The following is a 141,661-nucleotide window of genomic DNA, read 5'->3' on the forward strand; positions in this document are numbered from 1 at the left end:
TTTGGCCCCTTGGGCGCTATCCTAACGTTACACGTCTCGCAAGGGGGAAAGGAAAGCTGGCCAGGCAGACACTATGAATGGCTGGGCATTCGTCATTATGGCAATGCAAAGGAGCCCAAGCAGCTCAACTCAACGGCGGTTACATTTACATGGTTACACTTACAGCTAAGGTTACAATCACAATTACCAGCGGTGACCTCGAGGGGGTGGTGACCTCAGCGCCCCAAGGAGCAGGCTCAACTGTCTGTGGCAAAACTTTTAGTTGAAGATTAGTTCGCAAGGAATCGCAAGGAACAAGGATGTGTGTAATTAGTGTGGGTTGTCTCAGGCAGTTGGTGAACTTGAAGGTAGCTAATAAGCTTCCAGCTAAATTTAATTAAATAACTATAAAGGACATGAGTGTGTATCCTTAATGCCATTGATATACCAAGAAAAGTAAGCAATATGGTTTGATTCTGATCTCTAATTGTCTTGCTGTATGTTTTTCAAAATATTTTCTCAACCAAAATCCGTCCATAAACCTTTTATGGCCAGCAGTTTTAAGCCCTTCTTTCGACTGTCAACGGGCCAAACCACGCTCCACATTACTTATGCCTGAGATCGAAGACCAAACGGCACCTCATCAACACATCAGCATTATCATTATGATTCGGTTCAGAGCAATATAAATTGGGCAGTATGCACACGGAGCCCTAATACTAATAATAACAATAAAACTCTCCCAACCTTTTGGGACATAAAAAGGAGTTTGGTCAAACGACAACAAAAGTGAGGCACTGACTCCGACTGAAAGAGCCGGGTTTGTATGGTTCCATCTGTTAGGGGGGGGCCACAAAAATATTTATGATTATGAGAAATACACGGCAGGCTTATTATAAAATACAGCAACTTTTCCGAAATCAAAAGAAAAATCAAGCCAATGCCGCGCCGCTGGCCTGGGACACGTTTATGTAAAATGCGACTGTGTGACGATGATGATGATGATGTCGATGACTATTTGGGGCCTGGGTTTGGGGCTACAACTCCACGGGTATGGGGATCTCTTAAGTAGACGCGGCAGCAGAGTTCGATCGGGCCATATCGACAGGTAGCCCAAATATTTATAGTGTTCCATAATTGAGATACACATTAATGAGTTGCCGCGCTGGAGTTGAGGTTGACTCAGAATGGTAGTAGCTCCCATTATTTCATATTGAATAGAGTGGACTGTAGCTTCAAGAGAAGATGGAAAACACTTTATTATACCCTACAAATATTTATATAGGTATATTTAGAAGTTCAAAAACTACTTTTTAATCTGAACTTGCTTAAAGCTCAACAACTTTATATTATGAAATTAAAACCCTGCAGCTGCTATAAGTAGAAACTGTGTAGTTTAAGTATTTCAAGTTATGTGTGTATATATATTTTATAATCATTCAAACAGCTAATAAGAAAGAGAACAAACCAATTCGTTGTTACTATTTCTGTATTATTTTCTTATCGCTTCCCGCTTGTCGCTGCCAGTTGTTGTCGCTGTAAATTTAAATAATAATTTCCGATATTTTACAGGCTTTTTCCCCGCGCTTGTTGTTGTATCTTTTTGGCTGCTTTTCTCACTTGGCCCAAACGTGGGATGGATGCAGTCGGTCGGCTGCCTTTTGTCGGCATTGATCAGCTTTGATTGCTATGCAACTTATTAGTTGTTGTTATTTGTTTGACTAGACGCAGTCACATATATATATATACATACATATATGCATATGTATATGTTGAAGGAGCTGGGGCATTGAAAAGCAGTTGGAAGCCGCTGCTGTCCGTGGTGATAATGGGACAAATGTCGGTGGAGAAATAACCCGGCTTAATCCCCCATCCGATCTTCCAACTCCAGTGTGTAATCATTTGTGCCCTTTTCTTCGGCCGTTGTCAACATATCTGGCTTATGTGAGTCAGAATTATGTGACGATCGCTGCGGCGGCGAACGGCAAAAGGTTTTTCGAGGCTGCGACTTCCAGAACTGCGGCATCTGCATCTCTTTTTTAGCCACATGTTGTTGCAGCTTTAATAAAGACATCAGCCGCGCATAATTATGGACTTGTACTGCACTGAAAGAAGTGAATGCCCAGCAATCTTATTGTAGTATTTTCAGAGCACACAGATAATGGATGCCATTTCATGAGAGAACATGATCAAGGATTGTCATATTCAATGTTATTGGTTAACTTTTAGGTGATCTTTAGGTCACATGCTCTTCTCTCTCTGTACTTCCAGACTCCTTTTACTTTGCCTTCACAAATGCCATTCGTTCTGCTTCGTTTTTCAACTCGGAGCTGTCTTGCCGCCCGTAAGTCGTAGATTGGCATTATTGTCATGGCCAACAACGCGGCAATCTGCTCTCGGCCATATCTTAATTCTATTGCCACGGCTGGGCAATGCGCCCCTTCTGCTCTTTCTCCTCTTTCTCACCTGATGCAAATGAGCTCAATTAAATTGATATCAAAATGTTTTCCATTTATTTTTGTTTAGTTTTTATTTGGTTTAGTTCTTTTTTGGCTACTGCGTGACTCTGTCTGGGCGTGAGTTGCAGTTAGTGAAAAGCTTTTAAAAACGTATTAAAGCAACCTCGCTGTTTGCTGTTACAGTTAGGGAAAATAAAGCATTTGGATAAGCACTAAAGAGATCCTTTTCTAGCTGAGGTATTTTGGTTGGTTTTATGGGTCCCAGTTGATTTTCTAAGGAATCGCCATCTCCAGCTGGGAGTGGGATTAGTGCACTGAAATCGAATTTGTTTCTTTCAAAAGGTAACTTTCAAATGATACTACGTTCAAGAAACCCTTAGGTTTGAACCCATTGAAATTTAACCAAATATTTAATATATCGCCAACATTTTGTTTTCTGTGCATTCATAATAATCCTTTCGGAACCGTTGACAATCCCCAAAACGACAAAGCTGCCTCAAATGGCAACCCAATCAAGCTCTAATCCCACATCTAATGGCAACGTAAACAGCAACACCTCCTCAGATAAAGATCGCCCGATCGAGGGTGTATATACATATATATACTTATACTTATAAATGCCAGGGAGGGGGAGGGGGGAGCGGGGGCAGGGACACAATTTGTGCAACGATGTTGAAACCTATTCAAATTAACAAATGTGTTTTAATCTCCGACAACAAATTTGAATTGTATTTTGGTGGAATTTCGTTGGCCGTCAGTTTGATCACCCGCTGCTAGGGGACAGGTAGTGTGTGCGTACTGTACAGTGAGGCAACCGGGTACAGGGATCCCTCCTGCGAGTGCGACTGCCACTGCTGTTGTTTTTGCTGGCATTGTTGGAACAGGTCGATCGATCTATGACAGATGAGATCATGTTGACTTGCCACAAAAGGCGCACAGTCAGTCGCAGTTGGGCTCAAAATGCTCTGGCTCTGCGAGTCCTGTTGCTTTCGATGATGTATCGTTTTCGGTACCGGCTGCCACAGTACTCAAGCTCCAAGCCATGATCGTTGCTGCACTGAGAAAAAACAGTGTCTACCCCCAAAGAAACAAGTCAAGCAATTGATGTGGGAAAAGGTAAGTTAGTAAGCAAAATGGCCTGTAAGATGGTGCACTATTGCGTGAAATTAATTCAAATAGGTATGAATGTGAAGTGAAATTTCTCACTGTGCACATGTGGACCCCGGTCCGTTTGTTGGCATTACCATTACCATCACCATTACCATTTGGCTTCACGCTACGCCGTCGTCATCTCGTGGGCAAATTCATATGCGAAGTGACATTTATGCCATGCTCTACACATTCCAGGCGATATGATTTGACTGCCTTCATGCGAAAACCTTTTCGTGGCTCTTTTTCTGGGTTTCCTCGTTTCCTCTTTTTTTTTTCGTTTTTTTTGTGTGAGAGTTAAGTTGAGTGGACTCCCTTCCTGATGAGGATGATCGCCACTCCCCCCGCCCCTTTTGAACACACCTAAGCCTCTTCATTTCAGCCTGACAATGGACGTTTATTATTGGCGATTTGTGTTTTATTTGTTGACAGTTTAGTTTTTGGCCTACGAATTGTTCGGCATAATCCTACTGTGGCAAATGTGCACTGAAAGAAAATAACTACATTGTTTAAAATAAGATGTAAAATGCAAAGAAGTCTATATGACGATCTTTTTATATACAAATACATATCATATTATATAAACATATGTTGTTTTCAGGGTTTTTTAAAGTTCTAAGTTTATAAGGTAGTTATGTTGATTTGGAATATAATGTTATTTTCCCATACTTTTTTCCCGGTGTACATGTAATTTGCATGTGTGCAAAGGCTCTGCACGGGATTATCACACACACACACACTCGCAGATAAGTGCAAGGATACTGGCGGAAATACAGATGTACAAATTGGGTGCAAAGTGTGGGCATTTCTTGTGCCATTTAGTAGGACAAGCCCTCTCATTGTTGCTTCCGCAGTAGCTGCAATTTCTACAACAGGACCCAGCACCCAGGACCAACAGGACGTCTCCAGCTGACAGAGTGTCCTTTTGAGATATTTTCGGATTTGGTGATCCTACCCTTGTACCCTTGTTTCCAACTCCATTTGACTCTGCTCGACGATGGCTGCAATTGTGGGCCAGTTTGGCTTGTCTTGTTTTGGCCAAGTCGTGTTGACAGCCTAGAGGCCTGCTGATCAGATCCTGCAATCAATCATCGGACAGCAGGATTCCACGTAACTGGAATGCTTGTATGTTTGTATGGTACCCATGGGGAATTTGGCATCCCGCTATTGCTGATACTCCGCCAGGCGGGGGGCTCGTGGCTAAAATGTGTAAATGGAAAATGGGAAATGGATAAAGTCATCTGGTAACCGCATTCGGCGTAATCAATTGTTTAGGCTACCGGCCACTCAGTCATCCAATTCCACAGAGATCGGCACGCTTTTCCCAACAAAAGATACAAGATCCTAACGGTCAGCAGCTGTCGATGATGATGCTTGCAACTCAATGGCTACTTCATCCCAAAGATACAATTTAAATGCAAAGCCATCTTGGCGGAAAAAGAGCAAGTATATAAAGTGTCCATTGATTTAGATAAACGCTGGTTTTTTCTACCGAATTTCCCCGCTTCGCAGCGCGTGAGTAATTACAATTCAATGTGCAAGAAACAACTGACTTCCCCCAGAACTCCCGCTTTTGTAAGGAAAAAATGAAATGAACAACTCATATGTGAGACGCGCCAAGCCGCTTTGATCACAACAACAATGCTTGCCACAACAAAACAACTTCTTTGGCTTTGTTGCTGGCCCAAAAGAAAAATATGTTTGTGGAGAGAGAAGAAACCCCAAGAAAGAAAGAAAGAAATCCATCTTCATGGCTGCTTTGACGCTGATCACAGATACAAAACGAGCACCAATACCAATGCAATGGTATCCACAATGGATACCCAGATACTCAGATACCCAGAGTTGCGTGGAGAATCATTTCGTATTGACGCTACTACTTGAATCTGAATCACGATTTGTAAACAAATACAACCAACCAAGATCGGGAAAAACAAGGCAAGTGCGCGTAATGGTAATGGTATGCAGTACAGTGGGTAAAAAACTAATAAATTGCCATAGAATGTAGCTGCAACTGTTAAGATTAAAGATACCAAAAAGGGGTTTGAAACAAAAAAGGAGTTAAACTTAAGAAAACACTTTTGACAGCTAAACATAAAATCAAAAATTCAGTATCTTATAATTTAAGAAATGTATCTTTATATACCAAACTAAAATGCATAGAAAGCGGGTAACAAGCTACTCCAGATCCACTTCTTTCGATTTTAATCCCACTGTAACTATGGCTATATGGCTCCCAAGTGCTCTGGCCCAAACAATTCAATAATACAATAACAACAATCATAATAATAACACAAAAAACACACGGCAACACTCGCATTACAACAACCAAAAGGCGCAACAAGCCGCAACTTCTCCACCTCCACCTTCTGCACCCCCGCAAGTGGCACACCATCTCCCCACTCCCCTCACCGCCAACCATCTTACTTATAAACATACATCATAACGCGCCGACCAAATTTCGAAGACCACTGACGACTGACGAACGACCTTATTCCACTCACAATCAGTCAAAATTGAAAATTTATTGAATAACCGGCAAGGAGGAGAAAAAAGTTTAAGTCTCACGAGTCCGTGTGTTTGTGGCTGTGTTAAGATCAACAAAGGATTTCTTACCAAAATAGCTCGTGTCAAAAGACTTTGATCCATTAATCAATATGCCGCTGCCTCAGAGACTCAGCCACCGAAGGTTTTATTTTCTCTTTTTTTTTTGCCTGGAACTCGCATCTTGTGCTGTTTGTTGTAAGGTGCACTCTAAAAAATAAATATGTATTGTTTATGCATAACTTGGAGTGGCAGCAATGCATTGAGCTACACTTAACAGTTAGCTGTGTAGTATTTTTTCGAGTGAGCGATGCGATGATGATGATGATGGGACGTCCCCCGGCTGCCAGGTTCTCCGTAATATCGAAGATCTCCATCTCGGCGATCAGAGATTCCAGCACCAGTACCAACCAGTACAAAAGAGGCAACCACAGCTGGACCGCGTTTTGTGCCCAGTCAAGATCATGATGAGGCTGTTATTTCGGGCTCCGCAGTGGATGATGATGATGTGGCACAGTGAAAAGGCGGTCCACCCCAGCGCCCCCCCTGTTCGTTTTTCATTTTTTTCTGCTTTTTGTTTTTATTGTCTTCCGTAATGCCCCGACGAGCATGTGACATGTGTAAGTGATAGCGTTAATGCCGCTTTTAAGTAGTAATTATGTCTTCAATTGGGCATTGAACACACGGAGCCCATTGGGCCCACTGAGCTTTGTTGTGCTCCCAACAAAACGAAAGAGTTGGTCATCTACTTACGGTGGATGGGGAGAGGGGTTGGCTTAGCGCGTGTTTCCCAAGTGGGGGGTATGACCAAGTAATAATGGTAAGCGTTAAGCGTTTCTGATTTGGTAATGGCATGTAGGCCAATGATTTCCACATAATAGCAGGGGTTTTTCATTTCGTCTGAAGAATTCGCGTTTTGTGCATAGAGCAGCTATTACCAACGATATTGATCGCAGACTGATTCATGTCTATATGTCAGGACTTTTCTATGTATCCAATCCATGTAGATTCGTCTGAAGAATTCGCGTTTTGTACTTTGTGCAGGGCAAGCCATACTTGAGCTTAAAAAGACGTGATCCTGGTCACGTGGTTCCCATTACTCGTCAGAAACTTTTCCTATGTAAATCCAATTCAATGTAGAATTCCTCGTCTGAAGAATTCGCGTTTTCTGCATAGAGCACCGCTCTAGCATTCGATTTTTGAGCTCGAAAAGATGTGATCCTCGCCACGTGGTTAGCCCAATGCCCTTTACTTATCCGAAGAACTTTTCCTATGCACATCCAATCCAATTCCACGTAGAGACATTCTATACCGGCGCTTAGTGGAGATCCACCAATTTCCGAGCCCGGTCGCTTTTGTCAAAACATCTCCGGCTTCAGTCGGTCGTGTGAAGCAGTAATTGCCCCCTAATCTCCAGTTGCAGAACCTGAAGTTCCACTCGCCGCTGGCAATTTAGGCTGGCGGCTTTGTTTTTAGCTTGCTGGGAGGAGCAGGAGTAAATTAAAGGTCTTCTCGCTTTTATTGTTGTCATAATTATTGTTTAGTGGCGCATCCTTGTTGTCCTGCAGCCGGATGGGTATTCCAAAAGCCCCATTTCCCTTTCCCCGCCAAAGTTGCCCACAAGGCAAGAGTACAAATGTAGTACATAAATCGCGCGCACAAACGAATGGCTGGGGATTAAGGAGCAAAGATATCGAATTACACACCTGACGACGGACCAGAAATCTCAAAAGAACAAAATCAAAAAAAACATAAAGCAGAAAAAAAAAACTTTCAAAAAGCGAAAAATAAGAGGGGAGCCAGACAAAAGCTAAGCCATCGTATTTTATGTGAACTTTCTTCGGGAGTTCCACCGAGTTCCTCCGAGTTCCTTCGATTGCCCGATTCCGATGCCGATGCTGGAACTGGCTGCAGTGCATCCTCGTTCCCTGCACCAGCCTCCACTGCATACTTTATGGGCATTAAAAACTCAAGTGGCAGCAATTTTTCGTTGCCGACTTCAAATGGAAGCCGCAAAAATCAGGCTCGCTCTGGGACTCTTCTCCTTAGACTCGACACCGCACCCCCTTGGCTCCTTGGCATCCATAATCCCCCCGCCCTGCCGCTGGTGCTCCTCCTACTGCCAATTTAATGTGTCGGCGTGTTTATCGGCTAATGAAGTTGACAACACGCGGATTAGCGCATTTAGTTGGCCAACTGTTGGCAACTGCCAGGCGAACTGTTCGCCAGCAGAGTGCTGGCTGGCATAAAGAGGAAGCAACGAAAGAGGAACCCGTCTGGGGAGCACACTGAAAACATTTGCGAGTGACTTGTTGAGTTACAACTAAATGGTCTTACTTGAGTGTATGTTCCATTGTCATTATTTCATATAAGAAATCAAGTATAAAGTATCATCATTTACAGTCTTATTCTTAGTTAATAATAAATTGATTAACTTCCGTTTCTTGCTGTGTAGAATTTGCTGTTTCGGCATTTGCAGAAGGCAGCACAGCTTAATAACGATAACGATGAATATTATTTTTATGCACAAATTGCACAGCGAAATTGCAGAGTTCGACGCTCAGTTTTCCCAGTTTCCCAGTTTTCCTAGTTTTCCCAGTTAGCGGTAGATTCAGGATTCTGATCATCCAAGTTCCATTCGCCCAATCTGCTGGTAATTTGTTGCTATTGGCCAGGTTGTGACATTGCGAGTTATACGATGTGATAAGAAAATGAATATTTTTACCATCTACAGTTCAATTAGGCATTCGCAAGTCCGCTCTTATCGGCCACTTCAATTTGGCCAAGTTTAAAACTCGCTTTCGCATCACCATCAACTTCTGCTTCTGACTATTTATAGTCAACTAATTATGTTCTCGATAACTTCTGGATGAGGAGAGTGATCTGTGGTGTGTTGAGTTCTCTGACATAGATTTTAAAAGTGGTCAAAAGTGGTCCTAACTTTTAGGAGAGCTTTCTTGAAAAGTGGATTAATAAAAACGGTAGTGAAGTCATGAAAACTATAAAATGCGAAATAGTTAAAATAAAATCACAAAAGTAGCTTTTGTAATAAATAAAAATACAAATTAGCAAATACCAAGAGCTGCCTTTAATTCAAATAGTATTTTCCAGCGAACTGCAAACTTTGTCAATTTGGTTGTAAATATTTATGATAATTATAGACATTCGCTGGCAGGAAAATAAAATCATTTCATGGCATTTAAATGCTGGCTTTGCGATCGCAACTGTAAAACCAACGGAAATCGAATCGAAACTTGTGTACAAACATGCGACAATGAAAGCCAACTTTGTGGAAAACAAATCGAATGCATATGGATGGCCTATAATTACAGCTTTTCCTGTCCCTCTTCCTGTTTGCTCCCCCCACCTCAAGGATGAGTGTCCATGCGTTAAAGAAGCTACCCCACTTTATAATTCATGGTTTCCCAACCTCAAATTAAACACAAATTGCGCGGGAACCGAACAAACGGCTGTTAAAAACCATGGGGTTGTGTCCTCACGTCCTGGGAGACCCTCTGAAGTCCTTTTTGGGGATGTGCGGGCGTGCAGGACTATGTAATTTGAGTGAAGTTTTCGAAATTGTTTAGTGCCCAATTGTGCGTGTGAATGTGTGTGTAATAGAGCGTCACCAAGTCGCGAAGGACGAACCTGCAGCGGCACCTGTTCCAGTTCGCATTGTCCTGGACAAAAGGATGGGTGTCCTGGTATCAGGTGCTTTGGCTTATTGAATAATTTGTGCAACGAACCGTTTAAATCACAGCCAGGACAATTTGGCGTCGTCCTGGCAGCCACTTTCTTACGTCACATAAACATTTTTATGTAACATTTTCTGCTCAGTTTATATGTAAATTATTCAAACAACTGAATATTCTATCTGCCCGCATTGAGTGGCAAATTAATTCTGTTCTATAACTCAACACACAATGCTGTCAAAATATTGAAGTTTTTTTCTTGCTTCCCTTTTGCTAAATTATCAGCGTCAAACGAGAAGAAACCCGAGTAAGAAAAAAGTAAAAAAAAATCCGCAGAAGACAGCGAAATGTCAGAGAAGCGTCGGCAAAATTCGCATCTTCCTCAACGGGGGCTTTTGATTTTTTTGCAGAAGCCAAAGGTTGTCGCTGATGGCCAGAGACTGCCAAATGCCATATAGACAATAAATTTTCCACTTTATTTTCGCCGCTGAGCGGGCTTTATGGCATTTTTATTGCGAATGGGTGAAAACAAAATAAGCAGTAAAATTAATCGTCGACTTAGCTGGCGATTAACAGAAATATCAAAGACGGCATCCATTTTGCCTGCCCACCAGTTGAAAACTGAAGTCGCATTGGCAGTGGAAACTTTTCAGACCACGAGAAATGATTTTCAAAGTAGGATAATGACTTGAAATGGTTGAAATGGGCCAAATTAAGGAGCTACGATTAGTTCAACGCAAAGTGGTTCGATAAAGAGAGTTCAATAAAAATTGGTTAGCAATAATGCTAATTGGGAAATTAAATAAATTATAATCGATTCTAAAATAAAAAAAAAAACTTATATAATAATAAGTATCTACGTAATAATAATACAAGAAGAGAGTGTGAAGCAAGATTTACAATGGCGAACTTTAATTGAAATTATGATCATTTACAGATCTTTTCAACTCAAATCAGCTGGGATTAAACTCCATTATATTAGGGCTACTCCCCACTTTTCTCGGCTCTCCCCCTGGAAAAGTGATCTGGGAAACCCTTTGCCAGGATCATTTTTGCAGGATTAGATGCCGAAACCATAACCATATGTGCCATACGCTATTGAGTAATGAAACGTCTCGATTTCTTCGATTTCATCTCCGCACACACACCTTTCTTTGGCTGGGTGTGTGTAAATTGAGCTCTAATCACGGCGTGCCGATCGCAAATCCTTTTCAAGCCATCTCATGTTTACCAAAAGGTGCGGAAAGCAAACATCTAGTGAAAGGATTAGGGTCTCCAAAGCACACACATGTCTCGCCGTTCCCTCAATGGGCCCAAATTAGTTGGATAGAAATCCTGCAGATCCTCTATTCTCGCATTGTGCGCATTGTGCAGCAGCAAATTAATTGCATTTACTTTGGGAACCCGATACTTTTCCACTGACGAGTATATAATAATATTTTATAAACAAGCGGCGTGCTTATCGCACAACAAGAAAATATTAGTAAACTACGGGGAGAAAATTGGAACACAAACTAGAAAATATATCATTTATAGGCATTAAAACTGCATTGTTTTTCGCACATCATACTTTTGCTTAAATAGAGAATCCTTCCTAATCTCCTGATTTGCACAAAACATTGGTTTTCTTTCCGTGTAAGCCACTTGGTTAGGGCTCTTTGGAAATGGCCCACACAAGTGCATTTGGGCCATATCTGCGATCTGATCGAACCATCGAAAGTGCCACTGTATCGGGTCCTGCAAACGAAGACCGACCAATGACAAAACACAGGCCCAAACAACAAACACGTTAATGTCCCGAGATGTAGATAAGTTCATCAGCGGCGCAGTGCAGACATTCTTCTCGAGTCTTATATCCCATTGTGTGTGTACACTGATCGAAAAAGTGCATTTGTTTACCACAAAAATTGTAGAAAAATATTTGAAAATGCTCTATTTAATTTTAAGCTAATCTTATAAATGAGTATATAATTATAGTTAGTAAAGAGTTTATTAGTTTACCACAGAAATGATATGACAATTCTCTGTTTTATTTTAACCTATTCTTATGAAATGAGTAAACAATTAATTAGTAGTTATATTCTGATCATTTCTTTGTTACCCTTTTTTCTCAGTGCAGTTTCAGTTTCCTTCGCTTGTTTTCTGACCACTGGGTGTTGACGTCTTGTAGGCGGTAACGATGATGGTGATGAAGTCGCCTCGAGGGCCGTTTAAAGGCCGCCACAACTTATCGACGGATTCGGATTCGGACCCGGGATTCGTATCTTGTGGATGCCGGTCTCTGTGTGTTCCTTCACCATTTGCCGCAGGATCTGCGATAAATCACTTTGTACTGCTGCGCAGCCATCAAAATCAATAAAGGCCGCTCGTTCCACCGGCAAGAGGAGGTGTATAAACTGAAACGTTGATGGCTTCATCATTGGCCAACTGCGGCATTTGATCACAGCATTCGTTCCGCTCATGTAGGTCTCCTTTCTTGTTCGATACGATTTTAATTTTTTTGTAATTTAGGTAGAGGAACGAGAAGCCGCCCGACCAGATGCCTGATTTATGTCAAACTGTTTGATGGCCAGTTAATCCCCGGGAACTGCGCATGAACTTCTTAAATTCATTTTATTGCCTATTAATTAATCACTCCCAATTATTCGGTTTTTGGCAGCTTTATTTATGTTGTGGTAAACTATTGTTCAATTAACTCATAGATTTATATTATGTAATTAGTACATGAATAGCTGGCTATAGTCAGTATACCACAACTACTGATTAAAATTATCAGTAGAATTAAAAATGGATAAAACATATTTATCGTTATTTATTGTATCTATACTATTATGCATTTTTAAACCCATTGTTTTGTGGACGACTGATTGAAATGGAATTTCCGGATATAAAAATTCATATATGTATGTATAACAAAAAGTTTTAAACAATGTCTTTAATAGAAAACAAGTGGAAGAAACAGAAAACTTGCAATCTATTAAATAAGAAATATGTATTTATGTTGTTCCATTTATCATATTTTTTTGATTATATTCAAATTGCCCGCCAAGAAATCAGCGATAATTGGACAGCGCTGCCACATATATAAAATATCAATATCGATATATACAAGCCGTGACGTGCGAGCTGTCACAATAAAAATATTTTTCCCAAAAATCGATTAGTATCGAGACACTAGCTCTCACACTTTCCCATCCCTGCTTGAAACACAAACAAAAATCCCGAGTGGGACATATGTAAATGTCTATGGATTTCTTTTCAAATCGAGTCCTCGTGTCGATAGCTGTCTTATGATTCTCGGTTTGTTTGTGTAATTAAACTAAATTCGTTGTGCGTATGTAAAAAAAATATTAAGGTGAGTCTGCACACCCATACACGCGCGCAAAGCCACTCTCACATACACCCACGCACACAAGTGCAGCAAAAGCCGGCTGTCGGAGACAACAACAAGAACGATAACGATTGTGCATTTTTCGCGCCAATTGAAATTTTTGAATGTTGCGGTGCGTATTCATTGAAGGCGAAAGTCTTGTTTATTTTTGTCTGCTCCTCTTTTTTGGCACGCATCTCGTTGCTATTGATCGATTGGCAATCGATGAACGAAGTGTGCCCCGCATTCTGTATTTTTCTCGCTCTTTTTTTTTTTATTGGTTTTTCTATTTTCCTTGGATGATCTTGGCTGTGCCATGAGTTTTCGAAAATAGCCATCCATTGACACGCCGCCGCGCACACAAATACCGCCCCGAGTGGTGAAGTAATAACCTAAAACACCGTCAATTAAAAAATAGAAAAAATCAGCCACCTTGAACCCATTCGAAAACCCACTTTCGAAATTCGACCAGCACGAGACTGAAATAGTTCTCCCAATTTTTGGGGAATCCGGAGCAGGTGCAGTCCACAGAATTGCAAGTGTTCACCAATTTGCATCTAAAAAATGTATAAAATATTATATTTATAATGTAATAAATAATATTAGAAAAACTATATTTAAAAAATACAACTTGAGAAATCGCCAAATAATAATTCCAATCTACAAATATTCAAAGAAATAGAGACGGATAAACTCAATAAACACCGTTTTAATCACTTGCAGTTATCCAAATCACCTGTGAACTCAATATGGCTCAGATGACCGAGAAGAGGACAACGTCGGCCCGATCGGGAACTGCCGCCAAGGAGAACCACAGCCTGACGGGACGGCAGAACCACCAGAATCACCACAATCAGGGACACCAGCGCAGTGGCAAGGGCATCGAGATACTCGACTTCCACGAGTCCTGGCTGGAGGAGGTGGAGCTGTACAAGGACAAGATGGTCATGTGCAAGAAACTGGCCCACCACAACCACGTGCCCGCCTCGGCGCACCACCTGCAACCGCACCTGGCCGCACCGAATCGAAATCAGGGCAGGCCCATCCAGGCCAGCACTCCACAGCATCGCAGATCAGCCGGTGGAGGATCCGCTGCTGGAGCCACGGCAACCGATGCCGTCTCGGCACGCCACTCGCCGCCTGGCCAAAAGCAAAGATCACCGCCGTCGCCGCGCAAACGGCTGACGCCCGAGAAGGTGGCACAGCTTGCAGGAGGAGGTGTCTCCAAGGCAGCCGCGCAGCGCATCATCAGCCGGGGATCCCCGGCCAACGGCTCCCCACCCAAGGTAGCCCCCACGGCCTCAAATGTTCCCGTCGTGGCCAACAGTGTGCTCCAATCGGAGCCGTACAAGAAAGTCCAGGTGAGCGTGTTGCCTACGATATTTGTTTGTATCCATGTAACCTTCGGTTGGAATCACTTTCTGTGTCTTTATCTATTTAGGGTTACCTCTTTGAAAGTATTAGCATTGGTGTTTACATGTTTTCCAATTAACGCTTATTTATTTTTTTTGTTTTTCGATGCTTAATAATGAAAGATTTCCATTGCATTGCTATCATAACTTCTAGCTTATTAATACAAGTAGTACTAAGATTTATCAATCACATTTCACTATGATATCCTGCCGCTAACCTGCATGTCTTAATTTCCTTTGTGCCTTCCGCCTGTGCATTCCATGTTACGTGTTACCGCCTCCGCTCCACTAACCAATCAGATGCTATTGAAGCGCGCAAGGGAGGAGGCCTTCGCCAAGCACACGGCGGGCAACTCAGCCGGGAACGGCAACGGCAACGGCCCCAAGCGCTCCAGCCTCAGTCCGCCCATCCAGGCGAAGGTGCCACCGTCGAACATGTCCTGCCCAAGCACCCAAACCCTCAAGCCGTCGCCGCCCAGCAAGATCGTGGTGAACTCGTTCCACGGCAGCAGCATGCTGAGCACGCAGCAGCAGGAGGAGAAGAGCAGACTGCTAACCCAAAACGGGCTGACCAAGTCGGCGGCCACAGCTTTGGAGACGAGTCTCTACGCCTCGCTGTACGCCAATGCGCCCCAGAACAGCCAGCCGCAGTTCCACAGCCCGCGGATTTCCGGCGGAGATCACGTCACCTCGTATGTGGGAGTCTCCCTCAACAAGGGAGCCGGTCACGATAACGACCGGAGGCACGAGGACGATCCGTGCGCGGGTAACAAACAATATAAATGATGTATTCAAAGTGAATCTTCTCATCTTGATTACATTTTCAGCCATCGACGACATCAACTACTACGACGATTCGGACTCGGAGGAGGAGTATGTGGGCACGCCTTTCTTTCTGGAGGAGGACAACACGGAGACGCGCCAAAGCAAGCACACCCGCCTGCTGCCGCAGAAGACGCCATCCAAGGAGTCTGTGCGCACCACAGACTCGGAGGCGTCTGTTTATTTCCGTCCAGATGCCATCCTATCGCCCAGTCTCTTCCCGCACGTTCCGCCGTACCTGAACTTTACGTCCCACGCGGACAAGGGTCCTGCAATGCCGGCAGCATTGCATCGAGTCCTCAAATGGAAACTCAGCCCCGTGATGCCGAAGATTGTCAAGCGAGTGGTGCTCAATTCGGGCTTCCGCATCATCAAGAGTGCGTCTACTAATGATTACTATTGCATCAACCCCATCTAATCGTTTTAACTTTGTTGCAGACACCACCGACTGGATGGCCGTGTGGGAGAAGCACATGAAGAGTCCCGGCTTCAGGACCATTCGATCGCACCAGAAGTACAATCACATACCCGGCTCGTTCCGAATCGGTAGAAAAGACACCATGTGGCGCAGCATCTACAACAATATGAAGAAGTTCGGCAAGAAGGAGTTTGGATTTATGCAAAAGTGAGCACTGCGCAAATACAACTTTGAATTTCTATTATCTTTTCGCATATTCCTGTAACAGATCCTACATCATGCCAGACGACCTGGAAAGTCTGCGCCAGGTGTGGCCCAAAAACGCCTCAAAGCTGACAAAGTGGATTGTAAAGCCGCCGGCGAGTGCCCGTGGAACGGGCATACGCATTGTGAACAAGTGGAGTCAATTTCCCAAAGATCGTCCCTTGGTGGTCCAGAAGTGGGTCTACAAAACTTCTTCATCAAATATCTTTCCTAACAAACTTGCTTCGTTTCAGATACATTGAACGTCCGCTGCTGATCAACGACAATAAGTTCGATATGCGTCTGTATGTGGTATTGACCTCGATTAACCCACTCCGCATCTATATGTACAAGGATGGACTGGCGCGTTTCGCGTCCGTCAAGTACAGCTCGGAGCTGAGCAATCTGGACGAGCGCTGCATGCACCTGACCAATTACAGCATCAACAAGTTCTCGCAGAACTATGCGAAGAACGAGGACTTTAATGCCTGTCAGGGCCACAAGTGGACACTGCAATCGCTGTGGTCCTGCCTGGAGAATCGTGGCGTTAACACAAAGCGCTTGTGGGCCACTCTTCGGAATCTGGTCATCAAGGGCATCGTGAGCGGGGAATCGGGATTGAATCGCATGTACCGCCAGAATGTGAACTTTCGCTACAATTGCTTCGAGCTGTTTGGCTTTGATGTGCTCCTGGATGAGAATCTAGTGCCCTGGCTACTGGAGATCAATATATCGCCGTCGTTGCACTCGGAACTGCCACTGGATCTGCACGTGAAGGGTCCGCTCATTCAGGCCGTGCTGAATACGGCTCTCTATCAGGTGCCGCCTAAGCTGAACGAACGTCAGCAGGCGGAAATCCTGGAGGAGCTCAATCTGACCGGTCCGTTGTGCCATGACAAACGCATCTTCACCACCTGCCTGACTGCAGAGGAGGTGCGCAAACACAACCAGTACACTAACCGCAGCATCGAATTCCGGGAGGAGTACGTCGATACCATACTGGATAATCTGCTGCCGGATGATGTGCGTTGCCTGATCGTTGCCGAGGACGAGCTGGCCAGGTGTCAGCCGCTGGAACGGATCTTCCCCACCGCCGGCACCCATGTATACCTGCGCTATGTCGAGAACGCCCGGTACTATAATCGCCTGCTGGACGCCTGGGAGACGAAGTACGCGAAGAACCGGGAAATGGGCATTGCCTTGCTGTCGCGGTATTGCCGGGACAAATACCATTTACAGGTGTCAGACGCCGCCATGGAAAAGGTGAACGATCAATTCAATTCAATTGAATTTCCCCTTCCGTACCGCTTCTGTAGTCCATTTTCAAGTCATATTTCTTATCTAGGAACCAAATGTTGCACTTACCGAGATCGATATGCTGCACGTGCGAAAGGATGAGGTCTTGGACGGTGCCACCACGCTGGCCATGCTTAAGCCCGTCACCCAGGAGGGCTGCGAGGTGGCGCCGAGTCCGGATGCCTGCATCGAGATTAAGTCCTGAAACCACCGCCGACGCACTATCCGCACAAAGTCACCATTACTTCTTCCATTTCCGTTTCCGTTCCCAGCACACAGCTGCGCCAGCATCCCGTTCAAATTTGCTTCGGAATTGTCTCCACTCAATAAATTTTCTTAACTTCGATCGTCTTTATGCTCATGTCCTGGTTGGTGGAAACGGCTAGGTTAAAATTGGAACACATTACATTCAGTAAAACAGAAACACCACGGCTTGGTAAAAACATATTATCCGTGAAAATATATAAGTTATTTTAATTTTCTTCTTTGAATTCTTCAAACGGGAGAGATATTTTTTAATCAAATATTTGCAGTATCGGTATTCTTATTGGAAATGAATTTGAAATTGGCGGGCTTTTGCAGGTGCGATAGACCCAGCGCAGTGTAATCGATAATTAGTGGCGCAGTCTTGAGTATTCAAGCTGCCGATAACGGCTTCACGCCTCCAATTATCGATAAATGTAGTATAATAACAATAAACAACAAAATTCACTGCATTGCACGGCGCTAAAATAAAAACTAAATTTGCAAACCATGGCGTGGACTGAATTATAAGCCCGGATTGTAACCAAAGGACTGCAATCGGAACAGCTGAGCTGCACAATTCGGAAATCGCCAATCTAATACAGCGAGCAAAGTAAAGTGGCCCATTGATTTTTCACTAAGTATCTGCTACTTAAAGAAAATTGGGAGCAGCGTTGGAATTTCGGCCTGCCAATCAGCAAAATGAGTGGTAAGAGGCCAGTTCCCCAAAAAGACTGGGCATTAACTATAGCTAACTATTCACACGATATGATTGGGGGGCAATCTGTGTGCTGGCTGCATAGGAATTTGCAGTCTGCTTTTGGGGAGTTGGGGTTAATGTTGAGTGTACTCGGCGGGGGCTTCGAGGTCCTGAAAAGGCTGAAAAGGACGCACCTGCGCCCTGACCTCCTCTCCATCTACTTGAAAAGTCCAGCCCCCCGATGAAGTCATCAATTTTGTAACATGTACACACATACAGTGAAGCTTGCAGTATGTGTTTCCTTGCGAGTGCTTTTACATAATTATAATTTATAATTTATTCTTCTAAATCTGATAATATATTTAAATAGATTTACCTTTTTTGAACATTTGTGTAACCCTTCTTAAATGCATTAGTAATCCATTGAGCTTTGGTATCCCAAACAGGCGACGAAAGTGGCGAGGAGAAGCACATCCTGAACCTGTCCAAGCAGAAGCTGAAGAAGGTGCCCAAACAGGACGATGCGCACAGCATCCGGCAGCTCATCCTGGATGACAACGAGCTGCAGAAGATCGACAACATAGACTCGTACCTTAAAATTGAAACGGTGATATGCGAAATGCTGTTTAATAGAAGAAGTTCCTAATTGACAACTAATCCCAACTTATCAGCTCTCCTTGGCTAGGAATCAATTGCTGCGAATGTATGGCGTCTGCCGGCTGCACTGTCTCCGTGAACTGAACCTGTCCTTCAACGGCATACTCTCTATCGAGGGTCTGAAGGAGTGCATCCACTTACGCGTACTTAATCTGGAGGGAAATAACATCAAGACCATCGAGCATCTCAACATGAATGTCAATCTGGAGTGCCTGAATCTGGCAGAGAATAGCATTGGCAGCATTTCGGATATGTCCTATTTGCGCAATCTCAAGGAGCTATATTTGCACGGAAATCGCTTGACGCATCTGAGGCAGTGCGACAAGTGTTTGCCCACCTCTCTGGAAACCCTTACGTTGGCCAAGAATAGCATCAACGATCTCAACGAGATCTGTACGCTGTCGCATCTGAGCAACTTGCTGAGCATTTCCATCGCGGATAATCCCTGTGTGACCATGACCAACAGTTTGGAGTGAGTTAGCTTAATGATTGACCTTAAAGGCAATCTCAAACGCCTCATTTAAATTGCATCACATTTTCCAGTGGCTTTGACTACCGACCTTTTGTTTTGAACTGGTGCATGAGCCTCAAGTACATCGATGGCTTTGTGGTCGATCCTATTGAGAGTCTTAAGGCGGAGTGGCTGTATAGCCAGGGACGTGGTCGCCAATTCCGTGTGGGCGAGCAGTCGGGCTTGGCTAAATACCTGAGTTCTGTGTGCCCGCTGGTGGGCAAGGCGCTGGAAAATGAAAACGATAGGAAGCTCCGCTTGATTCTCAGCAAGGCGCAACACCATCAGCGGCAGCTGCAGGAAGAGATCATGGATAACGCAAATAGTTCTGCTAGCACCTCGCCCTCATCCCATCGCAAAAAGCCCACGAGTCGCATTCAGTCGCCCAGATGTAAGTTATTAACCTTTTATTTACCCCTTTTATATATAACGAAAGCTTCTATATCTTCGATTTAAAGTCTCCCGCTTGAGTGGCCGCCAGGGATCTCCGGAGTCCATGGTGAATAGCTATCACGGGAACAGCAGTAACAATAGCATTGTTAGCGACAACGGATCTTCGAATCATTCGCTGCAAATGAGTATCTCGCTGATTGAGAACATTAAGAACGATGGCGAAGGCTTTACGTTAGCCGGCAGCGGAATGTCCAGCAGCGTGACAACCAAGACATACAATTCCACGGAGTCCACGCCACGAAATATAACACCCAATCCCTACAATGGTAAGAAACCATGAATGATAGGGGAAATTATATTAGAAGTAACAATCAATTCACAGATCAAACGTTCATCAGTCAAACTCCATCTGGGGGTCCATTGGCGGCTGCCTCGAAAATGGTCCCGGTGCCAGAGACTCTGATGAGTCCGGATGTCTGTCCCGCCGCTGTGGCCCAAAGAGTTACGGTTAGCGCTCTAAACCCTCAGCTGCACAAGACCAAGGTCAACAAAAATAAAGGTAGCCAGTAGTTGTTACTCTAGACTTTTAGAACGACACAGGTTACTTATACATATTTATGTTTATTTACCCACTTACTCTAAAGACAACAAACTAAACTTGCCGAGAGTGCGAAGTCCACAGCTAAAGAGGAACCAAAGTCCCACGAGCAGTCCACGGAGAATGGCGACCAAATGCAGCGGAGACAAAATGCAGCTACAGGAGAAACTGCAGCAATCGGGAGCATTGGTCGATAGCGGCGGCTTTAGCACTGACGACGACGGCGAGCAGATCAACATCGAGAAACTAAAGGCAATCAGGAAGATGGCCGCTCAAAAGCAGCAGCAGATGCATCAGGAGCAGCTGAAGCAGCAGGTGGACAACAACCTGAACTGCCAGGATCGGTTGATCGAACACGTGACGGAGTCCTCCGCCGTTACCATCCAAAAGATGTGGCGAGGCTATCACACACGCAAGAAGACTAACAAGGACATTGCCGAACGATTGCAACGACGACGCACGCAGGAGTATATCGAGTAGGTGTCCTCTGTACTAATGTGTCCCAGATCACTTTTTTCTAATGGTCTGTCTATCTACTTTCTTAGACAACTCGGCAAGGATATGCTACTTACGAAGGCCCAGCTCGAGAACGAGCGAAAGATTCAGCAGCTGCAGATGCAGGCCATCAATGCGCTGTGGAAAAAGGTGTCCACCATGGAGGTGGATCCCAAGGGAATACCTGCTACTGCGGAACAGGGCGAGGACTCGAATGGCGGAGGGTCTGGCCACCTGAGTCTCGATCAAAATTCAGCCGCCGTGGTAAATGATTTGGCAAAAAGATGCACCATGCTCACCGATCAGGTTCAAATGCTGCAAAGCTCGATTGGAACCATTGTCAACTGCCTCACCATGGTGTGCAATCTGCCACAGGACGCTATTAAGAAACAGGCCGAGATCATTGATTGCAGCTCCACTCAGACGGACCTTATTGCTGTACACACACCTCAAATCGAGGACCTCACCAACTTTCCCTTCACCAAAACAAGACCCTCAACCTTGGCCCTGGAATCCAAGCATGAAGCTCTGGCTTGCCCCAAAATCGATGAACTGAATGATGTCGACCTGAAGGAGAGCGATGACTCTGCTCAGCTCGATAAAGAACCATAAACAAATCGCAGTTAATAAATGAGGAGCATAAACGCTTTAAGGGTGGATCTCAGCGCTTATTACTTCTTTTTGTAGGCTTTTGTGTAGCTTTTGCAACAATTGTAGATCGGTTACGAGAACTTAGAAGTAGCACCAGCATTCACAGACACATTATTTTGTTACATTCCTGAGATGTAGAGATGGTGGAAGACTAAACAATAGTATGAAAAAAATCGAAAATACAATCTTTTTGTAAAGCACAAAAGGTGTTCTTGATTACGGGAAGAACTTTCCCTTTAACAGTTTTTGTTTAATTCAGTTTGACACATTTTTAAATATCCTATCTATGTATTTGTACGTCGTTTAGTCCTCTTCGCTGGATGTTTCCTCATCTTCCTCGTCGTCGGAGGAATCCCGATTTACAGGACGATTGGTATTGGGCAGGAGATCATCCTCGAAATCGGAATCGTCTTTGTTTTGGCTGGTAGCTTCCTCCGGGACAGGTTTTTTAGCGAATTTATCCGGCCAAATTCCAGCTTTTGTGTACTCCTTTATATGTTCGGGGGTGAGTATTTTGCAAATCTCGGCTTTGACTTTATCGCCCTCTTCTATCGGTTCGACCAGCAGATAGTCGCCTCGTTTTACCCACATGCTTTTGCGAAATTTGTTGGGCATTGAAACTGAAAGGTTAGAAATATAAGAGATTCCAGATTATACTTGCTGTATAATTCAATAATTCGAATCTTTCGATCGAATTCCCTTGTCTCTTTTCAAAACTATGGATTAGATTACATACAATGAATCATCAAAAATTTGAATTTTCCCCAAGTGCAGAGGCAATGTCAAAGGTACTGAACATAGTTGATAAGACGCCTATAAAAAGAAGGTTTTTGCACATTAGAGCTTCAGTACCATCGTGAAGCTATTGTCACTAGCAATCGCAATCGCAGCTCAAAAGTGTGCCAAAAATGTTCAAGCTGGGATTCGTTTTATTCTGCGTTCTTATTGTTGGCGATCGTATTGGATCTCTGACAGGAAGTCGATTTGAATGGCCGGAAGATGATAAGATTCAGGAGGCTACCGCGAGAACTATCTTGCAGGACATCGAGGAGCGACTGGTCGGGATAGAAGATCGACAGGCAGCCGACAAAAGGCGATTGGCCGCCATCAAGGAAACTGTGGCCATCATAAAGAGGTCACTGGCACCACCGAGCTACCCCTTATACAAACCTAGCCCCATACAACTAGTTCAGCCTGAGATCAAGCAGAATGGCGGATCATCATATGCAGATTCCGATTCGATACTAATGGAAATTCAGCCTGAGATCAAGCAGAATGGCTTGGTTGGATCATCATATGCAGACTCCGATTCGAAACCACTTATCGAATTTAAATAGAAAACTTTCAACAATGGGATTTTCCTCTACTTGATTCTCCACTCACCCAGGAAGCTCTCCTCCACGGTCTCCACCTCGTGGAGATTGTTTCCCCGGCTGCTGATGACCCGTGCGATTTGCTGTGTTTCCGTGGGCAGGGCGTAGTCGTCCTCCATCATCTCCTTCATGAGGTGCTTGCGACGACTGATACTCGGGTGGGATCGGTGCATTGTGGAGGTTTCAATAAAATATCTGATTCGAATTGCAAATAAAGAAATTCCTTCAACTGTTGTCTTGTTTTGTGTACAATCAGCTGTTGGGCTAGTGATGTGAAACAGCACAGGTCGTGGTACTATCGATAGAAATGTTTAGCGATGAGTCTACTAGCGATGTCGCATAACACTGAAAAACAGTGCTGCACATTTATTCGCAGAGTTAGCAATTGCGCCAAAAATTTGAAATTATAACCGTCGCGATACGATTTGCACTAAAAGAAGACGCTCTAGTAAGAGCGCCATTTATTTGTAGAGCCACAACGCCTTTATTTAAAGTGTTTAAACAATTTTGTAACTTAACTTGTCCGCCCCCACCACGAGTTCCTTGTTTGCAAATCTTGGCTTTGACCTCATGGAGCCCTCTTCAATCAGCCAAAACTGAAAGGTTAGAAATTAATCTTTCTGTCTCAAGATTATACTTTCTGTATATAAAATACAATCTTTAGATGGTATTGCTTTGTCTTTCTTCCAAACTATGGATTTTCCCAAGTGCGCCCGTTTAATTTAATGCAGTATACAGAGGCAATGTCATATATGACATATGACACTATGAACATAGTTGATAAGACGCCTATAAAAAGAAAGTTTTTGCACCGTAAAGCTTCAGTACTATCTTGAATCTATTGTCACTAGCAATTGCCAAATATGTTTAAGCTGGGATTCGTTCTGTTCTGCTTTCTTATTGTTGGCGATTATATTGGATCTCTGACAGGAAATCCAATTTCTCCGGGCTCTACAGATGAGATTCAAGTTCAGCCGACTGCTCTGCCGGATTTCTCGGAAACTACTTTGGAGAGACTGGCCAAGATAGAACATGATCAGGCAGTGATCAAGGAAACTTTAAACAGCATTAATATCTCAGAGGAACCAAAGAACATCCTTATTAAGTATACCAAAGCGGAAATATTAGAAATGGATAAGTTTATAAAACTGCTGTTTACCATACCGACTACATTAGATAGTGGAAGTGATAACGAGAAATTGTAACCTTTTCTGGAATATCGGTAGAAATTGCAGAACAAATAATAAAATGAAAAAAATTAAAATCTTGGGTGTAAGCTTTGGGCGGTTTATGGGCGTGGCAACATGGGTCAACAAACTTGCGCTGCGTCTATGTCTCTGGAATCTGCATGATTTCATTGATTAGCCAAGTGATTTCGTAGCAAATGAGAGCTCTAGACTGACCCAGAAACTGACCTTAAGTTCCCAGTGAATTTATCCGGTAAAATTCCAGCTTTTGTGTGCTTTTTGGTAGTGAGTATTTCGTTCAATCGGTTCGACCAGCAGATAGTCGACTCGTTTTACCCACATGGTGATTGCGAAATTTGGTGGGCGTCGAAACTGAAAGGTTAGAAAGATCAATGTCTCGCACATGCTTGCTGATTGTACTTGCTGTTCTATATACAATCTTAGATGGATTTCTTCAAAGAAAGTTTAGTTTATATACAATTAACCATCCGAAAGTTGAATGTTATCAAGTGCGCCCGTTGATGTACAGAAGCAAGTGTCAAAGGTACTGAACATAGTTGATAAGACGCCTATAAAAGAAGGTTTCCGCACCTTAAAGCTTCAGTTCTATCGTGAAGCTACTCTTACTCACAATCGCAGCTGAAAATTGTGCCAAATATGTTCAAGCTGGGAGTCCTTTTGTTCTGCGTTCTTATTGTTGGCGATCGTATTGGGTCTCTGACAGGAAATGCAATTCCTCCGGTTACCACAGATCAGATACAAGTTCAGCTGACCGCTCTGCAGGATTCCTTGAAAACTATCTCGGAGGACATCAAGGAGAGACTGGTCCGGATTGAAAATGGTCAGGCAGCAATCGGAGAAACTGTGAACAGCATAAAGAGCTCACTGGAACCAAAGACCATCCGTATGGAGCCTTTCAAAGTGCCCGACTTAAGCCAGGTTGGAAGTCCAGGATTCGATTTCGATTCTATTTTTGAGACTCCGAAGCGAAATGAATCAAAACCAATTTAAATAAAACAAGTGACAATGCTATACTCGAGTTCCCCGACTATTAGATACCCATTACTCATGTAGTAGTAGAGCTTAAGAGAAATTGTAACATTTCTGGAATATCGGTAAAAAAAAGTAAAAAATAAAATAAAATAAGAAACAAAAAATACAAATTTGGGTGTTAGATTTGGGCGGTTTGTGGGCGTTGAAGTGGGCGCAGCAACATGGATCAGGGCGATTTCATTGATTAGCTAAGTGATTTCGTTGCAAGTGAGAGCACTAGTCTGACCCAGAAACTTATTGTTGAGATCAAAGATCTGAGGTTTCCAACTTTCAAAACAACATGTTGTTGCGTTACAGACTCCTCGAATTCCGCCTGGAAGACAATGCAGGATATCCCCTCTTTGGCCATGGAAATCAACGATATGTTCAGGAGGATCGAGCGGAATCTCTCCGCCGGCTGCCTCCTTGATCCTCTGCAGCTCATCCTCTGAAGCCTGAAGGTTACTCATGTGCTGCAGTGCCTCCAAACTGACCACCGATGTGTCTATGTGGTATATGCTATATGCTCGATTTCGCTGGACGGCACATGCAGACTTCGCCAGATAATGTCCACATTTCGGGATTTCTCGGGATTGATAACCTTGATATTTGTGTACTCCTTTATGTGTTCGGAGTGAGTATTTTGTCTCGGCTTTGACCTCATAGAGCCCTCTTCAATAAGCTAATAGCCTCGTTTTACACACATGCTCTTGCGAAATTTGGTGGGCGCCGAAACTGAAAGGTTAGAAAGATTAATGTCTCAAGATTATACCTTCTGTATATAGAATACAATCTTTACATGGAATTCCCTTGTCTTTCTTCAAAACTATGGTTTGATTTATAAACAATTAACCATCCGAAAGTTGAATGTTATCAAGTGCGCCCGTTGATTCACAGAAGCAAGTGTCAAAGGTACTGAACATAGTTGATAAGACGCCTATAAAAGAAGGCTTCAGCACCTTAAAGCTTCAGTTCTATCGTGAAGCTACTCTTACTCACAATCGCAGCTCAAAAGTGTGCCAAATATGTTCAAGCTGGGAGTCGTTTTGTTCTGCGTTCTAATTGTTGGCGATTGTATTGGATTTTCGACAGGAAATCCAATTCCTGCGGGCTCTACAGATCAGATACAAGATCAGATAGAAGATGAGCCGACTGCTCTGAGGGCGGCTACGCCTGAAGATTATTGGAGAATGGGCTGGATATGGACAGTGTGGGATGAAATTGGCAGCACTGACAGGAAGTGCTCACAGGTCGAAAAGAAGGCGGAAAGGATCGAAATAGACGGGGATAAGATTACAAGAATTCAGTTGACTCGCCGTTGACCGACTACATCAGGTAGTGGAAGTGCTAACGAGAAATTTTAACATTTTCTGGAATATCGGTAGAAATTGCAGAAAAAATAAAATGAAAAAAAAATTAAAAATTTGGGCGTGTTATTTTTGGGCTGTTGGTGGGCGTGGCAAAAAGTCTTTTTGCTAATCGATAGAAATTTACAAAACATAAAATGAAAAATACAAAAATTTCAAAACATTTTTCCAAATGTTAGCTTTTAAAGAAAGACGGATCCCAACAAATAAAACGAAAAACTAATGGCTAAAGAGAAAAATTCTCACGATTGTTTTATTAACAAATTCGATGCGACTGATGATTGGCCCGGACATCAGGAAACTGTCTGGCTCGGCTTTCATATCGGAACCATGGGAAAGAAACAAAGTGTCTCGCTTCTTATCGCTATTGATCCTGATCAAGAACTTTCAACCGTGTGATTCCCACTACTTTATTCTCCGCTCACTCTGGAAACTCTCCACCACAGTCTCCACCTTGTGGAGACTGTTTCCGCGGCTGTTACTATCGATAGGAATGTTCAGCGATAAGTCGACGAGCGATGCCGATAACACTGAAAAACAGTGCTGTACAATTATTCGCAGAGTTAGCAATTGCAATTTTGAATAAAGTGCCAAAAGTTTGTGAATTATATCCGTCGCGAAACGATTTGCACTAAATGAAGTGCACTTCCCACGCTCTAGTAAGAGCGCAACGACAAAAGCAAGAGCACAATTTATTTGTAGAGCCACAACGCGTGTATTTAAAGTGTTTATACAATTTTGTAACTTAACAATTAGTGGAGCATACATCCATATAACGGGAAATTTGCTGAGCAATCGTGTAATAAAAAGCAACTAGAAATACAAAATATATTCAATCGAAACAACTAGTTCTTGCTGCGCCTCATCAGCATGCGCTCCTTGAGGGAAATCCGTCCGGACTTTTCCACCTTGGTGGAAACGTTGCGACGCGACTCAATTTGGGCCTGCTTCGACTTCTTCATTCTGCAAATGTGTAAACACCGACGAAAATCATGTAAGTCATGTAAATTAAAGTAAGTAGTAGTAGCATTATGCAATTCCTTACAATTCATTCAAGAGACTGGTGATCTCCTTCTTCCAAATATCCTTGAAATCATTGGTGAAATTCGTCCAGTACTCGAAGAACTGGTCCGGCGTACACTGGGCCAAAATGAGGGTGCAGGCTTTGGGTGAGAAGTGATAGAAGCGCATGGTCTCCAGGAAGAGCTCGCGGCACTCCTCGAGAGATTGATGCAGCTTCGCCATGGACTTGTCCGCCCCCTCCACGAATTCCTCCATTTTGGACTTGAATGGCTCCATGATCTCCGGACGGGAGGCGGCCAAAACTTTGGCCGTAGTCCTCTTGCAACCTGAAGTGGGATTAGTCATGGATTAGTTTATCGATTTCGTTGCAAATGCGCACTCTAGACTGACCCAGAAACTTCTTGTTGAGATCGAAGATCTGCTGCTGCACCTCCTCGAAATCCATTTGGGCGGCTCTTTCGACGTCCGCTGGTTCTGGGATCGGCAAGCGGATTTCCAGCGGATGCACTCCCTCCTTTCTCCGCTGCGCAATGTAGGTGCGCACAATGAAGTGGAGCAAGGTGGTGTGCGATTCCTTGGACTTGACGTCCTTAAGCTTGCCCAGAATATCCAGATTGAAGCCATCTGCTTGTCCCCGCTGCCGATTGCCTCCGTTCATATAGTTGCCCAGGGTTAGGATAATGGAGAAGACCAGCTTCAAATCCTCACTTTCGATCAGTTGCTGCGATAGCTGGGAAACGGTTTCCAGCTTTCGAACCAACAGCGTTACAGACTCCTCGAATTCCGCCTGGAAAACAATGCAGGATATCCTCTCGCTGGCCATGGAAATCAGTGAAATGTCCAGGAGGAACTGTTCGGGATGATCGAGCGGAATCTCTCCGCCGGCTGCCTCCTTGATCCTCTGCAGCTCATCCTCTGTCGCCTGAATGTTACTCATGTGCTGCAGTGCCTCCAAACTGACCACCGATGTGTCTATGTGGTATATAGCATGCTCGATTTCGCTGGACGGCACATGCAGACTGCGCCAGATAATGCCCACATTTCGGGACCTCTCGGGATCGAGAACCTTGATCGACTTGGCGCGCTTGACCTTCAGTTCCTTGGGCTTGCTAACGGGCGCGATTGCTTGGCGGGAAAAGAGCTCCGTGAACTCATCGATATTATCGAGTGGCGTTTCCTCGATCTCCGTCCAGATCTCCTTGGTGGCCGACGCAGTGGGCGGGGCATCTGCACCACTTGCAGCCGGTGGTTCATCGGGTGAGCTGCCGCTGTTCTCCGTGCTGTCCGTGGAATTGGCCACCGATGGGGGGCGTGGCACAGGCGGAGCACTCGTCACTATCCGCGTCCAATATAATGGACGCATTGGCTTCGGCGGGTTAACTGCACTCTTGCGCATGGCTAAAAATAATATTATTTATTTTATATATATTTGTAGTATTATTTTTCGGTGCACTCACTATTTGTGCGATGGAACCAGTTGCCCTCGGCGGGATCGGGCAGTGGAGCGGGTGAGATCGGCGTCTTAGAGGGTGATGCACTCATGGGCGGTGGTGGAGGCGGTATTGCGCCACCTCCTTCAGATGCAGGTGCAGGTGGAGGCGGTGGCGGGGCGGTACCGCTGCCTGGAGGAGGGGGTGGCGGAGGTGGCGGTGCTCCATAGTTGGCCAGTGGCGGCGGAGGAGGTGGTGGTGGCGGAGCGGGTGCAACAAAGGCGGGCGGCGGCGGGGGGGGGGGGGGAGGGGGCGGGGCAGAGGCATGTGGTTTGTTCTCATTGTCCTTTGCACTTTCGTTATCGGAAATTTGCGTCGTGGATTGCCCGCACTTGCAGGTGCCCACGCAGTCCTCGCTTTCCGTTTGAGTTTCCGCATCCGTGAAACTCTTCACAGCGCCCTCCACTCCGGACTTGTTGTATTCATAAACTGTCGCCTCACTGGCATTCAGCAGTTCCGTGAGATTCACACATCGCTTCGATGGACGACGTGGTGGTTCATCCACGCTGCTCAGCAGCTCATTGACCACCGCATGCACTTCGGCCAACGTTGAGCAGTTGAGCAGACGCTTCTTGAGGATCTGCTGCAGGGTTTTCTGATTGTCCGACGTGGTGGTTGTGGATGCAGTGGCAAGGGTTGCCAAAGATCCTGCCATCACACCTCCACCCAGGGACGCCAGGGAACCGGACTCCAGCGCTCGAATTCCGGATGGTGTGCTGGAGAATGGCCATGCCGCCACTTTGTCCAGTTTTCCGGGGGTCAGGGGCAATGAGGTTGTCGGCTGCTCCGTGTGCGTCCATTGGTACATTTCATAGGGCTGGAGATTGAAAAAGAAGCTATTATTAATATTAAGCAACTCAAATAAGACAATTTTCAGAAAATATCAATTTGATTGTGTACTTTAATAGCAAGCATTTTACACTCTGTATTCCCCACACATACATCCAATAATTTCTAATTGCCTGTCAAGTGGGATGGAAAATAAAAGAGAGAGACGACTGCAAGCACGGAGAAAGAGACGGCAAGTGGTCTCGAGTGTGCGACAAGCGAGAAAACTTAAAAGCACCTAAGTTGGCCTAAGTTCGCTTTATTTTCTGTCATGCTCCTGTTTTTTCTGTGCATGCAGGACTTCTTTGATTTTGATTGTGACTTCTCAGTCCCACTGCGGGAATCGTCTTTTCTTGTTGTCAAGTCTTCAAGCGAAATAGCGCAGGAACACAAGGAACTAACATTTGCCAACATTATACGAACAACTTGTGCAATGTTTGTAGAGTAAATATAGGTAAAGAGCATTTTAAAATAATCTTCTACTTATATTTTAAGTGTTTCTCAGAATAACCCCCAAATATTAATAATAACTTTGCAAAACAAGTTCAATTAATATAGCAATTTAATTATGCTTAAGCAGAGTCATAGATACGCACTCACACTTGCAGGCTCTCACGTGCTAATCAATCAAAGATCTGAGAACTTGACAAATGCAAATGAAGTGCAACATCCTGTCCCGACACTACATCCGATATACCCTGTAAGCAGTTTATCCATAAGGAGTGGGTGGGCCCGTGGCAAGTTTATCGCACTTTGCACCATTTGTGCCCAAGTGTTTGCCAGCGATTTGCATGTTGTTTGCACATTTTAAAGAACCAAGCCACCAACCAAGCAACTGAAGTGCAACCCCACATCCCTAAAACTAAAAAAATGGATAAAAACCCAAAACCTAACCATAAGAAGCCACATGAAGGTGGGGATAAGTACGCAAAGTGCAGAGTGCAAGGGATATTTTTTGTATTAGTTGACCGAAAATTAGAAAATGTTTTTGGTTGTCGCATATTCCCAGGTGACCCAATAACTAAAAGATTTGCTATGTTTGCCACATGAAATAAGCTACAAAACCATGCTTGTATGCTAGGGTTTGAAGAGGATTACACAAAATAACAATAAAAAGTTATTTACTTGGTTTAAGCACTTAATAAGAGATTATAACACAATTTCGGCCTGTGATACAGTTCGGTTGTTTCCCAATTCCCACTTAATTACCAACAACATCATCATCGATTCTATGCACCCTAATCCCATCAGCCACATTCTACATCCAGTATTATATATACACATGTTATATAAAGATATAACTAATATATATATAGAAACAATCCAACACGCGTACGCACACTCGCAAACTAACAAACCAATAGACACAAGCTCTCAGTAGTTACATTGCACATTCAAATCCAGTTTGCTCATTTCTGCATCAAAGTTTGGTTTGTTCCGGCTGAACCTAAAGAATAATACCCGTCGATTGGAATGGGAAAAACTTTCGACTGCGAGCAATAAAAACGCACAAACTTTCAATGAGCTGCAGCAACAATAGCACGGGAAAACAGAAGGGACTGTGGCACAACAACAAAAAATGTATCTAAGGGTACAGTAATCATAGCGAAATGAAAAAATCCACAAAGTTTAGAACGGATTAAGAAACTATTTAAAAATAAATGTAAATGCATAAAGCATTCGATTTGGAAACGAAGTCTCTGATCCAAGAACGTTCTAATTAATGTTAACAAGTTTCTAAGCTCACATAGCGATATAGTACTGTACAAGCAAAGTTAAAGTCGAACATCGAACCTTTGACACAGCCTTTCCCCCCTCTTTTGCTCCCTGGAGAGCTGGCCTATTGCCCAAAAAGTTCGAACAAATTCCAGAGACATCGGAGACGTCGTTAGACATACAAGTATACTGATATATAAATATATCTAGTTGGCAGCCAGTTGAAGAAATTCGTGATATCATAATCTTGAGCTCAAGTATCATCACATAGAAAATCACTTAACGGTGTCGTCTGCCGCCCTCATCATCCCCGCCCATTTTCGCCGCCCACATTTTTGGCTATATGTGTTTGTGCTATCTTGTGTTTGGGCCTCTCAGGGATTTGAGGTTAAGCTGCTGTGGCTAAAACTTTTGGCCTAAACTAATTTGAGGGCTATATCTAGTGCTTCATTATTTGCGGTGGCTTTTGGTTGTTGTACGTTCTTGGTTCTTGGTTGTTCGCCGGTTGTTGTTGTAGTTGTTGTCGTTGTTTCTGTTGTTTCTGTTGTTCCTGCTGTCGCCTGTCTAATAACACTTAACTGGGTCTCGGTTTACAGGCCTCGAAATGGAAATGGGGCCAGCTTCTTGGGCCTCTTTTTACTGGGCAATTAAAGCCTTCCGCCTTTTTCCCAAACTGCTTGTTTATTTAGCTTTCTGGTCAAGAGCAGTGCTAAATGCTAAATGGTAAATGGGTAATGGTAAATGGTAAATGGCCGGCTAAACTATGCCCGATGATATAGCCAACTATTATGGAGTCCATTAGGCCCGGCAGATGAAGATGACCATCGCCAGATGGTTGCCAAAGAGTTGGACAAGAACGAGTGGATAAAAAGGAAACTGGTAGAATTACTAGCGCAATATTATAGGGCTCGCATTTCACAATACACTTGGAAAAATGTCGCCAGCGTATTATATATAATACTGAATTATCTCGATTCAGATTGCAGCATTTTCTTGCAGTGCGCAGTTTTGGTTTCATAATTTCGCATGCAGCAAAACAACAAAATCAACAGCGAAAGCGTAAAATTGTTAATGCTGGCAAAGAGAACTTGGCTTTTGATAGTTGACGGCTGCCGACTGTAAAGTTTTAACAAGTTCTGACACTTGCAGGCTGGGGCGCATTGGGGGCGTGGCCGGGTGGAGATGGACAACCGCTGTAGCTCGGTTAAATGAAAGTGCACCGAAGGCCTGCTCTTGCCTTTTATTTTATTTCTTCGGTTTTTTTTTGCAATGGAATTGCTAATTTCCGGGCACAACTTTGCGGTTCAGTTTTGCACAACTTTTCGCAGCAACTTCGACGAGCCAGCGACGAGTTGGACAACGCTGCGTATGAGTAACATTATGCAGAAAGGCCATAAGTTGAAGGTCCCAGCGCCCAATAGGCCTCGGGTCAAATCCGGACCATCAGAGCATCGATGCACTGACCAGAATTAGCCACTATTAGGCTGTCAGATTAACAAACTTTAAATTTTAACAGAAATTCATGTTAAAGTAGGGCTACAAAAAAGTATACTGCCCAGATACAAAATGTATCAAGCATGAGCTCAGTTGATAAGGATTGCATTAGGATTTCTAACATTTTAAGACATTGTTTTTGCATAGTTTTTCTTTCAGTGTCGCAGCGACAGTCATTATCAATAGTTTTTCCTGAAACGCTAATGACTTGAAAGTTAGTTTAGCCGCCCCCTTGATCTGCTAACCCTTCGGCCGGATTATCCATCCTTTTTTCGTAGTTACAAACCCGCCGTCCAACGCGCAGTCATCATTTCCGGCCAAGCCGTGGCAACTTCCGCCCTGTTAGCACCCTTTAGTTAGGAACTAGGAGCCACCTCCCTACAGAGATGACCAATTTCCGGGGAATAAAAGTGCAGTGCATTGAACTCACGCTAAATCCGCACTCCAAGTGCTCATTGGAGATCTGCTTGAGGACGCCGACATATTTGAGATTATTGCAGAACTGCAGCGCTAGAGTATTAAATAATTCCAGATTGCCGTCAATTGTGGAACTCTTCGGATTGCTCTGCATCGTTGAGATTAGCCATTTTATCAGCATTTGACCTGAAAAAAACAAAAAAGAAAAAACAGTTGTAACTGAATGAAATAACTTTGATTACAGCTGGTACACTTATTCACTCGTTTTCTCCTAAGCCCGTAACCAAAAATAAAAGAAAACTCGAAGCCCCTAACCAATGAGATTTATGGGTAGGAGACGCTTTGGGGTGAAGTAACTCCCAAGCGGAGAACCCCAAAAAATGTGGAATAAATAATTTTCTGGCGAAAATGCCAGACAACAAACTGAACGGAAAAGATTCCCTATCGACGTGGACACTGAACAGATACTCTACGATTTTGCTTGTCAAAAAATATCTTCACTTATTTAACATATATACTTGTCTATCTCAAAAATCAATTTAATCGTATGTTTTGATCATATGTTATAAAGTCGTGTGACTAACGTCGTGATAAGATAAGTGACTTAAAAAGAGTTGCCATTCAAACGATGCACTTGGTTACTGTTTAATAACTGCAAGTTAACGATTTTAAGAACTAAAAATATGTAAAATATTTAGGTGCCTAATAGATTTTCGTATAACAAAGGGACCTTCTACTCGAAAAACAGAAAACCAAACACAAACTTTCTGAGGCCAAACAACAAAAGTGCGAGAAAAGTAAAACTTACGCTGGCTGTCAGCGTGTGAGTGGGTAACAGTTTGCAAAAGCAGCAGGAGCAGATGTTTTGGGTCAGAGGTCGAGATCTCGAGCAGGTCAATGCGCATCCGTCGGATGCGTAGGCTAATTCCTGCGACATCAGGTGGCTCCTGCTCCCTCACTGCTTTTCCCCGGGAAAATCGAGTTTTCTGCGCCCGCCGGGCGGCCAATGACATTAGATGGAGATAATGCGGCGGGAGATTGGGAACATCCTCCTGGGAATTCCATCGTCCTTCCAATGCAAATTCGCATTCTTTCGTTGGCTGCTTGGCCAGCAGAGAACACCAAACGTTGCTCAAAACACTGGACATATATGTATGTATTATCTTTCGGGACAAAATAGCTAGGTACAACTTTCTTCGTCTAAAATCAACCTTAAACTGCCTACGCGAATTCAACGCCGTGTTTTGTGATTAGCGCAAAAAAATTGAAAGGTTGTTAACTTATCAACATTATGAACGCCTTGAACATGACAACTGCGGCACTCTCAGCAATCAGCACACTGAACAAAAACTATAAATATGATTCACAAAGCTAACTAGAAATAGGAATTCAAATTCATATCTACTTCCTTACTTCACTTCTTAATTTCACTTACATATTTAGTTCAAATATCGATTATATTGTTAATATATTTGGCAAAAGTAATGCGAGTAATTAAGTTTACTTTAATATTTTCGGTGTATTGATAAGACTGCAGTTCTATAGAGAGACCACTAGACAAATAATGTGATACTAGTTGGCCCTGTGAAGGTCGCTGGTTTAATCAGTCACGGTTCTTTTTTTAAAAGTGTGTCGTTTTTAAAAAAGAGAGCGATTTCGATTGAATCACTGTGTCTAAATTTACGCATTTCGCAAAATTAGGAGCACGTCACTTTGTACCCATTCAAGTTGGTCATTGTTTTGGTTAATCATCTAGGTTCAATTTCCACTAAAAAATTGAACTGATTCCAACAAGTACTCACTTGGCACAATTCTATAATTGTTTTGGTTTTTTCAATGGCCTTATCTTTTAATAGCTCTTACCGCTGCTGAAGTGCTGCTTTGTTTGAGACCGCAGATAGCAAATAAAAGCTGACTGATAATAATAAACTATTTAAAAATTAGATTCAAACGTATTAAAATGATCACAGGACGTATGTACAGCCGCATGTCAAGTTGATGCAGTGTATTGTCATTTCGATGCCGATGATGGCATCGTCCTGTGGGGCAAACCAGAAGGAAGTGCCAGATTAGCTGGTCACCGGAGCTGGAGCTGGAGCGGGAGCTGGATCTGTGCTCCATCCTCATCAGCAGGAGGTATCTGTGTGGTGGCCGTTTCTGTTGTTCCTGCTCTAAATGTCGTTGTTTTCTATTGTTGTTGAGCTTGGCCTTTATTGCTGGCACCATAGCGGCGTTGTGGCAAACGGGTTTCCAGTTTTGATGAAAACTGCGCCACCGACGATGCTCAACAAATTTGCATAACTGCTTGCCAGGCAAATGCAACACCCATACACCGAAAAAAAACGCTTGCAATTGATTTATTTTGTCATTTATAAATCATTTTACTTCTTATTTGCACGACTAACTCTATGTTGTTTCATATATTCTTTACTCATTTTCGAGTTTTAGTGAATCATTCTGGAATATATTTGAATTTTTTTGCTGTGTAAGGTGTTGGTGGCAGCTGGGGGCGGGTTAGAAGTGGGTGGCGCGATGGGTAGCAGCGGTTTTTGGCGCCTCACGCATGCATGCGTTGCATTCATCAACGGCAGAGTGGCGCTCGCTTCTTCATTCCGACAAACAAAACGGATGAGAACGTAACGATGCCAGAAAACCACAGGGCAGAACCCGAAATGAAGCATTGAGGATGCCACATGGGATGGGTTAAAGCGACTCCAAGGCTACCTAGGTATAACATTAGTTGGGACAGGGGTTAACCATCTAGGAAACCTCTTCCTAAAGTACGAACTTTCAGCTTCGATTTCTAAAAGCAAACCCTGCAAACATAAAAACTACCGAAAAAAACTATTAATTAACGTTATTTAAAAATCCCTCGACAGTATTCCGCGTATTACAAGGTATTTAGAGTACCAAAAAGTGAGCCAAAATATTGTTTCATTACGCCTTGGGCGAAAACATTGTTGTCTATACTAGGTGGCAGGAAAGCTCCTTAAAGTTGCCTTTCGCCATCGCATCCCAGTGGTGTCCCATCCCCCCATCCCGGCCAGAATCACTTCATCCGAGCGAAGCTGGCGAACGTGATGTTGTCGGGCATATAAATCAGATTTTTGGTCCAAGAGCGGTGCCGGACGTTGCCTGATGAAAAGTCGCGACAAACAGCTTCTGCAGTTATCTCCCGTCCATCCCGAATTTTCCCGGTCCATCCCATCTTTCCGAAAGCCACGAAGAATTGATGGCCACTTCAGAGACAATGACGTCGACGCTGAAATCGCGAAAAGCAAGAGCTGCACAGAGCAAAATTTGTTGCAGGTTGCAAAGTGCTAAATTCAAGTTTTTGCAGTTAAGCAATACATTTAATTTGTGAATAAATACTTTAAAAATATGTATCAAGCTAAGTAGTTTGATATGAAGCATTGCTTGCGATAATTTCGCTCTGTGCAACAAATTGCGTGACCAGCCCCTCCCCCCCTTTGACCACCCATCCCGGTTTTTTCCAAACCCCCATGCTGCAGCTTCACTTCTTCTTCACTTTGCTTGTTTGCCCAGCGAGGCGTTAAAATGTTTGTTTGCATTAATTTGCAGCAGACGACAACGGGCGTTGTGGATGCGGATGATGATGATGATGGCGATGGCGAGGGATCAGGATCCCCGGGTGCCGAAAAGCGGGAAGGCTGACAACGATGAGCTTACCAATTAGCGCCTTTTGTGCCACACAACACCCCCTCCCCCCCCTTGCACATCGATGGGCGTGGCATGTGTCAAAAACTGCGCCTCCAAAATGCCCGCGATGTGTTTGAAGCGAAAGTTTTCTGGCTTTTCACTTTGCCATTTAAGGGTGTGCGTAGGATTTTTGGAAATAGTTTCGACTGGAAATTCGCAGCCGGAATTCTCAAACTAATAACAATGTGAGACAAGAGTAATATTATGCACAGTAAATATACGAAATTAGGAACTTTTAGGAAAGAGTCATATTAATTACAGTATGTATACGAAGTGAAAACTTATGAACAAGCAGCATAATACATATTTAAACAACAGTATCGGTAACTTTTAGAAGGTATTTGGTTTTTTAAAAAGAATTCTTTTAAAAGATGTATCGTGAGGAATAGTTAAATTATTGAGCGACTACTGTACAGACGCAATTCCTTACATGTGCTGAAATTCCATAGATACTCAGTCTTGGGAGACGAATTTACAGCCATTCCACGAAAATATGCCACACATTTTCGGTGAGGCTGTGAGGCGGTGGCAACTAGAGTGGAATATAGAATATATATGCGTAGGCACTTCAAACACTTGCGAAAATGTTAACCTGTGCAAGTTTGGCCCCTCTCCTCTATTTACATACAAAATTTCCCAATTATGCAATCATTCAACTTGATTTGGCTTGCTTTTCTTGACTGATTTTCGGAGGGAAAATTGCAAGCAGGGCGGGTGCAAAAGTGTGCTGGAGCTGAAGCAGGCAAATTAATTGTTAACTTTAAGCAAACAACAAACGCAATCAAACGTGGAGCAGCGGCAGAAATAAAAAAAAAATTGAAAGGAAAGGAAAGGCAAGAAAAGAAAAACGGAAAGGGAAATAAAATTAAATGTTTCCCGAGAAACGACACAAAAGGCAAACAGTAAATGCGCAGAAATCGCAGGGGTTACCTTTATATTTCTACCGTCGAAATCCCTTGCCCACCCTTTATTTTTAGTTTTGCTCGATATTCCTGCCTTTGGCATCGCTTCACTGAAGTCACTCACTCAGCTCAAAAATCGACAGTTCTGGGTTAATACTCTAAAAGATGTTCCACGAACGAAATGAAAAGTAGCATAAACTAAAAATTGAATTGAACAAATTGCAGTAGGTTCTGGCAATGAACAAACTCATACTTATAAACCCACATACTTAAAGTTTTAATATTAAATTCTAAAGATATATCTGTGGATTTTTTACCGTCAGGTAATTGCAGGTATATTAAAATTACGATTTGTTTAAAAATCTTTGAAACTTCCGTTCTTAACCAACTCTTAACTTCAGAGTATTTAAGCACGAATATTTTTTGGCAAACTTACCTTCGAACTTTTCATATGCAGCGAAGCTTAACTTTTCCGGTACATAAGATGAGCCGCGTCGCGAACCAGCTCCCCCGGCCACGCCCCCCGCTCCGCCCACGGCGATTTCGGGGGGCGGGGGTGCCGGCGTCAGCGAGGAGGAACATGGAGTGGCCAAGAGGGTGGTATCGTCATTGGCGGGGCACAAATTCGGGGGATTCGAGCTATTATTGCCCGCCGAAGACTTCTCGACCGTGAAGCTGGCGACCTTCTTTAGCACATTGCTTGACAAAAGGGGCGTGGTGGGCGTGCCGAAGCCGGGGGGCGGCGGTGGGAGTGGCAGCGGCGCTGTGTCATCCTCAACATTTTCGGAGGCTGCAGAATTCGTTTGAGACTGCACAGGTGTTTGAGATGATTTAAACGAAATTATAACAGTTGATTGCGTTTCCAGCGACGTCGAGTTTGTTGTAGCGCCCAAAGGTCCTGCAGGTCCTGTAGCTCCGTTAGCTCCTGCAAAACGAATGAATGAATGACGAGGCAACGGCATTAGCTGGATAAATTTGTATAGAAATTCCCGCGCTGCTTAAATCAGTGAAAAATTGCGAATAAATGTATTCCTGGCAGCGCATAAGTCACTTCCCATAATTACTGGTTAAATTATAGAATGCTCGGCAAACATTTGCCAAACATTTATCATTCTTGCTGGCGGTGCGGGTAAATCGATGAAAACTCGGAATGCTCGGGCATTAAAAAAAATAAAAGTGGAAAGCTTAAAGAGTGTCTGCATTCATTTGAAATTAATACAATGAAATTTATGTTTGCTGTGCAAGGCAAACTCATCCCATCGAATATTAAATTTAATCTGGGACACTTAATACCTAATTACTAATTAAGCCTTTACTAATGACATATTTATCGAAGGGTTTTCTGTGTCTCGCTCATTAACAATCCTCCAGCTCTCAAAATATCCCCTGCATCCTGCCAATATAGAAATGATTTACATTCATTAAATCGAAATTCATGTTCGCAGCTTCGTAAAAATGTGCGCCTGGCCCGGCGCCCTAAAAATAAACATATAATTCTTCTAGTGCATTAAATCTTCGCAGGGATCCTTGATTTTGTGTAGCAAATTTTTATGGTCCCTCCACTCCGATTGAGTAGACCCTGTGGAGCCCTTATCACGGCCCATCATCATTGACTGTACACCCAAGTGGCTTGGGCCGCCCACCGTTTGGCCGCCTGCTCTTCGATTTGGCGGATAAGTCCCGCGTGCATCATTTTATATAACATGATTTAATTAAAATTTAAACATTCTTTTTTTTTGTATTTTTGGGAGGGAATTTTTGGTGCCTCCCTGTGGAGCCACAATGGGGAATCAACAGAGTCGGGGAAAAGGAAACTGAAGCTGCGCCTGAAGCGCCTGCTTCCGGCCAACATTTTGTAAACAATGAAGACGTGTTTGAAATTTTTAAGTTTTTACAAATGTTTTTTCGTGTTGGTGGGTAGTATTTTTTTTGTTTTATCCGGGGTATATATGGGTACGTTGTACCAGAGGGCCAGAAGGCCGGAAAAAGCAGCGAACCATGTTCGCTTTTGTTTATTTTTTGTTTATCGAGCTGAGCGAGTTGGGCCAACGCAATTAGGTGAATTTCGTGGCAGGGGGCGACGAATTCTGCGAGTTTCAGTGGCAATTATGTATTTAAAATATCATGTGGGGGCAGAGGAAAACGAGTCCTTGCATAAATGTGCCAATAATTACTTTCGGGTCCCTGCTTGTTTTTATTCAATCCTTTTTTTTTTTTGTTCAGCATTCTCTCGCGCTTTTTGTGTTTTAAAAGCGTCGCTGATCGGATCAGTTTGGAAAACAAAGAGTTGGTTGCGGAAAAGGGGAAAATGGAGTGGCTGCTACATGAGTTAATTAAAAAACTTTGCATTCAGGTCCAAGGGCTACACCTTGTAGCCTTGCGGTTTTCTTTTCTCCAAGGAACTTTCTAAATAAGTCAATTTTATAAAATATACTTCACATAGTAAGCCAAAATTCATACACTTAATAGAAAATTTTAATATTTTTTTGATTTTAAAGAAGTGTTTAGGCGTAGGCTCTTTTTTATTTGCTATCACCTCCCAAGGGGCAGAGGGTACTTCAATTTCGAGCGGGGCAACAAACACTCAAAACTACAGTTTGACAAGCACTTATGTGCGTCTCGTGTTTACCTTTGAAATTGGCGCACAGCCGGAATAAGCAACAATCTGCACAAAAAAAGGGACAAGCTTTTAGACAGGTCTCCTTCTTCCTTTTTTTTTGGGGCTCAAGCACCACTTTTTGTGTAGCACACATATGGCTACAAGTGGGACACAAAAAAGCTGGTAGATTGGCAATTTTAAAGGGTAGAAGTATAGGAGTTTATTTAAAGTTAATTTTGTACTTCTATTCCCTTGGCACTGCGATTATTGCATTTAGTAAATGAATGTGTAAGTGTTTCAATCAGATTTTACAAAACAATGTGCATTATCCAAAATCTTTAAATTGCATTAAACACTTTGTAAATTCTATCAATTGTTTCAAATTGACATCTTTTGTTGAAAATGGTTTTTATTTGCTTGCTGCCACGGTCGTTAAAATTAATTATTTCATGTCCTCGGGCCAAAAACACATGACAAACAAGAAGCTTTAATAAGAGCTTTATTTAAAGCAATTAGTTCAACTTCCTATTTACACATCATCACTGTTTTGTTTCCATAGAAATTAAATATGCAATAATTGCATTTTCGGATATTTTACTAATCAAAAGTGAACACCAAGTACTCTTTGCCTTAAGCCAGCTACCTACTATGTTAATATTTAAATTTGTTATTTTAAATATGGCCGAAATATCCATAGTTCCTCTTGAGCACCGATTGATCCTTACCTGTTTCATTGGGAGTGGATGATGTGGCACCTGGCGGTGTTTGGGTGACGGCGGCTGTGAATCGTGACGAAAGGTTCTGTAGCTCTACCTTTTTGGCTTTGGACACGTTGAAGAGCTCTCCATTTGCGAGGGGCGAACCCGAACCCACTGACCCCGTCTCCACTGCGCCAGGGGTCAGAGGTGATCCCGCGCCGCTGCCCAAAACTTGGGCCAACTTCTTGCCCAGCTGCAAAGCCATGAGTTCCTCGTCCGGCGAACTTTCCGCCGGGCTATTGGGTGCTACCAGAAGATCCGTATCGTGCAATATGGTGGCTCGATCCGCCTCCTCGACCTGCTGAAGATCATTGGCTATGCTGAGGTAGGTGACGCGAGTTAGGCTCAGGCAGGCCAACTTATCGGCTCGGCAGCGTTTCTGCAGCTCGAGCACTGCCTTTGCGGTATTTGGGGACAGGGTGTCCACCGACGTCACACTTATTTCGCTCAGTGGACGATCGCGTTTGGATTTTGAATTATGCTCCTTGGCAGCTGCATTTAAGTAGTGCTTCGATACGATCAGTTCGTCGACGGGATCTGTGAATAGGGAATCATTGCTTGAACAACTCGTGCACAAGGATCTCCGATCGTAGGGATAATGGTGATGGTTATCGTGGGCATTGCGAATATGGTGATGTTGATGATGATGATGTTGCCTTTGCCGCTGCTGCAGTTCCCGATTGCGGCGCTGGGTTAGGGTATCATTTGAGGCATAACAGCACTCATCGCTGCTGCAGTTGTGGTATTCTAGCGAATCGGTGCAATCCAAACTGACCACGTCGTCTTTACGTTCGGTTAGCAATTAAAAGTGTATGGTTAAATATAGAAATAGACAGACAATCGAGATAGAGAAACAGGCAGTTGTAGGAAGAGAAGTGGTTTGAAGGAAAAACGAAGGAACCAAAGAAAATTAAGGCAAATTAAATCAATCAGTCTACATAAGATGTTACTTAAAATATATACAAAATATGACTGATCATTCAGTTTTTTAAATGGGTATTAGAATGTCTTTCGATGAGCTCGCCGCATAAATATTTGCAATTAAATAAAACAGTCCGCCAACTGCGGCTCCAAATGATTTATGTGCCATTAAGCCGCGACGGCGATGGCTCATTCACGAAAATGCGACATGTGTAAGAAATAATAATTAAACAAAAGTAAATAAAAACAAGGCGCCACTGGAAGTCGAAAGAGAGCGCGTGGAATGGCAGAGAGAAATAGCTCAGAGAGAGGCGAACAACTGGAAAGCCGCAAAATTATGAAAATCTATATGGAAAATGGTCAAATAGAGAGAAAAATAGGGGGAAAAGGTGTGTGTCCGCTGCGGGGCAAATGAAAATGAAAATGAGAAAGGTTCGAGAAAATACCCCAAAAGGTAAACAAAGAAAATTATACACAGCAGAACCCAAAAAAAAAACTGGTTTTGCTCGCGGAGATGGGGGTTTCACAACCAAAAAAAAAAGGAAAATAAAAAGCGTTGGCGTCAGTTGCCTTCTCCCTTTCAAAAGTAAATTGTTTAATTTGTTGTCCATGAGCAATTGAGGCAAATTGAAAACAAAACAAAAGCCGAACTGGCAAGATGAGCCCCGATAACAAAGGAAAAGTTACTCCCCCTTTTCCCAGATCATAAAAGAGTAGGGAAGAACACCATGTAAACACCTGTAGATTGCTAATCTGGTCACTGGCAAGGCACTTTTCCTCAAGAAACAGGCACTTTTCACAGTTTTCACGCTTTTCCACACCGCACTTGTGTTTGCCCTTCTGTTCTATGTTTCTAACTTTCAACTTTTCTAATTTCCAGAGCGTTTTTCGAGTTAAACATGGACCAGCGATCTGCGCGGAAGCGAGTTCAAAGCGTTACTAACAACCAACTGGTTTGGAATTAAAACCCACTGGAAAGTCAAAAGCCGCATAGCAAGCGGGGAAAGAGAGCGAGCATGCAGAGAGAGAGAGAGAGAGAGAGAGAAGCGACAGAGAAATATATATATGTATATGCATATATATATGCTTTTTGTTGACGGTCTTAAGCTCGAGTTACATGGAACTAAAGCAGAGCAGAAACGTGAAAAAGATCACATGAGCTATGATCGACGACTAGAATACCTCGTTGATATAAGCAACAAATAACAAATATAGATTCCAAGTCGGAGATGCCTCTATAACTATTTAAGATGGAGATTGCTGTATAACTATTTAAGGTATGTGTTTTATATAATTTTACTAAAATTCCTATCATAATTATGCAAATAGAGATCGAAACATTAAGAAATTTCCTTTTTTTTTAAATTTTTTCCACTCTCTACATAAGCTATTTAACTGTTTGATTATTAGTAATATCATTGTTTAAAGCGAATTAAGAACTCATTTCTTTGTTTGCCTCGGATGAGGGTTACCATATTTCCATAAACCCAGCATATCCAGTATGTGGAATATTAAGAGTACTAATTAGCGAGGCAGCGACGTCGAGGGCAAAAATCGCGTGTTTTTTCCGGGAATGAGCTTACCCGCAACCACTGTAGCCGCTGGATTTGCCTCAGTTGTTTCGGTAAAGAGCTGCTCAATGAACGCACAGTGGTCATCGTTGGAAGTTTTCTCGCTTCGATTTTTTCTCGGTTTTGTTGGGGGTTTCGGTGGAGGTGGCGGGGCTATGCGTCGTTTTCGCGGCTGCTTGGTCATGGGGGGTATTTCCTGAGCGTTCTCCTCGTCACGCGATAAAATCCGCAGGGATTCCTCTTCACTGTGCTTAGTATTGTACTGAAGCGGTAGCTGACATAGTTGGCCCAAACTCAGACTGCAACGATCCTCACTTTCGACTTGAGGAGTTTGGAGCTGCCTTCGTAGCCGCGGTGGTTTCGCAGGCGCTTTACAAAAAACAAAGTCAGTTTGCATACTTTTGGTCTGCATTTTTCGTTGACATATGTATGTGGCTGCTAAACGTTCTTTAAACTAAACTAAACTGATATTCATTTTCTAAATTTATGTTTTATGCCTGAACTTGATCTAAAATCATTCTACACCACAAACATCGCACTTATGGTAATATTGCAATTTCGACGAATTTTGAATGGTTTTTAAAAATGACTATACAACCTGACAATTCCGATAAATGCTACTAGGGTTTCATTTTGTTTTAGTTTTAGTCAGGCGTTTTATTGAAGGTACACGAATGTACTTATTAATGCAATGGCATTTTGACTAATTTTACCAAATTAAGTGCCCCTACATTCGACATTCAGTTTAGTAAAATGCCATTAAGCGCTCCCAAAAGTATGCAAACGAATTTTCGCATCGAATGCTGGGGTACTTCAAACGCTCAATTATTGCAACATTAAAAACAAATTGTAAACAACATTAAGCAGTTGTTAAAACTACACACATAGACAGGCAGCAAGGCAGGGTGGATGAGTTAGTTTACAACTTTACATGGAAATGTACAAGCGAAACTAATAAAACTAATTGCCATAAATATTAGCGGCCAGCCACGTGCCATGCCGCACCAAACTTTTCCACCATAATGTGAACGGCCATACATGTGTGTGTGTTGGTATTATTGTTGTGTTTGTGTTGGTGGGTGGGGCAGTTTAATTGAGCACGTTGCCAAAACTCCGCCAAAGGCTGCAGTTTCCCCTCATCCTGCCACACAAAAAAAGGAGTCCTAAGCCAAAATTCAGCGAATAGATTTTCATGGTTTTCACATCTGCTCTGGGGTATTTGATTTCGTTTGCAGAGTTTGTGCATGTGATTTCTACAATCGTATTTATGTCACAAGCATATCATTTTCAGATATGTACAAACATAATCACCTTTGTATCTAAGCACCATTTTGGCAGCATTACATAACATAGTTTTTGCTAAGCAAGAAAGATGTTTTTGTTCAACAACAAAAATCAAAATTATTCGTTGTGTTTTTAGAACCAATTTGAATAATCTCGGCAGGTGCAGGGTACACATTGTGGTCGAAAGGAAAGGTTTGACAGTACTTTATTCCTTGATCCTTTTGCGATTTTCGGGGGGTTTCCTGCCACAATCTGCACCTACTTCAGGCGCTCTTTCTTGGCCCCATGAATTATGAATTTATGCATTGAAAAAGGCCCCAAAACAGATGGGTGCGTGCGAGTGAATGAAAGGGAGAAGCTCCACAGCTATACAGCTGTATATTCGCTCCTCGCTGAAAGGGAATTTTTGATATAGAGACCCCACCGGATCCTGATCCCCATACTTCCCCCCTCCCCACCCTCCTGCTTACATCAGCCTCGGCGCGGCACGTTTAGGATTTTTCGTTGATTTGATTTTAGGCTTTGCCCCGCTGCAATGGCAAAAAGCTTCTTGCAACCGGGGGGCGCTGAAGGAGGTGGTTTTGATGGAGCATCTCTTCTCCACTCTGAATTGCTTTTTGATATGCGCCTCAGCCTTGAACGCGATTTTCGCATTTTTGTAAATGCTCGCGAAAAACAGAAGCCAGCCAAATAGTGCATCGAAAACGGTTGGTAAGTTATTTTGCCTCAAATTTGAATGCATTTCGAAATCAACAGATGAGGTAACTGCTGCCATACCATTCCATCATTATTTTAATTTTGTTTCAGTTCGTAGCTCTTCTAAATATTTTTCAAGCTGCTTAGTTCAGTTTAGCAATAATACGATATGCCAATATATCATTCAATATAATTGATATCAAGTTATTGGAGTTCTGCGAATCGAAACTATTGCCTGCGCTAACAAGAGCATTAGGAGTTCAGTCGTAACCCTTTTCCTCCCATCGAAATATTTTCCCAGCTTTGAGTGATTTTATTTGGCGCTTGTTTTTCCTTCCTTTTCATTTTTTTTTATTTTTGGTAGGAGACGCCTGCAGCTTTTGAACTCGACGCGTTTTTCTTATGGCTGTTAATAGACAGCAGTGAGTTTTTGAAGTGGGTCTCTGTTTCTTCGTCCCGTTTTTTGGGTTCTGTTTTGTGTTGTCTGATGCTTTTTTTTCGGCTTATTTTTTTCGCTTTTCCAGCTTTCCCAGTTGCTGAGTTATGATGGCAAACGTGCTTTTGAGCTTCTGTTTATGTTTTTGTGAGTGTGTGTTGCGCTTGGCCTAATATTTTTAAAGGGGGCATCTTAAAGATTTCACATGAATAACTAAAATCTATAAATTTTTGATTTCACTTTGGCAAAAAAGAACGGAGCGAGAAAACAAGAGTGCACTAAGTAAAAAATATTATTTTTTCCAAGGCGAAATGCCAATAAGTTACAAGCAGCCGAAAAACTTGAGAGTTTTCGGCTTCGATGAGGGATGATAAACGTATACAAGGACGTGGAAATCGGGGGGGAGGCGAGGAGTTGTGCAACATACAAAGGTGCCACAGCAACAACAACAAAAGCATCAGAGGGAAGCCGGAAAATTCGGAACAGTCAAGTGTAAGGGTAAAGAAGGGGGTGTGGGGGAGAAAAATGTAGGAAGCGCAGAAGGGTGTAGAAAATTTCATAAAAAACTTCTATGAAAAGTTTATTTTTTGTTCGCTATTTGGTTGTTGTAAAAGTTTTTCGAAAAATTCTTATTTAAACTCCGCTTCAAGTGCAATAAAGACGAGTTGAAAAGAGTTTGATATACAGTCTGTTTTAAAATATTAATACCCACTGATGGATGTACGAAATATTGTTTAGACCCAATATTAAATTAAAACGTAGGTGGTAACAAAACAATAATTTTTATAAATGTCAAATATTTTCTTTTGGCATTTTAAACAAATTTTGTGGTCCGATTTAGTAGTCAAAAGGTGTCAAATTCGCTGTGGGCCATTTTTCATTCGGCAATTGACCTACGGATCGGAGACAGACTGTACCCTGAAGCATTGGAGTTTCATTTTAAAACAAAAGTCCCCTCAACAAAAAGTTCAAAATAAAGGAAGAGAACATCCGAAGCAACAATGGGGAAAAATAAAGTTGGCTTATTGAAAAATGCTAGAAGGAAATAAAGGGGGGAATAACAGTTTTTTAGCGAATAGAAAAATGCTAACAAACTTGATGCACACCGACAATGACATCCAGAATTACAACAACAAATAAAGTTGGGTTCTACGTAAGGAGTCAACTATATAAATAACAACAAAGAAAAATGGCTGCACAGAGAAAAAATTAGATAATTTGTTATTTACCAGATCATATAAAGAAAGATATTTAGGTAGTATTCCATATTTTTGGGATATCTTTCTTAAAGTGACATTTTTCTCTGTGCATTGCTTTAGGATATTTTGGAATTAACTTACGAAAATCAGCTTGTTCGGCGCTGCAATCCGGTTGTCCATGCTCCACTTCCGTTTCCGGTGCGATCCAATCGGTACTTCCGTTGCCACCGCCCTCCAAATTGACCTCAAAACTCGATCCCATTTTCGGCGAGTGTAGGAATGCCTCACGAATGCGCTTCTGACCCATCAAACGGCTGAGCACGCGAACTCGACTGCTCCGCCTTTCCGATAGGGCCACGCCCACTCCGCCAGCGCCACCGCCCCCTGCGATGCCCACTCGCACTAGAGTGGCGCCACCTGGCGGTGACTTTTCATCGACGTTCGCCGCCCGATTTTGCGAATTCCCCATGTTGATGTGGTCGCGCTGCGAAGGGAGTTTAAAAATCAATTAAAAAACTTTTCAATCAGTCGCATTGTTTGCTCTGGGCTTCCAACAATTTTTTTCCATTCAATTTTACCAGAAATACTCAATGAATTTGTGAAGGATTGCAGAGTGAAAATTTAAGAGACCGAAAAAATCGTGATGCAAAATAAGTTTAAGACAACTTAAATTATAATATTTTCAACTAAGTAAGTGAAACACAAATACAGATTTGTGGTCTCCTTCTGCTGTCCCTTGGAAACAAAATTAGCAATATAAAGAATAGGAGGATATAAAATGTAATTAAAAAAAGTATATGAAAGTATTGTTGTAAAGTATTTAAAATTCGCCAAGGCAAACAGCTAAATTGCAGACTTTTTTTGTCTGCTTTCGAGAGGTAAAAACTTTCTGTTGCGAAAATGTTGCAGAAATATGAAATGAATTAGTTGCACTGGTAGCTGAAGGGGTCTGTGACGGTTGACAAAAAGTTCCTATTTTATTTGTTTGATTTCTAAAGCCAAGTTTATTTCCTGGGAATGGGAAAAGTGGCGGTGAGATGCCTTTGCGGCCGACTTCTGTTGCCCTGTGTCAATAGTCGAATGGCACCCGAGGCCATCGAAATTGCAGGTGCATCTGAATGGGAAATCGTTGTTCTGCTCCTCATTTTCCGCCGCAACTGAAAATTGAACTTTTACTTTTTCGCAAGTTTGGACAACAGTTGCAGAAATTTTGCACCAATAATGATCATCAATGATAGATTTGGGGTTCTTTGACAAGAGGTCAGGGAATAACCTTTGTTGGTCACCTCTCAGGCGATCGATTCGGTGAAATGTTCTGGCTGAAATTCATTTGCATGTTGTAAAAGTTTTCGATTTCAAGGTTTGCAAAAGTATTTTCAGAAATGACAAATTTAGTCTTGAAACTAAGATAAATGAGTAATTTATAAAATTATTTGGATAAATCAACCGCAGTTCTTTTTTTTTTGTAAAAGAGAAACAATTTCCAACATAATTGCTTCATATACTTTTATTTGTTCGCCTCACACCCAACTTGTTATCAATAAATATGCCCCTGCTTATCTCTAACTCAAATATATAGGTAAATTTGCACTTTTGTCCACGGTTAACACCCGATAAAGTCGCCTTCATCGTTGTGGCTATCATACAATTCAAGTTCAATGACATAATATTTCTCATTTCTATCAAAATATTCTACTTTATTTTTATCACATAGGGTGAGAATTAATTTCGAGAGAGAAAGAAATCTTAAAACTCACGGATGTCTCATAAATCACAATAAAAGCAAATTAGGAAATTTTTTATCGGATGGGCCAAAAGAAGGAACCTTGCTTTTATTAGGCCTCGAAAAATGGTCGACTAATTGAAATACTCCAAGGGAAAAAAGGGAGAGGTGTTAAAAATTGTTCGCCAAAATTAATTGGCTGCAATAAATTGCTGCCTGTTGTCCGCCCACGTGACTCATTTTGAGCTCCTTGTTCCTTATTTGTTGTTCTTTCTTCCTTTGGGGATAATTTCTACCGGCAGGACATGAATTTAAATACCCTTTTTGTTAAGGATAATTTGGGAATTTAGATTTTGTTTAAATATCTCCTATTCTTGGCTGTGCTGTATATTTCTATTACCATGAAATACATAAATGCAACAAGCTTTTTTAAATAATTATCTTCAATTACTATAAATTTTATGAGCTAAGCTGTTTGAAATATGTATATTAATATTACATTTAATTCTCATATGAAATCCATATTTCTAAGAAATATTAATAATTTGTTTTCAGGGGTGTTTAGTATGGTTTTTTTCTGTTTTTCTCCCAGCTTTTCAATGTTTCTTGTCCTTCACACAAATCAGAATTCAATTATGAGAAAAATTAAAGCATAAGGTGTAATAAGGGGATAAGCGGTGGGGGAGGTGAAACGAGGCATTTACAAAGGAAAAGCACGGGAAACACATTTTCTTAATTGTGTCAAAAGCGCAATTTTGTGCAATTTGTGTGAAATGAAAACGAAAGTGAGTCTCACAAAAGTCCATATATACATACGTATATATACATATATATTTATATGAAGGTAAGGCAAAAGCTTACGCATCTAAAACTCACACCCACCGGTTGAAAAGGGAGGGCTACACCAGTGATTTTCCCTCTCTTTTTTCCGGTGCAATTTGTTGGACAAATCTGGTTTCCTTTTATTTTTATTTCACGGGCGCGGCAAACTTAAATTTCTCTCTTTCGCTCGCTTTTCCTCTATTTTTATTTTGATTGTGTTGCGGGGGTTTTTTGCCCCTCTGCTTCAGCTAATGCGTCAGTTTCGTGAGGTTTTCTATTTCCGGAGGGTTTTCACTGGGGTTTCACTCGAAATTCGGTTGATTAGCTCTGCACTCTAACAAATATCCGTTTCCGCAGCGCGTTTATGGCATTTCTTTGGCGCATTATACCACGTTATTCACTATTTAGTTGCAAAGTGCAGGAAAAGCTGAAAATGCAACTGCAGCTGTCAGATGAAGTGTCACAACAAATCGGCAGCCGAAGGAAAAGCCGAGTGCCAACCAGCTGACTCACGGTCCTAGGACAACAAATACACTCAGTGGCAACACGAGGCTCCAGCGGGAAAAATCGATGGCACACTGACTGAAGCACCCGCGAAAACCGAGAACCTGTCTCGCCGAGAGAGAAAACCCCAGAGAACCCATTGTGTGTTTCAGTGTTTTCGGGGAGAGAACCAGAGAACTCGGCCTGATAACAGCTGAGCGACTGTGTTATGGTTTCGTTTATTACGGGGCACTTTTCGGCTACGACTGTGAGCTTTCCAGACTTGCTTAATACCCTGTCTTGAGTGAGGATATAGAGGATTTGGATTTTCCATTCAAATATTTATTAACTGACGGAAGAGTCACTAGCTAGATGTTAGCAAAAAAAGCTAAATAAATAGGTATTGCAAAATAATAAGCAAATGGTTTTTTGATTAAGCTACCTAAAATATATATAGGTAAGAAATATTAAAAAAATGCATATGTAGAATCACTTTTCGCTTTGGTTTTTGAAAGCTACTTGTCATCAAAACGAAACCATATTACCGAAATGAAATGATAGTGATGTAATTTGCATTATATCACAAAGTAATATTTTTTTTATATACTTGGGAGCGTCAGTCACTCCTTCAATTAGTCATTATAACCTTCTCGGTTATATCAGTTTCGGGGGTTTCCACTAGAGATCGCCTTTAAAGTAGAACAATCATATCCATTGCTTCATTAGCATGGGCGTGCATTGGGGATTTTGTTTTGGGGTTACGATTTCAACTTGCCATGAGTCATTGCCGGGCACAATCAACGGACACTCAAATCGCACACGGATATAAAACATTGGAGCCCCACCAATACAAATGCGACTGGTCCCCGGGCAATTGCAATTGTGATTTTATGAGACTTTCCGGGCGCTTCTGTGGGCGAATTCGAGCATCGACTACACGGATAATTACTACTACTTAGTCACTGCGTCATATATATATTTATTCCAGTTTACAAAAAATTAAATTCTTCTTAAAAACCATTAGAAATGCCCTTTCCAATAATTACTAAACAATATTTAAATTTTAAATTAAGAAGAATTTTAAACAAATTTTATAAATATTGAAAAAGTAAGGTTTTATAAAAGATATATTCATTTCTTTAACTATAGCAGCATTAACTTATTAAATTTAATAATTTATAAATACATTGAAACACATACATAAATTTCTTGCAGTGTAGCAATGCTTATCGAGCCTACCTATCTCATTTTCGGTTCGCATTTCTCTTTTCAACCTTTGGGCAGTGCGAATAAACGGACTTTGCGTACATAAAAATACAATTCTATTCACTCATTATTAATGCGACAATAAAATGTTGCAGCTTAAATTAATGATTAAGGAGGCGAATTCGAGCGAGTAAGAGTTCCCATTTATCGAACGATGATGTAACATTTTTAATGATTTTCTACTCTTTACTATATAGAGTTTTTCTGCCTTCAAAAATTTATCCAATGCGAAAAGAAATTGAGTGCGAAAATCTATAAGTAAATATTTCTTACAAATAAATAAAGCCGACTTTGGTTAGCGTATTTGAAAAAGTTTTTTTGTTCAAACGATAATTTTTACGTCTTCGCACATTCTTGTTGGTCTTTTTTTGGGTCATGAGCATGTGTGTGAATTGAATTGATTGGTGTTGCACGAGTAGCTGCACCAGAAAAAAATGTTGGATTTATTTTCTACAATAACACACAAATTAATAGCTATATAAATAGCACTAATGATTTTTATTAGAATTATAAAAAAATATATTTAATTATGTACATTATTTATCTAATTCTTCTTTGATATATGGGGTTTGTTGTGTTTCATTCAGTTCATTTGTAGGTTCCACTTCGTTGATAAGCCGTTTATTGCTTTGATAAGCCGACTTTTGGATGGACAAATGGACAGACTGACAACTGGCCACTCTTTGCTGGGGTCACGTGCTCGCAATCGGCTTAGATTTATGCATTTCGTAACTCATTAGCCGACTCAGATGCGATTTGCTCCACTAACGAAGGCAGAATCGCAGCTATGAAACAGCCTTTTTAATTAGTCCTTGAAAGATTTCCCAATTTAATTGGACCTAATGCATGCTGGGGAATGGGGAATGGGGAAATGTGCCACGCAAAAGTTCGCTACTCGCAATGTTGCAACTTGGATCTGGGGTTTTGGGACTGGCTTGGATTTTAATTAATTTTACACGACATCTTCGGTGTGCGGAGGCCCTGGGAATGCATTTTGACACATTGTTTGACAAATTGCCAGACGCCGGGGACACACAGATACACCTCGCACACACACCTCGCCAACAAAAGATACACCCCGAAGGATCCGGAAAAAGTCGGCAAAGACAGGAGCTGCAGGTAAGAGAATCATCAAAGCTAAACTTGACGGCAACTTGTGCCGTTGACGCACAAGTTTAATGCCAAAGGGCAACGTAAAGCTTCTGGCGAGGCAGTCCACAAATTCAAAAGATCCAGAAGCGGTGGTTGAAAGGGGTATGGAAGAAAACATACAAATTTCCCTAAACTGCATAAATAACTTCTTATTTAAGATAAATGTGCATATTGAAGTCCAAGATAGATCGTAAGATATGAAGCTTAGACTCAGTATTATATGTTTTGGTTTCAATGGCAATTCCCTTCTATGGACCGCAGCAAAAACGATTTGTAGCTACATAAGATTTGTACCCCTTTTGTTGCGCCTCTGTCAGCCATTCGCAGGTGCAGTGAACACAACTATGTTGCACTAACGGCGCTTTCTGGCAGTGCGCAAAATGTCGCCGCAACAGGGCGTATGAACAACGTCTGATCCGAGCACAAATAGATTCGATGGCAACAACAACCATCAGCTGGCCGGAGCATCCAGTACGCTATAGGGGCACCTAAAACGCCCCCTTTTGCCCCGTTTTCCACCCCCTTCGATGCTATGACAAAGTCAGTTATGGTCAATAAAAAGCAATGCGACTATGAGAAAGCGCTGGCAATCCGGCTGGGGATCCAGCTGCTGCGATGTGGGTACACTTTTCGCTGTATACCTGTCTTTCGGATTGGAAAATGGGGGATACGATATAGGCCTCGGCCTACGGACAGCAGATGGCGCAGCCCAAAGATTAATTTCTCGGCAATAGATATTATAGCGCAATACATAAAAGTCGTACTACAAATTGGACTGACAAAAACCGAATTTGTGTGTACCTCGAAAAATGAGCAGAAATGCAACCTCACTGCAAATATAAACCACTTTTGGGCTCTCTGAAATTATTTTTGACCAAAAAAATGTGCGCGTGTTGCGACGAAATGAAAATTATTTTAAATTATAGCCGTGCCGCCCCAATCCAGCAGCCACCACAACCACATATTACCCCAAAAATGCCAGAGACAGGTAACCCAAATGCATTCTGGTTGCAGTGGAAACACATTTTGCACGTTTTGTAGATACAAGTGGGTCTCATTTTTCTTTGCGCCGAGTTAATTTCAACAGTGAAAATCATTTTCGAAACGTTGAGTGAGGTGGGGGTTCAAAATGCAACTTAAAAATCTTAAAAATCACAACTTGTTTCAAAAAACGTGCCTTAAATATGAAGTCTTACTTCCTAATTCTTGTAAGTCTGCGAAGGATTATGTTCCTCTCTCTTTTTCATACAGCATAATGGTCAAAAGTGTGATTCCTACTGGATTGCTATGGCGATTCCTGTAGCAATGACACATCACCGACACGGGGGCTCACCCACACTGATACCTCGGCACACATACACATACACACATACACACCAATAGACAGACAGTTGGGGGGCATTCGCATCGGACACCATTCGCAGAGCTGCAACTTTAATTGCTTTGGTGGTTTGTGCCAAATTAGATTCTGCGGTTTTGTCGCGTCGCCAATCCGGTAATCGAGGGTGTACTGTACGAGGGGGTACGAGGGTACACGGGTATTTGAGGTGGTGTCTTGGCCATGGCCTTTTCCCCAAACTCCAGCGAACTGAAGCCAAAAGCTGACGCTGACGCCCATCAATTAAACTTGTCAATGAGAATGCGATGCAACAGCAAGAACAGCAGAAATAGCGACAAGAACCCCGGGAATAAGAACTAATGGTAAATGGTAAAGGGTACGAGGCTATGGTGGCTAAAACAAGGGTTATTGAAGGGAGCTTGAAACCAAACTAAATCGACTGAAAGTTAACTACATTTCACCCGCTTCACTGGCATTCAAATTAGGTTTCTGTGCGAGACGTGTATATGGGTAATTTGATTGGAGTTTTAGAAATTGAATTCTTGCATGTTTCAAGAAATAATTATCGATTGTGTCACGGAAATTGGGAAATGTATCCATAAGTATGCAAAAGTATATTTTTTGCGCGAAAATCTGATTGAAATCATCTAGCTCTCAATTGTGCTATTATTATAAGTCCATGGTTGAGAAACATAGGATTCTTTCATTGAAGAAATTAGTATATTAAAACTTGTACTTTAAGGTCGCTTTAATATTTAAAACTGCCCCAGGCAGCCAAGAGTACTTCTGAATGCAATCAACAAGGTCCCAGGTATTAGTGGCTCCACATACGCAAGTCGTGTAAATATTATTCCACTTTCCGTTGAATTTTGAATATTTGAAAAGGAATCTAAGCAAAAAATGCCAGCCGTCTACCGAAATTTCCATTTCTCAAAAGCCGCCGGCCATTGACATGACTCTCGGACTTATCCTGTTGTTCGGTCGTGTCGTTATGGACTGTGTCCTATCTACCATCTTAACAATTGTGCATACCAAGAAATTGATTTATTTTTGTTTACGCCAAAACAGCAAAAAGTTTACCACATTTTCTGCTCCTTCTCCTTAGTTTGCCTTTGGCCAAGTTTTAGTTGGCTTATTGCTGCTTACAGTCTGCACTGAAAACTCTAACTGCCACAGGATTTTACATATTTTCTCTAACCATTACTTGGTGGTCCCTTTTCTGATTTTCCCAGGAGATAACTATAATACTTCTATAATTATAAACTTAACTTATACTTGGTATGACATAGTTTACTTCTCTCTGTGTAGAGCTTCGTTATCCGCTTCTTGCGAACAGTCGGTCTAATCCTAATGCTCCCTAATTACATTGGCCAGCAAGTCAACACAGTCTAGGCCAAGTTTCCCCCTGCCTAGTTGAGTTGGTCATGTCGCTATCTGCTTTCCAGCCCGCTTATCATTTTTTAGCCTCATCCTAAGACACTCCTAATTATTGGCCCTCTGGCGAAGAATTCGGCCAGTGAACTGACTGTTCTGGATTCCTTCTTTGGCCGTTGAGCCGTGTTTATGCGATGCGACGACACCTGGCGACATCAATTAGGGGGCCGGGAATGAGTTTTCCGAAATGGAAAATGGGGGAAAGCAGGCACCGCCTACTGACCGACAAATGTCAAGATGAGTGCAAATCTCTTTTGGCCTGGAAATCTCAGGTGTTGATAGTGGTGCGATTAAAAAGTTTTATAATCTCATAAATGGAAAGATTTCATTAAATAAAAAATGTATGTATGTATTAAAATTGTATGTATTAACAGAAAACATATAAATATTATTATTTAGTTTTTAATGTTTTACTGTGCCTGCATATATTCTTCAGCTTTGCAAACAAACACACAGTGCCACAGCTTAACAAGCATTTTTATTTATTTTCCTCATATAAAGAATACTTTTTCCTTCTTCCGCGGTGTGGAAATTTATGGAGGGCCCTCGAAATGGCCTACGACCCCTATTCCATCCCCACCTTCCCCCTAAGGGCTGGGGGGTGAAAAAAAAAGTGGGAAAACATCAGACCGGCAAAATGGCGAGCAATAAAAATAATTGCAAATTTCGAAATTTAAGTGGAGGCACGTTTAAAGTGGCGCCTCAGCTCCCTAAGTCTCCAGCCCTCGCGCCCATATTCGACACTTGCCACACAATGGTGAATGGAACAACAAAATGTTCATTGCAGTGTAAAATCTGCGAATCGCGGGTTTCTTTTTCACTTTAGCCACGGTTTGTGTGTGTTTTTTTGCGTTTTACAATCTGTTTCGCAACTCACGTAAAATATAAGGTAATTTGTGGAAATTTGATGTTTATCGTAAATTGTTTTTTATTTGCACAATGTCACCATTTTGCGGTTTGCCAGCAGCGCAAACCCACACACACACACGCAGACTGACAAGCAACACACACAGTCACACATTGGTGGTCAGAGTTGCCAAGCAGTCAAAAAATAAAATTGCACAAAAGTTGACTTTTAAAGTAAAATAATTGAATACGCTTTTAAAATTAAAAGGGGACTGTTTAAATTATTTAAAATATTATATGTTTTAGCATACTCTTGTTTAAATTTGTTATTGTTATTGATGGTATATTAATGTACAATGCTCAGATAAGTAAAATATATGCAGTCTCTGTAAGGATATCTGACATTCGATCAGAGTTTTTCCCACCTTAATTGTGCGCGCCGAAAAAAGAGCATAGATACGATGGTAAAAACAATTGCAAACATTTTTCAATTTACCTGCAGGGCGGAAACGCCTTTCCTCCGTTTGTTGTTTACTCCGTTTTTTATTGCGTTTTTCTGTGGGCCCGATATTTTGGGCTTAATTGCAACACGAATGCCCCAATGCAGAAGGGCTAACAAAGTGATAGCAATGACCATAAGAGCTGGATAGAGCTCTTCCATTGGGTACATAGTCATCTTTCCCGTATAACCCAAAAACAAAACGAAAAATAACACAAATTTTGACAGAATTTTGTATGACTACTATATCAATTGATTGGTGTAGACGAACTGCTTGTTTTAATTTTCATTTTATTTACTTTATAATTATCGTATATTCTGATTTACATTGTATAATATCGTATATCATTACTTGTCTAGGTTTACAATTAAAATTAGTTTAAATATTTCATTTCACACTAAAAAGGTCAGTAAAATGTTGCAATCGCCTGGCGTGAACATTTCTGTTCTCTCATTTGCTTTTTTTGAGAGCACATTTTAATAGTTTACATTTAGTTTGAGTGGAAATTATAGACCAAACATTGACAAAATGGACAGTTAAACGTAGTCGTACACTTAGATTTAAGTTATTGGCTATTTTGATCATATTTGGTTTTGGATTACAAATACATTTTGGTTTATATCTAGGTGAATATCTGAATAATGCGCGGGTGGTCTGAGTTGGTTCGGGGACTAAATAAAAAATCTTAACTATTTTTAAAACTAATTTGTATTATACATAGTTAAAAGTAAGACCATTAATTAAATAAGCATTACCATTTGAGATGTTACTCAACGCCACAGAAACCCATTCATAAAATACCAATATTTTCACTATTCTAATAATTATTTTCGATTACGCTTTAAACACATTTATTTCAAATCAAATTGCTGCTTGCTAGACTTTCTAAACTCTTTGGTTTACTCTGCTTATCTATTTACAATGTTCTTAAAACTATAATAAATATTCAAGAAGTTTTTATTGCTAAGAGAAATTGATGTAACTTGCATTCAAAAACTAAATGCATTTTATTTCACTAAATTCCGTGCTTCCGTGCGCAAGTCTTCAAACAAAATACTGATACACTTTTCACACATTACGCTTTTTTTTTTGTTTTTTGAACACCAAATCAAATGTATCAATTATGTGGATTTACTCAAATATTTCATAACGGAGCTAAACAAGTATTGGATTAAAGGTATTTCCCCCTTCTTTTATATTTTTTTGCTGTGCAATTGAATATTTTGTGTTTCTTTTTACTATATCACTGAGTGCTCAAGGGTTTTACCAACAATTGAAAACAAGCAAAGAATCTGTACAACTGATTGTTTTTACAATCCATTTCGATTTCATACTTTTGGTGTAGAAAAAATACAGGAAAACGAATCAATATATGTGTAATTTTTGTTTCACCCGCAAGTCGGGAGAAAGTTTTGCAATAGTTGGCTGATGATTTTTCTGTAATCACCTTTTAACGAATAAAGGTGAAAAGTAAATGAAAAGAAAGCGAAAAGTATCTGTAATGAACTTTTCACACAGTTGTAGTTTACAAAATCAGTTTTAAGCTTCCCGCAGTTTAAAATTTAAATCGAATTCGTTTGTGATGTCTGTTGATTATTCCATTTTCCGGCTATTATGATTTTTTTATTTTAAAGATTTTCTCTTTTTGCTAAAAGATACTGTTTGTTTCTATTTGAATTTCCATATTTTGCGGTCTTGTATGACGCTGTGTAGATATTTTAATTTTTTAGCCTATTTATATGTAAATGCAACTCACTTGGACTTTTGACTGGCAGTATTAAATTTTAAAGTTTTTTCCAGTTGCAATTTAATGACTCCATGTCTACTATATACAGATTGCACAGTAAATAAATTGATATTTTGTGCTCTGATTTTGCCGAACTGAATTGCACGGAGGTCTTTGTGCAATGGCAAATTAATTTGCAAATTTACACAATCTAATTTTAGGTCACCGAGGGACCCAGACGACCAATTGTTAATTTGTAATTACAATTTTTGCATTATTATTGCTTGCCGACAATGCGAACAATTGAAATTAGCAGCGCAATTAGTCGAACCGAGCAAACAAATATTCGTTCCAATTTAACGCCCCAATGGAGACAAAAGCTAATGAGGAGTCGAAAACTTTTGCCAACCTTTCCCCCTTTTCGCATTGTGTCGAAGTTTGATTTTTATTGGTCATGTTTGTTTTGCATTTTGGGCTGAATGGGCGGAAAAGCAATTAAATGGACATTTTGTGTCTTTTATTTGATTTAAACGAGAACAATTTCCATATTTTAAAAAAAAAACAGGCATAGAAACCTCAAAGGTGGCTTTTGTGTTTGGCTGTCGGTTTAACAATGATTTGACCAGAATATTATGGCGGTAGTTTTGCAGTTTGTCGCCACGAACCTCAATATTTTGGCCACATTTTTGAATGACTATGTATTGCATTATTATTTAAAAATAAGTAGAATAGGCGGTGAGCAAAATAACGTGGGTTTAATCAGAAAACTGGATTAGATTCTCTCTTGAACATTTTATATTAAAAATGTACTGATCAATTTAAAAAAAAACGCATTATATAAACATTAAATAGTCTAGAAAGTATAAATTATAAAAATTCATAAGTCACATGTGAATATAATTATAGGAAATCTCACTTGAAAATTAGAAAGTAAGAAATCGATCTTAAACTTAAACTGCCGTTGGAAAATTTTGACTTTTTTTAATTCTATTTATTTCTTAACATACTTGGAGTTGTAGTTACTACTCTTTTTCGTATTTTTTGTCGGTTCTTCACTTATACAGAACTCTTTCTTGTTTTTTTGGTCGAAATAGGCGAGTTATTTTGTATTTTGCATATAATTTTAGCATTGCAAGCAATTTTGACGCCACTTAAACAGCTAAAAAGTTTATTTTAGTTTATGATTATTTGCTTGTGTTTTAATTTTTGTTTTTTATTTTTTTGTGTTTACTTACTCAAATGCTTATTTCGAAATGTATTTGGTTGCCTTTTTTTGTTTTCTCTTGTTCTTGTTGTCTCTTAACTGGCAATTAGTTTAATTTGCCAAATCCTGTATTATATCCGCTGCAATGAGAGAGGCAAAAATCGATTTGCGTTTAGTGCGATTTAAGCTCATTAATAAATAATGGTGAAATATGCAATTTAAATTAATTAATGCGTGTGTGAGCGCTGGGTTGTTCCACTAAGCTATTAATTTGCGAAAAAAATAAGAGATGCGTTTTGTTTTTATGAACCTATTTCATTGGGATTTTAAGATTGGGGTCAAACGAATGCTTGCATTATATTTTTATATTTATATTTATATTTATAGAAATTCGCTGGTATTGCATTTGCATTCAATCAGCATAATGCGCTGCTGAATGGGCCGAATGCAGTTGTATTTATTTTATTTCTATGTATCCTCCATCATATTTCAACCGCATTTTATTCAATGCATTTATATCCTATCCATCCATATTATGTGTGACTTGAGGCGTGTTGAACGTTGCCATCTCGAAAACTCGGCTCAAATGCCAAAACACTTCACATCCGCCGAGGTGCGAGACTTTTAGGAAAATATTTTCCTCCCTTTCGCTGATTCGAGGCGACACTTTATGCACTTTGACTTGCCTCTGACAATTGCACGACTTTTGCATAAATACATTTTCTGAATTTTCCGAGTCAAGTGGTGGTGGTGGTGGTGGAAATTCTCGTTCGCGCATCTCGCACACAATAAAATACTTTCGAATGCGTTTCTGATGCATTCTGAATGCGTGGCGTTGCGCGAAGTGAAAATGTATCTGATCGCAAAAGCCGCAATGCATTTTCCGCACAGATTTTCCCCGGCTTTCAGTATGTCTCGCTTGCCGCCCCACAAAAACTCAATTAACGCTTTTCGGTTTCCTTTCACAAAATGTGACACAGTCGTTTGAGCTTTATGTTTGACCGCTTGTTGGTATGTTTCATTACCTAATAAACATTTTATGAGCTCGGCCAGTTGGTCACACACAGTAAGCAGTAAGCAACGGGCCAAATTGGCAAATTGTTTGAAAAGATGCATTACACGCGGTGAGTCCTTCCCTTGTTTTCCATTTTATGTCTGCTCCTTTTCGCCATTTTCCACCCCCTATCCATCGCTTGGCTCGCCTTTCAGCCAACCATTTTGACCAGGCCATAATTAACAAGCTGCAAAGCGGCTCCAATGGGCTGGCAATGAGTTTCCCGTTTTAATTTCTTACTTATCGCTTTATTTTTCGAGGGTAAGGGTGAAGCGATATGCTTGTTAAAACTGTTAAATATTTTAATAAAATGTATATTAAGCCTTTGATCTATAGGAAATTAATCAACTCTATATATAAGCATATACAATACTATTCCTATTATTATTGTTGCTTATGCGCTATTATTTTATATGTTAATTGAATACAGTTTGAGTTATAGCAGCTAGGGTATTCTGAGATCGTTGTAATTCAATTGCTGTTCCGCCCACTATAAAGTCGGTTAATGTTGACCCCATTACAACCCAGAAACTGTGTTCTTCACCCCCATCTGCCCATTTCCCCCATCTGCAGGACCAGCGTGATGATAGTCCGATGGCTTTTGTTGGCCCATAAAACATGTTTGCCGCCTATAAGATGCGTTCAGTTGCTGTAGGATGCTGTACTCCGTATTGCTACCTGAACTTACTCCCCAACCAGCCCCAGCCCAGCCCCAAATGCTTTTGCACTGCTCTTGTATTTATGCCTATGAATATTTCATTTAATTGAAGCGCATTCATTACCAACCACACAGAGCAAACAACAACCGCCTCGCTTCCTCACTTCCGCCCGTTGCCCCTGCAACGCCACACTTTTGGCGTTGTAATTAAAATAAATTTATTACGTAAAATGTTTTGCCAAAAAATTTGTCGAAAGTTGTGGCTTTCGCCCCGTGGCGTAATAAATAATGTGGTAGGTGTGTGCGTCGGTGTATCTGTGTGAATGTATGTTTAATGATCTTTGTACTCGCTGTTTTTGCCACCGTCGCCGTACGGAAATTGATGCGGTTAATATGCTTCCACTTGTTAATTTTTGCATTTCGTTTTGTATTTGCAAAAGCCACAAAATCATACAAATAGAGATACGCACAGGGAATGCAAATAGAAACCGATAACAAAAAGCTAAATCTAATCAACAGGAATAACAAACCAACCGAGCGAGCAACCAACAAATTTAATGGATAACCAAAAATTTATGATTACCGCCCATTTGATTTGTCTAACCGAATTTTTCAATATTCATGTAAACATGTGCTGGAAAATGTGTTGCATTGATTTTCGAAAGGGAAATGAGTCTCTATTGGTCTTCATGTAATTTAATTTTAAATTTAATTTTAAATGGCAACTAATGGGTGGATGGTGCCAATGTGTTCTTCAATAAAGAATTCAGTTCTAGATAATTGAAATTCTTTATACATTTTATTTAATTTTTTATGTTTCTTAAAGTTGAGTTACTAATACGGGTAATTAATGCAATGCATTTGTTGCTAAATGTAGAGTTCTTTCATTTCGCAATCCAATGAAATCAACTTCTGCTCTGTGGAAATTCAATCACTCAAATGGCAACTGAAATTCAAGGAATTTCAAACCGGACATCAACACGCTTACTAAGAGAAAATGATATCAGGAACAGCACTAATTGAAATTCACGCTAAAAGCCAACCCGAAAACAACCTGAATTGAATCAACGCACTGCGCTGCAATCCGATATGGCGAATAGAGTAAAGCACTTGAAATAAAAATGTTTGGCACTGCGTAACGCTCTGCGTCATTTGTATTGTTTGAACCGTATACTCACGGTTTCCGCACTTTGAACTACACAGCAAGAACATATTATAATCTTATTAACTAAATATAAATAATATAGAGTATATATAATAAAGTGTCTGAAAGCATGCACCTAAACAGTACGACACCTTTGTGGAGATGCTCAGAAAACAGTTTTACTTAACTTTGCTTGTAATATCCCCAACACAATCTGTTTTTTTTTATCTGTATATGAGGTCCTAGTAGATCCCGCAAATCGCCAATTGAATTGTGCAAATCGAGAAAACTCGCCAGCTCGAAAGCATTGCATACTTTGCAGCGCAATTTCGGGCATAGAAACAACAGCGAAATACTTGGCTTTTTCGCTGTTTTGTTTGATTCTTTTGTTGTTCGCCAGCTCTGGACGCTCATCAAAGTCAGAAACAAGAAGGCATTATAGAGTGGTCGAAAGGACGGAGAGCGGGTTAACAAAAGTCTGCCGGAACCAGAGCTTTTATTGCTTTAAACTGGCACTCGAGCTCCACTTGCAATTCAACTTGAGTCCTGGCCAACAAAAAAGGTGCAGCGACAAAAGAAAAGTGAAGCAACTGTCGGGCTCCTGAGCTCGTCTTCATCTGAAATCCTCTGCTGACACTGCGACAACCCTTTTTACGCCCAAACTGCAACGATTTTGGTTGCGTTTGTGTGCCCTTCGTGGGAAGGGGTATTTACTTTTGATTTCACAGCTGTTAGTCAGATACGTGGGGATTTTCGACCCTGCTTAATAGCAACATATCTACAATTGATGGTATTGTTTAAATGTAAAAGTTTGAACTTTAAGATATTCATTTGAAATATTTTTGTTATCGAACCGAAACATTTTTAGCTTACACCTTTCACAATGCCATAAAATAGTTTATTAAATGACAAAAAATAAGACACATTTTACTTTAATTGTGCTCAACCAAAATTCAGTGAAGTAAGTACTGAAAAGTTTCGCATCAATGATCATCAAGGGTATTTGTGGCTTCGTTTGGACCGCAGCTGTGCATCCTTGCCACTTTTTCTTTTCGCCCATCTTGAGTTGGCATATTTTCGTTTTTTCGGCCCCGCTTTTGTTGCTTTGTGGCCAAAAATGCGGCAAAAAGGGATCTGGCCGAGGAGAGTGGGGGGAAGTCGAGTCTTCGGCCATGGCTTTTGTTTTAATTGAAATGTTTTTGCTACTCCGCTAGCTGCTGTGCGGCAGCAAACTGCAGCTGCTTCCCTCTTCTAAGCCGATTAGAAGCAGTTCATAATGTATGCGGCTAAATATGAATGCTGCCCAGGAAGCTGCTTTCCCCTCACGTTTTCCTCTATCAGAGGTTGAAAAACAATTGTTTTGGTCCATCCTGTGGAGTGGACCGCAATCGCAGTTTCTCCCCCTTTCTCTCTCACTCTCTCTATCGCATTCAGCCTTTGTCTGTCTGTCTAATTGAAGCAGCATTTACTGGATCCCACGGCGTATGCGGAATATGCGCTGGCATACGGGGCGTATGCGGTACGGATATCTTATGCATAACAACACAAAAGTCACGCATACGCCACGTGCACTTTGGTGTTGGTGTGCCAGATAGAGAGAGAGAGAGAGAGAGAGAGAGAGAACGTACTAAAAACCGCAACCATTGCTGAGCGTAAATGCATAGACCATATAGAGCACTCGCAATTGCAATCGCAATCCTTTTTATGCATTCCATGTGGCATTGCGGCCGACAATGGAGAAAGTCAATCAGTTTCTGGTTCGTCGGCGTCGTGCAGGAAAACATTCTATTAGAGGTCGATTTCTGATTAGGATACCAGAAAATCTTCTAATAAATAAGATCTTTAATTAAATCGCTAACTAAAATCGGCGGTCTCTTTTTGCCCTTTTAATAAGCTAGTTGATTAAACCTTTAATGCAATCAAACCACTGTTTTAAAACGTTTTACTGCCACCAGCATTCTGCTTTTCTCCCAGTGCACGCCAGCTCCTGTTTTTATTTATTTCACTTCTCCTACAGCTGGCAGCGTTGTTTGATTTTGATTTTGTGAAATATTTTCAGCTCAGCATTTTACATTTTAAATAGCACTCTCTCCTTCCCACCAGCGAGTCCTTCTCCTTCGCCTTCATCGAAGTTTGTTTTGGTATATTTTCAGTAATTTTAACCCCACCCCCAGATTTTTTTTCTTTTTTCAAAAAAGCAGTGACGATAGTTGTCGCTGCAAGCGATTTTGTTGTTCTTGATAGAGGGCGGAGCACTTTGTAGGAGTTTTTGCAAGGAGGGGCAGACTATGTATTTTATGTGCATTTATCTGTGTGAGCTGCTGTATCCGTCTTCTCTGGCTGCTGCTGCATAAAAGGATGTACAAATGCAAATGCTGTACAGAAATTTAGATGGGATTCGGTGAAAGCATGCTGCACTGTGTGTTTGAAGTGGGGGTAAATGTTCGTGTGTGTGTGTGCTGTCCCTGCCTGGCATTGTGAAAACTCTATTTTGTTTATCCGAACAGCTTCAGCTCGGAGCAACAGCAAAACTCTTGGCCAAACATTTCCCAACACTTAAGTGCATAATCAATCAAACTGATTTCTTAGTCGCCTCAACCGATTTCGGATTTTTGGGCATTGGATTTGTGTCCGGATTGGATTTGTGGATGGATTATTTTCCCAATGAGATTTTATTGTTGCTCGTCGAGCAGCTTGTGCGGCAATAATCTAGTTTTAGATACGAGATTTTCGCAAATTCCACCCAGCATAAATCTGGTATTCTCTGCCTTTATTTCTTCGCTCAAACTGAATGTCATCACCCATTATAAAATGCAACATGTGTTCCAGAAACATGTTGTATGCCTTGAAAGTGCTACTATTTACTTATTACTGCAAACAAGCCGATTTAACTCACAATAAATTATAATAAAATGATAGTAAACTCACCCATTTGCTGAGGAGGCTTCGCCTGCTGCTGCATATCCTTGCGCTGCGGGGGAAGAGGCGGTTGTTTGCCGGATTTCCTCAAAGTTCCGTAACGCTGGGCGGCCTGCAGCATTTCGTGGGGCGCCAGTTGTTGCGTGGGACTGAAACTCTGCTGGCTGAGGGAGCTGGTGACCGTGGGGATGTGCGGCGAATAGCCACTGTAGTCGACCAGGCCACTGAATGCCGACGGTGGTCGCTCCACATAAATCTGCTGCGACTGGGCGGTGGCCATTTGGAGGCGCCACAATGCCTCCTGCGACAGATCCCTGGCGTTACTGTAGTTATTCTCGTTCGAATTGCTGCTTGACCCTGCAAATTACCACATTTCCTTGGATTATTACGGGCCATTTTGGTGGGCAGCTACAGCTAGTATATATATTGTTGTGCAGATGTACCAAGGAAAAATAAGGTGTCGAAAGGTGGGTGCAAAGTGCTTCAGGTGCTTTGCGGTTAGTGGGAAAACTTGAGAGTCACAGTGGCTAATTGGAAAAACACACACTAACATAAACACATCTATACATATTGCAAAAATGGCCGGTCATTCTCATCAGACAGCTGTCCAAAGGATTATTATTACACGGTTTGAATAGCAAATTGTAATGTTAATTTAGTTTCAGCCAGGCTTAATCAAACATGAGCTTATATAGTGCTAAATAATAAGGTTTCTATTACCTCTGACTATACAGAACACATTTGTTCGTAATTATAAAAGTAGTCAGTTAATGTGCAAATGTTTTTTTGGGGTGCGTCAATTAAAGATCTTAGTAAAAACCATTTTACATACGTGAGAACTGTATTTATATACAAAAAGGAACAAGTAAACGCAAACATTCACGACGAAATTTAAGGCGAATAAAACATTGGAAAATTCGATAAGCTGATATTTTCATTGCCAAGGATTCGCTGATTTCATTTTCCGCAGACAGGACATGGTGGCGGCCACCAATTGACGTGAGCCGGTGACCAGGACATCCAGTTCGTTCTTCATGCCATACTTCTGTTTGCCGTACTTATTGGTCAGGTACTCGAAGAAGGCATTGATGGATATGGAAAGCTGCGAGTTGTCCCTTTTGCCGTTCTCCTCGCAGAGAGCCCTCCAATTTCCGGCATTCCTCTTGGCCCTCTGCAGCTCCTCCATGCCGTGCCACACCATGGCTTTGCCATCCTCCTCGGCCAGGATTTCGCCCTCGAAATAGTTTGGATTGGGCACAAAGCAGGCCTCTTCGTAGCGCAAATTACTGCGTATGATGGTCAGAAGATCCTTGGCATTGAACTCGTTGACCTTGTTAAAGAGCAGAATTTTCGGATGGCGATTCGCACGTGTCCTGGTGTAAAACCAATCCCGACAGGCCATCATCGACTCAAATGTATCGGCGCTATCCAGATAGACATTGAACATGTCGTGTCGAATGAAGTCGAAATTTCCGGGCTGTTCGAAGATCTCGATTCCGCGACTGGCACCCGGGGTCAACAAAGTTGCATTATTTTCCCAGCCCACCACATATTCCGGTTTGTGTCGCTTCAGAAAATCATAGGCCAACTGCACGGCCAGAGATCCATTCAATCGCATAGAGTAGTTCGCCTTGTTCATCAGCAGCTTGTTGCTCATATTACCCTCGATATAGTCGGCAAAGGTGGGCACTCGATGGAGTTGGACGCCAATTTGTTTGGCCTTTTGGGCCAAGACCTCACAGCATTCCGGTTGCGTGACATTCGTATAGATATTGGCCTCAGGCTTCATGATAGACGCCTTGGTCCAGGCTATATCCCTTAGGGAATTACCCAAATTCGAGCTCTGCTCCCATCCCAAGGTCGTTATCCCGATGGTCTGGGCATGCGAGGCTATGTTGGTGGCATCACTGGCGCCTCCATTTCCCACCTCTAAAATGGCCACCTCAACGCCGGCTTGCTGGAAAGCGTGAAATGCCATGACCGTCATGATTTTGTTATAGGAAGGTGTGGGTTGCATATTCGCCAGATCCGTGTTGATTTTCCAAAAGAGCTCCGTGAACTGCACATCGCTCAAGGGCTCACCGTCGATCCTTATCCTTTCGCTGGTTAAAAACAGGTGCGGCGAGGAGAGAACCCCAGTTTTAACACCATGACACCGAAGAATACTCTCCACGATGGCGCAAGTTGAGCCCCGGCCTTTGGAACCGGCTACCTGTATCACGGGTATGGCCATGAGGTCCTTTTTCGTAAAACCCGACTTTTCCAGGCACTCCAAAGTTTGCTCTATCACCGGATCCTGCTCCTTTCTACTGCTCTTGGTGCTGGCTCGCCCGGAAGTCGGCTCCAAAACCTGATAGCTATTCAATTGCTTGATGGCATCCAAGTATGCCAAATGTTCTGGACTCTTTTCAACGGGTTTTTCGACCGGTTGTGGCGTAGATGGAGCTGCTGCTCCTTGTGTTGCAGGTGCTGCTGGGGTCGTGGTCTTCTGAAACTCCATTTTCTGCATCTTCTGAGCCTGAATGTCCTTGCCAGCCTGCTGCTTGGCTTGCATCTCCTTCACCCACTGATTCTGTTTCCTCTGCTGCGATCCCTGCATGCGGTTCATCCAGTTTTTTCGTTGCGACTCGGAAGAGGCACCCTTGAATGCTCCGGAATCTTCAGTTTCCGCAGTTTTTTCCACCTTTTGCTGCCACGAGACTTGCGCTTTGGGTGCGGCACTAAAGTTGGCAGACGAACTTTGACCGGCCATCGGGAAATTGTGATTATTTCCTTGGTTAAACTGGTTCTTGGGAGGACCGGAGGGCGGCGCACCCTTTCCTGCTGCCAATTTGGCTTTCCTCTGAGATTCCGGCGAGACCTTGGCCAACCACTTGGCCCGCTGATCTGGGATTTTTGGTTGAACTGCGGGTTTTGGACTAATGGGAGTGGGTGGTGGTGGTGGTGGGGAGCTTATGGCGCCCAGCGACAAAGGATTCTTCTTGATTTCCGCCGGCTGAGGCGGCTGAGTTGGTTGTGTTGCCGAAGACTGCGATTGCGATTGCGATGGCTGGGACTGGGATTGCGTGGGCTTATTGGCCAATTCCTTAATGGCGGCAGCCTTAGGCACTTTTATTGATGGCGCCTTGAAGCTCATCTTGAAGAAGTTCTGGCTCGACTGGATCGTCCATTGGAGGGCCTTCAAATGGGAACTATGTCTGCGGTACATCAACGGCAACACTGAATGCATTCCAAAAAACACTCGAAAAATATCCGTTTTTGGGGCTATTTTTGTGAATAAGTATATAGTTTAAATAAAATGCCAACGAAATGTGTGAATTTTGATTATGGAAATTTGTTGACGGAATTTCCGGTATTTGTATCTGTATCTGAAAATTTTTATTATTTTGTCTGGTGGTAAAATAATGTAGTGTCAATCGATTGGACACTTAAGGGAAAGGTAGTCATATTTATTCTAGCATTTATTTGATTCTCTTTATATTATAGAACTTTAATGATTCGGTTTCTTTTACTTTAATTTTCAATACAGCTTTCCCCACAAACTTCCACTGTCAAAACTCATCCTTTAGTGCATTTCTAGTAAAAGTTGTACACCAAGAAAAACGTTTTGGAATTCCCAAACATTTAAAACCATTTAAGAGTGCAACAACAGTTAGTAACAAAACAACAGCAATAATATTGTGTGAGGTGCTCTTCTAAACTGATTTTTTTAAGTGCATTTTTGTGCAGACGTTGGTTGCGTTGTCGTTTATTTGCTCGTGCAGTGCGATAGTTGCTCCTGTTCTGCTTATTCAGCTTGTCGCCCATAGCTGGAGTTACCTGTAATGGCTAGTGTGGTTGTTGTTGTTGCTGCCTTGGCATTGCGAGATGTTGTTGTTATGGTGGTTGCCAGCGCCGTTGTTGTTGCCGCCGTTGCTGCGGTTACCATGCATCTATCCCTCTCCCTCTCCCTCTCCCTGGCTCCCAAGTGGCCGCGTTTCAGGGTGGTGGTGCAGTTGCTGGTGTTGTTGGTGGTCTGGGGGGTGTGGCTGTTGTTCAAGTGGTTGTTGCTGTAGTTGTTGGTGGAGCTGGCAGTGGCGATGGTGGGTTGGTTCGTTAGATTGGCGCGTGCTGAATGTTGCTGCTGCATTGGGTTAATGCCGCTGCTGCTGGCGCTGCTGCTGCTGCCGCCGCCGCCGCTGATGTTGCATGTTGCTGGTGTCGCCTCAAGTGGTCCTGCTTCGGTTGCAGCCGCACACCAACGACGATGAGTGTGTGGGTGTGTATGTGTGTGTGTGTGTGTGTGAGTATGTGGCGGTTTGCAAGTGTGCAGTGAAGGGGGCAGAGAAATAGTAATTAAGTTGACGCTTGCCAAAAGGGGAACGCAAAGAAGGAGCAACAAAAGCCCGCGAACGGTCGCAAGCCCCACAATTAAAATGCATTCTTGAGGGCAACACTCAGCGAAAATACGGATGTATACAGAAACTATAGAATAAGTTAGTGCAGAGTTACGTATTCATATTCAGCTTATCTATCTTATCACTCAATATAGTTTTAACCATTTAAATACAACCTCATTTGGTAGGGGAAATAAATTGCATTCCTTGTCTTTAGTTCAACTAATTTGCTCAGTGCCGCGCACCCACCTATTCGGTTTCAAACTTGTAGCTTTCCATTAAGGTGTGAATAGAGTTTCTTTCTTTATTGTTCAACGCCCCTTTTGCTGAAAACTTCAGGTGGGCAGAGGTAAAAAATAAAGCGCGGAAGTTCTTTGGGGGCTGGGTTAAGTTCTTCGGCCTAATAGGATTAAAGCCTAAGAAGTGACCTCTTTAATGGGATTATTCGAAGAGCGAATTTGCGAATTCAACTTGTCTAATTGCGTTAAATTTGTTTATTACATTTTTGGACTTGTTGAAGACGATTTCGTGCGAACTTTATCTACTCATAGCTGCTATCTTTTTGCCTTCGTTGCTGCTCATTAAATTTTTTATCAGCGTATTTCGATGTGGAAAAGGAACACTTAAAATCATATAATTTCAGTAAATTAAAAAGAACATTAAACAAAGGCAAGCCATGCTTAGCCATTCCCATTTGATTTCTCAAATCCCCTAAGCCGACTTCTAAGCAATTAAAAACAAGGCAACAGCACAGAACCTGAACCATACAGTGGACATTCGATTGGGGGAAAAGCCGGCTGAAGGATAACGCCTTAATTCTCACATAATTGGAATTACGATGGCAGCACCGCATTTTCAGTTGCTGCCGCTTCCGTTTCCGGCGGCGCTTTGCGTTGCCGATTGGTGTCATTTCGGTTGCCAAGGGGAGCTGCTTATGCCCGACACCAAACACCATGGAAAATCTGTGTGCAGGCTCTGGGGGAAAAGCGTGGGAAATCCGTGGAAAGGGCCGCCGGTGGCCACGTTGCATTTGCATGAGTAGCTGGGTAAGTGGAGGAGGAGCAGCTCTAGATTGACATGAAATGCAATTACGGCCAAAAACTCTGGCCTGGGGAACAGGGACACCCATCGAAATGGCCGCCATAAATCTGCGCCGAAAAATGTGTCGCTTAATCAAGACACACACGCCCACCAAAAAACCCCCGGTAATCCTCGAGAGTCCCCCCAAACACGAAATCCGCAACCCACTTTTCTAGCCACAGAGCCACGTCTCTTCATAAGTTGTCGCCGGGCTGCAGCGAAATTTGTCCACTTCTGCACAGTCAGCGCAGAAAATGAGTGCCAAGTTTGGGGACTTATAGTGAAAAGTAAACGACACTCGCTATTCCATAGATGAAACATCAATGTGTGTAATAGAAATGTAGTTATTTCTGAGTTATTTCAATATGTGTGTTCAAAAAAGCCTAGTATGCTCGTACCCTGGTCCCTTTACTTTGGTATAATTTTAAGCTAGTGCACAACATTTTCTCTGCCTGTACTCACACTCTCCGGCTCCTAGTCCGTGTCCGTGTCCGTGTCCACTGCCATGTCCGTGGGATCCGGCTGCTGAGTTGGCAACGGAGGGCAGCACTTGATAGCTGTCGCTGTCCACGCCGATGGCACTTGTCACATGATAGCCGTAGCCGTTCGAATGTGGATGCTGTCCGCCGGTATTGTTGCCCCCAGAGCCAGCCACCCCGCCGTAGATTCCCAATATGGCTTTGGGCTGTTGGTACTGGCCGTGGTTGCTGTGGTGCTGCTGCTGCTGCTGCTGCTGCTGATGCTGTTGCATATTCAGCTGCTCATCAGGATCGTGGAGGGCGGTGAGGGTGAGCTCCATGCCGCCGTTGCCATTGCCAATGTCCTTGGAGTCCAGAGTTCCAGTGGGGTAGTAGGGCGGTGGTGGCGGTGGCTGCTGCTGCGTTTGCTGTGGATCCTGACTTAGCGACGGTCTTCGGCTGGCGTCCAAGTCGAGGTCGTACTCCTTGGCTCCGCTAGATCCTGGATTAGTCGTGGTGTTGGCATTGCTCCCACCCACTCCGCCGCTCACTGAGCTGCTCTCCTTTTTGGAGGCGTGTTTCCGGCGGCAGTGACAAAAAGCGTAGAGCAGTCCAAGGAAGACGACGAACGAAAGCGAGGCGATGATGATGGCCACCAAAGCAGATGTCGTCATGGAGGATTTGTGCGGCATGTAGGACTTGCCAACTAAGAAGGGAATCATGGGATTAGTTTGCGGATTATGGAAGGACTTAATAGGTAACTTCAGAATCAAACTTGAACTGACAAAGAAAGTTGTTATTACTTACTTTCTGCATTGGCATATGCGCCGCAGTGCTCGTGGTTGGACCTCAGGCAGAGTTTGACCCGCACCACTGGACCGGGACCCGCGGTCTCGGCCAAGGCCATGGTGCGATCCTCGCCCAGGTGGGAGCCACCACCCACACCACCCAGGCTCCTGCCCGATGTGGTGGCGGTGGTGTAGTGCGCTGGACGCGACACGTGGTTGATGATGGCCTCCTTGAAGGTCGTTTCGCTGCCCGACGGAAGCAATGTTAGGGTCTCCACGATCTCCCACATGGGCACCGTGGCATCCCTGGTGACCAGAGATTCCACCACCGCAATGAGGGATAAGCATGTGGCGGCCACATTGATGCCCAGCACATGGGAATTGGGATCGTAGCTCACATGCAGAGGTGGTGGAATTTTGCTAACTTTGGTGGTGGCCAATATCTCGTTCGAATAGCCCGAGGTGCCCTTGGAGTTCAGGGCATAAACCTTGAACATATAACTCTGATGCTGATCCAGGGGCGCGAGTTTACAGGGGTTCTCCTTAAAGCAATTAAACTCGATCCATTCGTGGTTGGAATTGCTGGATGAACTGCTAATCTGATAGCTGGGTATATAGCCATTACCCGAACAATCGGATAGGGTTTGTTCCCTGGGTGTTGCCACTCTCCTATAGCTCACCAGATATTTGGTGCTCATAAAGCCGCCATTGAAGCCCGGCGTCCAGTTCAGGACGGCATAGTTGTGACCCACTTCGAGGATCTTTAAGTTCATGGGCTTCTCCGGCGATCCTTTGGGTTGCAGTCTTATTGGTGCTCTTATGGTGTCTAAGGGATTTACAGCTCTGCAAATATACTCCCCGTAATCCGAGTGCTGCAGGTGTGCTATCCTCAAAATGGAGGTGTATACGTCGTTGTTTTCCATTCTCGTGCTAATTTCATAGTGACCATCCGAGGACATGGTCAATGGCGAGGGATTGTTGCCGTACTGCCATTGAAACTCCGGTTTCGGATAGGCCTGCACCCTGCAGACGACCTCAGCGGATTCTCGCAGATCGTAGGCCACCTTGTTGTACTGGTGAATGACTATGGGTTCATGCTCGATCCTCAGATGCATTGAAGAATTGGCTGAGTTCACGTCGTTTTCGTAGAGACACGTATATAGACCCCTATCGTTTGGTAGTAGTTGGTTTCCGTTGGGTCTGGCCTTGCCCCTGAATCGCAGGATACTTTGCACCGCCACCACACCACCGCCGGCATCCGTGGGTGTGGTTCTTATATCGAACATCTTGCGAGTGGGCAAAATCTCAGTGCCATCTTTGATCCAACGAATTTGCGGCGTGGGCTTGCCCTTGGCACTGCACGTGACTGCATAGTCCACATCGCCCACCCGGCGAGTCATGTGCTGCTGCAGTTTGGCCAGAAACTGTGGTGGCTGATGTACCTCCAAGATTATGGTGGCGATTTTACCAATTCCCAACTCATTGACCGCATGACAATGGTACTTGCCCTCGCTGCCCAAGTGTGCTTTCGGTATCGAGTACTGCGGACCTTGCGCCAGAATTTTCTGCGTATTTCCAATATCACCATCCATATCGCGGAACCATCGGTATTGGGGAACAGGCCAACCTGGCGGATTCGCCGAACAGGTCAGTGTCACACCATTGCCCACGTGAACGACGGGCTTGTTTGGGGTTATATAAGCCTGTCCCGGCCGATGTCGCACTAATAGAGCCACCGTGGAATTGCCCACACCCTCCACTCGTTTCGAGTTGAACGGCTGCATAATGTTCACCGATCTGCAGATATAGTTTCCGGCATGCTCAGCCCTCACAGAACCCAGGGTTAACAGCTCTCCGGTGTATCGGAAATCCGGAGCACCTTCTTTTAGCCATTCGACATTGATGGGCGAGGGGTTGGCGGTGACATTGCAGCGAATCAAAACCGTTTCACCTTCCTCCGCCTCGTGGGTTTTCGATTCGATGAACACAATCGGCGGATATAGAACATCCAAGACTATATCCTTTTCGCCAGTTTTGCCCAAACCATTATCCGCACTGCACGTGTACTTCCCGGCATGATGACGGTTGACCCTGTATATGGTGTGGGTGGGCGTGGCACTCACATATTGACCATTTCGGGACCATCGCACATTGCTCACCATGGGCTTGGCATCCACTCTGCAGTCCAGCTTGGCCACATGATCCCGTTCTACTTTCAAAGGATTCTGGGGTCCCACCTCCACACGCGGATAGTCTATAAAGGATTAGGAGAAAATAGGAGATTAATTTTAATGGAAAGTTGAATTTTATTCGCAGTACTATTAAATATGAGATGAATATCAATTTGATTTTGATATTCATTGGCCTTTTTTATGCAAGCATTTGAGTATATTGGTTTCATTAAATAATGTTAAAATGATAGGAAAACTGGTATAGTATTCGATTTAATTAAATCAGTATCAACGCAGCAATAAAACGGCAAATATTTTTGGCATTGCGGGCAGCTCAGTTTATAATTTATTCACTCTATTTTTTCGGTTCATTTGGGTTAGCATACAAATTGGCAATTACAGTAGTTAGCTTAGATTCTCTACTTGGTTGGCTGGTCGGTTGTTCGGGCCATTAACTTGTCAATAACCGTTTTCAATTACACGAGGACGGCAACATTTTTCCAGGGACAAAAAAAAAGAAAAAACCCGCTTATAGCTCTGAAGGACGTTGACGAGTTCAGCGTGACCCATCGACATTTTTAAATAATGCCATTTTGCGGAACAAAAAAGCAATATATGTTTACTAGGATGTATATTGGGGAAATGGCTCTAGAAATAGCCGCAAGTATTTTTGTGGCAATTTTACAGTGGTTGCTGTTCAGTTTTATTATTGTAAAAATTTGCATAATATGCTATGATTTTTTAAACTTTGTTTTGACGTTTTTGGAATCTCATTTTAATTTAAACAGATTTTAGTAGAACTTTACGTTCAATAAAAACATTTATAAAAGGGAAATAATTTTGTTGGTTAATGAATGACCTATTTATAAAAGTTCATTCATTGTGCCATAACAATAAAGACGCTGAATTGAAACTCATTGAAATGTCTACGATAACACCTTATTCGAGCACCACTCATAGTGGACTTTATCTGTCATTTATCTGCCAACTTTTCCCATTTCCCATTTCCCAATGTCGAATCGGGAAATCCTTCACCTTACCCTGGCCTCGTCGATGCTCGAACATTTCACTGACTTTTAGTCGTTTAGCTCACCATTGTGCGCGTTGGTCATTTGGTTTAAGTGCCGTTAGTTTCATTCCGTATCGAATCGTTGGCATTACCCCCCATTTTCCCGCTTTCCCGTCTTTCCGCTATCCCACTTGCCCACCCACCTATCAGCGCCCCCCGCGGAAAGCGCGTTCAGTCAAGCGTGAGGCATAATAGTGGCTAAGTATAATTGTAGCTGTTGCTGCTGTTGTTGTTATTGCTGCTGTTTTTGTTGTTGTTGCGCCAATTAACTTTCGAACACTTTAGTTTAATCACCGTCTGCCCAACTGAACGGAGTCTGACCTCCTAGTCAGGACCTCCAACTCCACACGCCCCCTTTTCAGCCATTTCCCTGCGATAATAGCTGATATGGCCCATTGCTGTTGTCGGCCCAGCATTTTGGCCAATTGTTTTTGTTGGCTCTAATTCGTGAAGCGACGTCAATGTGCCTGCGTCATGCTCTAAGCTCCCAGGACTATTCAAATGTACAAAAAAAAAACCAACGAATATTTAAAAAAATATGAAGGATATTTGAAGAAAAGAATATATATATATATATTTTTAAAAACCATAAACTAAGGCTGGATGGGAATGTAATAAATGTGTAGTTTTAAGATTTTAAATTTAAATCATTTTTTTAATTATTTGTGAAATGCTTGCTTTTTCAAAAGATAAAATTTATATTGTATAAAATTTCAAGTCGTGTTGATATTTTTCTAAGCCAAAAAACAAACTTGCCACCACACAAATACCCTGCAAAAAAAAAGCTAGAAAAATGCTGCGTTATCCGGAACCCAATTACGCGTCGCCCGAAAACATTAAAGCCTAACTCCTAAATGAGGGGCACTATGTGTGTGTGTGCGTGTACGTATGCCGGTGGTTGTGTATGTTTGCTGGTGTGTGTAATTATAAAATAAAATTTAATGAGCAGAGCCCCGACCAGAAAAACAGAAGCCACCGCTGCTGGAGGATGGAAAAAATCAAGTTTGCATTTCAACACATGCTGTTGCCACCACCATTCCACCCTGAGAAAAAAATAAACCCCACTTTTGTGTGGAGGAGGAAGAGGAACCCTTGGGGCATTTTCATGCCCAGCCATCCATGTAGTTTCACGCTGATGTCGGGGTGTTGCTGCCACGCCCATTTCACCCATGCCCGCCCCCAAAAAGTAGTAGCCTAGTCCAGGACTCTAGCTGCTCTGACATTTGCTATACTCGCTGCTTTTTTGCATAGTTCTATAACAGCAAAAATATGCAAGAAAGGAGAAAAAAAATTAATTATTTTCCTTGAGATAGAAGTAATGATTTGGGAATGGTATTCGGTGAGTTCATCCCAAATAATGAGAAATATTTGTGGTTTTTCTGCGACATAAATTTGGCAGAGTGTGACGAACTGAGTAAAAACTGTATGTTAAGTGAGGCAGAAATAAATTTTAAATGCATAACTTGACTGCGAAAAAATAAATCTTAGGAAAGTGCAAAATACTGCATATTTACTTATATTAAATAGAAATTTTTCGGACATTTTTAGGTGGAAAGTGTATTTCAAAACCCGTATTTCTGTAAATAAAACCTTTTATACAAAACTTTTTAAATGAGTTGGTTGGACCTTGTTCACATGTATGCTGGCACGCCTACCGCTACGCCTAGAATACAAACCCCCATCCTTGCCCCTTCCATATTTCGACACTCCTTCGCCTTGCACATTGTGATTTTATGACCGGCTACATTAGTGCCATGAAATATGATCCTCCTGTCCCTCCTGCTCCTCCTGCACCTGCAGCTCCACCTGCACCGCCAAACCACACAAACATAACCCACCCATCGTAAAACCAAGCCAACGCAATACCAATCCCAATCCCAATCCACAACCAAAACCCAAGCCGCCTCGACGAGATCCTGGCTTCCGGCAAGGCAGCGTTAAATAAAAATGAAACGTTGCGCATACGCCGCGTTGGCCGTGGCGTAACTTATGCCCGCTGGCCATTTTTGCAGCGAAATTTAATTATTTAACCCGGAACTGGGCCGAACTCCGGTTTTTTTTTTTGTTGTTTACAGCTGGTTGCTGCTCGCTGGTTGCTGGTTTCGCGTTTGGTGTTTCAGGATGTATCACACACACCTGCGCGGAGTGATTTTAATGAGTCGAGTTTGCAGTTTGGCTTTAAGCTTTTCTCTGGTTATTACTCGCCTGCATGACACCGGAAAAAAATGCAGCCAAGGAAGCGCGACAATTTACTTCTAAATAAAGATTCATTCAAATAACAGCTCATATCATTAATAGTAAGCTACATTCGTACATAATTACAAAATAAACTTTAAGACCTTTAAAGACCAAACAAAATGATTTCGGTTTGATCACTGTATTTGCAAAGAATGCTTTAGTTATATATTAATGAGTATTAAAAGTGAAGTTAATTAACATAATTCAGTAAACGTGGTTCTTAGTCATGCCTAAAGCTGAGCTTGAAGTGCTAATGGAATATATATTGCATAGAATTTTTGGCAGTGCGATTATGATTTCGCCAGCAGCTTCAACTCCCTTTGTTGAACTGACATCTTCCGACCCCCTGCTTTCCATCTTGTTCAAATTGAAAAGTTACTCCCGTCAAAGGCGGCAAACCCAAGGAGTCGTTTTGGGGGGAAGGGATGGGCAACAGAAGGTAGGGATGCAGCTGCCTGCGATCCTTTTGCTCCTTCTTCCTTTGCCTGCTGTCGCGTACGTGTCACAGTGAACACATCACGTGACTTCCGGCGCGCGTGCTTGCAACACCTAACCACCACCCGATTTCCCAATTTTCGCCGCACAAATTTCAGAACATTTCCCCAGCCTTTCAGCGCACAAAAAAAAAGAATTATCGAAATACCGGGGGAAAATGCGTTCAAATTAAGAAACCAGGCGGGAGTAGACATTCTTCTTGGCTAAAACTGGGTGGAAAACTATTTGTAGTCAGACATCAGATTTTCTTAATTGCGTTTGCCATAAATAAAATTCAAATAAATAGATACACTTTTATCCTCGGTTTATCCGTTTATGCATTTTAAATAAGTGTGATTCTAGATTTATCTGTGTATTTTATATTCTTCGGTAGACATAAAATACAGTGGGGTTAAATCGCTATTCAGCGAAAGCGCACTAAAAATGCCACATCATTGAAATGCCCAATGTATACAAACGGATTTAAAATAAATCAAGCGATGCTTGCCCGAGAGGGTAATCATTATGCTGCGAATATTTCGCAACCACTCTTTTGGCCCACTTTTGTGGGCCCACAATCGATGGCTTATAAAAAGTATAGCACACTTTTTTGGGTTGCAAAAAGGGGGGTCAGTGCCGCAAAATGGGGTGGCCACTTCATTGTGCACTTGATTGCGCTTTGTGCACTGGTCCATAGGTGTCATATGGCTGCTGGAAATTAATTGAATTGGCTTTGTAGCCGTTGTAGCGGGTGTGGAGGGTACAGTGTACAGTGAGTACTGCGAAAACAAAAACAAGTGGTCAAGTCCTTTGGAGCACTTGCGGTTGAGTCGATGATGAAGTTGCCGTGCCGGGGCGAACCAAAAAGTGTAGTGCAGTTAATTGAAATTGGGCAAAGCAATTAATTTGCTTTTGTCACAAAAAGCTGTTAAGCTGAAGCACAGGACACCCGAAAAACACTCGACCAGAAGAATCCTTTGACGCAACATTTGTTTCTATAATTTGTGCTTAAAGCGGCTTAAAGTTCTTTTTTTCATTTCCGCTACATACCTTTGCCAGTGGCACTCGAGAAGTCTCAAGTCGAGAGTTCTGCCGCCGGAGTGGGCACTCGAAAGTCCAAAGTCTAGCTGGGTCCACTACAACAATGCCGCATTCATTAAAATGCTGTTAAAAGCCAGAAATTTTAAACTTGCCCAAAAGAAGTCGGCTAAACTTGAAATCGGCTTAGGAAAACTGAGAAGAAGTCTCTACAAAAAAAAGAGAAAAAACGCCAGCAAGCAGAAATCTTCAAGCGTACACAGAGAACGCAGTTAAACTATTCTAGCTTTCTTGTATTTATGTATCCTTCAAATCATTTTGATAAAACTATTTTTAATTTCACTACAAATATTTAACATCTTAAATTGCGCAGAGGACAAACGGAAAGGAATATATTTAAATCTATACTTATTATTTCTTGAGTGTAACAGAATTGCTAGGCACAGTTTTCGGTTTGAAATTTCGTCGGCAGAGCCGCATTCCTTTTGTGGTTATGCAAATGGCCAAAAAGCAGGCCAATAACCAAGGCCCAGACCAAAAACAGTTGGCTGACATTGCCCGGCACTGACACTAATTGCAATTGTGTGCAGCATTAGCCCGACTTTCTGCTCCTGTCCTGAAGTAAAAAGGTTTTCGTGTAGCCAAGTCAGCAGACGTCGCTTACTTGATTTTTCTATCCCCCCCTCCCTCCACCACTCACCTCCTACGAGTTTTCCGCTTTTCGATTTTTTTTTTCCCTGGCACTTTTGTGGCTCGGCAGTGGCATAATCAAAAAGGACAAGCCACCAGTCTCCTGCTATTCCAATGATATTGGCAAGACTCGCATCTCGAGACGTGCTGACTTTACTGGGATGTGATTGTGATTGGGATTTGGGAATCAGATTGGTATTGGTCTGCTCTCGTGGCTCGCTCCCTGCGAATGTTTGGCTGCCGTGTCAAGGTGTCGACGGTGGTGCGATGTGGTTTGCTGCAACAGCTGCACCACAATTACCGATGGATGTGGGAATTGGGTGTCGTGTAAGATACTAATGTTCTTCTTCAAAAACGACTCAAAACCAAACTATTCAACTCAATTTAAGTTGTTTATGAATGGGCAAATTGGAAATTTTTACTTTAAAGATACCCACAACTATAACACAAATATTTGGCAATAAAGAAACAATTTGCGAGCGTTTCCGTCTGCCATTGCTGGTTCTGTTTGTTCGGGCAATCTTCTGGCTAATGCGCATTATTGTCATTCGACATTTGCATGCCGCACACCTGGGCCCTATTGCACCACCCAAAATTGCTGTGCACCACCGTGGACCACCCACCCACACAAACACACACACACACATGGCGAAAGCATCTTTTTATTCAAATTGAAATGTCTTTTCAACGGGTTTGCTTTCCACTTCAGCGGCCCGCGACACATGAGTGCTGTTTGTCTTCGTCGCCGGCGACTTTTTGGCCAAGGATCCCGCAAAAAAGGAAGAAAATACAAAAGGAATGCACGTACATAAAGGCATAGGCAGTTGAAAACATTTAAGCAGACTATTCCATACGCTTACTTAACAAAAATTGGTTCAAGTTTAAGTTTCTAGAAAATTCCAATTTATTTTTACATTTAAGATGATGTATTATGTATTTATTAAAAGAGTAATTCTTTCAGAATTTCAGTGACAAACTCGTATATTCCCCTAAGTTTTGAATACCCTGAATAAAATTCCACTCTTGCCGCGTATGAAAAGTGAGGTGGGATTTATTTGGGTGGCGGCGGAGGCTTGGCAGGGTTTTATTACGTGCGGCGCATGCAACTGAACAAAAGTCACGTGCAGGACGACACACCTGTGCGGTGCTACGAGGGAGGTGGGGGGTAGTTTTGGCTTCTCAGGTGGGAGATTGCATTTGCCGAGGACGAGGGGACAGCAAGATGAAACGTGCCTCTCACGTGTGCAGCAAACTGTGCCAAGTTGACAAGGCGCTGCTGGTGGCGCCCCTTCTAGTTTGTCTATGCGTGGCCACGTTGCGTATGCGCAATTTGATGGCCTTGCCGCTCACTCGAAGTGCAACCAGCACAGCACAACCCACACACTTTGCAACCATATTTTTCGAAGCCTGAATCCATCTAGGAAAAAAACGCAAAAAGCGCGAGCTAGAGACACATTCAATAATTTCATTTTGGGGATTTTTCGCACGTTATAAAACACTCAACGGCCGGCGAGAAATCATCGCGTCGCTGAGAACATGAAGCATTGGGAGTTTATTTTTCCCCAAAAAAATATACGTATATATATATTTTTGTTTCAATTTTTGCTGTATCAAATTTTTTCCTGTCTCACGCTTCCTTTTTTTTGAGTTTTTTCTTTTGTAGCTGCTGGCATAAATCAATCAAATGCAGGCACAACACGCAATGCACGCACACAAACAGCTGGAACAATGAAATAAACAAATGGAGTCGGCAAACTGAGATATACGTTGCTCTATAAACACAGTTGCAATCAAAACAATAGCACTTTTTATCTCTTCAACAACTTTGTGAGGTTAATTTATGATACTTTCAATATTCGTAGATATTGTATATTTGCTAAAAAATTAAATTCCAATTTAAACTAACTGTCCTTTATCTATAGACTACAATACATTTTAAGTTTACACATTTGAAGCTTTCTATTTAAGAACTAATGTTGTTTTCACAACTGTATAAACGAAGAAAGTGATGGCAACGGAACTCGTATGAATCGAATGACATTGGCAGCGCTTTCAAGAATCCTTGCAAACATTTTCAATTAAAAAGCTACAGTGCCATTTGTCAGCTGCTGCTTCCCTGGTTCGATTTCTTCTTTTTTTATTATCTACGTCCTACTTCATCCATTCTTCGGTTGCTGCTATCAATTGCTTATCAATCACAATCAAGCGACAGCGCCGTCTCCGCCTCGCATTCATATCTGTCTCAATGCAGCTGTCGCCCAGTGATTGTCAAACTGGGGTTTTTGGTCCACGAAAAATGGCGCGAATTAGTTACTTATGTCTGATTTTTCGCTGCCAAAACTTTTAGGGCAGTAGAAAAAAATTGTTAAATTTTAAGATGTTTTGGCAATAATTTGAGAAAATTTTCGAGACCGAAATGCTACAGATGCACTTTTAATTCAATTGTTTTAGTCCTTACCAGCTTATGTTATGAATGAAACAAGTTTATTATACATTTATTAAAACGAAATAATTATGACCATGCCTGATTATACCCAGAATTTAGCACAGCTCTCAGAATTAGCCAGCCAATGCGAAACACACACTCAAAGGACCAAAATTGCCGCTCGTCCCCAGGCACTCCTTCAACAATGACTGGCAAACTGTATGCGATTGGCTGTCTGCCATTGAACTTGGACATTGGTTTTTGGTCTATATGAATCGCCTGCAGGCGCTTCAGAAGCCATGGCAAAGCCAAAATGCCGCTGCAAATTCAATTGTTCTTGTCGAACGTTTCGCAAATCTCTGGGCAAAGTTTTGTTGATGTGGCTGCTGCCGTTGGAAGTAGCAAAACCCGAAGGCTCCTTCAGCATAAATGCACCTTAGAGGCCCACATTTGACCCGGCACAGAGGATTCGGGGGACTCGGGAACTCGGTGTGTTGGGCAAACAAAGGAGCCGACTGGCTGCTAATGGATTTTAAATGAGCCCCATAAATAGCAGCAAGTCGTTCTGGCACACGCCGAAAAATTGCATTTGCCACGCCTGCCGCAACCATAAAAGGAGTCCCACTGGCTGGAAGACCCCCTTCTTAACCACTTGGTTGTTGTCATTTATTCTTGTTCTGTTTGGTGTCTGCTTTGCCTCGGGAAGTGCTCCTTTCGAGCTTGTGTTACCCTTTGGTTGCAGGTTCAAGTCACACATTTCTAGAACCAGGTTCTAGGGTGTCTTATAAGACATATGGTCTACTTATATTTGTTTTACTTTATAAAATGTTTTTTTTAACTAAATCCAAACTGATGTTTTCGAGATTTACAGACTGTTACTTTGATATCACTTGGAAATAGTTTTAATAAGTATCTCTTAGGCAGATACTTCCCGTTTCTTCAACTTTTCCTTTTTTTTTTTGCAAACAGAAGGACTATAAATATTTGTTACGCTGACGACACTGGGGGAGAATCACACACAGAGAACACGTATTTATAGGAGACATTTATATATATAAACATATATGAGTTGTTCTTGTTGTCTTCTTCTGCGGCTACAAATCCGGCGTGTATAAAAATGGCTGCAATTTATGTTTTCCTATGAATATATTTGTGGCAAACTCGGCTCTACTCCACTTTGTGCTTCCTTTCACCTCCAAACCACCCACTTAATATATATGTATGTATGTATTTTTTCTCTGCCTTTTATTGCTAGTTTGTTACTTTATTTGATTGCATAAATTTTATGCAGATTTCGTAACATGTCATTGCTAGTGATTTTTATTAAATGCAGCGCGCGGTGACAAGTATATTGCGCATACGCCGCGTTGTACCGAAAATTTAATATCCGCCTCAAATGTGTTATGATGTTTTTGGGGGCTAAAGTTGCCAACTAATATGACAAGTTGATGCCCCGGTCATTCTGCAGCAGATTTCAGTTGTTGTGGTCCAATAACTAACAATCAAGTGGTTATGTGTGGGGCATTTTTCCGGGGGGGGAGGAGAGTAGTTTTGGGTGGCAGACACTTTATGTGTCTCGTGTCATCTGCTTGGCTTTTTGGTCACGTTGATCATGCGACAACAGCATGTGTTCCCATAACGCAGTTGCCAAACTTTAATTACAAAAGAAATGGCCAAAATGAAGAATGTGAATCGAAAAACAAGTTGGTCCGGTTTTGCTTGGAAAATACTCGGTTTACCTCTGGCAAAGTTTTTGAGGTAAAGTAAGTTATTTGCTTTAAATGAAGTGCACTATAATTTGGTTGTGAATTTTCTTTCATTTCATAAAGAGTAGCTTTTTAAATGAATGTTTTCAAGTTTTCAGTGATGCCAGGCGATATAGAATTTAAGATATTTAATAGAGAATGTAAGTTCCCTACCAACTTTACATTTTAATTCACAATGCAATTGTACAAAAATGTGCACGATGACTTTCTTGTATGATGTCATCCATTAGGGTCATATAACTTAGAAATTTCGCTCAAATATGTAATAGTTCAGTTACTTTCTCGCAGTGCAACTGCAAAACCCAACTACTCACAGTTGACATTCAGCGTGACGCTGGTCTCCAGCATATGACCCTCGGGCATGGCACGATTCCAGACGACGCATTTGTACTTGGCGCCATCGTCGGCCCGTCGGGGAACAATTTGGAGTGTGGCATTGGTATAGTGGTTCTTCGATCCGCCCTTCAGAGCATACGACTGCAGTGGCACGGTGCTGCCCTCTCGGTACCAGCTGCAAAAAATACACAAGTGATAGCCACGATTTAGTGCCAAAAACTAAGGGAAGCAAGGCGGGATGTGCAACCATGTGCCCTAGAAGGATTATTAATGAAGGCGACCGCCCGTTAAGTGATTTACTTTGCCACATAACCAAGAGGGATATATAGAAAAATGAATCAGTGGGCTACACTAACGAAAACCAAGAAAATATATGACTTTAAAATCACTTTCTTATACGCTATAATAAAACAAAGTTAAATAGGAATGTTAAACTTTGGAAATCCCTTACGTTATCATTGGATCTGGCGAGCCACCAATACTGCTGCAGGTCAACTCCAATGGCTTCTCCTCGGTGGCCACCGCCAAGTTTCCGGGCGTGACCATGGGCGGATGTGGAGCCGTCAGCACCGTCAGATTGTAGAACTCCTGATGGACATCTGCGCCCGTTCCCTTCGCCTTGATGCGGCACTCAAAGCGTCCATTATCCCGATTATAAGATGTGTTTTTGATTTGCAAATCGTAAATGCCGCGACTCGGTCGAAAGTCCAGGCTGTAAGCAAAAAGAGAATCAAAAAGAAAATAAGCAATGAGTTCTGAATAAACCTGGAAGCGATTTATTAAGTACGAGTACGGCCGGAGAAAAGTTTTTCTTTATGTAAATTAACTGCGTTTTATGTTGAATTGCGGCAGCTGCACACACATTTACCAAATTTATTTATTTCTATATTTGTTTATCTTTTTATAAGACACTGTACGCAAATTTACGTTTTTTTAAATCAAGTTAGTGTTCTTTATAATTGTAATTGGTTAATACGACGAGTGAGAAATATTTCTTAAAATAATGGAATAATATAAACCAGTTATAGTTTCTATAATATGATAACCGAGTAAATGAAAGAAAATATAAACTTTTAAAGTTTTATCCTTGCTAAATACTTCTCAAAAAACATGCTCCATATAAAGCAGAGCATCCTGAAGTCCTTGCTCTTGAGGTCCTGGCATATAAATTTATACTCACTTGTTTTCGTTAAGTAGCTTCCCCTTCCCCTTCCCTACTTTCATTTTCCTCCACTCACTTCAGCTTGTTGTTCATTTTCATTTTCGTTCGCCTTCTGTTTTCCATGTTTTCCCTACTCTGCGCGCGCGTGTGTGTGTGTGTGTTTGTGTGTGTGTGCATGTCGTTGAGGTTTCCCTCGGTTTTCCCTCGATTTCATTTTGGTGGGGCTTAAAAGCCATGTTCCGAGGCCGGTGCGAAATAAAATGAAAAATGCTCATGGCAAATTAAGCGTCGAACTCATTTTTGTAAATTTATTAGCCCAATTCTTGTGCCGGACTCTGATGCCCGGCGGTCCTGTCTTGGGCATTACATTTTTATTAATTTAACATGGCTGGCGTTACCTTGCTGATGGGATAAGGGGGCAAAAAGCCGGATTGACTGGCTAAAACCAAATGGAAAAACTCAATCAAGCGTAATAGCCATGGAGTTGCTGAATACGACCGCGATACATTTCATTTCTTATTCCCTAAATGCTAGGGGTATCTCGACTCAATGCAAACACTAGGATCTGGTAACCCAAAAATAATATGTTTCAAAACATTTAATAAATATATTAAATTTATATACATTTTAAGTCAATATGCTTAACTATTTTAGTAAGAGTTATCCTCTTCCTTTGCGAAACGTGCGAAATTTTTCATCTATCGTAATGCATTTCGTTCCGTTAAATAATAGATGTATGAAAAAAAACCCATTGCAGAAAATTGCTTTCTAGACGTGGATTTTTTGTCTTAGTTTTAATTTCTTATGATGAAATTTTGCGCCAACGAAAACGGGGGCTAAGCCGTGCCAGAAATCGAGCACTCGACATTATTAAAGTGGATCTTATAAACTTCTTCAGGGGCAGCGCAACGGGATGCAAATTTTACTCCTTGCTCAAAAAACATATATACAAAAAAATTTTCAATTTTGATAACTCTCCAAGAGGAACGTGTGTATGTGTGCGGTAAAAAAAAAAAGAAAAAATGGGAAACTCGAGAAGAAATGGTTGCATTTTGTAGTTCGGGCTGAGATTTCTTTTCGGGTTTCCTTCTATTTTTCCCGCAGCTTTTGCCATTGCATTTCCGGCAGCGACTTTTACGAGGCAGCAGGCTGTCTTGAAAGTATCCTTAAAAACGAGATGGGGAAGCTGCGAGGAAAGTGGATGGCTGTGGAGTGTGTGGGTGTGGAGCTGGGAAAGGAGTCGTCGTCGTGCATGTGAAGCACATAATTGCCCCAGCCAGGAGGCCTCTGATGTCCTTGCAGCCTCGAAAAGAAGGAATTTCTAATGTGTACGTAAGTGCTGTACTTCTGCCTGCGCTCCCCCAGCATCGCCGACCTTGCTCCCCCACCGCCTTTCGTTATTATGTTGCATCGTCGCAGGACTTATGCAAAACAGTCGCTGAATTGTTATGCAAATTGTTGCCAATTACATGGCAATGCCTCCGTTCGCCTCAATAAGCACAACAAGGACCACCCACATGCGCGTACCACTTCACGGAAAGTATTGAACAATTACACTGACCTACATGGCTTTGGTAATTGGATATGCGGTGTCGCCTGCAGTTGATTAAAAATCTAGGAAAATATATAGCTCAAAAACTATGTATCTGAAACAACCTTAAAAATTATTAAAAGACAATAATTTTCAGTCATATTTAGGAACCAGTTTCAAACTTTTTATTATGTAGAAACTTTCCACAATTATGCATATCAGTGTAGATCCTTCTGAAGGACTAAAGACACCGGAAAAGTCGGCTGGCCAGCTAAGCTCACAAACTTTTCCCCACTATCAATCGAGCGAAAGAGATGGAGTGCAGAAAAGTGATGAAGAGGAGGAAATGGGGGGGAAAACCTGAGGCAAGCCACTTGGCTTGTTAACGGTAACTAAAGCTCACTTTATAGTTGGTCATGGGCGGCGGCGGTGGCGGTGGCGGCAAATCGGGGCAGGAAAAGTGGGCATGGGCGTGGGCGTGGGCTGATTATGTTATTATCGGTTTAGTATCGAAGTCTTATGGCTCGTTTTCTTCGTTACCCGTCTCATGTCTCATGTAATTCAATTTACCAGGACATCCTTCGCCGTCCCGGCTCCTTTTTCTCTCCGACAATTTCGCATGCCAAGGAGTCATCTCGTGAAAGTAATAAACTTTTTTCCTCGCTTTCTCTCAATAAGAAAGTTTGCGCACTTGGAAAAAATTCAACTCTGGTGAGTTTTCTATTATAATGAATTTTCATTGAGATAACCAAAATTCATAACAAGAAATAGAGTTCTAACAGGCCTTAGAAAAATGTATAATAATCAAATATTATATATAATAAAATAACAAACAAAATTAAATATAATAAAATAATTAAAAAGGGGCTTTAAAATAAAATATCTTTTTTGAGAATAAATGTGTTCTTGTTTCGAAATGAGGGCAAACGTTTTTCTTTAGAGTGCACAACGAAAAGGAAGCTGAAGGGGGAGCCGATGAGGGCAAAAAATGTAAACGCGCCAAATTTGACGCGTGGCAAGGACGATGGCCCGCCACACCCGCGATCGTCCTTCCACGCCCCCTCAACGATGTGCGTTATGTGCGGATAATTGACTTTTAAAATGTGTGTGCGATATCGCCACAACAGCAACAGAAACCAACCAAAGATGGGGGCCAGAGCAGAAGGGTCCTGGCGTATAATTAAACGGCATATTGTCACGCTTTCCTGCCAACGCTGAAGTGTGAGGAGGTGCAGAAGGATGTTCCAGGATCTCCAGTGAAAGGGACACGGAGAGCGAATGAAAGGAAGAATATTTCTCTGCTTTTCGTTTGTTTTTGTTTGGACTTAAACTTTGTTTTTGTCCCCTCGGAAAGTAAATAATATGGTTGTAAGTAGCTGAAATTGTAGTAAGGAGATTTTGTATAAATGTGAAACTAAAGGGACAGCACGGAAAGTCTTTTGACAACACAAAATAATCGGAAGATTAATTAACTGAGTTGCAGTGTACGCTTAATAACTTTTAAGCTGCACTGCAAAGTCAAAGAAGATGCAGTAGAAGGGTAATTAAGGATAATAAAATATTTATATTCAGTTTTAAACCAATCCATTGACTATAATCCGAGCTTTTATTAATAATCGTGGTTGGCAAACTTCGGTTTCCTGTGCCACTTAAATAATCTCATAGTCCCTTAAGAGCACTATAACTTTCGAAATTTGTCAACTTTTTAACAAGTCGCAGTAAAAAAAGGAGGATAAATAAATGCAAACAGCCCAACAAATCAGCGAACAACAGAACTCACTCCTCCGGCGGAGCGTTCATCAAGATATTCACACAATCTCCGTCCACTGACGGACCCTATCCCCCCCTATCCACCCCCCCTCAGAATCCTTGGAACCCCCTTCTGTGCCCCTTTGTCACACTGTCCATCCAAAACCGGTCCCAACTGGCAGTGCCAGTGACTTATTTATGCAAATGGCCATAACAAATGAGGCGCATACACTCGACGCTCCAAGGGGAGCCGACTGAGAGGGGGGGTTGTTTTGGGGACAATGGGTGAGGCGACATTCTAACCGCACAGTGGAAACGATTAATTCGGCTCCCAGCTCAGATCCAAAACTCAAACGCTGTCCAAGCAATCCGAATTGCTGGAGCCCGAGGTCGGTTTGGGAAATTCAGTGGCCTGGGGGGTTGGGAATGGAGTGGGCTGCATTGCATGTCTCAATCGCGCAACATGGCAGCTCATCAGTGGCTGCCAGGGGGGGATTACTGTACAGTGGGACGGCCTCATTATTGAAACATGCTGCTAACATTTGTTATGCAAAGGCGACATTCATGCTAAATGTGACTGGCTGGATGCTCGAGGGCGAGGGCGAGTGTGCAGGCACGCATATCTGTATTCATCATGCTTATTGGCCCAATCTCATCTGGACCATGTTCTATCTAGTAAAAACTATAAGAACTATGATAATAAAAAATAGTTATAGTAGTCTGTTTGCTTTACTCAGCGTACCACAAGAAATGAAATCTATTTTAGAGCTCGTGAACTGGCATTACTTAGTATCTCAAAGTAGTTACTCGAGTTTATGGTGCTCCTTTCTGTTCAATGTGGCTGGGGATTTTTCTATAAATGCCATACTCTCGATGTTTTTTAGTCGCGCCTTTAACGGCACTACGATGTCATGTCCTTACAACTCCGTTCCCCACTCCTCTTTTCAATCGTATCTGTGCTGACTTTGTCTGCTTTCCAGGCGACGGAAGTCGGATTGGTAAAACGACGTACATGCTACACTTGGAAAAATGCATAGCAAACAGGTAACAAAGCCTAGAGTAGTTAGGCAATCTTTTTAAAAATAATTAATATTTCTCTGCGTGTATAACAGGTGGCGGATATAGAGTTGCTTCTGTGCGCCTTTTGATTTCAATGCAATCTTCCGATATCCCGAAATGGGTATTGCCAGTGTGGCAACGCCAGCTAAACTATTTACCTCATGTGATGTTTGTTGTCACCTTGGCTACACTTGTTCCCGCCCCCTACCCCCTCGTCATTTGATGTCGCTGCTCCCTGTGAATAGCACTTTGTGCATGTGTGTGTGTGAGCGTTCGCTCTTTAACGTTAACGGTAAATGTGTGCAAATGACAGCGATATGACAGGTCAAGGCAGTCAGGCGGACGCACACACGTTCACAAAGAAGGGCGACATTCCAGCGGTGCACTGAGAGAAATGCAAGTCAGACCTTAAAAATTATACTTCCTCATTTAAATGAAACTTTAGCAAAATGAATACAAATACGTATTTCTTGGATGATATAGAATGGAGCACTTTTTCAGCTATAGAAAGTTTATTGGTGGGTTTTACTGCCAGTGTACTGCGCAGCGTTGCTGTAGTAGCTGTGATCTGGCAACAGCAGGGCTTCCAGTCACACATATTATCCTTGGCAAAGGTTTTAGTGTCATTGTCACCAGGTGTTGATAAGGGCTACGTGAAAAAGGCTCCCACCGAAGGTCAAATTTATGGCTTATATATATCTGTCAGTTCTCAGACAATTTTTTGAAATTAAACTTGGGCGTGGAACGTGAAAAGGGATTGCGAAGCACATTTGATAAACACATAAAATATGTATAGTTATAAATTCATTTAAAATCATATGATAAGAACAGGAACTACCATGAATTATGTAAGTACATTGATTTTGCCAAGTCAAATCATTTAATGGTACGGATGATTATCCATACCGATAATAGCCATAAATGGCTGGGAATTTGCACATTTTTCCTCATGCCAACGGACCAGAAATCCAAATCAAAGTCAATTACACGACAAATGTGCCCTGAATTGTGTGTTGAGAATGTCAAAGAAATGTGTCTATGGGAAACATTCCCATTGCACTCCGTGGGCATAATCCTGTTGAGTGGCTAAGTGAGATTGCATTTGTTTTGTTCTCCTTTTTCAAGGGACCATCTCTGGTTATTTGTTTGTTTGCCTTTTGCTTGTGGCTTCGATGTTTATTCATGGCAAAAAGCTGAAAAAACAGAGAAAGACACTTTTAAAAGCCGCAATGACTCTTCATACTGACGGCATTAAGTGCGAACGGCAGTGAGATAAAGATAGAGGGAGATCGCTTTATATATAGCCATATATGTAGCTGTGCATCATCGTGTCCAGAATCGAGAATCCAGAATCCCCACAAGCAGCTGCCATCTGCTGTCCAGCTCCGCATATTTCTCCACTGTCACTGATTTCTCAATAGATTTCACAGAGCAATGTGCATAAATCATAACTCGGTTGTGGATGTTCCTCCCACTGCACTCTGCACTCTGAAAGGGGGCGGAATACGGGGGCGTGGTGTGTTAAGCAAAAGTCAAACCACTGAAATGTGGGTGGGGATTTGTCCGGAGGGGCTGTGGATTTTTTCGGGGTTACGAAACTGAAACTGCAGCTGTGCTTGCGGCTTCGTTTGTTTTTTGAGATATCTCTGTATATGCTTTATTCCATTTTTTATGGTCAGCACCCAACGGCAAGAAGTTATCTATCTTTCCATCAAAACCAGTTTTAATTAGAAGATTTTTTTTAACTAGTAAAATATTAAGTTTTACTTCAGATGCCTTAAAATAAATAATAAGTTACCTTAAATAATGGAAAATAACCTTTTCAGTGTCACTGCAGTTTTTTATGCCAGTTGTTAAAGCCAAGTTGTCTCTTCTATTGCTGCATTTTCATTTCGTTTGTACCACCAGATTTTATTTATCTGGCATCCGGAAAATGCAATAACAACACCAGCAGCGATGGCTGTAAAAATTACTGCTGCGTTGTCGCCTTACTCGAAATGTGTGTGAAAAATAAATGTTAATATGACAGAGGTTTTCGGTCAGCGTTGCGGATCTGCTCATATTGAAACTCGCATCCAGAAGGAAACAGCCAGCTGCCTTACGTTAACTTCGAATCTGGGCGAAAAGTGCAGAGCCAAAATTTATGAGTCTTTCGGGCTGCTTTCTTCGTCCTGTGTGCCGTCCTTACTCCATTTCTACATTTCTCTTCAGCCTTGAACTCGGTTAATATACTTCTTATTTACGACCCTCGAGGATACAAGAAACATGCTGCTCAAACACATCTTGTGTGCGTATGCTGCGACATTTTGCGTTACTTTGCATAATTTCTGTGTTGCTGCATACTCAAAGGATTCTATTGGCGATGGAATAAAGGTTCGCCAAGTAACTAAAAAATAGTACATTTTAAATGATTTCAATAGTAATTAGAGACAAGGTTTTTAACTTATGATTAAGAAGAAAGTAACTAAAGCTTACTATAGAAACCGCTTTTTAAATGTAGATTACAAGTTGTGGTGTTCCTTCCTTTACTTTTAAGTATAACCGATCCCTAAAGTATTTAAAATGCACGATCTCATATATGTCCTCTTGTTTATGCGTTTTTACATTTTTCCTGTTTTTGCCCTTCCCTTTCATTTTCCTTGCTCACATTTTATTTTGCATATTTTGCTTTTTGCTGCAGCAATTTTTTGGCTTTTGTCTGTCTGACAGTCCGATGTTTTGTTGCCCGCTTTATATGCATAAATATGATGTTGATTTTTATGATTTCTATAATGTTTCATTATGCTGCGTTTTACGACACAAGCGGGAGTGTGTGCCCCCCCATTTTTCGTGGTTTTAGGGGGGTTTTGGGGGGTTTCCTGTGGCACAGTGTACACACATGTCTGGTACATAGAAACGGGGCTATATTCCCGAAAACGAGTATATCTCGGTTCGTTTTTGCCTTAATTTATGGGCCTTTTGTTTACCGTCGTGTGTATATTGTTTGAACAATTCGCCTATCTGGTCCCTCGGTTCTGGTATTTTGCTCCACAGTGTAATACACACACTCGCCACCGCACTCCCCGCATTTCACATTTTATGTGCGCTCAAAAGCCAATTTCGTAGAGATTTGCCCGGGTCCAAAAACTTGCGGACCCATTATAAGCGCATAATCTTTTCCTAACACACATATTCGCCCGCACAACAGGCCAAAAATGAAATGGCTGAGCTTCCCCAAGTCAACTTCCCTCCCTCCTTGTCCTGTTGTTAGATAATTTTTGACTTTGGCAGACCAGAAAAATACTGGGCCAAACACAAACACCAAGACACACAGACACTCTATCTCTTCAGTTGGCCATTGAAACTCCCAATTTTCCACATTTTGTTCCGCAAATTTTAAAGCTCACTTCTAGGCGCAGTCTTAAATGACAGTTGAAGAAGTTCGCAGGCTAATGGCAAACATTCTGGCTAAGTCAGAGAAAAATATATAAAGTATGGAAGTCAGGAAATTAACTAAGTCTGAATTTAATCAGACAGAACTTTGAATTAAATTATACTACATTGAATTACTTTATAAACGAATTATGTTATGTCGAAGTTATAACTTTAAATAAATATCACAAAATTAATACATATGATGGCATATAGAAATCAATGTTCCAAATATCGAAAGCTTAACGACTTCGATTATATTTCTCCGTGTAAAATTGCGCCCAATGTCTATTTTCTTTAGACCGATTTTTTGTTCGCCTTCTGCTTTTTATGAGCAACGCCTTACAAATGAGTTTTAGCCAACTGACAAGGCCAACTGGGAGGCGGTTTTGCTTCTTTTTTTTTTTTTTTCCTTTTTTCGTGGAGGCGTGGCAAGTTGGAGAGCAGAGACCCCACGCCGGTCGTTCGGTTCTATTGCCTGCTTTATGACAGTTTCATAGACTTTTTATGTTTATGCCAGAGCGTTTAGTGAGCGCAGCTGTTGCGTCCGCCCGGCAAGGCCAACTGCCACTTTGAGTTGTGCCACCCATTTAACGCCTACTTCCCCTCCCCCCACCGACCAACGCACCAGCCCCCAACATTCCAGTTTCAAAGGGCGTACAGTGAAGGGTGAATTTGAAGAAACTTAAAGTAAATTTGGGAGATGTGCTAAGATCTTTTGTTTTATAAAGAAAATCATATTAGATTGATGTTTTCTTTTCTTCACACATTTATTTCATTTGTATTTTAAGGGCGCTTAGTATTCCTTTATATTTAATATGTCATTGCGCTGAGTATTCACTGTACCCGTGTGGCGGTGCTATATTTATATTTGCGTTTCTTATCTCCACGTAATTAAGGCAATGGCCACAGGACCCAACTGCGTGTGGATTCCTCGGAGGCCGTTCGTTCTAATCATCATCGCCATAGTCATCATCGACAAGCGCTGTCATCCGGGGGAAGGCCCTTAACCCTTGGCAGCCAGCCTTAACCCCCCTCCCCCTCCCCATTTCGAGTTTTTCGGGGCCCGTCACGAAACTATGTATTTTCCCTTGCCTCGCGGGAGCAATAATGTCTGGAATGAGGGGTTACTGGGCAACAGCTGCTGTTGCTGCTGCTGGGAAAGTCCCTCATGAATTGAACGCCCACCACCTTTGTTGTATTTTCAGACAGCTCGTGGAGGGGAAAACTTCTTGGGTACACCTGCTCATCACGGAATCTTGATTGGTAACAGGTTACGGGAGGATAGCAGTTAACAGATTTCTCCTGTTGATTTTTGCCCGTTGAATTTTTAATTACTGCGCCACGCGAAAAGCTCAAGTGCTCGCATCGAAAATTATGCTGCGACTTAAGATGTCTGCGAAAAGTTGAGCGCTTGGTTACACTTCCATTAAAGTTTGATTTTTATGCGCCAGCAGAGAAGAGCTCAAATTGGTATAATCGCGAAAAGAAAGCTGCATTCATTATTGATGGCTCTTTGCCAAGTGGAAGTTTTAACTGATTTGATTTGGCTGTTTCTGTGGTGTTCGTCTTAATTGAATCTTTGAATCTTGCCAACTAACTGCGCGTGAATTTTTATGAAGGGCCGTGAGACAGATTTTCAGCAGAATACATACCATATTCTTGTAAGCTTCGTAATTTGTTACTTGCAGCCCTTTGATAGCACGAAATCCGTGCCGAGCCACCGAGCCTTAGATTTTAACGAGCACCCGGACTGCAGCTCTATATAGTAGATGTTAGTACCCGATATTCGCACTTAATGAGCTTCACCCCTCATAAAGTTCGGCCATAAACTATACTCTGGATGGACTTTAAGTTGCCGTGGCTGGGGCATTAAAATGCCGCAGCGGATACCCGCCTTGGGTAAGGCCCATTAAATTGGCGGGCAGCAGTGAGGAGAGGACACACATCCTTAAGCCAATTTTCGATAAGCTTTTCAAAGACCCTCCTCATTGTCTGTCAATGCACGAGCATGAGTGAAAAATATTTCTACATTAAAGGTGACGGTGACTCCTCATTGGGAGCCTGAATTCTGGCGCAGGGTGCTTGGTCCTGGTTTGCCGGCATCCTGAATCCTGGATTCTGGATCTGGTTGCCGGTGCCTGTGACAGCGCCAGCAGGAAACAAACAAACAACGCAGCAATGCAAACACCGGGCAGATGGCATCCTGGGATCCGGGGGTTTTTTGGGGGGTGGTGGCAGGGGGGTGGGGAATTTCAGGACAGTGCGTGTGTTTATTTTGTCGTAAATTGATTTTAACGGCGAATGACAAACAGCATCAAAAGCAGCAGCAAAAGCAGAGTGACGGCACGAACGCCATTTTGCGGCGTTTAAAAATGTATTTAAAAATTGTGAGATTGCTCTAGATGAGCTGTTAAAAGCTGAGATACTAGCAAGCCACATTGTTGGGTCCTCGGATAAGGAATTTTATTAATTTTTCAATTGCACAGTAAAAAACTAACTACAAAAAAAGAAGAACAACTTCTTTATCTTTTGAAGTATAAATAATTATATTTTATTTAGAAAATAACAAACTTAAGATGTTTTTCCACAATTTTAAAATTTAAGTTACAACACCTTTCGCCCACTTTTTGATTAGAAAAATTATTACATCAAATTTATGTTAGTTGACAAAGTTTATGGGTTTATGCAGCGGCTGCTGCCGAGGAAGCAAAGTGAGGTGCTCGCTGCTCCGTAAGATGGAGACAAGACATGGCAAGGATGTTAATGGCTTCCCTTCTGGGTTGTCGCTCACCATCTAAACTGTATTATGGCAGCCACAAAACAACCTTAATAAATGTCGACACAAAAGTGGATGGCTGGCACGGCTGAGGGAAGGTGTCGTTGTCGTTGTCGTTGTCGCTGTCGTCTACCTGGCAACATGTAAAGCAGGTGTTTCCAAATCACTTACGTCGAAACATCGCCGAAACAACAGCGCCACAGACAGGACCATTCAAAGGATGCTCGCTACTGATTCAGATTCAGATTCTGATTCAGTTTCTGATTCTGCCGCCGGCGACATTGTCGACGACTTGGCAACAATAACAGCGAGCAAATAATAAACAACAAATTTAGCAACATCAACTTTACCCACTGTCTTTTCCCACGCCACAACCAGTGCAATACGCGGCGTATGCGTGATGTGCAGGAGCAGGCTTTTTACTACACATTCTGTCAAGTTAGCTGGCAATTTTGGGTAAATATTTGCAACATTAATTGCTGTGACTTAAGGTCTATTTAGATGTTTGTTTGATTTGGGGTACTCTTATTATTAGCAACTAAATTATATAGGAATTCAAGAACGCTGTAAACCATTTAACCAATTTATTTTCTAGTAATCGTTTAACAATTTAAGTTCCTGCAATGTAACAAATTGCATAATTTAATTAAATAAGTCGCACTTGTGAGTCTTTAAACTCGAGCCGGCCAAGTGTGAGCTAGCAAATGACAACAATGCTGGCAATAAAAGAAGGCCTTTTAACTGAATTATTCATAAAGTTTGGCGACTCTGGCGGAAGCGAAGAGCGGGCCAACTGCTTCCTGTGTGTCATGGCCACGGCTCCTGCGTTTCTGCCCCCAAGACACCCACATCCCCCCATTCCCCACATCCCCCCATACCCCCACATTTGTGCGGTTATTGCGGCGAAGAATGGCGGCCGGAAGTACACGTTGACAAGTCGCACTTCGTACGGCGGACAACTTCCGGCGGCGGCTCTCTTGCTCCGGTTTCTCTTTTCGGTTTTCGGTTTGCCCCGTAGCTTTATGAACTTCACATGGCCGGCAGGCGGTCGGACACCTTCTGTTCCGCCGGCCAGACCACCGTTCGCATTTTCCCCTGTTTTCCACACTTTTCCTCTGTCCTTGCCTTGCCCTGGCATTCCATTCCTTTCCTTTGCCAGGCTTGCCTGAAATGCTGCCTTGGCAGGGCGCCCACAGCATGTGCGTATTTGCATGGGGCAGCGACGAGTTTAAGACCGTTTGCTGTGAGTCTTGTTTATGCTGCGAAAGTGTGTGCGTACACTGGGAAAAACTCTAGGCAAGGCACTGCTATTTCTTGCTTCGAAAGTAACTAGCCACTGTGAGTGTTGGTAATGCCTCTACTACAAACCTTACTTAGCTAGGAATAATTGTTTACAATTCAACTTAGTGACAATATTTCTCTGCGTGTATGCGTGTGTGTGTGGTCTGCATATGTCTGCCGGCTTAAGCTAACTTTAAATTACGCTTAGCGACTAAAATTAATTTACGCAATGCCACGAGCACCGAAACAACAAAACAATGCCGGCAAATGTGCAAATGTGTCGAGTGAAGGGCGTTGGAGGGAGGGGCCAAAACCGCTTCTGGATCAACGTGGGCGTGGCAAAATGGAGCGGACTAAGCCCCTTTTGGGGTTTGGCGCATTCCATGGGGCAAATCTGCGAAATCTGTGTCCTAGGTCGTAAAGTCATTTAATGCGCCGCGCAAAGTGGAAATCATTAAATGCTCTCGTTGAATGGTGGGCATTTGATGTATCGAAATCAAGTTGGTCGAAGTTTGGTCAGTTTTTGGATAGCTCTTGACGGCTGCGAACCGCATTTCGTACGCAGATTAATTGGGGATTGCTTGGGAATTGATTTATTGGCCTTTCGAACGAGTTCGCTAACAGCCTATTGGTATTTTGGCATGGAAATAGAATATAAGCTTCTAATATGCTTGTCAGTAAATCTTCCACAAATGTATTAACTTTTGAAATGATACTTTCTTCGTTTTGTTGAACTTAGTTCCCATCAATAATGTATTGACAAATGAGGCTGTTAGCCGTACAACGAAACCAATAAACGTATATTGAAAAGTCAGTGATTTGGCCTTTTCTTAGCCAACTAACCACTTGACCAGCTAATTTCCAATAAGTTTTGCGAATCAATCAAATTTCATAATTGCCCTGCTCAATCAAAGACACTCAGTGATGGATTGTCTGAATCGGTTTTTTGGGATTGGCCTGTCTTTCGCCTCTTTGACCATCATCCGATACAAGGCTCTTATCTTTTGCGGTTCCCCCCTGTGAAAATTGTCATTTTGATGACCTTAACAACCTCGGATGTTGCCCAAACCCGCATTTTATTTGCGCAGCTGCCTGTTTGTTGAATGATATTGGAATTTTGCGTGATGGTCGTCGCCCCTTGTTGTTCAAGTGCCGCAAACATTTCGCTGGTGGAGCGTGCAAAACAATCAAAAAATTTGCTTTTCACTGAACAGACAACAAAATACACAGCACCGAAAATGAAAATAAAAATAGAAATAAAAGCGGTGAACATGAAGAATGAAAAATACAAAAAAAAAGAATGGAAGCATCCGGAACATCAGTAGGAGGCATTTTTCAATTGTGCTAAAAGAAATTTAATATGAAACTCATGCTGTCTATCGATTTTTAATTTTGATTTGGCACAGCCCCATGAGTCTTTGTTGTGGTCCCTCTGCAGTGGCGAAAATTTTGATACTCCCACGGGTGAAGCGGAATCAAAAGGCTGAAATGGCTTAAAATATTTTTGTGGTATTGATTTAAAAGGCTTATTGTGTTCAATAGTTTTATTATATTCTCGTGCTGGCGCAACCCACGAAGTAGTAAATTTACTAAGTTAATAAAAAAAGGGGTATGTATAAAATAAAGTATAAGTTTAAGTACAAAATATTTGACTAAATCAGCTTATTTATTTTAAACCCTATATTCCTCTTATACTTTAGCAGCGTAGTATTTAATATATTCGCTGATTTCCAGCCGACTTGTGCTTTTATTTGTTTGTATATGTAGATCTTGTATTTATTAATGTCGGCTGCGACTCAGCTGACACATTTCGCATTTTGGGTGATGGATGTGGGGCAATAATTTCTGCTATTTATGCAAACGTAGCTTGTTGTTATCAATGGATGGTCCCAAGCTACCCAGTTATCCCGGTATGCTTGCCTTTTTATGCGGGTCAACGTTTAACCTTTACCTTGCCAGCAGACATACATCAAAATGCCCAGATCAAATGCTGACTTTTTGGTCTCTGGAAACGGCAACACGTGTGTTGTATCCAGCACAGTGCGACATCTATCGGAGATATGGAAATATATATATATGTATATATATTTCTATATATGTGGGTATGTGGCAGCTCTCTCCACTTATGCAAATTGAAATGCAAATAAGCCATGCCGACTGTATAGGCGTTTTATGTTCAAATCTCCCCGAAAGTCGACAGCCTTTTGTGTTTCGTATTTCGTATATTTTTGTTGTATTTGGTATTTTGTTATGGCACGCTTTATTGAATTCATTTAAAAAACAATTTATCTTTTTGGCTGCCACCGCTGCTGTTGTGTTCGGAAAGGCATTTTTCCGTCTTTTATTTTTCCGAGTAGGGAAAACCTTGGGAAAAATCGGCCAGAGTTGCAGCGCCTTTTGTCTAACATCCCAATTAGCCTTTTGTTTCGATGTCAATGAAAAACAGGCAAACCTTCTTTTTCACTACTTTTTACCCCATTCATCTCCAGTGCAAGCTGTGTGCATAAAAAATTGTAAGGATTTTTGCCTCCTGCCGGTCACGCCTTTTAAGGATCACAATTGCCTTTTGTGCACCGCCTCCTGTCAATGACTAAATGTATGGCTGTACAAAAAAAAAAGTAATAAAAAAACAGGAAGAAAGAAATCTGATGGCCTTTTAACAACTAGAACTTGAGTTGAAAGCCCAAGCATTTTCCCTTGCTTTCGAGTGAGGCTATAGTATAATGGGCAGTTTGGAGGGATTTCCTTTAAAATGGGTGCACTTTGCTGAAGAATATTACTTCAAAACTTGCCAATAATGTTTGATTTTTATAAACAAACGTTTCACTTAGCGTATTTGCTTCTTAAATTAATGATTTATGGTTCTCAATGAATGAAATTAGTTCTTCTCAGACATGCCACACTTGAAATAGCAGATTTGCTAGTACGATTTATGAAAATCTACGAAATTTACCCATTCTTTGATTCCTGTGAATGAGATACCCACTTTCCAAATTTCCAAATTCATACCCCAACTTTATTTAAGAGATTTGTCTGCCTCATCCTGTTTTGCACCATTAGTCGAAATCCCAGGGCCACATAAATCAAGCAAATGGTTTAACGGGCGATTAGCAAAATTGTGTTATAATAATTCTTATTTCATTTTCGGCTGCTCTGTTCTGTGCCATTTTGCTGCTTACACGTTTTTGGCATTTGCATGTTTCTGTGGCTGCTGCTACTTAGCGGTAACATGCAGTACATGTATCTGCTGGATCATTTATTTATTATGCTTGTCGCCTGGTGGTCTCCGCCCCCCTGCCCCGCCTACCGCCACGCCTCGGCCACCACTCCGCCCCCCTTAACCTTGTGATGGGCTCTTTGTCTGGCATGTATTTTGAATGGCCTGTTGAAATTTTCCAAACGATTTGCAGCATACGCCGCATTGAATGTTTTTTCCCACTCCCTTCCCTCTTTTATTATTATTATTTTTGTTGTGTTTTTGCCTCTGTTTTGTTGTTGTTTATTCACGCTCAAAATGCTATGGAAAATGATTATTATGATTAATAAATAAATATGCTTGCAGCTCTCTGAGAAGTATTCAACTTGTTTTTATTTGAACGGTTCGAAAAGTTTCCGATACTTCATAGGTTGCGTATACGCAATGTGTTACCAGTACCCACATACAACCAACTTGTGGTTGTGGAGAAAGTCGTTGCTCTTTTTGTAGTGGTATTTTCATTCAAAATACTATGCAATATTTAAAGCCAGTATAAGCTTTTGTGTTATCATTTGGATAATCCAACAGAAATGTTCGCAGAACTTCAGTAAACGTTTAATGATTTTCCATGTTGCCCATTAGCAAAGTTACCAACTTTCGTAATCAGTTCGATATCCAGCCATTGTGTAGAAAGAATATTATCCAACCAACCTAGATCATTGGAGAACAGATGCGCCAGATGGCTTAAAGGCACGAAAAGAATACGCGGTGGGACAAAAGGGAAGCCATCAACTTGTTGGCAATGAATTATCGCCGGCCAGATGAACATTTAATGATGTACAATGGCATCGATGACGTTGTCGCTGGCAATTTTAATAAATTCAACAGTCGAAGGCCCGAGACTTGGGTGGCGCATCCTTCATCTTTTATCGCGAGGGAAAACAATCCTGCCCTGGACGGCAATTAAATGAATGTCCTTAGCCCTTGTCGTCCCCTCGCCGCCTCATTGACAGCCATCAGCCATCAGGCATCAGGCATCAGGCAGCAGCAATCAGCCATCGGCCATCAGCGCGGAATTTATGAGGCCAGGCCTGTGTCCGTGATTTATCGGCCCATTGCACAAACTTACCGATAATTCGAGTTGAGCTGCACATCGCCAATGGCCACGTTCTCGAACAATGTGGGGCAGCAGGTCCATCGCGCCCAGTAGAAGGTGAAGTCGGTCGAGTCGTAATGCTCGGTGAAGCGGCACTTGAGCACCAGATCGACTCCCTCACGCGTGTCCAGCGAATCGTCCCCGGAGATCAGGCCAATCCAGAGCCAAAGTTGACCTGCAACGAGACAGAATGACACACAAGCTTGATTACACCACGCAAAACAGCTAAATAAATTTAACGATGCTCTCAAACAATTTATTTTAAGCTCAAAAGTCGAATGTTTTAATGGGACTTTTTATTATACTTCATAATGTGCCTGGTTATTAAGTGATAACAGGCACATCTGAATAATTAAAAACTTAAAATTTTAAATGTTTGTTAAAGATTAAACATATTTCTGACACTGGTTTTTTCCAGTCTACGCATACAGCATTTATTTCCGGATAACTGGCAGCGGCAATTCAATTACCTTGTGCAAATTTCAGCCTGCGTCCATTTAATTAAGAGAGAACCCGTCGAAATCCAACACAAATTCATATAACAACATTGATATATCCTTGCTGCTAAACTGATTTGATTTATTTTGTTTCACTATTATTAACGCAGCAGAGCAAAAACGAAAATCAATACCATTCGAAGAGCACAAGCACTGGTATATGCACCAAAAATAAAGAATCAACATTGGCAGAAAAAAAAAATAAATACAACAAAAAAAGGATGGTATTGTAGCAGCTCGTAGAAATTGTAAATCTATACCACAAAAATGAATAATTCACATGCCACGCCAACCATAACACAATGGCAACCAGGCGGTGGAAGAACTGCATCCAAATTGGTTTGTGTTCCCGAAAAGAATTTCCACACAAATTGGGGGATTATTTACCCATAAAGACCGCTTAGAAATTCTATTTTATTTATTTGATATTACAACGGAAAAAGCATTTTTTAACTTTAACCCCAACTATTTTAACGCTTGACAATTTAATCATATTAAACGTACTTGAAGTTCCAGGCATTGCAAATTTTTAAGCTTATTTTTCATATAGATGACGCCATAAATATAAAAAATTTGTATTCGCATTTGTGGCATATTATTCGAAAATTTTTTATCGCCTGCTGAAGCTAAGGAAAAACTTTCAGAGAACCAAATTAACCGGAAATAATCGAGATAAAATTTATTGCAGGCATATAGTACCCAAAAAAAAATGCATATTGCATACGAAGACTTTTTGTGGGCGTTGAATAAAATTTTAACATGAGAATTTCCGCGTTTTTCATAAGCTTGAAAGTATTTTCACATAATTGATGGTGCAAAATTTCCGAAATAAGTTTTCTGAAAACAATTCCAATCAAATTTCACTGGCTGCCATTCGTTGTTCGTTCCATTTTTATACAATTTTGGGTTGGGGGAAGTGAAACTTTGGAGCTTTTACTTGTGGTCGCTTTACAGTTTTAGCAGCATCGGTGAAATAAAACTAAGCACGCAGTTTAGTTTTGGGGAGTTTTCCCTTTTTTTTTGAAGTGTGTATTCAGCTAAATGGAGCAAATGGTCGAGTGGACGCCATTGGGTCGAGTGCTGGTCGGAAAATGGGGTTGGGAAAACTGGTGGGAGGTGGGGCGGTTGTTTGCACATGCAGCGCTTAGTTTTAATTTGTCTGCCTGAATTTTAGTTTTTTGTGTGCTCCTGCTTTTTATATTTTCCGCATTCCTTCTTTTTCCACTCCGCTCAATTTTCATGTATTTTGTTGAAGCGAATCTGTTTTTTGTGCATCTGCCCATCCATTCATGTAAGTCTGTGGAAAATGTTCTCCCATTTCACCCCACTCCACTACTACATTGTTGCATTTGGGTTTCTACTATAAATCTATATATTTAAGCGAAGCAACAGCTTTATTGTGTTCGGATTTTTGGTGTATAAAACGCAGAGTACAAAATGCAAACAACTCAATGCACTGCGGCTGCATTTTCGATTGCCTCGAACGCTCAAATGTATGCTACGTTTTTTCCACCAGCTGCTGCTTTGCTTTCCTCCCTTCATTCTTTTTTAGCTCGATCATGTAGAAACTTTGGCCCTTCCTGCTATTGTAATTAACAGTTGGCAACACAAAAAAGTTTGGAATATTCAGGAAAACAGGGTTTTTGGCATTTGTTTGCTTTAAGTTGGTATTTTTCCATTAAATACTTTGCTGAAATGTGAGGCGGTTTATGATATGTGATGGGGTTCATGAAACTAATGTTATTTATGACGCAGCTTATGTAATTGAGTTGCACATTGCCTTGTATTTATGAAAACAGTTAATTTACCTACATAAAAGGGTAAGTAAAAAAGGGATTTCCATTGCTATGCCCCGCGGACATTTCCACCTGATGGACAACGAAAGTGCAGAAATTATACTGCATCAATCTTCTAATCAGTGGTATTTGCAACTGATATCAAATTAAACTGGATGATAAAAACGTGTTGGATCAACGCATGTAATTTGAAAGCTCAGGAAAATAAACAGAAAATCGAGGAGTGAACAGAAATGCTGACTGGGTATCGTGTTTAACGTTTGTTTTGGCTACCGATTTACATATTTCCCTGCAAATAATTATGAATGAGGGCAGAGCTTGTCCCTCGAGGGCCTTCAATTAGCATGACCACGTCCTCGCCGCCCCTTTGAGCATACAAAAGCATGAAATGCATATGCATATAGATTTCATTTACTGCATATAAGTTGATTTCGGATCTGGAAGCGGGGGAGTTGGTTATATTACCATAAGTGAGTCGAAAGAAAAATACAATTTTTTTCGGCCAGAGCTCGAGGAAAAACTCTCTATAAAATGTGTTGAAGTTTTTTCAAGCTTTTCCTTGTGACTTTTTTTTTTGTTGCTTAAAGGCTGGAATGCATTTTGCAATTATTTAAACAAGCTTTTGCAATCTGATGGATTTTAAAATGTAAATTAACTTTGTTTGCATACGAAAGTTTTCACTCGTAGCGGGAAAACTTATTCCGGCCCATATGTGTGTGTTTGTGTGTGTGTATTCTGTAATAATTAGCCATCATTAGAGTTTCGGTAAAGTTTTCCATCGTCTCACTTTTCCTGCTCGCTTTATGAATTTTTCAATTGTTCGCTGGAGAACTGAGGACTGAAAACTTTATCTCCACTCAGTTCAGATGGGTTCAGCCCGACTCGAAATGCTTAAACATTCATAAGTGCAAGTGCGCACTGCACTTGGAAAAAAATGCATTCAAATTGACGCTTGATTAATTAACTAATAGTAAAAACCCATTACTATTAAAATAGAATTTGGAAATTTGTCTTAAATACATAAAGGAATTTAGTTCTAATTCATGATTATTCATTGTTTTGAAAATTTAATTTTCCAGCTGTGCATTTCAGGCGGCAAAATAAAGGCAGAGTTCGTTTGGGCCAAAAAGATGCCAAAGCAGAAGTCAAGTCTGGCCAAATGCAACCCAAACAAACCCAAAGCAAACAACAAAAACTTTTCACATACTCGTAAAAAAATGAAACTTTTTCACTTTACACTATAGTTTTTTTGTTTAGTTTTTTAGTTTTTGTGGCTGTGGTTTTCCCTCCGTTTTGCCTATGTCGAGTTTGACTTTGTTTGGGGTCGACGACGCGTCATCTTTATAAACACAAATGGCATCAGAGGGCTACAGATGTGAGAATAAATATGGTGTCTATGGTAAACGCAGTTTAAATGCTCTAAAGTGTGTAGAAGAAATGTAGTGATTTTTGATTTTTAGATATATGGTTTATAATTGAAGATCCGTTTTCATGTTTTAAAGCGTTTAGTTAACTATTCTACTCTATATCGTGGAATGAGGCACATCATGCTTCTATTTAATGTACTTATGGCTTTCAGAGGATGGCATAATCAACCGAAGTGTTGCACTTTGGCTGCAACTTCCCCGGCAGCAACTCGAGTATCCTGTACATCCTCTTCCCTCAACATTTTCCCCCTTTTGGAGCCATGAAACTTCTAACACTTGTACATCATTTTCTGGCGGTGTCTGCTTGACTTGTTTGTAATTATTTATTTCGCATAAAGTGCGGCAGACTGTTGTGCGTCGACAAGAATTATGGCATTTCGGGCACTGTGTGTGATGTCTGGAGTTTTTAAAACAGATTTCATGCTACAACGCCGACAAAATGAAAAGCGGTGGCATGAGGAGGGGCAAGGTTTTCTCTCAGCAAAATGCAACTAATGTGGGAGCGTGTGTTACACTTAAAACAAGCTGTTTTCTTCTTGGCTCGTTTACTTGTGGCTTTCCCCTGGTCGTTGTTGAGACAACGCCAGGATTTTCCTGTCCCCAACCCACTCTCCACAATTTTCCCTGACCAGTTTTTGCTTTTCGTTCAGCTTAATGCGAATTCCTGCTCTTAACATCAGCCATTGTTGTTTTTCTTGTGTGTTTTGTGTGTGTGTGGCATATAAATATAATATGTAGTCTCGCCTCCTGCCAGTGTTGTTGTAAAATATATTACTTTTTAACCTAGGAGTTGCTGAACAAACCCATACCCCCATCCCCTCCCCCCTTATTCTTACTCATAACAATTACAACAATAGCAATTGCTGCCTGAAAATCAACTACACGTATATGTGAAAGATTCCTGGGTCAGTGGCGTAGCGTTGGACTTGAAGGGGATTAACTTTGACCTAACTTCTTTGGAAGCTGGGCAAGTTCGGACTTAAAACTGCAAGGCCAAGGCACTTAAAAGGGTTTCTTTCAGATTTAAGGTGCACTATGCTAATGTATTTCCGGAAAAACAAGTGTGGCAATAAATAAACAATTACTCTAATGTCCTAGTAAGCTGTGGTTTCTATCTAAAACATTGAAACATTCCGAAAATTGATATCGTTAGTCCAATTCTAATCTGTTTAGATATTCATTTTTCCAAATAGTAGTTACTTTCTTGGACGATACTGCTTGAGTTGCTTTTAAAATTATTATAGACGTACTTTGCGTGAGCCCCCTTTGCAAAGCAACTTGCTTCCTCCAACTCTGGCCATAAACTCAAGTTTATGGCTCTGTGTTCCGTGTAATGTGTTGCTGACATGCGCTAAGTTGTTGCGGTTGCTTTTGCTACTGTGCTCTAATGCCATAAGTCTTTAGTGGTGCTCTCAAAGCAACTGGGTGGATCCTTTGTCGGCTGGGATAAGAACTCGCATAAGGGATATGCCATCCCATATCCAGAGTGTTTGCCTTTGCTGCAGCATGTGTGGCAGTTCATACGCTTAACAAGACATTGCAGCTGCAACTGCAACACGAACTGCCTGCAAAGCGCTTACACTTGGAAAAATTAATAATCGTTTCTTTTTAACTTGCAACTTGTGTGCTTTAAAATTTACCTATTTTAGATCTAAAACTTTTCAATTATTTTCAAAAGAAAAGGTATTTATATCAAATTCGTGTGTTTTTTTCTCAGTGATCTCGCAACAAGCAGGCCTTCTTTTGTGACAAATATTTGCTGCACATAAAGCATAACAAGCGATACTGGAGGAAAATGTGGATTGCAATCCGTTCGTTCGATGAACAATCGGCAGTCAATCGGAAGGCAAACAAGCAACTGAAGATCCGTAATGAATTCTTTTGCCCCACCGCCCACTTTTGCGAACCATTTGATGGCCACAGCCGGTGAGACAACTCATTAATAAGTCGGTATGTGAAACATTTGCAAATTAACTGCAAACGTTGCGTATGCGTAATGTAGCCAGTATGCCAAGTATTTGCTTAGCCGTCGCCGAGTCAGTGGGGAAATTGTTGGAAACTGCAGCTGCGGGAATGGGAGCGGGAAATGCGGGGAAAATCTGGCTGATGACTTAGCGATGGACGCCGTTGAGTGGAAAACCGGAAATGGGCGGTGGAAAAGTGGAGGTTGAGTAGAGGCAATAACATCAACCGACCGGGGATCTGGAATTATAAAACCAGCGATGCTTTTAGCGGGATTATGTGCAGGGATTACGGTCAGAGGATCTATACTAAAAAACCTACTTATATAAAGGTTGGTCTCCGAAGCTGTCAGATTGCTTTGTGGTTAGTAAAAATGTGCCTATTTAATTAAGTTTGTATAACTAAATAGTTGTATAAATTGGAATTTATTCTTATTCCAAATTAAACGTCGATTATAAAATAATTTACGCAAAAATGGTATTCACTGTGCCACTTAAATATTTTCGCGCAGCTAATGTGCCCGAAATGGAAATATGGTTTCCTCATCTTCATGGCTTATGGCTGGTGGGCATGGGAAAAGTTTTACGCTGCGTATGCGTAACATCTGGCTAAATCGCTGCCTGTTGGGATTGCAGCGGATTTGGTTGGAAAATGAGGACGGAGGGGGCGGAAAAAGGGTAGCCTGAAAAACGGCAAGCGGGTCGAGGGGGAAGGTGGGTAAAGGGAAGGGAAGGAAAGATGTAAGGACTTGTGTGCCACTCAGAATACCCAATTTCACTTTAATTAAAACATTTGCAGCTAGTAATGTTGGCAAAAGTTGCCTATCCACTTAAAATGAGACGGATGGGGTGTGGGATAAAAGCCGCGGCAGCCAGGGCACGTATATTACATAATATGCCATTAATAAAAGTGTTTAAAGTTCACTTAAGTGCCGCACGGAGCTTTAGACAAACGGAAACCGTATCAACAACAGTTAAAGCCAACCGAGCAAACTAAAACCCACACATATACATATACTATACATACATATATAAAGCAGGAGGAGTTGGGAAAAAGAGGGTCTTGGGATGACATATACCCATACCAATAGTAAAACACTCGGATCCTATGACTGACTGTCAAGCAGACGGGTGCCCGTTTTATATGCGACCAGTGCAAAGTAAACATTTTCCGAATGGGGATGACAATGAAAACGGGGGGACTGGGAAAATAGGAGGAGCAAGAAAACTGAAATGAAAAATCAACGTCACATTGCGACTAGAACTTCATTTATGCTGCAAGCTACGGGGAGGCCTACTCTCCTGTCTTCCACTGCAAGAACATCTGATTTTCATGGAGCTGTTATGATAAACAATAAAGGTGTAGGCTTAAGTTGGTTAGCCTTAAACATTATCCAATAGCTTACCCAAATCAGTTACAAAACCCATTAGGAAAATACAAATTTAGATAATTTTTGCAAGTGTATAAGTCCTCGTTGTGTGTCTCCTTGTCCGTCTTCATATCCGCTGGCTAAGAGACTGTGGATTCATTCACAGAATTGACTTTGCGGCTCAGTTGCGTTGAAAGCCAAGCCAAGTCAATAAGGCACGCACAGATGGACCGTACTGTGTGTCCGAGTGTTGGGGACTTTGGGGGGGTTAACGGGCCCAACAGAAACCAAGAATCTGCTCGAGAATATGGCTGTGGTGACCACACATCCATCTCGGGGCGAGTATCTGTGGACCAAAGTGGTCCGCCTGGGTAGCTCAGAATGCAAATGCAGTGTGCTGGGGCAAAGATATCGGAGTGCAGATACGGAACACGGAATTCCGAGGTGTCGCAAATTAATGAGGTCTGTGAGCAGAGATGCAATGGACTTAGATGGGGGAACTTCTTTATCGGGATTATCCTGCAATTTTGTAAATTAACGTATAGTTAATAAAGTAATGTATATGTTTTAATATTGTGATTTTTAAAATTGCTAAACTTCTTGTATACTAAACATCTATATTCTCTGAGTACATCTATTTCATTGCGTAAAATCACAGAAACTCTTTCACTTATATATTCCAATTATAAATACTTGTTTATTAAAGCAGCATCTAAGCATCTCCGATGACCATCTACTTGCTTTGGCCGACTCTTGACCTCAATTCCCAGCATAATGCAATTTCAAGAGTCCATTTCAATTGTCCTTTGCCTCTGCACTACTCTGCATTTTCTACTACATTTTCAGCATTTTCCCGGACATTTAATTTGGCATAATTTGTTCGACAATTGTCAAAGGCTGCCGTGATTGAGTGGGACGAGCTGCATAAATCATGCGGTTAAGTTGTAAAACGTTAAACTTAATTTGCTGTAAATTAAATAATGCTAAATATTCGGAATGTTGCATGCAGAGGCACTCATGCCGAATGTTTGTCATGTTTTGTGCAGCGCAATATTCGAACATGAACCAGCAGCTGTAGCTGCACTTGCCGCAAAATTTATGATTGCATTTACACGCAGGCGAAAGAGGAAGGACGCTGCGAACAGAAAGAGAGGGAAGAGGAAGAGGAAGAGGAAGAGGGACAACCAAAATAGTAAAAGGATTTTAAATGGTGGAAAGATATAAACAATAGAGCAGAGTATATAAAGCAAATCACACTTTTATAATAATTTTTTTATTTAAGATGCTATAAACCATCTTGCTTGCTATTTTCTTGACCTCTGCTGTGCGGATTTTGAGTCCTTGTTTTGCGGCATATGGCAGAAGTTTTGGCCTGCACTCGGCGCCGCTTTCTGTTTTTGTCAAGCACCAACAAACTCGGCCAGCTGACGCCTCTTAATTAAATTATGCTTTTTAATTAGGCCATTTTGCCAGTGTGTGTTTGTGTGTGTGTGTGTGTGTGCTGTGCATTTCCGTCGCTGGAAAATTCTCATGTTTGCGGAGAGAGCGCGACTAATTGAGCATTTTCTTTGTTGCATTTTGTTTGACAACCACGAGTGCCCCAAAAATCAAAGCTGCAATTTCAGGTTGCTAAATTAGTTGGTTTGAAATATGTCAAGTTAATTAATGGCAAAATGGAATGAAAAACTTATCTGTTTGTATATATTGATGGCCTCAATAGAAAAGACTTTAAAACTTCAGCTTCAGTATGAATCCTTGTGAATTTAAAAACAATACAATAATATTTCTAAGCACCTACTGGTAATCTCGTATAAATTGCTCCCTTAGCTAAATTCCTTATTCGTTAAATGCTTGATAAGCCCTTCCGAAATTCGACTTTTAATTAGCTTGCCCTTCTTCAATTTCATTTACCTAGTCAAGCGAACATTTTTCTTTTAATTTTGCACTTTATTGCTTTTCAAAACATTCAACCAATTAGCATTTAACTCCGTTACATTTAATCCCAAAGAAATCTCCACTTCCCATCCTCATTTGGCTCACTCCACCGTATTTATTATGAGTTTTCCATTAGAATAATCTCTTAACAGATTCACTTTACAAGCGAGCATTTCAGTTAGCTCTCTCGACCCTTGTCTTTATTTTCATATTTTCTCATATTTTCCGTTTTCTGCATAATTTGCCCTGTGCCATATTTTTGAGCGACCCGGACAGACAAGGACTCTTATCTAGGAAAAGATAGAAACGCATATTCACACAAATTTGTTGTCATGTTTTTGTTGCTCAGAGGATAATTTAAAAACAGAAGCACCTTTGACACTTGCAACTGACACTTGGGCCGACAGAGGACACCCAGAGCAAAAAAAAAGGGACAACGACCAGACGCTTTAATTTAATATGCCGTTGACCAGAAAAAAAGGGATGGGAAAACACAAGGGCAACCCAGGCGGGCAAAAACCAAATCCCGAAAGTGTACCCAAATCACTTTTGAAACTATCTTGCGCCTTGACACAGCCCCAGAGGGATAGAAAACGAGTGCCGGAGACTGGGTTAGCACAAGTTTAAATGTGGCTAAACATTTTTGACCACACGAAAAGGGCTCGAATTTTATTCACACATCTGTGCACAGAGCGTAACAGAAATATTTGTACTTTTATTTATAGTACTTGATATATGAAATAAAATTATTGTGTAATAGAAACGTTAGGCTTAGATACAAAACATTCAGTTCAGTATTCTGTAATTTAAAGTCGGGCTTGGAATCGTAGCTGGTTTTTTCTCTGTGTAAATATTTATGAGGTCCTTAAGGATTTCCATTCAGATAAGCGTTGAGCATTTAGAGCTCGGCAACCTTTTCTTGTACTCGCATTTTTTCGCTGGCTCCAGCAGATTTAATTTGAATGCATGCATTATAATGAACCCCATTGAAGGCAAAGACAAAAGGTACGCCCCAGTTTGAGAGTCACTGCCAGAGGGGATTTAGTGATATTAGCCTCGGGGGCAGTGGGGCAATCAATGTAGAACACAAATCAATTGCCCGATGCCAGCCAAGCGTGAATTACGTGACACGCCACGATGCGTATACGTAATGAGATCCATTTTTTCCTCTGCAGCATCTAGAGCAAAAACTCCAATAGAAAACGCAGACTAACAGAACAGATAAATACAAGAAAACCCACACATGACGAGGGGGCAAACTAACGAACTGCGAGGGGTAAGATTTCCGTGAAGGAAAAAAACTGACAACAGCATGAAAAATTGTCACTGGCTGAGAGTGGCCCACTCTACTCCACTCTCTACTCAGCCCACTTTCTCGCACCAGCTCCTTCGAGGCTCCAGTGCAGCTAAAACGCTCCAGAGAAACCGGAAATGTTGCTTAATAAAAACGGATATACCAATTTAGTTGTGTGCAGCAGTAAACAACAACGGGGAAAATAGGGAAAAACAAGAAACACAGCCAAGTCGAGCAATGAGTGCCAGAATAAAACAGCAGCAGACGAGGCTAAGAACAGGAACAGGAATCCAGAGTTGCAGAGGAAAAATGTAGGGGAAAAGCGAGTAAATCTCGAAACAGGGAGTGCTGCCAGCAACTGCAAAGCTCAAATAAACACAGAAATAATAGAAATTCATTTAAAGTTAAACCCAGGACAAAACAAAGACCGGCAGACAGGCGAACAAGGTCGAAAAGGGCTTTCAAAATGATGGCACTTCGTAAAATACTTAATAGGTAACTTTATAAATTAGAGAAAGGGAATTATATAAATATACTAGTTTATTAAACTATAGCTATACTATATATTTCTTTAAAGTATTGCACTCTGATAGTTTAGTCTAGATTTCTGTATTTCTCACCACGTTCAGGAACAATAACCATATCTTTGCCAACTTTATTTCCATTCAAAGTTTCTTCGATCTACCCCAAAATCCACCATGAATAAACAGGAATTAATTCCTCTGCCCCCAACTGTCGCAAGCCCATTCAAATTCCCGCATACCCCGACCAAAAAAAAAAAAGAAGAGGAGGAGCAAAGCCGCAAAAAAGCGGAGCCAGCGTTAAAATGCACAGCGCAGTGATCAGGATCAGAAACACAATGGGCCAGCACCAAGCTCTGGCATGTTGAACATATTTGTTGACTGAATGGACGGCGGTGAGGGGCGCGACTAAAAGGGGGCTAGAAAGCGACTGGAAAAGGGGGTTTCTGTGCGGAGTGTTGCTGAAGTTTAGCCACAAAGCTTGAGTGGAGTTTGGGGGTCGGTTTTCTGCACGGGGCAAAATAATATAAGCATGTCAGTTGCACACTTCTAGCAGCAGTACATTATATAAAATTGGAATACTGACTTTGAGGAGCTAACACTACATCTCACTTCTTCTGAAAAACAACTAAAAAACATAAAAGCAACACAAAAAATAATGCATATAAATACCATAGCTTTTTCCTAATTTTTTATTAGAAGTTACATAATTATGTGTCACAAAACAAACCAATTATTTTTTTCGGTACACTTTTTTGCTGTTTTTATCCCGGCCGCAATTTTAGTGTTTTAGGTTTTAAAGCCTTTTAGTTTTTTTTTTTGGTTTTTTGCCCAAAAACTCTGCCGTTCTCCCCCATATTTTTTTGGTTGTTGCCCGCTTTGTTTTGCGGCCAATGCAGCCCGTTTACGTTTGAATGCACTTCAGTGCAGATGGACTTCAGGGGGAAGGGGGAACGGGAAGGGCAGGGGAAGGGCCATTGGGCTGGGAGCTTGTCTAAAACAAATGACCAAAATGACACATGACCACACGGCCGTTTCGAAAAAATATATAGGCCAAAAGACTTAATACAAAGGAGGCGCAGAAAAAAGTGCAACGGGGAATGCAGCACCGAAATGAAATTGCTGGGAAGAAAGAGGATATTTTATTAAAAAATACGTTTTAATGCAAACTTGTAGGCGTAGTTTACATTATTTTCAGATTATGTGTCTTAAAAAATGTATACTTGTACGCCGTCATAATTAGAAGCTGTAAATTTTAGGCAGTCAAAACGATTTGAAAAACTACCATCGCTTGCCGAAATCGTGCGGAAAATCTTTTCAGCCTAAGTTCAAGAAAGCCATTGGCTCTCGGAAGCAGGAAGTGCGTTGTCCCCCGGAAAATGCCCAAGAACAAGAAGTGAAAACCCACACAAAACCCAAACTAATGGTAAGGAAGGAAAATGTTGTTTCAAGCTGTGTGCACGAGCGGACTCAAACGGTATTTTCTCATTTTTTTCTCTAGATTTTTTCAACAATTTCTTCCATACTTGGTTTTTGTTTTTTTTTTTTGTGCTGGGGTGCTCAACTGTTTTTCGCGTAGCTGTCATAAAAACTCGCCATAGGAAGCGGAAAGGAAATTTGTGCCAAAAATATACACAACTGTGGGGATCTGGTGAAAAAAAAACGAAAGCAACATGCCGAGTTGAAAGTGGGTAAAACGCAGAGGCTTCCTCAAAAGGAGTAAAGATAAATAATGGCCAACATGATGCGTGCGTACATCTATATACATATATATATATATATATATATATTTTGAAGGAGTGTGTGGTGTAGGCTCATTTTCCGGGAAATGATTGAAGGCACTGCCATAACCCGCAGTTCCAGCGCCGATATTACTCAAACGATATTCAGCGGAAGGCGCTGGCCAAATTGCCCACACAAATAAGATGATAGATAAGCCACTGCCAGATGACTCAATTAGCGAAAGATAATGAATGACGGTGGTCGGGGGCAGATTGTCAAACAGATGCTGCCATAAATGATGATTTTGCCTTGCCGAGCGCGCAATTGCAACTATTTATGGGTTGGGGGCTTTTCGATTGGAAAGGGGTTGACTTGGCCAGAACGGTAATTAGTGTGAACATACTTAGGTTATTGTGTAGATAGCCTCGCTCCAAGATATCCATACGATATACAGCGAATAAGCAACTTTAAATGGTTTTAGATATGGGAAAAGTTAGCTTAGTAAACATACATACATATATTCATAATCCTTTCGCTTGCATAACTTTTGTTAAATCTGACAAACGTTTTTCTGCCATTGATCAGTTTTATTGCGTTTGTTATTTCAATTACCCAACTCCCATTTCAACAAGTCAAATATTTGCTAGATTGATTGGTTGATTACTTGTGGCTATTTCGTCAGCAAGGGAATTTTTTGCGCTCAATCAGCTAAAGTTTGGCAATCAGTGAGCTCCCCCCAAAAACCACAAAACTGCCTGCAAAACTCCAGCTCCAGCTCCAGCTCCATCTCTTTTTGTGCTCCCTGTTTACTCTCCCTGAACTGATTAAGGTGCTTCTTTTAGCCATTTTTGGTGCTTTTTTTCCCTTTCTTGTTAACCGTTAACGGCGTTCAACTGTGACAAATGCTTTTGTCGGTTCACCCCACACGGGCACACACAAACATTCAGATATATATAATATATGACGGTTCTATAGATACTCCGCAGCACGAGAAACACGGCCAAAACTCATAACATATGTTGCTGTGCATGTTGGGGCGGCTTAGAAAAATTATTTATGAACAAGGCGCTCAGACAATGCCCCGAATCTTACGACATAACCTTAGTATCCGTATATTATACACCTGGAAAAATAACCAAAAAAAAAAGAGTGCTACAAAAGAAATATATCGATTTATACCAAAAGTTACTATAAATATAGTAAAATGTTTCAAAAACCAATCGCTTATAAATTGTTTGAAGAATTCGATGCTTTATCAATATATTTTTTTACTATTTATATTTCTATTTTTGTGGGAAATTTGTAACAGTGTATCCCTTTGTGGCACTTGTAATTTCTGCTGAGGTTTTTTTCGCCTTGTTGCACATTTAGTAAATAAATCACGCGTTACGTGGCTTGGCCATTTTTTATATAAATAATTCGAGCCAAGTTTGCTGTTTTAGTTTTCCAAGTGGGCAAGTGGGGGCGGTGGGTGTGGGTGTGGGTGTGGGTGTGTAGCATTGATATACTGATACAGTGACCTCTGAACCGCTGACCAACGCAACGCCTCCCTTTCAGGTTCCTTTAATGATTTATGGCGTGTGGCCTATTAACGTGTGTGTTGCGTGTTTCGGCCCCGCCCCTCTGTGTATCATAAATAAACGCAAATCTATAAACTAAACAAAACTAACAAGTGGCGAGTGGGGCAAGTGCGGAGATGCGATATGGGGAAAATGGGGAAAATGGTGAAACAAACTAAAACATGACTCCGCTGGTTGTTTATGTCTTGGCTAATGAGCACGAACTTGTCAATGTGTCAATTTAATTAGACAAGCAAACTCACACTTACCAATTGACATCGAATATTGAATTATGCGACAGCAACACCATCCGTTGCAGGCGCCTCTGTTTGACCATGTCGCATGTTTACTTACATTTTGCTACGAGATGTTAACATTGCTAAAATCGAAACACACACACACACACACTGGTGAATGTAGGCCCTTCTCATGCAAAAGTATTACACATAAGCCATGTGTGCCTGTCAGGAAGGGAAACAATAGCCAACTAACCAAACTCCCTAGCTTACTTGAGTTGGGCTACTTAATTGGCGACTATTTAGTTTCCATTCATTGAGCATTAATTGTATCTACCAGTTAATGCTATTATTACTGAAATTATTATAGAAATCAAACATCAAATGGTTTAAGCTATGTAAAAAATAAAATATAGTATTTATCTATTCATAAATCTTTGAAAATCTCATTGAAAACCTGTTTGAAAATGAAAGTATTGGTTTCTAATCAACTTTTTTGTCAATGCAGCAGCAGCAGCTGGATTGACAGCCACAGCCAGAGTCCAAATCAAATCATTTATGCCCGAGCTGTCCTGTCCTCGGCCCCATCAATAATGTTGCTCTGACAGGAGTCCTCCTCAGTGGCCATCTCTCTGCCTTCCCATCCCCATCCCCATGGATTACCTTTCGATTCCCGAGCCCGGACTTTGGTCAAACAATTAACGCCACAGCCGCCCTAATGATTTATGTGTGCCCTCCTCGGAAGGGTGGGGATTGATTGGGAAATGGTAAGGGTAAGCTGAAAATGGCTGTCTCAGCTTTGAGGGCTTTGCATACGGGAGTGGGTCAGACAATTTGCGCTTGGAAGGAATCAGGAAATCATCGGAAAGGAAAACGCGATGATTACACCCAAAATTATAAGTACACGTTTGGCTTATTATAATTAAGATTTTTTGGTAGTTTTCTAATATTTATCACTTCTGAACACTTTTATCTCACTTCTGCCTCGCTCTTTTTAACACGCAGGAAAACTTAGAATCTTCGCCAGTTATTTAATACTCTTGTCGGCCTGGATTTCGGTATATAATCCACTTCAGGCTGAAGCTTCTACTTATTTTCTGAAATGCTGCATCTCTGTCTTCTAAACTGCTGCCGTCTCTTTCGCTTGTTTAGCATGCAAATTTGATGGCGTTGGCCATAAAATGCAACTCTCTTTTGTATTTTGTCCCTTTCTGTCGGCAACATTTTCGGTTTTCAAATTTCACTTGGAAAAATTTTTAACTACTTTGCTGGCGAAAATCCTTCCCATCGCAATCCTCTTCGCCATTGTTTGTCTATTTACACGAGCTCATTAACATTTGAAATGACTTTTTCCTTCTCGTTCGCCGGGCGTCGTTAAAGGGGGGCTGTAAATGACTGCGAAGGGGGTCGAGTTATTTTAATGTTTTGCTTTTCGGCTCGGCAAACACTTGGCACTCCCTGGCAACTTACTCCGTCGCCAGTTTTAATTTCTTTTTTTGCATCGAATAAAATTTGCAAAAATAATTTATAACCAACAAAATAAAAAAGTCTTTTAGGCGTTTCCTCAGTCTGAAGTTCCCTTGAAATACACTGCAATCGGTAAGGAGTTAATTACTTAACCAAACAAATTTTCTCAACATTTAAAATATATCTTAGTTTTAATTTTATTGCTTAGTTTCTATTTGTACTACCAATATTTCCTAATATATGAATTATTTTGTGTGCTAAACAGTATCCTTGTCAGGTCTTGCATACTTAATATTTTAAAACCGTAATATTTTTAAAAAGAAATTATTTTTATTTCTTACAATTTATCATTTTCAGTCGGAATGTGGCAAGTGGATTGAAGTTATACAAGGAGTTGCTTTGGCACTCATTTATGCTAATTTGCGTAATTATGCGCTTCATGAAATCACTCGGCAAATGCAAGCTAAAGTTGAAAAATGTTCTTCAACTTTAGGCATTCTTTCACTTCCACTCCTGTTGATGATTCTTGTTTTTGTTGCCACAATTAACAAACAAGCCAAAAGGCAATACAAATAACACATCAAAACATTGAACAAGTTTTTAACCCCTTTCATTTGCTCAGATGGAAATGAGGAAAATTTATAAATGAGCTGAGAAGTGAAAGGCCTTCTAACATTCATCTCTTCTAATCGAATACTTTTATTATGCGGCTTTCGAATTCGCAGCCAGTGATGCCAAATTGCGAATGAAAAAAGCTGGTCAAACAACAGGAATGAATTATATGCGATTTTAAAGAAAAACAATATTTATTAATGATATTTGTAGTAATTTGCACGTATTACTGGACACAAATTTATGATATTTTTGCAGCTTTTCAGTAGAAATGATTTACAATGCTTAAGATCGTTATTTATTACTGGTTACATGTTCTGAAATTATTCAATACTTACAAATAATGGTTTCATTGTGGTCTGAAAGCATGTTATCCCTAGCAAAAGTTTACCTCATTTCTAAATAAGTATTCTCATCTTTACGTTTCTATTTTCCTCTTTCGCCAACACCGCTTCATTAAACCTTAACCCGCTAATGCCCGCGAAACACTCAGCAAGCCGAGTTGCTGAATGAATAATTGAGGAGAGATTTGTAAGCGTGTTTTGGGGGCTTAATTATTTATCAACCACTCGTCCAGTGGCTGCCAAACTGCGCATAAATTATGCGACCAGCAACCGGAAAAAAGTCGAATAAAATCCAGTTTGCGCCTCTATTGTGTAATTTTCAATTTAGACTAACGAGTTTACCCCTTATCTTCATTGCTCCACTCAATTTAATAATTGCCCACCTGACCGTTTTGTTACATACTCGTATAAATATCTACTGTCACGAGTGTGTCGGATCCATTGACAAATAAAGTGTTTTTCCCAAAAGTTTAATGCATAAAAAATGCATTGTTCGTTCAATTCGCATCTATCAATAATCGAATTCGTATACTGTGTTCTGTTCTATTTACATATTTTATTTGAAGTGCGGCCTAAATGCTGATCAGTTTAACCTTATGGGCATCTACTCTCGTATTAAATAAAAGCTTTGGTTTTACTTCATTTTAAATCGAGCAAAATTTTAGCTGCTGAGATGTTTGAGGAAAATTAAACCTTGTAAGCTTAAACTTTGTAAGCTCGTCAAAGTATTACACATTTTTCCTTAAACTAAAGCCATAAAAGTGCCTTAAATTGCAAATGATTTTCTCCTAAAATCAAGACCTTAAAAGTACATTTATATTGAAATATTGCACACGCTTCAAGGATTCCTTTCACATTAATTTACTCAGACAACTCAGTAAAAATGCCATTTAAATTTGGCTTGTCAAAAGGAAATTCGTTTTTATTTTTTTATGTCTTGCATTGCATCACTTATGTTCAATTTAAATGCTTTCACATTCTTTTGCCTGCAATTTTTGTAGTGTTAAATAAATTTCGCATGCAACAAAAGCTTCACTTTTCGCCCATTTTCCAGCACCGCCCCGCCCCTCCCTATTTGGTAACGCCCACTTTGGTGGACGAGGCTCGATGTGCCTGGCACATTTTGCCATTGAAATGCAAATGAAATTGAATTGTTAATTTCAAATAGAAAATCCACGCGGGCCATTCGTTCAATATTGAATGTGCTCGCAATAAATGTAATGACTGGCACAGTTTTTCACCGCACTCCAGCGATTTTAGCCCATTTTCCCCCTCAGATTGTTCTTTTTGCTTTTCCTTTGCGCTGGCAACGTGCAGCCAAAAATTGGCACGCAAACAAATTTGGTAGGAAACGTGGTCCATTATTTTTTGGTCATGACAGTACGCGAAAGTGCAGGAATAAATATGAAAAGTACATAAACTTTTATATTTTTCCCTATATGCAGATAGAATATGACATTTCCGCTTCCGCTTGTCGGAAAATTTTCGCGAATCAATTTTTGTGGTGAATAATAATCACTTGCTGCATTCGAGTAAGATTTCTAAATTTGGCTCGCATTGAAGCACTTCAAAACATATATAAGTAGTAAGAAAATGGGTTAAGTTCTTGTTTTAGAAAACCTTTTTTAATCTAATAATTTGAACAGTAATATCAACAAATGTCCATCACTTTCATTTATTTTCAATTTATGTTTCGGGATTTTATTCTCTGACCCTTTTTTATTATTTTTTCATGTATAGTTCTTTGCGTCTCCTCTGAATGACACATTTATGGAAATTATTTCCCATTTTCAATTGCTGTTACGCGCGCAAATAAAAAATATTCTTCACTTGAGTTGACCCTAAAACCCTTAACCCTATTAACCCCGTGTCCGCGCCCTATTGCAACCCTTTAACCCGTAGGCCATCTCAACGGTTTTCAGCGTGTCAAAACTAAACTCCGTCTGAACGTCGTTGAACACGTTGACAAAGGTCGAGAAGGTGTCCCACTCTTTCTGCCCCATCCCCACCTATTCCACCCCCGTGCCAGCCAAGGGTTAAAACAGTCTCTGCCAAAAGGCAGGTGACACCTCTGCCACATATATGAGTTTATGTTTCTGCTCTTGTGTGTGTGTGTGTGCGGTCAGAATTGTGGAACCCCAAAAGGTGTTGGGGCAAAATATTGTGTAGCTGATTTTTCCTGGCTTTCCCTTTTTATATGTATTTACACCTAGAAACAAATAGTTTAATAGAACAATCATAATTTTATTCTTGTTTTTTTCAGAACCCATATTGGAAAATCAATACGCATGGTAAGCCTATTTCTTGGATTACCAATATTTTATTTATTTGTAAGCTAGTTTAGACTTTGCTGCTATTTTATCTAACACTTTACCCTACTCTTGAAAACGTTTTAAGACTTTTCTGCAAGTGCATGTTTATTTATATGCGTGGGGATATTTTTTTGGGGAGAACCCTTTTAGCACATGTCAAAGCTTTTTGAACTTGTTGGCATTTCGTAACACTTCGTGCACTTTTCTATGACTTCCCAATAGGTGAAGAAGGGTGTTAAGGGGGGCGGAGGTTAAAGGGCAGCCTTCGGCCCTCCATTTGTTTGTTTGTTTTTCCTCGATTTTCTTCTGCCCGCTGTTGTTTGGCTGCTTTCAAAATGCCATTTAGTAGAAAATTCAATAGGGCTTTGATTTTGTTTCGTTGATTTTCACAAAGTGCTACTCCTACCCCAGCCCCAAAAACTGGTAACCCCTGCCAAAACAGAGCCCCCATCTTAACCCACCGCTGCCCGATTTTCCTCTTTGCCACTCAAATCGATTTGGCCGGCGCTGGTTGTGTTGATTTTTCGTTGCGTTTTTGTTTGGCGCGGGAGGATGATGGTGAAAATCAAACTGTTAATTTGCGCTTTTGTCTGACTCTCCCACGAGTTTCCCGCTTTTCCTCACCTGCTGAAAGGCACTTTCCCACGCTACACATCTCTCCCTCGTTTGTTTGCTTGTTTTCGGCGTTAGCTAGGCGCTTTTTGTTTCTGTGGCTGGAAATTAATGTTTGCCTAAAGGATTTAATAAGTAAATGATTTTCATTTTCCATTTGCGTCTAACGTTCTTCTCTGCAGTGCATGTGTGTGTGTGAATTGGAACCAGCATCAACATCAACATCATCAATTTAAATTGAAAATCCGAAATAGGAAATGGACCAAGTTTAGTTAAGGTTTCGAAAATATTCTTGCACACACGAATGGAATGTAAATATTTCTTGTCGAATGTTCAATCAGCTAAACGGAATTAAAATTTTTAAATCAATTCAGTTAAAATCTGCCAAAATATAATATAATATTTCTGATTACTTATAAAATTATCCACGCTCAAAACAAGAACAAAGATAGTACCTTGATCATCAATCTTCCGTTGCAAATTTATTTTATTTTGATTGGCTTAGTTTTAGGAAGAAAAAAAATGCTTCGTTGAACTATTAAAACATCTTATTAGATTTCTTTGATGGCAAAGTTTTAGATGGAGTCCCTGATTTTAACCCTCCAACGCCCCCAATTCGCCGGCAGACAACACACGAGGCCAGTTCCTTTACTTTTTAATTACTTTTGTGCAAAATTCATTTATCACTTTTATCCCAGCTCAAACTCAGACTCTCAGACTTTCCACTAGAAGATCTATGCGAAGGACCATTTTTCACCAGCAAACTTTTTACCCATATATAGAGATGAGGGCGGAGGGGAAGGGGGGGCGTGGCAAAGAACGAGGCATTTCCTCACTTTCCAAGGATATAAAATTGAACTCCCTTTGGCTAGTCATCGTCCAGTTTGGCAGCTACGAAATAAAATCCAAAAAATATATGTGTGTGTGAGGTGGGCGGGTTTTTTGAGGGCCAAAAAGAAAAAGTCAAGTGGAAATTCAATGATGCCATTAATTGGCCAAAGTTTTCACTTATGTTCTGATTTTTCGCCAACCACCCCACTCAATTTTCCATTCCCCAGAAAACTGGAAAAACTGTGCCAGGAAGTACGAATGTTGGTAGCGAACAATTTACGATTGCCAGTTGCAACTTTTGGCCAACGCTGCGAGCCAAATTGCATGAAATCAGTTTAGTCAGTAGTGCTATATACTCCCCCCTTCCCCCCTTTCATTTTTCCACTTTTCTGCTTTACTTTCCCCCCTCCAGACACGTGCCACGCCCCCCTCATCCAGCTGGCTGGGTAATTTATCTTGCAACTAAACGTTTCCTGCCCCATCCATATGTGAGTGCAAGTGTTAGGATGGTTCAAACTTGGAGTTCCGACAGAGCAGAGCTACGAGAAAGGGGGCGGAATGATAGCTGACCCATCTAGGCCGTTTTCAAAAAATTGTGCATGAAAAATGGCCACGTCATTAGGCGTTGACATGCCATAAACAAAAATAGTTTCAGAAAAATATTGCACAAAACTGCAGAGGCGAAAAATCTTAAAGAAATCCATTGAGCTTTCTTCAGAAACGTCTCAGGATGGCATAGAAATCATCATTGCATTGCCATCACTTATAATCAAGTAAAAAAAGTATTGCACAATTATTGTATGAGTTCTATAAAATAAAGTTTTAGAGATTAATTATAATTATATTATCACAACATTTTCGCAGTGCAGTAGTGAAGAAAACAGACACAAGCTGAGTCAAACTTTTGGCCCCCAGATTGATGACAGACACTCAGGAAAATGGCGAAAAAGAAGTGAAAAAAGGGTTGCAACATTCACTGCAATGTCAATCGATGCTGCTTTTGTTTTCCCCTCTCAGTTTCCCGCATTTTCCAGGTTTTACTATATTTTTCCTTTTTTTTTTGTGTGCGCTACTTTTACTGTTGAAACTTTGGCCAACTTGAAACTATTTCCAGGCGGCAGCCTCCATTTGCTCCCGCCCTCCAGTCGCCCCCGCCTAATAGCCAAAACTTTAAATTGTTCCTACCGCGGCCATATGAAAAGTCAACGGCAGCACCAGCCCCTATTTGCCCTACCTCCCAATTTTCCCACCCGGCAGACACGGAAAAAGAAAAATTTGCCAGAGAGTCGTTTATCTTCGAGCCCATAATGACAGTTTGGCAAAAGAGGTGGCTGCTGTGACAGCTTGGGGCGTTAAGGGGCTGGGAAAATGGGGGGTGGCGGTGGGAAAATGGGGGGCAGGGGTGGGAAAATAGAGGGTGGTGGTCGGAGGGACCAGGAATAGTTGGACATCTGAGCTAATGTTGATTGCGGCTTGACAGTTACCTGTGAAACAGTTTTGAGGCGTACTTTTGCAGGCAGTAGGAAAAAGAGATAACTGTTGCAACTGATAGTAAAAAAGGTAATGCATTTAGTTTGCGGAACCTTTACTGATTGAAAAAAAAGCTCTAGGAACCTTTACAGATTTGAAAAAAAGCTCTAGGATCGGAATTACAAGTGATTTGAAAATAATTCGAAATAATATAAATAAAATACCAATAGATACAGGTTGTGGATCAATTAAATTTCCATTTCCATTTATAACACAGCTAAAGTGCAAAGCAATTAAACTAGGTAAATTCAACTGAAATCTGAAATGATTGAAATTCAGTCAGCTTTTACTGCAACTCTACTGACGAGAAATAAAAATTTGTGCTTCTCTAAGCAATTTCAAATTATATTTCCAATTGCAATGAATGAATTACGACTTTTTTAGCCCCTCAGCCCAAATCGTTAATCGCCAGTTAGCCCCATCAAACTTTTATCTGTGTATCCTTAGACTTATGTGGCCATTTGCTGTGGCCCCCCATTTGCCATAAAACTTTTTATAGGCATTACTCTGATTCCATTCCGTAGAGCGGGAAACACTTGACCTACAGTTTTATGGCCACTGGCAATGGTTTGACATGCAGTTGCCGGCAATCAAATTGTCCAGGGCTGACGCTCATAAATAACATGCAACACTTCAAAAGGCCAACACTCACACCCACACATCGCATTTCACACATCACAGTGCATCCGGCAGGCTGTTCCTAATTCGAAGTCCTCTTTCTTGCCATGCACTGGGAGAAATTGGTAGCATATCCAAAATTAATATAAATATCTAATATTACATAACATAACAGACTTTTGTATGTACTTTGTAAAAATGCAAAACTAGCCGTATTTGGTAATTCATTTATATCCTGAGCGGCTTGTATTTACGTCTTAAACCTTCATCGGCAACAAAGTTTCCGTTCTTGTCATAAATTATACGACAAATGCGTTTGTCCTGAGTGGGGACCGTTTCCTTCCTGCCACACCCGCATTCTGCCCACAAAATATCCTTTCTGCTCCTGCCAACTGCAATCATATTGCTCTGTCGTGTTGCATACTTTCGGGCAAAAGGGGGCGGAGTTCATATAGACTATGCAGCTAATATTATTTTATTGCTTGCGACTTAAGAAGCCGCAAAATTTATGCGACAACAACATGGAAGACGCCATGAGGGTGTCTCACAGTGGAAACTCGTGTATTTCAATATAAATAAATCAAAAATATTAAGAATAAATATTATAATTGATAAGTCAACAATTTCAAAATATTACAAATATTTAAAAAAGTGTGCATCTTACCTTATAAAATTATACAAAAAATAATAAAAGTGAAGTAATTTCTTTAGATGCACATTATTAGTGGTGTGAAGTTTTAAAAATTTGTGTTCAGAAATCTCATTTTATTTAAACATAGTTCAAGTAGGTTTCGAAACTTTAGATTGAATTTAATAATATTTGTCTAGCGTTTTCGGACAGATCTTCCTTGCGGGCGTTACCTGTACCCATAATAATAAAAGCCCAGCCAGCAGGTTGCCGTTTGCCAGTTTCGCTGCCAATGCCGCATTGTTCTTGTTCGAGTTCGGGTTCTGGTTCTGGTTCTTCCTGGGCGAATGCAAACAAATTTGCATGCCGTCAGTTACTATTTTACTGCCAGCTGGGTGAACTTCTCGAGGTGGCGAGGGGGTGTGGTGACCATGGGGAATATGTTGGGAGAAGTGCCGTAGAAGTAGTAAATCTTTTTGGGTGTGTGTGTGGGTGGGTGGGTTTTCCCCCCTTTTCACCCGCCGCCAATGCGGTTATTTCGCTTCGCTTCGCAGCAGGTGGAAATGGAATGAAAGGCCTGGGAAACTTCTTGCGAGCGTTGCCACATGGTGTGAAATATGCACCAAGAAGAACTAGATGCGAAGGAAGCCCAAGAGCTACGGAAAACACTGAGAAAACGATCTAGTTAGTACTCTAAATTCGCATATCAGAAGGGCCTCCTTATCGAAAAGAAGAATATACTATCTACCTATCTAACCTATCTGTAATGATACAAATATATTCGAATTTTAAAAGAAAATTGTACAAAGTCTTTTTTCGGGTGCATCGAGAACCCAAAGATTCAAAAACGGCGAAGTTAGCAGGTGGAAACAAAAGCGGCGCCGGTTACGAGTGGCACATAAACGTCTGCAGGTGATACCCCTTTTCCACCGCATTTCCTCATTTCCACCAGCCCAACCCTGCCACCCGGAGTTTCCCCCACTCGATTCATTTCGCTGCACTTCGCACACGTTGCACACACGTGACTTGTTTATGTAGTTGAACTTTTCGGCTGCGTCAGTGGCTCTCAAACCCTCATAACCCATTCAACATCTTCAGAGCCTTTGCTGCATTTTCTGTTTCGTTAACTGCACACAGATACTCCATATATACATACACACAATCACAATGAGGCACACAGATACACCAGCGCACGAACACAATGAAGCAGGTGCACCTGAGTTTGGAGTTTGCAACTTTCTGTGCTACTTTTTATTGATATTTAAACATTTTTTATTGTGCCCGCATAAATTTGGTGCTCATTTGTTAAAAGAGATTTTTGGATGGCAGGGAAAATGCAAGGAACACTGTGATTGCGGTGGATAAAAAATACAAAACGCTATCCTAACTTAATGTTTCTTTAATTATTCCTTTTTCATGCAATAAAATGAAATGGTGGTAACCTATAATTTCATAAACTTCTAGATACCATTTTTTTCTTAAGAATCGACTCATAAACTTAAATAAAACTCTTTCACTGTTTGCTTTTACCTTCGGAGAAAAGACTCTGGAGAACTTTTCCACTCATTATGCGCTGAAGAACTTATCGTCATTTCAGAAGTTGCAGCTGCTCTGCTTAAAAAGATTTCCCTTAAAGTTTGGCCAACGAGTTCGAGTCAATCTTTAAGCCAACCAACTAATCTGGGGCCAAAACAAACACCCTCAACACAAAATGCCGGCTAATTTGGCATTTAAACGTCAAATGTCAATCACAACAACAACAGAAAAACTACAAGCCATAAGGGAACTGAAATAGAAAAATGAAATAAAAATAGAAAACTGGAAGCAGAGGGAAAAAAAAGCAGAGAAAGAAAAGCAGAAAAACATAATTGGCCACAAAACCAACTGGGAGTGGGAGTGGAAAAACGCCAGCAGAAAAAAACACCAGTAACCAAAGAAAATTTGCTTAATGCAAACGAAGAAAAATACAACTAAAAGAAAAAATCCAATGCAATGCGATAGTTAAACAAAAAAGGACACCGCTGAAACCTCTGAAAAAATGCGGGATTGAAATAGCGGAGCATAAGGAAGGAAGGTTGTTAACGCAGTGCAGCCAAAAAATCTACATTCCCTTTTTGCCAAATAAAAAACCATATATGTTCGCTACAAGAGAATCGCATTTTCAGAAGTGGGAAACAGTGGCGAAAATCCCGCAAAGTATGAGAAAAATCACATTGCGTTGAAATGCAGGGACAGATAAACCCAAATTAGACGTTGAGTTATGGCGATTTAAAGGGAGTTTTGAGGTGTGTTCTCCTTACTAAAACTAAAATAAACACGACAGTCCAAAACTTGTGAATCGTTCTCCTCCCCCAAACAAAAAAATGCAGCTATCCTTTGCTGTCGTTAAGTCGAGAGAGCGAACAAAAGCTCAAGTTCCAGATACTTCTGTATGTATCCTTCTACTCTACTAGTTCAATATACTGCTAAAAAAGGAGACGAGGATGTATCAAAATAAACAAATCAGATACCTAAATATGTAAGTAATTTTTAGAAATTTGTATTACACAAAATTGCTACATTCTTAAGAGATATTTGGGGTTCTCAATATTATTGCTGCTATAATAATAATTTTAATGCTAATATAAATATAATTTAAAAGTAGTGTCATCGTTTGCCTGACAAACTCATAATTTTATTCAAATTACATGGTGGAAAATAAGATTTAGTTTTGTAGTGCATTTCACTTGCACTGCTCTTAAAAAGGCTTTATCAATTCTTTTTTGTACTTGGCGATACTGGAAGCATTTGGGCTCTGCATTTCAGACTTTTTTGTTGATACCCGTGTATCTGAAGCTGTATCAATGCACAGAAACAAAAAATATGGTTTTAAAAAAATAACATCTTTAATGTATATCTCAAAAGCTGCAAATAAGTATTTGTATTATACAAAAAATATATCAAAAATATTGCAATACTGGATCAAGAGCAATCGATAATTAAACTGGAAGTTTGCTTGTTTCGAATGCTAAGCAGTTTTTTTATTTGTGTATCTGCTTCGCCATCCAGAAGCTGGGACATGCATAAAACATGGAAGCCGTGGCACACCGTAAAAAAATGAGAGCTGCAGATAATGCCGCCAGTAGCCGAAGGACTGAAGGACCGAAGGACCAAGAGCAGCAGGATCGGCCGCGTCAAAATTCAATTGAGGCTGTCGAGGCGCTGGGAAATGCAGAAATGCAAATTAGAATGCCAAGGCAGCGGGTAGCCGTAGAGCAAAAACACAAAGGATTCAAAATTCCGAAGAAGGAGTTCGGTGTGCTGTTAATTGTATGCAGTTTCCTAGGTGTTGCTGTCGGTTTCCACCTGACAGCCCGAGTGTTCCAGCCTCAGACAGACAGGTGAGGGACATGAAAAACAAAAATGGGGGAAACAAAAAATTCCCAGGCATTCTCAAGCGTTCCTCTCTCTCTTGCAAACGAATCCCCGGTGGAGATTCATTTTACTGAGGTAATTTTTGTGTGAAATTCTAGGGGCTGCAAGAGCAGCAGATGTATTCATACATTAATCGGATTGCTTCCACTGAAGTGGGTCAAAAATTAAACGGATTAAGGTGATATTTCTGTACAGATTCCATGAAAGGACTACTCATACTGAACGTGTAGGATCGTCAAAAAATAGGCACCTAAATTGGTTAGCTAGTGTCTATGCACTATTTGTGTTTCATTGGAAAAGTTGAAAGTAGGAATTATTTTATTGTTGAATACATATTCACCTTTACCAGTCCAATTATTTCCCAAACATTTATTTTAGTTAGATGTATTATTAAGCATCAAGGCTTCACAGAAATGCTAAATTTGATTTTGCTGTTATTTTATACTTATTGTTCGTCTCCGATTTCTACGAAATTGTTTTGACACAGTTCCTCAAGCTTGGTTGTGTACCTTCATGAATTCAGTATTCACACCTTAGCTAAATGAAACAATTTAATACTTCACCTTTGCTGAATACCATGTATGTATTTGTTGAGCACAGAAAGTACAATTTACAGCTTTACAAAGTACTGAATATGTTATACTTTCACAAGCATTACTTGCTTTATTAAATTAACTGAAATCAATAATATTTATGAAACACCACACTGACATTTTCATAACTCTAATTCGTAGGGCATTGAAAGTTCGTGAATAGCTGATATTCGAGTGGCTCGTATTTCTGCAGAACTCACGTAATTTGCTTGTTTATCTGTGCGAGTTTTGTGTGTGGCTCGTGTGTCTGATTTAATTATTTCTGACACAGACAGATACTTTAGCCACATGCCAACAGTCAGGGGATGCAAAAGCAAGCACGGAAAATACACACACACATGACTGACAAATATTTGGCAAGGATCACTTTCAATTTTTACCAATGAAGATGGGAGAGAAGAATTCAGGCCGTAAACTGGAAGTGGAAAAAAGTGTTTAACTTTTTGTGAAATTCAAGCAGGCAATCTTAAATTTTCAGCACCGAGTCGGTTGTAACTTTAAACTCAATTAAACTGCCATTTCCTCGCATACGAAATTGTTTTGGGCTAAGCCAAAAATTAAAAGGAAATTGAACACAAACAAAAGGCAGCCAAATCCGATCCGATTTGATTTTTCGCAGTGCCTGAGGCATAAAAATAATTAACAATTGATATAGTAGAGAGTGTAAGAGCCAATTTGTCTGCCTGCCGGATATGAGGAAAGGCCTTAAGTCTTTGTAAGCCATAATTTATGTGATCCACACATGCGAATAAAATGCCGGAAATTCAAAGAAAACAAGCAATATTTTCCAGCCGAAAATTGCAAAATAAATGAGAATGACACTCGGCCGAAAACCCCATCCCCACTCATTGTTGTTGTCTAGACTTCCGTCGAGACAGAAGACGCTTGTCCTCGCAATTAAAATGGAATGTGGGTAGTCAGTAGTCGACGCAGTTACAGATACTTAAAAGCATCCGGCAGATGCAGGGTAATATGGAAAACGGTAAGTCGGAAAAGCCGCTTATTGCGACCAACATTCAAGCCAAATGTTAATAAACATTAATTGCACTACATTGTCCACGAAGGCAGCTGGGAAATACTTTGCACAGATTTTCATTTCGGCCATTTAATGCCGAACAATGTCAATTCCAAACAATACCCTTTCAAGAGGTTGAGAACTATTTATTATTAACAACTCTTTGCTTAAGCATGTGGTACAGGATTATAAAATTCTTACATGCTTAAAGATTTATTTGTTGTAGCCAAGCAAATGAATCTAGCAATTTATTCCAATTAGTTACTATTGCATCCTTTGCAAATTGCTTGTTTGGATATTTTGAATATTTTTTATAACCTTTCTAGCTTTTTTTTTTCTTCTACCATGCATTCCATAGCTCCGACCAATGCCATTAAATTTAACTATTTTTCGAGAGCATTCAAACTTCGATCATTACAGCAGCTAGCTCAAAAAAAAAAATGCGGAAACACGAGAAAAATCCTTCAATTTTTATTTCTTTTCCCATACCTTACTCAATGCTTTTTTTCTGTTCTTTTGTCTTTTCGTTTTACAGTTGAGCGAATTTTCTTTTAATTAATTTTAAATGAATGTCGTCCGTTTTGGCGCGCTGCAAACTTTCGCAGGACTTACAGTCAAGGGGTCAAGGGTGTGGTGAGGTGAGGTGAGGTGGAACTTCGGTGGACAGCGTTGACTTTTAGCTTAATTAGCTTTTGGACGAGTAGCGTTTTTCGGAGTTCGCAGCTCAGTCAGGTTAGCTGCTGATTCTCGAGCTGCAGGTCCTTTGGACCACCTCCACCTGCGGACTCCTTCGACAGCAGCGAGCGGCAATTAAATGCTGCATTCTGTGGCAAGATGGCCAGAGTAGCCGAACAATACCGCCACTGATGATTTCAGCGGGTTTCTTTTTTTTGGAATGTGGAAGTGCACAGATAGAAAGCATTTTCATATTGTTTTATTACTTCCTTAAGGGCATTGTCATTGTTACTGTCAGTTTTTAAGCTTTTCACTGTTTGTTTTTGATAAATATGAACCCAATTATATAATATCCTTACAGCTGTCTAGTAAAATGTTCAATAAATGCTGGAAGGACATCTGACAGCACATTTTCTTTCTGTGTAGGGTGCTGCACAGACAGACAGAGGCTGAGACAAACAGATGATGATGTCCTGTTTTTGTGCACTGCCTGTTGTCCTTTTGTGTGCGTTGGCTTTGCGCTTTTATGCAACTTTGTTGTTTGCCTCTCAGATATTGTTGCTATTGTTGCCGGTTAATGTGCTGTTGTTGTTGTTGTTGCTGCTGTTGTTGTGTGCTTGCTGTTGCTGCTGCTGTTGCTGCTGCTGTTGCAGCAATTGTTATTGCTGCTTGTTGCTGGCGTCGCAGCATGTGGCAAGGCTTTTGTTGCCGCTGTCGCTGCTGGCAAAAATGTTTACTTGTTCTGCTTGTTTTTACATTTTTATGTGGGGTATGCATAAGGAATGGGGTATATTGTCTAGGCAGACAGCAGAATGATTGGAAACTTGATATATGATACTTCTTAATTTTATATATATATTTATGAGTCTTAAAACGCGTAAATATAATGAAAAGATAGTTGTAAATGAACAAGATATACTACTTATTACTAATCTTTTTCCAGTGGTTTTCTTCTGTTAGGATTTAAAATTAAGAAGATTAATATGGGGTATCCCCAATTCGAGTTATAGCTCCACCGACTAATTTCTTTTTCCAGTCTGCTGTTGTTGCTTCCGCTGTTTTTGTTATGTTTGACGACGCCGCTCGTTTGTTTCTGTTTTGAGACCCCACTGCCCCCTGAAAGTACAAGACCCCCTCATCCCCTTCCACGCCTCTGGAATTTAACATTCATTTGAAATTGTCATGGCCCGCCGTTGTTGGTGGACGGGTCTTTCCTGCTCGACGATTATGTTGATTGCAGCCGAGTTCCTGCCCAGCTCCCCCGCATCCTGGCTGCTTATTGTTTGGCTAACTGAATGATGAAACGCTCACCACTCCGAGATCCTAACTTCATCCTCCCCCGGGCATTTTATCCACTCATTTAGCTTTTGTGCATTGACTTTCGGGTAGAAGCACGCGGCGTACGTACTGTTCATTATATCCTGTTGATCTGCTCCGCAAAGGAAGTGGAGTGGACCTGGAGTTTTAAAAGCAGACAGCCTGTCAATGACATGCTTATGTCGGTTATAAACCGGCAGATTCGATTCAGATCCAGATTCAGACTCAGATCCAGTTTCCCGTTGCAGCCATAAATTGCTAAACTTTTGGCAGCCTTTCGAGTGCATCTCTGCCCTGTCAACGTATTTCGCTCGTTTTTTGCTGTGACTTCCCAACCCCTTCCTCCCAATCACTGCACCCCAATTTCTGGCCTGCCTGGGGCAAAAAATTTGCATTTTGGGCATAGAGTCGTAATTTGATTTTTGACAAAACGCCAAAAACTTGTTTAGTTTTTGTTCTCACTGAACTTTGGGGTATGTGTATTTTTTCGACAGGTGCAAGTGGAGTGGAATGGAGTGTGTTAATTGAGGAAGCAAAAATATATTTAAAATAAATAAAATAAATTAAATGAAAAAAAAGAAAAACAAACCTGTTTCGATTTCAAAATTGTTTGCCGAAAAAAATAGAATTGTGAGCTAGAAATTTAGACAGAGAGCTTTTCGCCAAAAAGAAATAGTAGTTGAAATAGAAAGTGGAAATGGTTTTAAAGTACTTTGAGAATAAATCGTGGCTTTTACTTTAATTGTGAATATTTTTTTCTTTAATTTGAATAATTGTAGTATTGCATATTTAAGAGCATCTCTGCTTACATTGCGTTCTCGACTGGTTAGATTTTTTTATATATTTGCCATCAGTCACAAGTTCATCCGTTCGTTCGCTGCTCTTTCGCTTTTCAGGCTTTTCTCTTTTTGATGGGCCAAAATTTATATTGCGAATTTTTGGCTCGCTTTTGGAAAACTCACTAGCGTTTTCCGCTCTTGCGCGCCGAGTTTTCCCCCTTTTCGGCTGCGCAAAATGGTGCTTCATTTATATTTCAATTTTGACTCGTTTCTTGTCAATCAGTTAGACAAGCGCGTACCCCTCGCAGCTAAAAATGTTGCTGTCTGTGGGTTTTCGCGGCAAAGCTGAGATGTTTCAACGTTAATTGAAAATTTATTGAGATAAATTGTGTTTTATTTACGCCGTATTGACGTTTTTCTCCCCCCGCCATAAGTATTTTTTTTTGCGCCGATGATGAGGGAAATAAGACTGAAAACAGAATGGAATTCGAGCTGGATCAATTTTTACTTAATAAAGCTTTAATGTGATTGAAGGGGGCGGGGGGTTGAGCTCATCTTTTCACCTTTGTTTTCCATAAATTGCGTGGCAAACATGGCAAAGTCATTACCGCAAATACAGTTCGTCAACATCAACCGTAGTCTTTATACTGTGCATTTAATTAATGCAAACAGATTTAACTCATAAAGGCTCGTGTGCGCTTAATCATGCGCGTTACACGTTACATCAGTGAAATGCTTCATGGCAATTGATATAAATCAATTGTCGCACAAACAAAAGTGACGAACGAATCGCAATCGAAATCGGAATCGGGGTATTGGCTACGTGGGTGGGTAAATAAAAGAGAAAATGTTACTGGGGGGGTCCATAAAAAATGGAGCTTATGTCACTTCATTCAATGCCCTATTCCCATGGCAACTTCATGAATAAATGCCCACATCGTTGGAAAAACGGGAATTAATTTATATGAGATGTAAATTAATATGGAATATAAAATTTGTGCAATTAGCCGCCTGAATTGATTGACACGAGATGCCATTTTTTTGCACGCTCCGAAAATAATCAACAAACTATTTGGTTGAACTTGATTACGTTATAATTTAATCAACTCATATTTGCGTTCCCGCAATATTTGCATTTAATGTCATTTTGAGTAAAATACATGTTCGCGGATTTTATTTTTGTGCAACCCTACTATAACAATATATATCATCTGCACTTAGAAAGTAAGTTTGTCTACTAAAATAGGAGATGTATTTCAGAGTTGTAGAACCCTAATATTATCCTTAGCTCCTTGGAAATATGTTCGAGTTCCTTGCGGATAAGTATCCACACATTTAACTGATCCCAAGAGCTGGTTATGCTTTGTAATCAATCAATTCCCACTGCGAACTGGATATTTCATTTGAATTTCAGCTGCTCAGTCAGTCGAGGGGCTGTTTCCACTTGATTGCGCACCACAATCAATTTGTTTGGGGAAACCACCCACCCACCAACCGACCCACCCACACGCACGCATGCACCACCACTCACACAAGTTATTTAATTATTTATGCAAATAAATAACTTTATATCGCACTTAATTTTATTTTTTGCTTTGCGACCACGTGCGACGTGCCAAAATGAAGGAAAAAAGATTTTTATGCCAACAAAAGGTGTCAAATGGACTTAATTCGTATTATCATTTTTGCTGCAATGCCTTTTTTCTCTGTCTGCGACATTCATTATTTATTAGTTGCACTTTAATATTTTATGCACACATTCTGTTAGTTTTTTCATAATTTATAAATTGGCCAATTGTGCGTGAGGGCTTAAAAGGCATCCATTTTCCCGTAATTGTCAAGCTTGGGGGAAAATTGGATAGCTACATATACACGCATGAATGTGTATGAATGTGTATGTGTATGTATGTATGTACAGTGGATCCGACAATCAATGAGCGTCGAGAGGCATAATGAAGCTGATGCGCCATTGTTCCACACTCCTGTCAATAAAGTGTCAATAATTTATAAAGCAAACAGAAGTTGTCCCTGGCATAATACCATAAACAGTGTTGCAAAGCGGTGATGAGGGGCATAGAGGGATGTGGCATAGAGACCCAACTCAAAGCGAAAAGTATCGCATCTAATGCAAATATTTACCTTCTGTACGCGACTCGCTGTTTATTTAAAATTTATTAAAAAGAATGAAAAAAAAAGAGACCAACAAATGTTTACATCACTTCGATGGCAATTCATGTTGACACACTTATAGCTCATCAATGTCTGTCTGTCTGATGGGATTGATTCGATTCAGCTCGAGTGTTTGCGTCGTGTAAAGACTGGCATTTTAAATAATTAATCCATAAATATTGTATTTATTTAAGCGAGTGAATTCATTATGATGAAGACAAGACACACACACAAGCTGCTGCTCAGGTATTTGAATAATTTAATTCCATTGTAATTATGATATTTGAGTTATTAAGCAGTGGACACTAGGCATTCAAATCAGGCGTTATTAAATGAGTGTTGGGAACAACAATTTGCAAATTAAATTCGATTGCAATTTCGTTTCAATTGCTTGTGGTTTTAAGCGCACTAAATATTTCTGCTAACGTGTTTAGGAGATTTTTGAAGTGCTTAGTTAAGATAGCTTTGCCAGCAATTGTGTCAATGTATCAATATAATATTTATTAAGACTTCTTAAGTTGCTAAAATTAAAGTAACGTATAATATTTGGAAGAAATAATCTCTAAAAGGTTAGTTATTACCAAGCAAGCATATAGCTCAACTGCTTTATTTCCCATTATAATAGCTTCCCAGCTCCTCCTCAAAGCGAACTTTATCTCAAATATTCAATAACGAACCGCAAATCGCACACATTTTGCAGTGGAATGCCCTCTGAGCTCCGGCTGGAAACCACCCGTTGAACCCTGAAATCTTGAAACCAAACGCTGAACATTGAACGCCACAAAGTGGGAAGTTGGGAAAAGGGGTCGTAAAGTGTTGTAAAGCGCAGCGAGGCGCAGCTCATGCGACTGATTAAAAACGCGCGCCTTCTAAAACTGTCAAAGGGCCTTTGGCGCGGTATTTTATGATGAGAAAAACTTTTGAAGCGAAAGTGCGAAGGCTGCCGTTGTCATCGGCGCCGGATGTTCTCCGTGCTGAGACCTAAGACCTGAGAAATTAAAAGGGGAAGTCCCTGAAAGGCAGAAGTATAAAAGCCAGGTGCAAGTGCACGAGACGCCCTGTAACCGCTGCATTCAGCTCGTTTGTAATCAAAGTTGGCTGAAGATTACGAGACTCAGCTGAGGTGCCAGGCAGACAGTCCTACATCTTGGACCACAAGATGGTAAACAACGGGGAACAAACAATGCAGGTGTCAGGAAAAGCCTTTCTCTAATTTCCAGCTTACGGCTTAACAATAAATGATGAATAATAACAAACAGCACGACGACTATATGAATATTCTTATGTAAAGTATACAACTTATTTCAATTCGTTTCGCGCTTTTAACGTCTATGTCTTATTGCGGTTCAGCTAAGAAAGTATGATTAAGAATTGAAACAAGTAATTCTGAAACAAACAGAACATTTGGTTGGAGATATACCCTCTGAAAGGGCATAACAATTAGAGACTCAAAAGATCCATATATCAGTGTGTACAATGCCAAAAGTGCCACTCGAGTGGCGGTGGGAAAACAACAATAGCGGCGGGAATTCAAAATGGAGAACGGCGAGTGCAAAAGGCGAAGTGCACGGCGAAAAATGCGAATTGAGCGGGGAAAATGAAGGAAAACCTGAGGAAAAACGTGAAGGAAAGAGCAGCAGCGCCGAGTGTCTTATTTTAGTTATGGCAGGCAGCATCCGTCTGGGCCTTGGGGCCAAAAACTGTGGAGTGTCGTGGCTCAGCGACTCGAAACAAAAGTGCAACTGGGCCTGGGTTTTCCCTGGGTTTCCCTACGAGTTTTCCCCATTCCCAATTTTTTGTTCGCCCACCTTTCCCTGCATAAAATGCGGAGAAGTTGCCGCAGATTTAGCATCCCACTTACACAAGAAAGACAATTGCCGCAGGCTTTTGAGATGAAAAAGGTTGAGGACAAACTGTTGCCTCGCTCATTCTAATTGAAAGCAGAACAACAACTGGCACGCTGAAAAACCGAGGGGAAATAAGAAACCTAAGCGCCGCAATTTGCACAAAAAGAAATTATGCACACAGCTCCGTCCGTTGGGTAGCAATTCTCTGCAGGTGGCAGCGAAAAACTGGGAAAATGTCCCGGGAGAGATGGCCACTCGGAGATACCCTGGAAATTAGAAAGTGCTGCAGGAAGCAATTAACTGGCGGGAAAACAATGACGACGGTGCGAAGAGATGACAATGGTTTCATTATGCGGATTTCGAAATAAACTTGAATTAACAAATTATAGTTTTAAAGTATAGAGATTTACTAGAAAGCATTAAATACTTTTTATTGATTTCAAGATAAACAAATAATATTCCCTTCAGACAAGAACAGCATTACTTAAAATATATTACAAGTAACCGAAATATTATTTCAAGTGAAGGGGAATAAAGCATCACAAAAAGTGCAACCAGCACCTGCAAAGGACCATCTTCCCCTTAACCCACGCTGCTAAAATGTTAACCCCCGACAGCCCCGCACAAGAAAAGAGCTGCAGAAGTGCGAAATTGTAATAAAAAATGCAACGCCACGTGGCAAGAGGGCGAAAAGGAGAAGGAGGAGCAGGAGGAGAAGGCCAAGGAGAGATCCTTGGGGCGACTTCTGCTGAGCTAAGGTTACGGGGAATCCCCTGATCCGCACTTCAATGGAGTTGCTTAAATCTAATTTGGGTTGGCTCCATCTTTCTGCCTTTTGTGGCATTAGCTTGCCCGGCACGTGCTTAAGAAATTATCCTTCTCCGCCAAAAAAAAAAATAAAGAAAATGTATATATAATTTCAATTGCTGGAAGTTTCTTTGGCAACTCGCGCTGCCTTTGGTCCTTTTTATTTAATTTTTAGCAGCTACTGCTGCTGCTGCTGCTCCTGCTACCGTTGCGCTGCTACCCCGTTTATGAAAAATTCATAAAGGATAATGAGCGACAAGAGCGTGTCAACGAAAGGAGACCAGATAAACGGGGGGCCAAAACGTTTTGCCGAACCAGCGAGCAGGTAAAACGGTGTGAAGCAAGGACATGCAGGAAACTCTGCACTGGACATCCCCCCCTGCTTTTGTGGGGAGCAAACTGCAGGCGGAGGGGGAGGGAGAAGGTCCTGTGTTGCATCTCCAGTGCTAATTAAAATCCCGACAAGCCAAGCTCGGGATGGGTTGCCATGACAGGTAAGCCTGCTGCCGCAGGAAGCGACGTAATGGAGTCAAAGGTGTTAGATAAGTAGCTGGCAAAAATATATAGTAAAGGTGGATAGCAGTTGTAAACGGGTCCTACCTGTACAGTAGCCCCTGCTGCAGTTGACAAGTGGAACATACACACACACACAGAGACAAAACAAAAGACAAGGCACCCGCATTCCACTCATTTGGACGCTGGCTTTTGCCAACGGCTGACACGCGTAAAAAGAGAATAGAATGAGGTGCTTTAAAGGGGCACTCGCCATTTAGTTATTGGGTTAATAAAACAACAGTGCGAGGGCGCAAGCAAAGGCAAAACAAAGCTCACCTAGTTGCGAGCGAAAATGCACTCAAATAACAAAATGTTGCAACTCCCAGCAAACCTAAACCAACGCAATGCGCAAAAAGGTAGTCACTTTTTGGCCAAAATGACTGACTAACTGAAATAGAGGACAGATAGCTATCTACCGACACAAATTTATATTATGCTTCAGCAAGTTTGGCCAGTAAATGGTTAGTTTTACAAAGCTTTATTTACTTAATTTACAAAGCAAATGTCAGCTTATGCCAAAGATTAATGTAGTGGAAATCTAAGGATTATACATTCTTAGATGTGTTGTGAAATGCAAATTACTAAGGAATTATTTTTTCAGAAATGCATGAAAACAATGGGATTAGTTTAATATTAATTCTTCCTTCAAAATATGAGCCAATTTCTCTAAGTGTGTGGTTTAGTTTTTGCTTTCAGCTTCACGGGGCGTATGCGCAATATTTGTATGTGGATTATACAAGGCGGAAAATAGGGGCGGGCCAGTGGGGAATGCGTAGTGAAGACATGGCCAAGTGTACAGTTGACAGTTGCTCGGGGAAGGGGGAGGGGGGTTTCGGGGAAAATGCGGGGAAAATACCTAACACAAAATGAGAACGGACAAAGAACGGATAAAGAGTGGACGAAGGTAACCAAGGTGCTGCAAGTCGGTTCCGCTGAAAGTCCGAATTCTTTGCTTGTCGTTTTTGTCCCGTGCTTTCCTTTTCGCTTTGGCAATAGTTTACCACATAATTTATGTTCTCTGTTCAGCAAAAGTTGTGCGATATGTGTGTTATCTAGCAGAATATTTATAGTTGGCTTTCGTTTTGTGCACATATGTATTACGGATTTGTACTCACATGCAAGAAAACTGAATTAAAAGCCACCACATAGCATCCAGTTTTTATGCAACTCCTTTTTCCCTTGGAATCAGGTTTAGCATAATTAAAATTAAACAGTATACAGCTACATAGTACAGAACATTTAATTCAGTTTATTTTTATTTAAATCCTACCTTTTGTAAACAAAATTAATTGCACTGCAGATAATCAAAATCAAATCTAACGCTAACTCTACTTCAATACCAAGCGTTGTTTACTACTTTGCACTTGGCACTGCACTTTAATCAACGGCCCAAGGCTTTGCGTTTTCTCTGGTCTTCACCAGATTCATGTATCTAATTGATTTGCCTTTCAAGGGGAGAACGCCTAGGGCGCGGAATGGAATGCCACGAGCAGTCGTAATAACTCGAGTGCTACGGGGGCTACATCCTTCATCCTGCATCCTTGGGCATCCTTGCAATCAAAGCGAGATGCTGATGGCTGCGACATCTTAAATGATTCAACACCTTGAGCTTGAGCGGATAAGATCCTTCGAGCAGGACGACGACGGACATATCAATCAGGAAAGAAGCAGTCATTGTCGGTGCTCTCGCGTGAGAAAAATTGCGTTGCATTATTTACATGTGCGCGGAGAGCGCCTGAAAGCTCGCTTTAATTTATTTTAATTCATTCTCCCGCCTCCCCGCCTCGCGCCGTTCTCCGCGCTTCTCATCGAGTTGAAGTCCTTGTCGCCGAGTGATATGTAAATATGCAGTTACGCGCTTACTTTGTCGTGCAATTACAGTAAACCAAGCATGTACACCAAACAGGAGACCGCCCCACTCCATCACCCTTCATCATCGTGTCTGTCTTCCCAGGTTTCCCATTGCTCCACATCCATCTCCCTTCCTCTTCCTTCTTCTGCCATCGTCGTCGCAGCAAACACGGGGGAAATTCTTTTGCTAATGCCAAACACATCCGTTCTTTATTTGATACCCTTATTATGGGAGCGTACGAAGTAGTAGCGAAAATATGGCAAGGCAGAACATGAATTAAAGTTAAGTTCCACTATACTCGTATTAAAGTTTGCTTAAGAAATAAATTATACACAAAAATCTCTAAAATTTACTACGATAAAGCTGGCACTCGGTATCTGATAGTCGTTATGCTAACAACTAATACTTTAGTCATTCCACAAGTATTAATGTCGGCGGCACAAAGACCGAGATGGGATCTTCGAGATGTCGATGGCTTATTAGCCAGGCACTTTCGCATGCCTTCACACACCTGTAATGCTGAGCATGTGTAATTCCCCGATGTCTGTGGAGCAGTGATATTTCCCAGCCCGCTGATTGACTTCCGTTCTTCCGCACTTGTCGCCCACCCCAGGAGCCTTAATCGATTTTACACCCAAAGGACATTTTCTGGTGATTGTGTCTGCGGTTTGTTCGCTGCCTTTGATTCCCAGCCACCACCTACTCCAGCTACTATACATTTTCTCTTTCTTTTTTTTTTGCAAACTGGTGTAAGCGTCTGCGTAAAATGTGGTTCACATTTCTGGGTAGAAGGTATGGGTGGTTTCTTTTTGGAACGGCTTCAATTAGATATGCGTATGCTGTTTGTTTTTAGGACTTTTGCCACGTTTTTATTGCCCAGCAAGGCAGACGTGTTCTGTGTGTCAGGTGAAAAGAACTTATAAATTTTGGAATAACTTTCATAACTTATGATGGCGATGGCGATGGCTGCTGCCATATACCAAACAGAAGGCAACCGAGCTCGGTGCAACTAATGCCATTGTCTTGTCACACATGTCGGATGCTGACTGCGTTCGCTATTTGAGTTCCTCTGGCGCTTAAAACGATGCCGGGGCATAAAGATCCATCCAAACCATCCGCCCACATTCCCTCCATATATTTTCAGGGCTGAAAGTGGGCTATATCTGCGCTCCTCTTAATGTGGTTTAGTGCTCGGTTGACATGTTTGTACGGTGTGGA

General features: G+C 41.4%; 6 protein-coding genes across 12 annotated transcripts; 2 read left to right on the top strand and 4 right to left on the bottom strand.

Moving 5' to 3' along the window:
* The first annotated feature begins 13,022 nt into the window (after positions 1-13,022).
* LOC122615681 (tubulin polyglutamylase TTLL4) lies at positions 13,023-17,730 on the top strand. The gene is made up of 8 exons (XM_043790730.1): positions 13,023-13,178; positions 13,917-14,554; positions 14,906-15,371; positions 15,433-15,804; positions 15,866-16,052; positions 16,114-16,284; positions 16,343-17,351; positions 17,434-17,730. The coding sequence occupies exons 2-8, from the start codon at positions 13,943-13,945 to the stop codon at positions 17,587-17,589; spliced, it is 2,973 nt and encodes a 990-aa protein (XP_043646665.1). The 5' UTR covers positions 13,023-13,178; positions 13,917-13,942; the 3' UTR covers positions 17,590-17,730.
* A 342-nt stretch (positions 17,731-18,072) lies between these two features.
* Positions 18,073-21,636, top strand: LOC122613719 (centrosomal protein of 97 kDa). Its single transcript, XM_043788039.1, has 8 exons — positions 18,073-18,336; positions 18,774-18,934; positions 18,999-19,456; positions 19,528-19,886; positions 19,954-20,214; positions 20,271-20,447; positions 20,533-20,962; positions 21,032-21,636. The coding sequence occupies exons 1-8, from the start codon at positions 18,330-18,332 to the stop codon at positions 21,591-21,593; spliced, it is 2,415 nt and encodes an 804-aa protein (XP_043643974.1). The 5' UTR covers positions 18,073-18,329; the 3' UTR covers positions 21,594-21,636.
* A 205-nt stretch (positions 21,637-21,841) lies between these two features.
* LOC122613725 (probable RNA-binding protein EIF1AD) lies at positions 21,842-23,282 on the bottom strand. Its single transcript, XM_043788054.1, has 2 exons — positions 23,016-23,282; positions 21,842-22,252 (listed from the first exon to the last, which is right to left on the bottom strand). Exons 1-2 carry the CDS (start codon positions 23,176-23,178, stop codon positions 21,936-21,938), a joined length of 480 nt encoding a protein of 159 aa, XP_043643989.1. The 5' UTR covers positions 23,179-23,282; the 3' UTR covers positions 21,842-21,935.
* Positions 23,283-27,282: 4,000 nt separating this feature from the next.
* LOC122619406 (protein cappuccino) lies at positions 27,283-57,423 on the bottom strand. 7 transcript variants are annotated; one of them, XM_043796330.1, is made up of 9 exons: positions 57,207-57,423; positions 47,787-48,129; positions 41,506-42,075; positions 38,618-39,106; positions 33,573-33,745; positions 29,072-29,921; positions 28,005-29,012; positions 27,637-27,940; positions 27,283-27,554 (listed from the first exon to the last, which is right to left on the bottom strand). In XM_043796330.1, exons 1-9 carry the CDS (start codon positions 57,384-57,386, stop codon positions 27,437-27,439), a joined length of 4,035 nt encoding a protein of 1,344 aa, XP_043652265.1. In that variant the 5' UTR covers positions 57,387-57,423; the 3' UTR covers positions 27,283-27,436. The 7 variants fall into 7 exon arrangements, with proteins under 7 accessions (XP_043652265.1, XP_043652283.1, XP_043652274.1 ...); XM_043796348.1 differs by lacking the exon at positions 41,506-42,075 and having other exon boundaries at positions 57,207-57,418; XM_043796339.1 differs by lacking the exons at positions 47,787-48,129; positions 57,207-57,423 and adding an exon at positions 44,043-44,628.
* Positions 57,424-60,251: 2,828 nt separating this feature from the next.
* On the bottom strand, positions 60,252-120,892 carry LOC122611856. Its single transcript, XM_043785210.1, has 9 exons — positions 120,754-120,892; positions 102,122-102,350; positions 85,276-85,536; positions 84,803-84,999; positions 72,637-74,871; positions 71,834-72,535; positions 69,735-70,133; positions 65,925-66,272; positions 60,252-60,280 (listed from the first exon to the last, which is right to left on the bottom strand). Exons 1-9 carry the CDS (start codon positions 120,890-120,892, stop codon positions 60,252-60,254), a joined length of 4,539 nt encoding a protein of 1,512 aa, XP_043641145.1.
* Positions 66,738-69,324, bottom strand: LOC122614054 (folylpolyglutamate synthase, mitochondrial). Its single transcript, XM_043788521.1, has one exon. It carries the CDS (start codon positions 69,142-69,144, stop codon positions 66,850-66,852), a length of 2,295 nt encoding a protein of 764 aa, XP_043644456.1. The 5' UTR covers positions 69,145-69,324; the 3' UTR covers positions 66,738-66,849.
* Positions 120,893-141,661: the final 20,769 nt, after the last annotated feature.

The sequence above is a fragment of the Drosophila teissieri genome, chromosome 2L, assembly GCF_016746235.2.
Source record: "Drosophila teissieri strain GT53w chromosome 2L, Prin_Dtei_1.1, whole genome shotgun sequence".
Classification (NCBI taxonomy): Eukaryota; Metazoa; Arthropoda; class Insecta; order Diptera; family Drosophilidae; genus Drosophila; species Drosophila teissieri.

Coding starts and splice junctions, on each gene's coding strand:
- LOC122613725 (XM_043788054.1), bottom strand. CDS start 23,178: ATGCACCGATCCCACCCGAGTATCAGTCGTCGCAAGCACCTCATGAAG. Junction 22,253..23,015: donor CGTGGAGGAGAGCTTCCTGG/GTGAGTGGAGAA, acceptor CTAACCTTTCAG/TTTCAATGCCCAACAAATTT.
- LOC122619406 (XM_043796330.1), bottom strand. CDS start 57,386: ATGACTATGTACCCAATGGAAGAGCTCTATCCAGCTCTTATGGTCATT. Junction 39,107..41,505: donor ATCCACTCCCAATGAAACAG/GTAAGGATCAAT, acceptor TTCGTTTTGCAG/GAGCTAACGGAGCTACAGGA. Junction 29,013..29,071: donor CTGGTTCCATCGCACAAATA/GTGAGTGCACCG, acceptor TATTATTTTTAG/CCATGCGCAAGAGTGCAGTT.
- LOC122613719 (XM_043788039.1), top strand. Junction 19,457..19,527: donor ACCATGACCAACAGTTTGGA/GTGAGTTAGCTT, acceptor CACATTTTCCAG/TGGCTTTGACTACCGACCTT. Junction 20,448..20,532: donor CAAGGTCAACAAAAATAAAG/GTAGCCAGTAGT, acceptor CTTACTCTAAAG/ACAACAAACTAAACTTGCCG.
- LOC122614054 (XM_043788521.1), bottom strand. CDS start 69,144: ATGCATTCAGTGTTGCCGTTGATGTACCGCAGACATAGTTCCCATTTG.
- LOC122611856 (XM_043785210.1), bottom strand. CDS start 120,892: ATGGGGCAGAAAGAGTGGGACACCTTCTCGACCTTTGTCAACGTGTTC. Junction 85,000..85,275: donor TCGCCAGATCCAATGATAAC/GTAAGGGATTTC, acceptor TATTTTTTGCAG/CTGGTACCGAGAGGGCAGCA. Junction 66,273..69,734: donor AACCACACTAGCCATTACAG/GTAACTCCAGCT, acceptor GGTAATTTGCAG/GGTCAAGCAGCAATTCGAAC.
- LOC122615681 (XM_043790730.1), top strand. CDS start 13,943: ATGGCTCAGATGACCGAGAAGAGGACAACGTCGGCCCGATCGGGAACT. Junction 15,372..15,432: donor CGAGGACGATCCGTGCGCGG/GTAACAAACAAT, acceptor TTACATTTTCAG/CCATCGACGACATCAACTAC. Junction 16,285..16,342: donor CGTCCCTTGGTGGTCCAGAA/GTGGGTCTACAA, acceptor GCTTCGTTTCAG/ATACATTGAACGTCCGCTGC.